Genomic DNA, 144,179 nt, shown 5'->3' on the forward strand with positions numbered 1-144,179 from the left:
CAATATGAACCTTTTCATCACCACATATTTTCTGTACAATATGAACCTTTTTATCGCTGTTTTTCTCTGTTCAATACCAACCTTTTCGTCACTGTTTATATTTTCTGTTGTGTACCATAAACTGCATGCAACAAATAGCTGATTAGTTGGGGATTTTCTTTTCACAGGGCATCTAGCTGGTCCAGTGTACAGTGTACAATTTCTTTCCTTTGTAAAATCTGACGCACGAGTTGTCTAACCAGATACCGCTGGTCTACAGAACTATCAGATTATTCATGAATCTGTTCCCTGGAATAGAAGTCAATCATATGTCGGCCTCATTTGTAACCATATATATTCTATGACGCCCACCAGGCTAGGCTACACGTATCATCTCCAAACGCTGAACGCAGAATCTTTGATATGACATCTGAAAGTGGCTGGCGGCCGTACGTAAACCGAGCCTATGTTGGATATGTTGTTTGTTTGTTTGTTTAACGCCGCACTCAGCAATATTCCAGCTATATGACGGCAATCTGTAAATAATCGAGTGTGAACTAACGGGATCGGGTGGTCAGGCTCGTTGAATTGGTTGATGCATGTCATCGTATCCCAATTGCGTGGATCGATACTAATGATGTCAATCACTGGATTGTCTGGTCTGGTGCGGCGTTAAACAACATGAAACAAACAAACCATAATATCGTAATCATAACGCTTCTTATTTTGCTCCCATGCCTTGATTATCGTAAACATCCCAAATACGTTTAAATACTTGGACTTATCAGGAAATACCAGGAAGTGTGGGGCACAATGACGCGGTGATACCACACATATCAACAATAAACAAACACTCAGTGAGTCAAGCCCACTCCTACACTCAGACATATATAAAATGGCGTTATCTACATTTACACAACCACAACCCTTATGTTGGTCATACGTGTCTCTGATACGCCACGTACCCGTGTCGTGTAGACGAAGACTGCTTGACATGACCTGAACAAGGTCCTTATCAGAGATCAACAACGATCGTGACTCTCAGTTTACCACACCCGCCAGTACAACTATCGAGGTACAACTGATAAGTCTATACCCTGATATAGTATATAGTCACACGAGGATATGGTTTGTTTAATAATAACGCAGTGCCACAAGATGGTGAAAGACTGCAAATCACATTGTTTGTTTGTTGTTTAAAGCCACACTCAGCAATATTCCAGATGTATGAAGGTGGTCTATTAATGATCGAGTCTGGACCATATAATCAAGTGATTGATATCATTACTATCGATACACACACTTGGGATACAAAGACATGCATCAACCAAGTCAGCGAGCCTGACCACCCGATCCCGTTAGTCGTCTCTTACGACAAGCACGAGCTGCTGAAGACCTATTCTAACCCGGATCTTCACGGGGGGTAGAAGTAGTAGCAGGATTTGTTCATATTATTTGTTGTTATTATAAGTGTTGCTGTTTTTATTATCATATCAGTTTTATGATTATACCATGCACTTACATTTCTTTAAAATATAACACGTAATGCCCTTGCACCACGTTCGATCGATACCAGATTAGCATAAAGCATATATTGATGTGACTATGATTTATACACCCGGCAGATGTACTGTAGACTGTACGCTGGCAATTTAATTGTATCGACCTAGTCTTAGCAACAGCATAAACACGCATGGCCTGACTTGTGACTGAATTGCAGGCAGTGTCAGTCACTAAGAGCAGCGTAGCAACTCTGGACATTGGCCAAAAAGTACCTGCATGTTCCGTGACAAAGCCTCTGCGTGTGCTCTCACTTCATTGCTAAGTGCAGCACTGAGCAAGCTATTACAACAGAGGGGGGTTGTTGTCTTCCACGACTAACTTTTGAATGTTTAGAATCAGAAATGTTTATATACCATTCTTTCGCAATGTTTAATCATACTTTCAGGGTAGCGTGGTGACTGTCGTCATAGTGTCACGTGACACTTTCATCAATGGCACGCCTAGCTGACGTTGTTCTACCCAAGCAGGTAGTGAGCCATAATCCCGAGGCATACAGCGTACATACTTATTGCCCTTTCACTCCGACCAACAATATACGCTAGCAGCGGTGACTGGTTCTACGCCATCACGCCACCTTTGTTGTTTTCTTATTACTGGGTGTTGATCACAGGGAACTTACATAAACAGACACAACATTTGACGTGATAGCGTCATCACGCCAGTGCTTTTGTAGTTTCAAACACACTGTTTAATTGACATAAGTATCATTCTTACAGATTATCATTTCTTGGTTTAAAAACGCTACAAATCGCTGGACACATCACGGTTTCTATGTATAGAGATACCTATATAATAAGAACTCGTTTTTTACTACTCAAAGGAAGCAAAAGAACATCCGATTCTCTCATAGGTTACCAGGGACCTTTGTAACCATAGCTACGTAATATTCCTTTGGCAGATAGTAATATGAAGAATCGGCGACATTTAACTGTAACACACTCGCACCACATAAGTAGTCATCGAACAATAACATTTACAACTAGGAGATAAACAAATCTGTTTTCAATGCTTAGCAATATAAACTGTAGATTTCACAGCGTAAAGTTGGATAGTTGGATAACTGGACGCGCACAGCTATTAAATCAGAGGCATGGTATAGTTATTTGAAACTTCTGATTGACCAATCAGGATTGAGAATATCCCAAAGTTTCTGTGATAGCGTGACACATCTCAAGTAGATGGTACAAGTCGATCCAAAACTTTTATATTCGAGTTACTATAACACGTGAAATTGTTAGTGAAGTCGCAATTATGTGACAGACAACAATATCCCGTCAGTGAACGATCGATTAATTCTTGAATTGTTTGCGTATAACTATCTTGGAAAATCACATTAGTGACCTAGATTTGTTCTTAAAATATGACAAATATCCTCGTAACAATACACCATCAGTAATATGTATGTCATGCATTTCCCTGTTTTAATTATACTAGCATATGTCGATTTAAACGTATCGTATTGTTTAAAAGACAAATGATCCGACATAACTTGTATTCAGTGTTATCAGACAGATTAATTGTGATAACACAAAAATATTTGCGTTTGATACACGTCACATGTAAACAAATAGCCTAACTTTCGCAATATATGAAAATATTAAACGAAAATAATGTTTATTATTTCCTTTGAAGTTTAATTGTATTTGTTTGGCAAGAGTTACAGTTGATTCGAACTCGCGCAAAAAAACAACGATTAAACGTCAAAGGAGATATACAGAATATAAGATATATAACCATCTGAAGAATAATTGATACAAAAATTAATAACAAATTAAACATGTTGCTTGAGCGGTATTTCAACTGTCTTTAGCTGAAAGTAGCAGGAATTTTGTTCTCGGTGAAAATATTTCGTTATCGGAAAATATCTCAACATGATCATGACATCTCTTTCGAATTGTGAGAAGGTTATAGATGAATGTTACAGCATAATATCACTTGTCTTTCAGCACACTTCATGACATCACTATCAAATCATGATTAATCTACATGTATTCCATATAACAATACCAACACCGCTATATTGCGTTATCAAATAAGTAATACTTCTCATTTAAACATGTATGCGACGGGCAAAGATAACCTTGCACTTTTAATCATTTCTGTATTAATGATTTCCTTGTTGACTGTGACTACAATTTCAACAACGGTATGACTAAAGATTAGTAACAATTTTTATGACGTCTTAAATTAAGACGATAAATATTGCAAACACATTATACATTTTTTTTTTATTATTCAATCATAATGATGAAAAGAATTACATTTAATGATAAACCCAGACTGTTACAAATGGAATATGTAAAAATAATATATATCCACTCAATTTATATATGAACTGACAAGAATGTTATACGATGCGACCTTACGTTAGAACAATCATGTAAAGATTACCATCAATTATATTTTAAAATATAAACGTTCATGCGAATTTAGCAGAATATTTCCGCGTGTCTCATCTGATGCATTAATTATCACTTATCATATACTATCGATCGGTTAAATTGATTAGGTTTAGAGAATTTATTCTTACAGAGAACTCGGAATAATTGAAACGCAGACACAAATTTGAATAGTACCGATGAATGCATTGTTTCATTGTCCAAATCGTTGAAAACATAAGCGCTTGGCCATCGGACCAACAGAACGTGCCACGGACAAAGGTCATGGTTCGCGCGATACTCACCCAATGAATGAATGAAAGGTTTACGCACAGTTGTAAGTTCATGTTTTGCTCGCCCCCGAGGAATCATGGTATAAAATATCCGCAGTAAAAATTGAAATAACTCAAATAGTGAATATGCTCATAGGTAAACATAAAACTACAGAGAAACTTTATTCGTTTACCTATGTTCCCTAGAAAAAACACGATAATGTGATGGTTTCTGGGTCAGCATGCCACAACGTATACAATCGCGTGATCCTCATTAATATTCATGTCGACTGACGAGTCTGTTTACTGGCTGTTCAGGGATTGGTAGCATGGGATACGCCCGCCAGTCACACCACTGAAGTCTAGCGAAGGTTCACTTTATTTCAGGCTGTGGCTTTGCATCAGGAGGACTTGGGTACCTATTACAAGAAACAACAAAATACTAACATTGGAAAAGCAACAGGGCCCAACACGATCTATCACCACCCCATTCAACTCCAGAAGAGGGCGGGTGTTCATTTGACTGAATAGCCACAGTAGTCCACAGACGGTTTCAAGTCACCCCACAGCCTAACTGCGTTCATCAACTCAGAACACGCCGGCCGGCTTGTCTCGTATGAAATTGTGATTTCACTGTTTGTTTGGATCAAGACTCTTCCAGTGATTTCTAATCAAGACAGGGATATAAAGTATGAAGATCTTCTCCAGGAGGATAGATAAGTTGGTCCTTGTTCCGGCAATTCTGATCGTGTTCCTGATAGTTCTACAAGGTGTCACCGGTAAGTTCAGAAATGAAGCAACAGATTATGACACGTTTCACAACATTGTTGAATCATGACTTTTTTTAAAATATACATGTATGAACATATGATGTCCAACACCTAGTAAACGACCAGTTACGTTAATTATGTTACAAGGTTCCAATATAATTTAGGCGTAATGTCTCCCGACTTGTCCTGTCAATCGATCGACTTCTCAGACCGATAGATCGAGGTATGTTCACCAGGCATCATGTGTTTTACATAATTGAAGATTTGATTACTACTGTTTATTTATCTATGCCTATATTTGTTTAGAAAAGTTTAGATTTGTGAAGGTTACCCAATTTGTTCTGTCATCCAGGTGAATACCCCCCAACCAACAGCTCATGCCCAAGCACCCAGTTCCAATGTAACGATGCGAAATGCATCCCAATGGGTTGGAGATGTGATGGGGACGTTGACTGCACAGACAAATCGGACGAGATAGATTGTCGTAAGTAGCAATATTTCGGAATGAATATTTGAAGAAGGGTCGTATAGGATAGGTTTATTTTTATGATATGCTCGACTCGTGTAATTAACGTCAAGCAACTATAAGATTTCCATTGGGTTAGATATAACATTGAATCTTCTTATCTCTGTTGAGGAGAACATTTTGTTTGAGTAGGCGTGGCAGATTGTTAGGCGTACAAACGTGTATATTCGATAACATCGTTCCATTCTCGTTACTCGGATCATGCTGTAGAGTGTGTAACCCCAAGAGGTCATGCTCGCATTTACTCGACAGCGATTGGCTGAAATAACTCAGCTGACGTCGGCTGGTTTGTATTGACCAATCAAATCCCAGTAACCGTCTCGCGCCTTGCGCATGACTTTACGAGGTCAAATTATTGTCATGCATAACATTTTTGTTGGCCCTTACATCCCCCCCCCCCCCTTCAATAAAACAACACTTTCTTTTTGAAAATAAAACGTTATTTTTGAATAATTGAACACCAGCTTCGTGCATTAACGAAACATAACGTCAATGTTTCAAGATTAAGATTATACATGTGGCGTTAGACCAAAGGTGGATACCAGTATTGAGAGAAAAAAGTGTCTCACTCCATGCTTGTGTTACGAAATGTGTAGGTGTGACTTGTCAATGATCAGTAAACCATGACATACACGTACAAATAGAATATTCAGTGTCATTGACAGCCCTAATATCAAGAAAACAGTATCTCTAAATCAGTATCTGTTCTTATGAATCATAATTCAAGACATATTATATAAGCATTGTACTCAGGATGTTATATCTACCCGACAAAATGACGTTCAAATAGACTTTATTAAAAATAAAAATTGTTCGTGTTGGAGCCTGCGAGTAGCCTATGTATTTAACGTAAGGAAAGGCTCGGTTTAACCCAGTCAACTAAGGGGACAAGAAATCGCATATGTTACTCAAGAACGTTCTTTAAAACTCGAACCGAAGTGGTAAACGTCTGAGACCTGCATCACTTCGGGCTTTCCTCCCACGTTAAGCTGACACGCCGCAATATAACTGGAATACTGTTAAAAGTGTCGTTAAACCCAACTCACTCACTCACTCTAAAACTCGATAATGATGGACATGAAATTCATGATGCATCGAGACAATGAGTATATAACTCAGAATATGTATTCCGACCCAGTCAACATTGAAATTAATGCGGCAATATAATGGCAGTTTTCTTTTACCTCTAGCAAGTACAACATGTGCTGAAGACGAGTTTCACTGTCAGGACAAGAAATGTATCCCCATGAGATGGACCTGTGACAAGGATAATGATTGTAAAGACGGTTCAGACGAAGCAACAGAACTTTGTAGTAAGTGTTTTATGTCATTATTATGATCTCAGTAACTATGGAAACCATATGTTTTGTACTAAGTTTTTATTTCATGAAACTAAATTTTCATGATGGTAGACAAACGTTCAGGCAAATAGTTTTGCAAAATCTTGTTTCAGAGGTATGTGATAAATATGTATTGTTTGCAGACCATTTAGGTAACTTTTATGACTTTGTAGTCTTTGGTATGAAAAAACATGATATTTTCGTATTTCAGATCGTAGAACTTGTGGTCCAGATAAGTTTGTCTGCGATTCTGGTGTATGTATTCCTTCGGACTGGAGGTGTGATGGATCATCAGATTGCCAGGGAGGGGAAGATGAAAAGAACTGCAGTAAGTATTTATTCAGTGACAGCAATGACAACTTTGATCATAAACTTTGTTTAATATTGATTGTACTTACGTGCCAGGAATTATTCTTATCCCATAATATTCACACACCTATTTGGTATCTTTCTGTTATATTTTATGTGGAAATGTTATAACTTGTAAGCAAAATTAAGTGGTTATTTTATCGTTGAAATTTCTTTTTAGCTTCCACGTGTGAAGGAGATGAATACCGCTGTGATAATGGACAGTGTATAGCACAACGATGGAAGTGTGATGGAGACAAGGACTGTAAAGATGGCTCTGATGAGGACAAGTGTGGTACGTTGCTAAACATTCGCAGAAATTATTCAACAACAGAATACAATTTATTTCAACAGTCATGATTGTTTATGGAAGCATTATGGAACAATTCAGTCTTGGTAAATATGACAGCTGGTATTGGTCTACTTTTAAATTTATTTATTTTTGTGCTGTTACAAAAATGTCTCAGTGAACAATATTGAAAACATTAAGTTTATTTTATGCTTTAATTATGCAAAATTTTAAATTGAACGTCAATTACTTTCCAGAGTCCCCACAGTCGTGTGAACCAGATGAGTTTATGTGTCATGATGGCCCTTGTATTAAGAAAGACTGGCAGTGTGATGGGGACTTTGACTGCAATGACAGGAGTGATGAAAACAAGTGTAATGGCACCACTACTGAATGCTCGGAGTCACAGTTTAAATGCAAAACGTCTGGCGAATGTATCCACAGTTCCTGGTTCTGCGACAATGACGATGACTGCGAGGATTTGTCTGATGAGAATTGTAAGTTTAATTCTCACTCAAAACTGACCATTATCGTTTAAATTTCACATTTGTCAAGAAAAGCTACAAACTGGTTGATTATTTTTACCTTTCGTGTCCAATTTGTTTTAAATTAAAGTTGCTTTTAATGTGTATCGCTGAAAATAAGTTTTTAATTTGTAATAAATGCTAATAATTGTGATTTCTTTCTGTTTCAGGCAATACTACATGCCGCAGTGATCAGATCATGTGCTTAGAGGGACGTTACTGTTTGTCGAAGTCTGTGCAGTGTGATGGTTCCAAGGATTGTCAAGATGGTTCTGATGAAGTTAATTGCACCAGTAAGTGAACACAGAATATGTTCAGTTAGCACAGATAATAAAGAGTATTATAACTGTTTTTCATAGATTTTTCTAATATCAAAAATAGACATCTGGGGCTCAATTATCACTTTTACTCACACAAGTATGAATAAATTACTTGTGTTGTGAAGACACCATTATCACCTTATGCCTAACTGAATGTGTCATTATACAACATTGGCAGAGATTGTTTTCATGTAACTGTCAGTTTTAAATTGTCTTATTAATTTGTGGGTTTTTTTTGCAGCTCCAAGTCCATGCAAGGAAACTGATTTTCACTGTGGAGATGGAGTTTGTATTGACAAGTCACTTGTGTGTGATGGAACCATGAACTGCAAGAACATGGAAGATGAAAACAAGGACCAGGGTTGTGCACGTAAGTTTCTACCTATTATTCTATCTGACAATGTTGGAGGATGATTTTGTAGATTTGTTTGTAACTTTCAGACTTTTCAGTAATTTGGTTACAGATTTTTATTCAAAAGCGTATATCACAATTGGTACATAACACAGGTTGGGTTTTTGCCCTCTGTCTCGAGATCTCTGCTAGATAGTAATTCATGATTCATTTATTTTACAAAGGTTTTTAATTTATATGCATCCAGAAAAATCTTAATTTCTCATATTTGTCTGGCTTGTTAAACATTAGCCCAAAACACTTGTATCTGAAGGTAAATTTATTTTTGGTATTTTATTCTTTCACTGTTACTGCAGCTCATGGTATGTTAAAACTCTTGTATTGTGTTTGTTGTCCTCTGTAGATATGTAGATTGTGACTCTTGTTTTGTGCTTTGAATCTCTGTTTAAGAAATGTTAATGATTTTTTATTTTGAAACAAATTCACAATTGTCTGATTACATGGGATGTTAAGAACAACTGCAGAAACACTAAACATATATCCTTATGTTTGAAGTTCAATTTGGGAAAGTTTGGTTGCTCTGATCTTTTAATGTGTAAATTGCTTAAACCTAGTTCAGATCTTAAAACAAATATTTGTTTTTACACATCTGAAACTTCAATATTTTTTTTATTTTTTTTGTGAATCACACATGGCACATAGAAAAGAATAATTCTGTGTACACAGTTCGTTTATTTGATTTTGAGTAGTGTTCAGTAGCACACTGTTGCAAGCACCGCAAGCTAAGGATTATTCTGTTATTTGTAGTTTTTGTCTTATGTTGTTTCTGTGGCCACCATGTCAATGACCTTACTACATCTGAAGTATTGTCAGAGTAATTGTACCCTTTTTCAGTTTAAATGTAATACACACTGTTCCTGACTAGTCTGTGGCTTTAGCCACTTGTCTGAATCCTGAGTCTAGTAACTTTGTCCAATGTTGTAAGCTAGGCTTATAATTGTCCATAATGATATAATACAAAAATGCTACTGAAAATTATGCTAAGATATAAATTCAGGCAAACAGACTGTGCCTATCATTTTGCAATTACTATCGTATTATGAAGCAAGAAAAAAATCCAAGTATTTCTAAAAAAAAACATGCAATGTGGACGAGAGGAAGGACTAAACTTGCTGTTGGGTGATGCTCACATATGTTTCACAATGGTGAAGTCACAACATGATACATGTTGATGGAACAAAATTTGTTCTGGTCCACAGTCAAATTTTTTAATTCTATTTGTGAAAATTGACACCTACTAATCCATAATGACATATGTTGAACTGATAATATGACCTGAAAAAAGCAGCCAATGGTTTAGTTCAAAATTATTGTATTTTAGTGATTGTATTCAGTTATAGTCAACATAACAATGAAATCTGTGTTTCAACTTTGCTTGAATGATGGCTGTTATGGTCTGTGAAGTTTAATCTACTTTACAGTTTTAAATCAGGCCTAACAGCATCCTAGCCCTGTTATTGGTTGATGCACTAGCATTTAAATATGTCCTTACAACTCTTGCAGATGATCCATGCAGCGACAATAATGGTGGATGTGACCACATCTGTGTCAACCTGTTCGGAAACAAGCGCAAGTGTGACTGTAATCCAGGCTTCACACTGATGAATGATTCCGAGACTGTGTGTACTGACATCGATGAGTGCAAGGACAATCTCATTCATGGCACTTGCTCACAGATCTGTAAGAACACCAAGGGAGGCTACAAGTGTGAATGTGTTAATAATTACTCCCTGGTCAACAAGAGATACTGCAAAGCTGATGGTAAGTCTTTTATGCAAGTAATTTGATAAAGATATGAAGAAATTGATATATAAAGCAACAATCTCAATATTTGAGAATAATGATAAAATAATTCATGGATCACAATTGTTTAGGATGTCAGTTGAATTGAGCTGATCTGATTTATGTAATAATCTAAATGATTATGGCTTTTTTTTTGCAAAGAAACATCAAGCCCCATGACTTAACTGCAATCTGATCTTTCTTCAGGTGGCCACCCAGAGCTGCTGCTTGCAAGCAGGAAGGATCTTCGTAAAATCACCCTTGAAACTTTTGATTACAACCTCCTCCTTGATGATGGTCATATATCTGCTGCAATTGCTATGGATTTTGACTTTGTTGGAAAGAAGTTTTACTGGACAGATGTAGCCAAGGAGGCTGTTTTCAGGTGAGTTTGTAATAATAGATTGTGTATTATTATGTATACATATGGCAATCCTGTTTGGATGCTTAGATATATATGGACTTAAGGGAGTATCGCTTGTCTTGTTCCATAGGCGTCTTTCTCATGTGTGAAGACCCAAGTTTTAAGAAACAATTCTATTTAATATGGTCACTGTCAAAGAAACTCACTAAAGTGAAATTATTTATGAAGCTGTGACAATATTTAATCTAATGTGTACATTGTTAAATGACAGTTAAATTCAAAATATTCAAATAACAAATCATGTCATAATTGAAGTGAGAAGGAACATTAAATTCAACATTCTGTAATATATTATAACATGAAATTAATTCTTTTCAGGGCTGACTTCGGCAACAAGTCATCAGTTGAAGAGGTAGCATCCACAGATGTCAGCACCCCAGATGGCCTTGCTGTAGACTGGATCAACAAGCACCTCTACTGGACTGACACTGGCTTTGACAGGATTGAAGTGTCCTCCTTGGATGGCAAAATGAGGAAAACTCTTATTAACACTGGATTAGATGAGCCTAGAGCCATAGTATTGGATCCCAATCATGGGTAAGTAACCAGTTGTTTCCTCCTTAATCAGGCAAGTAATGACTTCTAGATTTAATCAAATAAATTCAACGAGTCTTGCAACCAGGAAACAGACAAACCCATTAGACAAGTCCCATTTTATTGCAGTGAGAGGATGTCATTGTCGCATTACCTGAACATTTCGGGAGAAATTTTCAATTTGTTTGTTTTTCCTTGCAGACTTATGTATTGGACTGACTGGGGTAAACAGCCTAAGATTGAGCGATGTGGAATGGATGGCAATGACAGGAAGGTTATCATCAACACAACCATCACCTGGCCCAATGGACTCACAATAGGTAGGTAGAAAAACATTTGTAGTAATGTGCAGAATGTAAGGTAATTGTTGCCCTTCAAGGTGCACACAGGCTTGAAAGGACCTTAAATTTTAAGGTTCTGCTTGAAAAGCCTTGATTTTTAGTGTCACACTTGTAAAACCTTGAAATACACAAAACGCTTGTAAAGCCTTGAAATTTGTACAAAATAAAAAAAAAAATTATTTAAGAAAGTTTTCAAATTCAGAAGACTTAAATTATTTTACCTGTTGGTTGTGAAAATAAATCTGTTGGAAAATTTGTGATATTCATACTGCTTTATAGGTTTTACGACTAATCTATCATATGCTGCATTTATAAAAATATTGACAAAGGCAGATTACCCAGCCAAAAAGCTTTGAAAATGACATTGAAAATCCTTGAAAAGGCCTCAAATTTAGTGTTTTATATCTGTAAGAATCTCTTGTCCTCAACTGTTACAAGAGTCACTTATAACTAGGTTTGTTTAAAATTATGTTTTTAATTGTTTTCAGTACCTTTTTTTTATTTTGTCTGTAAAGGTATTGATTATGTAGACATTATTGATATCCAAGGATGTTATTGATGTTTTGTTGTTTAATAATTGCAATTGATCAATTGTTCAGTTTATTGCCATCTTGTGTTTCTAACCAACTTGTTGTCATTTCAGATTATGTTGCCAACAGACTGTACTGGATTGATGCCAAGCGACACACCATCGAGAGCTCAAACATGCTTGGATTGGAGCGAGTGTCTATTCTTAAGAGCCACCTGCACCTCAACCATCCTTTTGCCATCACTGTGTTTGAGGTTAGTTTTACAGAATTATGTTTGTAATGATAGATTTTGTAAATAAATTCTGATCAGTAAAGTGTTACTATATGTGCATTTAAGTCTTTTTTGATGCAGTTACTTGTATTGTGTTGCTTTGTATTTAAGGATTACCTTTACTGGACTGACTGGCCATCTGAGTCTGTTAGGAAATTCAGCAAGTTTGGTAGACGTGGTGAGGAAATAAGCCAGGTGGAGACCATTGCCCTGAATCTGCACTCACCCATGGATGTACATGTATTCCATCCCTACAGACAACAAATACAGAGAAGTGAGTACATTGAAAATGAAATGAAACCTGAATTTTTCTAAAGTTCAAAGTTGTTGCTTTAAGTAACAATTAACATGGCACAGCAAGTTAATCACACTTTAAATATTTAGAGCTCATTTTTGTCTTTTAATCCATTTGAGAGTTTTAACAGTCTATTGACATGTCTGAATCGATTCTTTGGACGGTTTGTTATTTCAATTTTAAGAATTTTTGTTCTTTTTTTATTTAAACTTTACTGTTTTCTAACAAATGTATTTATTTTTAATCTAGGGTTATGTGGCACTGACAATGGTGGCTGTTCCCACTTCTGCCTGCCTAAAGCTTATGATGCAAGGAACACTGAATTCTATGTATGTGACTGTCCCAATGGATTCGTCTTGTCATCAGATAGGAAGAACTGTGTTGAAGGAGGTACGTTAATATCAACATGTGTGTGCATTAGTTAGCTATTTTGGTGCACTTCCTGAATGTCTGTGTGACAAAGCAAAAAGATTAATTTCTTTCCAAATTCATGGATACAATTCACACTAGCCCACTTCTCTGAATCAGTATCTCTGATGTTAAAGGTAATCTAGGGGCTAGATGACTTGCAAGCTTTTCAATTGATGTTCATTTGTGGGCATAATTTCAGCTAGTAAAAGTTTAAGTTTAATTTCTACCACTGCTAATAATTTAAAACCACAGCACTGAACCAGAAGTGTGTTGGTACATATTTTAATATGTAGCTTCTCCAGTAATTAATCAATATATGCTTCCAAGATCTAATATAGTTTATCTGCTACTGCAATGGATGTATATTTGATCATATCTGTAGATATTAGATATTAACCTGTATTGCATGTCATTATAACTGTAACCTTGTAGACATCCTCCCAAACCAAAGTTGTCACTTACAGCATTCACAGTAATAAAATACCCATTACATCATTCACTTAGTGAACCTAAACAGACTGTCTCTTGGAATAGTTTGAGAGACTTGGCAAGGGATTGACAAGCTTCCTGTTTAATCTGAAAGAAGGGAGAAAAGTCGATTACTTGCGATTGTTGGATGGCATGTAATACCCATGGTTTTCTAGGATGTCATGTAGATAGTTTCTATGAACGTCTTCGATCATGAGATTCGCTCTTGATGGTTGACCACCCATCTGTATGCTACAACTGCATGAACCTGGTTGTTATCCACAGACGTTACAACCGGGACTACACCCAGCAAAGCCAGTCCTACTCCAGTGCCGGTCGAACCAGATTCTCCAAATAGAAGTCACAATCGCTCATCTAGTCATGGTGAGGATAGTGTGCCATATTGCTCCATGTCACATGTAGGAGTTTTGGTCTCAACTTGTGATGATAAATCTTACACTCATTCGGTTTTTGTCAATCTCTGTTGCTAAAGTCATAATTTGACTGTTCATATTTATGCATCAATAGGTACATAATTTATAGGGTGGCTTATATGTCCATAGTTATTGAAACTGACCATGCATATTTGTATCCAATCCTCATTGTTTGACATGAATGCATTTGTAACATTATGTAGATGCATGAAACCAAAATATAGGCATGGTTTGTACGATTCCATCAAATGTTTGACAATTCTTGAAGCATGTAATCAACACTGTATACATACTTAAACTGTTTAATGGTGTGTGTGCACTAACACTCATGTAACAGCATACTTGTAGTAGTAGCAAGAACAGGACTAATTGTGAACATGAGGGAGTTTCCTGGAATTAAAATGCCCCTTTCATTTCAGGTCCAGCTGTTGTAACCACCGGTAAAACTCCAGTGTCTGAGGTTACGGCAGTACCAGCCACAGGATCTGAAGTAACAGAAGGTCCTGGCTACACAGTCGTCAGTCATCCCGACCAGGTGAACACAACAGAACAGCACACACCGGAGCATATGGCTGAAGAAAATATTGGTCACATTGCTGGCATTGTCATCAGTGTCTTGTGTGCCCTCTTCCTCATTCTTGGCATTGTAAGTATTAGATATCGGAAACATGTATTTATTGGCAGTGCTTTGTCTGTTTGATAGGCCGAGGTAGAACAGTGGTACAAAGTGCCACAACTTGCTGTGCAAAGCAGCCCTCTTGACCAGGATCTGTTGGATTCATTCCCTTATCATGTTTCTCAATCAGCACCTTTTTCCTCCTAGGTTTTACCAATGATATCTCTAGGATAATTGTTTTAAAGTGGCGTAAAAATTATATTAGAATTAACTCTCTACATTGTCCATTTGTCTGATGTGACTGGTTCGTTGTGCAGGTTGGTTACGTGCTGTACAAAAGATACTCCAGAGGACATGGAAAGAGCATGAACTTTGATAATCCCGTCTACAGGAAGACAACCACAGCAGATGATGTCACTATTGAAAACAAGTTGCCACCGGTAGGTTCATTGGAAATCTTTCTGTTAGAGCATACAATATGTACAAGAAACTGGTTAACATTTCATTCCTTTGTAAGTACCGCTTATTTTCTTAGTATTTATGGTCCTTGTACAAGAATAGTTTTCAGTTTTCAAAAATAACATTGCTTTTGCAGAGTTGCCAACAATTATAAATTGGGTTAAATAGTTATGATTTTGAGCCTGACATTAAGCTTGTCCTCCCCCAAATTTCCCATATATTCTTTTTAACAAATTGTTTACATTAAATATTATGGAGAGCACATTGTTAATGCACCCGTGAAATGAAACATTCTACAGCGAGACTATACCTGCTTATTCTTTTAATTCACAATTGTGCAATATTTTTCAACAGATCCCTTTCTTTTTATCTTTTCAGAGTATGCAGCCCTTAACACAGAACAACGGTGATGTTATATGTTGAACATGGTACCATCAGCTTGGCTATAATCATCATCTGACAAGTGGCTTTTGTTAAACAGCAGGAATGTGCTGTTATGTTGCAGTGAAATAACAGTGACGACATGAGTAACAGCAGAATAACGGTAAACAGCCTTTATTGCCATCAGGCTGTCCTTATGGAACCACCATGAATGTGATGCGTGTGTGGAACTTCATCATCTGTCATTGTTGACCCACTGAATGTTGTCGCTGTTGTCATCGCCACGACTACCACTACCATCATCGCCAAGTGACCGATGTGGTCATGTGTCTACTCACTGCGTCCCTGCCAACTTGGTGTCTGCTCATACCACGCCAGCATGGCAAAAAGTGCATCATTGTGATCAGTTTCCCTTGCTATGGTTGTTAAGACTGTTGGATGAATTCATAGAAACGGAGAATGTTTATTTCATTATTAAATTATTTTGTTGATTTGTCTGTGTGTGTACACTAGCAGCATGCAATGCCTGAAAGTGTGAGAGTTGGGCTGAGGCCCTCATTATTTATGCTTTATCACAGAAAAACTCATCATTCGCCTCAGTTGTTGATTTTGATCATGACTGAGTTGATCATGTGTTCCCCATAACACAAAAATTCCACTGACAATGCTAGCTCTCTGCACTGGTATGTTACAAACTGAACAAAAATGTGCCAGACGGAAGGATTGTATTCGTGGACGGTGGGCTGGAGAGAAGACACATTACCAAACATCTGGGCTAGACAGGACATGTTGGTGCTCATCAATGCCCAACAAGCACACCCCAGTGTGCTGCGAGCTTCCCCCATCACTGAGGATGTCTCATGGAGACCTCATGGACTACTCCCCATCCGTGCACTATCACAGTGCTTATACCCTCAGCAACAATCATTCCCCTTCGTCAGCTGCTGAGAACATCCAACCAATGATGAATCTCCATGAACTCGAGCCACCGACCCAGGAAAAGGGCTGGACAACCAGGCCGAGCGAGAACAAAGTGCAGTCTTAATCAGTGAGGCAGAGAGCAAAAGACGATAACTATTTATTCCATGGAGGAAGGCCAGTTGGCTAGACCCATGTGCCTTCACCTCCTGTAATAAACAATGTCCTTCAGTCAAGTGTGTACATATTAATGTTCCTGTAATGTATGTGATGATACGTCCTGTGTGTATGGATATGTGTGTACATAGTGTAATGTGTATAGTGTGGTGTGTTAACATGCTAGTGTTGCTACTGCATCAGGCTGTGTCAGAGCTCCGGAGCTCATCGGAGCCAAGTTTGTCAATCTCATTAAGGACTTAGGGCCATAGCTACTAGAATCACTAGACAACTGACTCCATATACAGCTTCCCTTGTGCTTTTGCTATAAGAATAACCGGCAGTAGTGAGTATTTAGATCAGCCATTCCGTAGTTCGAAGTATTCTTGCTGCTTGAGCTGTAGTCACAGCCATCAGGGCACACAGGGTAAGCACAGGTTATCAGCTTCCTGCCACCACTGCAATCAAATATATAAATTCTTCGGGTGTGCCAGGCAGGTGTTCAATCTCAGGACTTCTACCATGTGAAACCAATAAGCATGCAACATCTCAACCAATAAATCTCAATTGTACCACAAGTAACACCTATGCCGCCTATGTTTTTACCATCTACCATTCGTTTTCACAGCCTTTTTGATGTTTTATTGAAATCCACTTTGAGTTTGGTCAATATTGTGCATAGATGTGGCTAATGCAAAAGTTTGGTTTAAAAGTGCTCATTTGTTTGGTTGTGATAATGTAGTTTTTACAATGCACGTACAGCTAAGTTTCTAGTTTTGAGGGCACCTTTTCTCACAATGCAAAACCTACTGAGCTGTTTCTCAGTGGGCTAAGTCACATCGTGTTAATATATTTAATGTTTTGTTTATTTTCTGTATAAAATTTGTATATTAACATCCTGTACAGCTGCTTGTATATTGTTTAAGAACATAATGTATTTGTGAATCTCACAGCAGACACAGATTCAGTGTACAAGAGAATGAATGCTTATGAAGCAAGAGAATGTGAAAGATGTATGACTGCAAATCAAGTGTGGCTCTGTTTGTATGGCTGTAAAAAACGTTTGAATTTCCATTGTACATGTGTAGATAATGTGCTCTGTAAATCAAGAATGTATCATTTTTTGGTCAAAAATGCAATGTAATAAATTTCTATTTAAAGATAACCTTCCCCCCAGTTTTGTTTTTCGTTCCCAAGGAATTCTCACTCTCAACCACATTGAAGGAAATGTGGAGATGACATTTTTACCATGGGAGAACTATTGTATATTATTATGGTTACTCTGGAGGGAGTGATGAAGCAAACCATTTTGCCATCACGTATGTGGTTTTCAGGGTATTTGAGGTCGCGCACTATTTGTAAACCGTGACCTACATGTTGTCTTTGACAATATCACCGTAACCTCGATTGTTAATTGTTCCGTAACTGTTTTATCGGCTGTAAAATGTATTAGGTTACATTTACAAATCTCTGACTATTTTATTAGGATATGGCTATGACTGTATTGAATTGGGACATGTTACATATTTTCCGAAAGCCTACGGAAAAGTACACCAAAACTGAATTTGCGTACCGTGTCCTCGCACACCTCTCCTGACGTCATTCATATGCCTGTTTCGAGGCACCCCAAAGTCACGTTGTGTGAATGATACAGAAGCGCTAACTCACCGCCTGTACCTTCGTATGGCTTTCACATGTGTATATATTCAGCGCCTCGTAGTATTTAGGTCACAAAAATCATACGTTTCTGTTGAGCTCCCAACCCGCCTCTTGTGCGTCCTGCTCAAACTTGACTATTTTGAAACCATTGAACACTACGTACTGTACCAAATATGAAATTGAAAGACGTTAAGCGGTTTCTCGTTTAGGCGCCGTGATGTAACCAGCTTCGCTGGTTGTTATTACATCTGAAGGATCATGTATGGAGTAATATGTTCCAGATGGGAATGTTTCTTGTCAAATTGGGGTTATGGGCATTTGGATATGTTATTTACAACGCTGGTGTATGTCCTTGAGACAAGGAATTGGGTCCCACCCATTGCTTAGCGTTCCAGTCTGTTTGACTTATGTGCGCGCGTCTCGTTTATTTAGTTCAAACAAATGCGTGTGGATATTTATATCCATACTAGCAGTCGAAGGACTGGTTATCATTATATGATATTTTTTAAAAGTAAATAGACCTTTGAATTGTTGAAATCAATTATCAGAGTATTTAAACATTATTATACCAAGGTGCCGTCCGTCCGTCCGTCCGTCCGTCCGAAAACTTTGTCCGCCCGATTTCTCTTAAACTATTCAGTGGATTCTTCTCAAACTTGTTTTTATTAATTTTCCATTTTTTTATGAATTTTTCAAACCCTAACCCATCCATTATTTAATTTGAAACTACTGGCACACTAGGCGGGTCGGGGGTATTAGTGAGCCAGTCACCAGAGCCACCCTCACTTTTGCCCTTGTTTGAAAGTAGCCATGCGTTCACGTCAGTCACATGGACCACGGACTTGTAATATAGGTCCGTGCATGGACGAAGCCTCCATTGCGAAATGGAGATTTTTGTTCGTTGGATGATGAAATATATGGTAATGAGAGAAGTACTTCAAGTTACATAAGCGGGACGAAATATGGTTGACCTAATTTTGTAAATATCCAGTATTAAGAATTTTCATGTTGAATACACGCAGCCAGATGGAATTGTTGTCATTGAACACGTGTAGCTGACAAACGGACAATCGATCGTTACATTCAAACAATTCTTCCTGGCTATATGAAAGCGCAGCCTGTGTTAATGCACGGGCGACACGTGGTAGGCGAGGGAAGAGAGTTCGATACAATCAATGCATTGAAGCATCCGGTACGCCCTCGCAAAACCTGAGCTATTACGAAAGGGAAACAACTCTTGTCTAGTTTTACTTCGTCAGTAACAGCTCAATAATCATACAAAAGAGGGAAAATGCTTACTCGGTGTCCATTCGAAGGAAAGGTTTAGACGTGGCGTACGAAACTGAGACCTAGTCTCTGTTATAAGATTACGTACGTCACTGCTTTTTTAAATTTGAAAAACTTGCTATAATTGCTGATTGACTGGGGCCTAAAACATTACGATCGCGAGACAAACCAGTGTTTGATATCATGAGTAACGATTCACGCCTTTAGCGAATGGTGACACACTATACTATACATCCCCGTTCCTCATAATCAAGCCATGCACGGGGACAGCTCGTACCGTGATCTCAACCACCGCTCTGCATATTGACGTAACCATACACAAAACCATCCATTCGGGTCCACTCGGCTTATTCCGTAACATACACAATACATCGGTATCTCACGGAGAGAGTCCCTCCATCATACTTTTGTTCACTGCGTGACTTGGGTAACTGTAATATTTTACACCCACAGCCGGATTCTTTCCACATACCAAATTCATAGTGTTATAGAGGTACAAAAGCAGTCAGGCGTGATGATCCCCAAGGCGTCGTCTACTTTCGCCCACAGTGCATTTCTCCTCCATAAAACTTTATGCACCAGTGAGTTATGTTATTTCAAGATGGCCCCTCCAGATAGTTTTGTTTAGTGGATATTCACCAATAGTTGTGTCATATGTGAGATGCCCCCTCTCAATCCCATATTGCCTTACCAATTACCACTGACCACTGTCGGCCGAATCTGTACCTATATATTAAACAACAGGTGCTGGGCAAATAGGAAGATCCCAGTTCGACCCCAGGGGATTTTTTCTTCTTGTTTGGGGGCAGTGTGTGTGTGTGTGTGTGTGTGTGTGTGTGGATGTGCAACAGAGTTATCGTTAACTATTTGATTGGCATTCTAGAAGTTGGCAAATAAAAACCGTATAGCTATATGGATAACAACTTCTGGTTTATTGCATATAGCGACACCGTTATCAAGCTGGATAATAACGGTATAGGGCGGTCGGGTAGCCTAGTGGTTAAAGCGTTCGCTCGTCTCGCCGAAGTCCCGGGTTCGATTCCCGACATTGGTACAACGTGTGAAGCCCATTTCTGGTGTCCCCCGCCGTGATATTGCTGGAAGATTGCTTAAAGCGGCGTAAAATCAAACTCACCCACTCACTCACACTCCTTGTTAATGGTGTGAGAATCTACAGAGAATCGTCGCTATATGCAATAAACCAGTTGTTATCCCAAAACTTGTACGTTTTCCTAAGAGCTATTGTTATATTTCATAATAGTAAACTGTACAGCAAAATGCATATATTTGTCATACATATTTATGACTAGATCTTGCGCATCATGTTTATAAAAAAAAACATGTCTAGCATATATCTGAAAACATTTCACTATGCATTTCAAAATCAACATATATTTTAAGGTTCAAGTAAATACCAATCTCATTAAAATCATATCTTATGTATCTCTATCGCAAAACAAAGATCGGAGGACATCCCAATAAGGGTCACGTCAGGACGACCTTTCATCCAACCAATCAGAGCGTCGCTTACCAGATCATGGAACAGACTGTCGGAATGTGTTTTCTACTTTTCTGGGTATGTTAGATTTAAATCACTTTCTCCCCGGAAAAAATACAAGCTCAGAAACGAAGGGCCCCGTTCCAGCTTGTGTTACAATTTCACGTTACTGTATTCACGTTCTATTTTTTTAATAAATTCTGTATCAAGAACATAAACTTCTATTGAACGGTATGATATGTCAAATTATTTGTGACTGTAGCTTAGTTGAAATATTAAGCGCGGGTCTCTAATTTCCTGCCTGGTTTGGAAGCTTGTTAAAAAAATAAGCGTTAGGGCGCTTATTAAAGGAAAAATGGTAACTACTTATTGTTCCCCTGATAAAAAACAAGGGGCGGTGGGGTAGCGCAGTGGTGAAATCATTCGCTTTCCGGGTTCGATGGGTACAATGTGTGAAGCCCATTTCTGGTGTAACCTGCCTCGATATTGTTGTAATGTTACTGTAAGTGGCCAATAATCCCACTCATTAATTCACTCCCAGACACGAAACAAAGATATGTATTTGTACCACAAAGACCTAATTCTTGTAGCTTGTAACATAACGATAGTCATAACCATTGTATCAAAGATGTTTGCGTTGTATAAGAGTGAGTGAACGAGTTGGGTTTAACGCCGCTTTTAACAGTATTCCAGTTATATCGCGGCGTGTCAGCTTAATGTGGGAGGAAAGCCCGGAGTGATGCAGGTGTCAGACGTTTTCCACTTCGGTGAAACCCACGAGCACGGGTATGGTGCTGACAAACCTAGAAACATAATCGGGGCGAACCGGGATTCGAACCCAGAATCATAGGTTTCTGGCGTGCCCAAGGGACGCAACTCTGCACAGCGAATCGCGGCGCCTCAGACGACTGGGCCACCCGTGCCCCCGCGTTGTATAAGAAATGATTTAAAGCAGCATAGACTGTGAATCCTTTTGCATGTATACTGAATATACTTTCTATCAATAAATACTGATATGATAGCCCCGTGCCCTTTCCTACATACACATATAATAGTTACCTAGGTGAAGTAACCCGTGAAGACCCGGGGTAGAATAGGTCTTCAGCAACCCATGCTTACCGATAAAAGGCGACCATCCTTTAGTAAGAGGCGACTAACGGGATCGGGTGGTCAGGCTCGCTGACTTGGTTGATGCATGTCATCGTATCCCAATTGCGCAGATCGATGCTCATGATGTCAATCACTGAACTGTCTGGTCCAGACTCGATTATTTACAGACCGTCGTCATATAGGTGCATTATTGTTGAGTGTGGCGTTAACCAACAAACAAACAAACAAATCCTAGGTGAAGTCGAAAATTCATTTATACTAGAAACACGTGATTGTATGAAGACATGAAGAGCAAACATCGTAGCTCCACGAGAGATTGGAAACATTGCATAGGAGTGTTGTGTAATTGTTAATGTGTTGCTTACAAGAAATTGTGTAAGTATGAAGTAAGATATAATGTTATTGAGTCAAACGTATTCAATCAACCGTTCTCTTTGACAATATTAAACATATAAACAGGGTTATGTTAATAGAAGACTTACGTGCAAATGAGAATCTTGGACTTGGGAGGGCTTTTAATGATTGAGTGACAAGTAGCCCTGTATAATAAGACGAACTGAGTTTAACGCTGCTTTATATTTTAAGGAGTACCAGTAAGCCTTCAAAGTGAATACAAAAAGAAGATATGTTACTCTTCAACAAAGGAGTCAAAAGGCTTGGTTTCCCACCTTTGTTTACCTGGGACATCAGAAAGGTAATACAAGGTTAAGGTACAGCGAGTAAAAACACAATCTCATTAAAATCAGATCTTAGTTCTCGCCACCGCTAAACAAAGATCTGAGGACCTCCCATTACGGGTCACGTCAGAACGACCTTTCGCGAATTTTGACCGACCAATGAAACTGGCGATTACGCTTCGAAACATATTTTGACGTATTCTCGATTTAAAAAATTAAAACTGATAAGAACACTCTGGAATGGCTTATAGATGGCCTAGATAGTATCGATATAATCATAAAACCCGTCACTGTCGTTCGGGATACCCCATGTTAAATATTTCGTGGTTGTATACTCGGACCCCATGGTACCGCGGCATTCATCGTATCGCGGCATTTGTGATTTCCGATAGTTCACGCGGGACACGCCTCTTAGCGGCTGTCTATTAATGCAAATCAGTAACCAGGAAGTGCTCACTTCGTAAACAATTTCAATTTCCTCGGAATGTTCCGTCTGCTGTAAGTAAAGAGTTATTAATCCGTTGATACATATTTCTGGCATCTGTTGTAATATTGCCTTACCCCCATCTATCAATGGCCAACGATATAACCCGCAGTTCCCCAAGTAAACTTTCTCTATCGACCTGAATTAGATCATCTGCATATTCATGGCGACTAATGAGGTAACGGAAGTTACGTAGTCCGCACATTTTTTCCCGCTCTGTGCCCAGAATCTATTTGGAGATCATAAGGGCCATAATGCCAAACTGAGAAATACGTTCTTCACTAGTAACCAAAAGAAAAATACATACTTTGGGCATACTAGGAGTGCTTTTCATATATTTATTGTTGACTTTTAACATTTTTCCATTTTGTGACAAATTATTGTCATCCAATTTTTTTTAAACAATCTTAAAATATCATTTCTGATATTTTGATGTTGACTTATAAAAATATTTTTCTCTTACTTTTCGGTAAATATGCATTGAATACCTATTGCTGATAACACATTTAGAATTTTACTTGTGCTGTCTTTGCACTTGTCTGGACAAATCACTGATGTCTGGCATGATCATACCAAGTGGTTGGTAGAATTATGTCCTCTTTTTGTCCAATTCGGACCTACATACACAACTTTTTTCTGTACCGCGATACGATGGAGTTCTCTCACTTGTCAAACAGAGCGCGAGGCCCGGCTTTTACTCGGAGCTACTAATGTAAATAATGAACTTTTATCAGTAAAATATGCATTGTTTGATAACATGAATGATATCTGATACAGAGAACACGAATAAACATAAAGGTTAGTGAGTGCATTTTGTTCCGTTTAGCGTACATGACAAGTACCGCGATACCCCGAGGTTGCAGGCTATAATAAGAAAAAAAAATTCCGACTGTCACTTTCATGATCTGGTAAGCGACGCTCTGATTGGTCGGATGAAAGATCGTTCTGACGTGACCCCTAATGGGATCGATCTTTGTTTAGCGGTAGCGAGTACAAAGATCTTATTTTAATGAGATTGATAAAAGCAACAACAGACATCCTCAAAGTTCGTAGTTTCTGAGAAGTCGAGAATGCAGTAATACTAGAAAAACGGTGTTGAGTGAAGGCCAAAGGTCGCAGATGGGTTAAACATCAAAATACCATTTTTTTAAATTATTTTTTTTATTCCTAATACCTCTTGCATATCAAATTTCATAATAATGCGTGCAGAAATGGATGTGTAAATGCGCCAAAATTACATGGTCAGCTGCCGTGACATTGGATTGTAATTCTTGGAGCTATTCTTTAGAGGAACCATAGCATTTCTTCTTTCAACTTGGCCAAGACAACAGGGTGCAAGACGGTGCACGGATCGCCTCTGGTCTAGGGGAGACAACTCTACATAACATTAAAGCCACCGCTAGGAGGTGTTTTCCCGCACCTGTCGCAACGCGAATGAACCCAATCCAACAGACACATTGATAATCACTGGCTGTTATATTGAAAGCGTCGGTGTCAACAGATTATTCAAAATGGCTGACGTAGAACCTGAAACGAAAGCTCTCAATGAGATGGACGAAGAAATATCGATGTCTCGTGGCATGAGAGCCGAAGTAAAAGTCAATTTTGACAAATGTCGAGATATGTTTGTCTATGATCAGATGGGAAACAAAATCCGCTTTGGGGATGTATACAAGAAACAAAAAACAATTGTTGTGTTTACAAGAGTAAGTAGCACACGCACATGGCAATATTTATGTTTGATGACGCGTTGCTATAGAGACGCTTCGAGTCAAATTTTCTTTTACATTGTATATACGTCTGTCTGTTTCTTAAGAAATATATAGAATCTAGTTAATACCAGAGTTACTGTTTAGATGCTATCGGAATGCAGAGTTGAAAATACTAGGGGGCGTATTTTTATGATCAGTTATTAAAATTAAGAAATATTTTCAGCTTGTAAAATGTCCCTTGATGTAACTGAAACATTGTAAATGAACTTTTTGATGAAGTGTAATACTATTTTGTACTTTTTAAATGTGAAATAACAAACAACACAACTCTAATAAAGAGAGAAATGTAAAACAAATCATTGTTATATATGTAAATGGGATGATTTTGTGGAATATAGATCTAATCAATACAGCCTCAAAATATATATGTATATATGTATTTTCTGTTTATTTTTCCAGCATCTCCTTGACTTTGTCTGCCAGGAGTATGCAGATGGTAGGTAGACCAATATGTCATCATCAATAAAATTAATACTATGTCTCTATTTAACCATCTGACTTCTTTCAAACATTTATAATGTAAAGTGTTTATTCTTTGATCACAGGAAAAGATGAAAATGAGCATATACAAATATCAAGGGTTTGTGAGTGTAAAATATGTCAAATGCCACTTCGGTACCTGAGTGTGGGAGATGTTTGTTCTGTTTATCAAATACATGCAAATGTCAAGTCATGAAAGGTATTCTGCGTACGACATGATTATTCAATTTTGATTGTTTTAATATATATATATTTATTCTATGGGGTTGCTTTTGCCACACTTTTGGGGCTGTTCTGACCATGTCATGAGACTAAAGTTTTGCTAATATTTCGGGTGAATGGGTCTCTATAAACACTTGGTTAAATGGTTAAAATTAAAACTTAAGTAAAGAACCACTGCTTTGGTGCCAATGTGGAAAAGTAATGGTGATAAAGTAACTGAAGAAATGATGGCAAACAATGGTTTACTGTTTAATGTAAGACATTGTGTTTTGAAACTGTCTTTCATTATTTTTTCCACAGATCTTGGGACTGTGCCCCTAGAATATTTACAGGTAAGTTTCATGATTGAGATGTCCATAAGGCCATGATATATTCATTGTTAGATTTTCTCTAAATACTAAACACCCAGTCTCACATTATTATATTGTCACCAGGTACAAGGGACAAGTATGTTTGATTCCTATCTCACGTTACTACAGTCAAACACATTTGTGTCCAATTTTCATGTGTGAAATTTTGGGTTGTTTCGAAGTTAAAACTTTGTCCCCGCATGTTCCTTCCTCATTCCTCATTTTCGGTTTTGTCGAACTGCGGATAACTCGAAGTATTTACGTATGTCCCTTCAACTTCGACACAGCGGTGTTTGACTGTATATATAAATACACCCACATATAGTCCAACAAAACAATCATTCTTCATGTGCATCACATTAATTTAGAGTAAATGTTAATGAACATTTTAAAAACAAAATAAAATTTAAAAAAAAGAAAGCCTCCTTTTTTAATAATCCTCTCTGAGATAGAGAATAGTCTACTTTTAGCTGGCAGTACTGGCATGTTGGATCATTTAACTGGGAATCGTGTATATATCATCATAATTACTATCATTACATTGCTAGAAAATCCATAAAACACTGGATGGCCCTTTGTATAATATCTCCATGATTGCATACTCATTGATCTTGAACGGTTTGTGCAGGAAGCTGGTGTTCGACTTGTCATCATCGCTCCATCACCTTATGTACTGATTAGGGTAAGTAGCCAGTGAAAGTGTACCGAAAAAGTGTAGTTACCATGGTTATTGGGGCCAGAACAATCAACAGAAGTCTTGTATGAATTGTAATGTATTACAACATTTTTTCACGATAAATACGTACATTGCCACAATATTTTGTATGTAATAAAATATAACCAAAGCAAATTTGTTCTTCAGAAAATCTTTTTGTGTCACCTTATGTTTTGATGGTCTTCATATAATACACTCATGTCAATGAGTTCCAGCAATCTGATGTGTGGGTAAATCAAACCTGAAACAGCACTTTTGTTTTAAAAAATGGTTTTCTGATTAGCTTAAAAGTACCCATTTGGCTGGACCCAAGGGAGTAAAATATACTGAATTTAAAAACAAAACCTGGTTTACTCTTTGGCTTAAAAGTACCCAATAGAATGGATCCAAGGGAGTAAAAATATACTGAATTTACAAAAAAAAACTGGTTTTCTGATTGGATTAAAAGTACCCAATAGAATGGATCCAAGAGAGTAAATATGTATTAAATGTTAAAAAAATATTTACTCATTGGTTCCAAAGTACCCATAAGGCTGAACCCAAGGGAGTAAAAATATACTGAATTAAACAAAAGAAGATTTTCTCAACGGCTTAAAAGTACCCAATAGACTGGACCATGAGTAGAAGAAATGAAAACTATGAATAACTAATGTGAATGATAGCATGTGAGTAAAAAATAATGGCTTTAAATGCATATCACTTTATGGTTTAATCATGAGATATTTATGTTTGTTTCCATGGTTTCAGGGGTTTAAGAAGGTGACCAGCTTCAATTACACAGTGTATTGTGACCCGGACTATGAGTTGTTCAAGGCAATGGGTTGTGTGGAGACTCTCGCGTTTGGCAAGATTGATGGTAATTCCTCTCCTCATTCTAATCTACAGACGGTGGCATGTTATTGATGATTGTGGGTAAATCAGAGATGCCCACTTTTACGATTTTGGTAGAACTATTACAATACTTTGCAACTAATTCAGCCAGTATGATAACACAGTTTGTGCCCAAGACTTTTGACAACTTGGCTTTTAGCATCATGTTTTGTACATTCTAGTGTAACCACATGGACTATTGTTAGCTGATCTAACTTGACCAAACAGAAATGTGCTAGACACAGGCTTTTGAGTAGTGGTTAAGGCCTCAGGCTGTAAAGTGCAAAACATATCAAACTTTTAGAAAAAAAATCAGCACCTGTAATTTTGACAACACCTTGTAGTTATTGATATTGTAAATATTATCAGTATCTATCGCAGAGTTTCCTCAATACATCTTTCTTGATCAAGTAGTTAATCATCGGTAGACTACATCTAGGGGTGAGGTGTAATCTTTTTATACACGAATAGTGATTTATATTTTCATTGTCTTCCTCTGCTCACGATTAAAGACAATAACATTGCATCTTGATTTTCACTTCTTCAGAGTGATGTCTTTGATACATGTATATAATGAACTCTCGTACTGAGAGCCCCGTGAGGATTCCAAGTAACAATTGGCCGCCATCTACCTGTATGCTTGCCTAACGAGCATGACTCATTGGCTCGGATGGCCAAATTCTGTGATAATGTCTGGTCGATTATTTACAGGCCACCATCATAGCTGGAATGTTGCCGACTTTGGCAGTTAACAACAAAAACAAAATATCATACTGTGACACCATGGCCTCAAGAACCAGTCTGTGCGGGGGGCGTGTCCAAAATAGGTCACATAGTCCTGCGGATGAGTCTCGAAAGACTATATTGGACCATCTTCCATGATACGGGGTATTATATCTCCATTTGTTATGATATATACCCTGGATCCATTCACCACCAAAGCTTTGTTCGACTCTGCTTTGAATGACAAGATGCTATAAATAGACATTTAATCAAAGCACACTGTTCTTTCATAATTGAAAAAAGCAATACTTTTCGTGTTATCTCAAATACCACTGGATCATTTTATAGCATAAAGACTTGTCTTAAAGCAGTACTCCAGCTATAATCTTCTTATTCAATTATTTACGAAGAACACTATTTAAAAGAATACCCAAATTTATACAGAAATAATATGTAAAGAAATGACGTTTTGGAATTCAATCTTCATAGTTAAGTCATTATCTGGTCCATGCCCTTGGGCATCGATTCAGGCGCGACTGGGTATCAAACGCCGGAAGGTGTCTCTTGGTATCCTTCGTCATTCTTCTTGTAAGGCCTGCCCAAGCTGTTGCAAATTCCAAAGGTTGTTAATCGGTGATGTGTTGGAAGATTTGGCTGGCTAGGGCAATACTGTGACAACTTGCTGCCTCAGACAGTCGACTGCAACATGGCCTCTGTGAGGAGGTGCATTGTCATCCTGAATCTAAAAGTTCTGACCTAGGCGCTGGGCAGATTGGATGATCATTGGAGATTGGACATATGGTCCACATTACGGTGACCGGTCATGTTTCCCTGCTTGATCATAAGATTCATTCTGTCGTCTGATTTGATGCCAGCCAAGACTATGATGCTGCCACCACCGTACCTAATACTACACAACTTGCTCTTTGACTGCTTACGGATAACACCTCTCTCCACGCCGTCTCTGACCACGTTGACTAAAATCTGTAAAGCATAAACAGAACCTTGATTCCTCACAAAACATGGTGTATCTCCAATACCGCTGTTGGCTTCTTCTTAGGGCTGTGCCCTGTCTGAAGGGCCTGTGTGCAGTTTCTAACCTGTTTTGAATCGTTAACATCGAAAGTCGGATTCCTACGGCAGCCCTGAAGTTGTCCCTCAGTTCTTGTGCAAAATATATATGTAGCTCAAGATATTGGTGCGTACCTATAGATCCTGCCTGGGAATTGTCTTTCTAGGTCTTCCTCTTCCCACCCTAATCTAAACCCAACCCGTTTTCCAATATCTTTCCATCAGTAGGGATATCCCCCTTTTGGATTTACCAAAGTGTCTGGCAACTGCATTCTGGGATTGGCCAGCTTCAATCATGCCTATTGCGCACAATGTTTCATTTTCTGTCATGTACACTTTTGGAGGCATTTTCCTTCTCTATACACGGTCAATAAACCATGTGGTTGTGACAGCTTATTGGCACGTGCCAGTTACCAGTGTGTCACTGTGGACAGCATGCTGTACATATGCAAAGTTTGAGTGAGATTGCTCTCTGCCTTCAGTAGCTGTATCTCATGCAACACACCTGGACATTTCGTTCTTACAGCTGAAAAGAGAGGGGTTCCCTTAAATATTGTTCCTAATACAGTAAACTACATGTATAACAAACACGCATATATCAAACTGGCGGATATAACAACTGGATTTTTGGTCCCAGGCATTTGCTGTATATATGCTGTATATTGTTTATAACAAACTACTGTTATAACGAACTAAAATAAGTGGTCCTATTGAGTATGTTATAACTGTAGTTTACTGTATACTCAAATGAGGCCGCGATTTTGATTAAAGATCTTTACCATTTTGATTGGTTGTTGGTTACAAGTTCGTGAGCAATAAAAGTCCTAAGCTAGGACCTAAGATATTAAGTGACATGGAGCTGGTAATATCACTACCGGAACAAAGCGATTGTGACAAATGAGTCTAGGTTACATATCATAATAGAATGGAAATATGATACATTGGATAATCAACACTGATTTCTGACTTCCTTCTTCTTTTTGCTCAGAGAGTAAGCACATAAAGTCAGGCATCATCATGGGCGTGCTGCGCAGCACGTGGAGGGCAATGCAGCAGGAATCACGGTTGAGGAATGGTGACGTCAAACAACAGGGGGCCTCATTCATTATGGGACCAGGTAAACATTTTGTGACCACTGACGTGTATTATTGTGTATCTCCATGTAGTCTATAGCAGGGCCTTGTGGGAATTTCAAGTTGCCATAAATCTGCAGCAACATATGCTTGTATCGTAAGAGAAGACTTTAAGGATAAGTGAGTTAAGTGGCATTATATTCCAATGAGAGGTTCTAATATCAATCAACAGCTGTTTGGTTCAGTCTCAATTATTTACATGATACATCTTTCTAAGGCAAGGGAGTTAACTGACTATAATAGACCAGTTCCTTTGGCTGGAATTATGGAGTTATGTTTCGGCTGGACTAACGAGTTTATGCATAGTGCAATCAAAATCATGTAACCAAATCGACATCCGGTTCAGAAGTTGCTGTGCCGATTTCGGTTAATTGCAGGATTTGCAAAGCATGTGTAACGTCAAGTTAGTGTCAACAGATATTTTCCAATCTTTTCATGTTTTTAATTAATGTGCTCACGTGATTTCATGCACTTAGCGAAATAAGACCTGTTTTATTACAATAAAGATCTTAATTATTGATCAGATCGTCATCACTGGGCCCCGCCATTTTGTTTGAAGCAAATGCAAGTGATAAGAGATGTGGAATCTGATTGGTCAATTGGAGAGACATAGAATTAAGGGACATAACTATGATCGAGCCCAGAAATTCCAGCCTAGTTCGGCTGGGATGGAAACTGGACTTTTATACTCAGTTAACTCCCTTGCCTTAGGAAGATGCAGTGATAAGACTGGAATAGCGCTGATTTGGCTTTAAACAACAAAGAAACAAATGTATGGACAAAGTCTCATTTAACATGGGCCCAGTTAAGGTGGATAGGAACATGTTATGAGAACTCTGGTATATTGGGTGTACATCACAGTCATCTAAGGGGCAACAACCATGCGCTTGTGGTGGTTCTCATTTAGGTGTAATCAAGCTTCCAATGTTGATTTTGTTCCTTGTTTGTGATCATTTGTCTGTTAGCACCCTACCCATGCTCATGTGGTTTTGTATTAATGTCTGGTTGCCTGGTTACAGGAGATGTGCTTCACCACGCCCATATTGATCAGAACGCCACAGATCATGCCAAAATCAATGACTTACTGACCATTGCTGGGGTGCAGAATGTCAGCTTCCCCAAAGACCCTCGTGTCCTTGACCTCTGACCACCCAGCAACAGAGCAGAGCTGATGCCGTCCAACATATTTATTCCAACGATAACTTGCTCAAGATTTCAAGGTCCCAACTGGATTCAACATCACTTGTTATGTAACTGGACTTGCCACTGGGCCTGAGTTTGTAAATTATTTTAGGCCTCTGTCATCATTTGTCTTATCATGACCACATACAGTAAACTAAGTTTATAACGAACACGCTTATAACGAACTGACCAATTTGTTGTATGTATGCTGTATGTATGCTTCTAACGAATTACGGTTATTACAAAGTAAAATAAGTGGTCCCTTTGAGTTCGTTGTAACCGTAGTGTTCTGTATAGCTATGTCTAATTTCTTTGTAATGAAAGATTTTCTTTTTTCTTTAAAAAGGCCCGACACAATCATCCACTGTAATATATCTCTTTTGTACTGTGATACATGTATTCCTATGGACCCATTCACCTCCACAGAAAAAGTTTCTTTTGGACAAGATTTCTTCATACGTCAACATTAATGATCACTGCCTCATGGGAGTGAGCCCTTGATGTATTTAATCAAATTAAGAGCCTGTTGTAACAGAATTTGTAGCTTGGTTACTGATATTGGGAGAGGAATACAACCACATTTGATTGGATTGGATGTCTATTTATAGCATTTTCTTATTCAAACTCAAAGTAAGGCTAAGATAGAAAATGGGTCCAGGGTGTTTGTTGTAATAGAATGGAGATAATATACCCTCGATAATTGAGGATGGTAATACATGTACTTCAGTGTGGTATAAGTTCTCCAACTTTACACTAATTTCAAAATTTCATGGAAGGCAGTGAAATAAGCATGAGGCTGAAATTGAAGGTTTCAGTAAACTGATTCAGATTCAGTTTGAATGTTTGTCCGCAAGAAAAATAAGAAGTTGATGATGAGGGAAGGGAAGCCATTGAGTGAGTCATCAGTTGGTGCATACTTGTACGTCCTCAACATGACATGGAACATGAATTGTGCATAATAGAAAACACTGTCATCCCCATATCGTCAGTGTTGACCGTGGTGTTTGTACATAGGTGTGTGAGCTATATTGATGTAAGTTCAGTCCCGAATAAACTTTTCTCCTTCTAATGATGCACAAGACAATAAGATCGGATAAATATTTGATCATGATAATGAGGCATTTTAGTTTTAATAAATTGGTTAACACAAACCTGATAATTAAGACAGAGAATAAAATTAAAATTTGGAGAACAGTTTGTGAGTTAATCCTGTTGATGAAAGAAATCGGGTAAGTGTATGAAAAAAAGATATAAAAAAACCCCCCAAAACAACATCTTCTTCTTCTTCAACATTTTTCTTTTTCGAACTTTACCAGACTTTTACCGGACTGACAATTCTTTCAGGAATCATTTTCAATTTCTTTATTGGAAATTAAATTCTAATTCTATTTAAATAACCAATGTTATGATTATGGAACAAAACTCTTAAAACAAACCAATATTAATCATAATTTATTGGTCACTATGCTGGAGCCAAATCAAAGGAATGGGTGAAAGATTTTGAATAAACATTAAAAGATATTAATTTCAAATTCTCTCTACAGTCCATTTATTACAATCGATCATTAAACAGTACAAGGATGCAAATCAAGCATGGATTATGATGATCATTTGAACAAAGCAATTTACAGGTAGTTAATCATTAAATATCATCTTAGCTATCTCAGATCTAGGTGCATGCTTTGAAAATGTCAATAATGTCTATGCAGGAAGTGGGTTAATTAGGTTTGAAAATAGCCCCAGCTTGAAAGTACTGATTAGCAGAAAAGCCTGTTTGTGAGTCCAAATTAGCCTGTCTCCCAGACACTAGAGATTATATTTATTAAGAAATGATCCTAGCTCAAGTCTAGAATATGGCAATAAAGCTATGTTCTGGGCCCCATTTGGATTTTATTTTGTTTTGTAGATATGTATTTATAAATAAGTAAATTTTATTTCTGGGACTAACTGAAGGTCTATCTGAGATCTAGGTGCATGCTTTGAAAATGTCAATAATATCTACGCAGGAAGTGGGTTAATTAGGTTTGAAAATAGCCCCAGCTTGAAAGTACTGATTAGCAGAAAAGCCTGTTTTTGAGTCCAAATTAGCCTGTCTCCCAGACCCTAGAGATTATATTTATTAAGAAATGATCCTAACTCAAGTCTCGAATATGGCAATAAAGCTATGTTCTGGGCCCCATATGGATTTTATTTTGTTTTGTAGATATCTATTTATAAATAAGAAAATTTTATTTCTGGGACTAACTGAAGGTCTTGGTCCATGTGTGAATAGGACTTGAACAGGGGACATAACTCCTGGAGCAGTAATGCACATCAAGCCATACAATTACTGATTTGAAATTATTGAGATTTTGTAATAAAATATATTTCAGTTATGGCTGTTTGTGTCCTGTTTGAAAAGAACTATATGTATGATGTATATATATTTCAGATACAACATCAATATTATGAATAAATTGCACAATCAGCAATACAGGTATTGTGGTTGAATGTGAAGATGTTTAAACAGTTTATCGGTGCAGAGTTGCGTCCCTTGGACCCAACATGACCCTATAATCGTGGGTTGGAATACCGGTTCGACCCGATTATATTTCTAGGTTTGTCAGCACCATGCCTCTGCTCTTGGGTTTCACTAAAAGGGTTACCATCTGAGACCTGCATCACTTCAGGCTTTCCTCCTACATCAAACTGACACGTGGTGATATAACTGGAATACTGTTATGAGCTCAACTCATTCACTCACAGCTTTAAAGAGCTGTACACAGAAGGGGGGTAAAGCATTAAGTGTGCTCTGAGAGTGCGCAGTTTATGCCTGTTTTACAGGTTTGACGGTGAGGGTGACGTGACGATTTCAAAAACAACATGAAAAAGTTCTAATATGTTGGAAGACCGCCTCCGTGGTCTAGTGGTAGAGCATCTACCAGAACAGGTGAATGTCGGTGGCTCGATCCCCGGCCACGTCATACAAAAAGATGTTACCCACCTGGCATAAGGGGTAGACTAACATTTAGTCTATGAAATCTTATATTACACAATATCCTTCTTGACTCTTAATTTATTTATTTTTAAATCCCTATGCTGATTCCTTATCTGTGTAATAGAGCTGGCTAGATTTTCTTTTGTATATTTTTCTAGATTGTGTTTTTTTTCCATAAAATAAATATATTCCAAAGTCATGGGGCAGAACTACATAAGGGGCTAAAAACAAGGACTGGTCAACTCAGAGTCAGCATAATGCGTCTGAGTGGGGTATCCATGTTAAGCTGCAGCATGGTGTCTCAGTTGGCTGACACTCCGTACTATCAAACCGACTTAACAGCTAAAATGGATAGAATTATCATTAAACCGCCCACATGTTATCAGAAATGAGCGGGCCACTGTAACTTGATAATACCCTCATATTGCTTGACGCCGGGCCATTATCACGCCCATTGTTAGGTGAGATCATAGGATAGGGATAGGTGACGTCACGTTCAATAGTGACGTCATCTGGTTTGTTCTATGACGTTTCCATATTTTTAAAAGTGGGTCACTGACATTCGTGTTGACTGCTGTAAATGTTTCCAAACCGATACTGTTGTTTCTTTTTATCTCAGTCTTTTCAACCGCCCTTCTTCGTCGGGCAGTTAATGGAAGACCTCGGGCTTCTTCAAATGATAATGCCCTGAAAAATAGCGTTACCCTTATATTAGTCTGGGTCCCGTTCTACAAAGTGGACGATCTCAGCGCTTAAGTCGATCGTAACTCCCATTCAGAATGATTCTTTAACACTGACTTCCACTGACAACCGTAGCGCTATGATCGCTTTGTGGAACGGGGCCCTGGCCCACAGGGAATGTAACGCAAAAAATAGCAGCTACAAATGGTCGCATCCAGTGTCAGTATACTATATTAAAGTCTGACACTGGGCGTGACCATATATCTTGTAGATGCTATTTTTGCGTGACAAGCCCCTGTGGTCTGGACTAGTACAAGAAACTACACACGAACAGTCGCGCACACGCACACGCACACACACACACACACACACACACACGTATGCATGCACGTCACTACAAATGGAAGGCGACCTTCACACACTGGTTCCACCTAACCCCCCTTTTAGTCATCTCATGAAGATCCGTGAAGATCCTGGGTAGAATAGGTCTTCAGCAACCCATGCTTGCCGTAAAAGGCGACTATGCTTGTCGTAAAAGGCGACTAACGGGATCGGGTGGACAGGCTCGCTGACTTGATTGATGCATGTAATCCTATCCCAATTGCGTAGATCGATGCTCATGATGTCAATCACTGGATTATCTGGTCCAGACTCGATTATTTACAGATCGCCGTCATGTAGCTGGAATATTGCTGCGTGCGGCGTTAAACAACAAACAAACAAAACTCTTGAGCTATATCAGTGTACACAGCTGATACAAGGGACTTTCACATAGAATGTATAACCATACGTGCTGATAAGGAGAAGCTCTGTAAGCCTATACTCATCCCCTTCTCAGCTCCAGCAGCCTACACCCACTCTCAGCTCACTGAAATGTAGAGACTTGAGGGTTCCTTAATGCTCGTGGCCTCCTTTAATGACATTTCTTTTTCAGTTAATACTTTATTTCAGGGACGACATACTATGGTCTAGACCTTGGGCTTCATCCCACATCATATAACTGAAATGGTGTTCAAAGCGGCGTTAAACACAATTCATTCAGTATAACACTTTGATGCGCTTCTAAAATCGTAATATTTTCATCTTCGAATTGGTTGATAACTACAAATATACTGAGTCAAATTAAAAACTTCACATTTTAAAAAGTAATCCCATATATGATATACAACGGACAAATGTATCAGGGAAGGTAATTTTTAATCATTTATGTCCAAAGAAGGATTTTAATTAACGGTGGTAACCATAATTTGTTCCACGCACCTACGGTATTCGGTAATAACATCAACAGTTTAAATCATAATTCCCAAGCACGAGAATCTGATGCCACACAAGTTCAGTAGCGTGTATGGCCACCATGTGCGTTGACAACTGCCACACAACGCCTCCGCATTGACCTTGTGATGCTTGTGAACACATGACTGGGAAGACGACACCATTGTTGCTGCAAAATGGTGCCAAGATCTTGCAAATTCTATGGTTGGTTCTGGAGAGTGCGCAGACTTCTGCCAAGAGCAACCCAGACGTGTTCGATGGGATTGAGGTCGGGAGACCTTGACGGCCAGTCCATGACGTTGACTCCCGCATTCTGAAGGAAATTCCTTGTCAAAATTGCTGTGTGGGGTCTGGCATTGTCGTGTGGGAAGATCAAACCGGGTCCATGTCCTGCCACAAAAGGCAGAAGTTCTGGTGCAAGTACCTGGTCGCGGTAAGCAGCAGCGTTGAGGTTGCCACGGATGACAAGAAGCCTGGAACGTGCATTGTCACAGAAAGCACCCCACACCATGACACTTAAGCCTCGAAATCTGTCAACTTCCTGTACACAACACTGGGCGTAACGTTCATGACGGCACCTCCACACCCTCGCCCTACCATCAGCAAATCGAAGATTAAATCGGGATTCATCACTGAAGACGACTTGATCCCAATTCCTCTGAGTCCATCGTAAGTGTCGCTGTGCCCACAATTGAAGTTGACGTCTGTGTAATTGAGTCAGAATAGGCCCGCAATATGGCCGTCGTGCTTGAAGGTGAGCAGTTCTCAGACGGTTTCGAACAGTTTGCGCACTCAGTCTACCCCTAAAGAGTTCATTTCTGGTTGATCAGCGGTGGTACCCGTTTGCTGTAGACCTGTCTGTAAATCATAAACAGTCCGTCGACTACAACCCATCGTCCTTGCGACTTCAGCTACGGACGTTCCCGTCTGCAACATGCCAATGGCACATTTGAAAGGCGTGGCATGACCAATGGCCGTAAAGACCTTTGTTTTCTTGTGTTTTTTTGTTAATGACTGCTAACAAGTGTGGCTGAAAACACGTGCGGTATTATGGCCACGTGACCAGTTGCACGTGAAAAACCACTTTTGCCACTATAGTGCTGTGCACATGATTTTGATCGATTCACCTGCACAAAAACGGGTGTTATCAGAAGACAATACGTGGCCATTACTGTTTAAATACACAATAAGGGCCCACAATGATAACTGGTCAAAATGTTAAAATTTTAGGATTGTGAAGCTTTTAATTTGGTTCAGTATACATAGGTTGCTTGAGGTGTGGAGTGGATGTGGGTGTGGAGGAGTTAAGTTTAAACAGTTTGTTTGGTGTCTGGTTAAAAAAGGAACTCTCCTTTCAAACATTAAAAAGGCATACTAAAATAAATATATATAATAAACACTGTGTTTTCAATGCAGATGTTGCTCATAGATTTGACGGATTGTATCTGTAACCGCACTCGCGGCAAATTGACTAAATACAATCAAACTAAATGTAAAAGTAGACACAATTTATGGATAACAACTTCTTTAAAAACTGTGAAGGCGACGTTTCGGTATAGATCCTTATACCGTTGTCAAGCAAGACTGAAGGATGATGTTGTTGTTGTTGCATTAAGTGTTTAAGAGGTCGCCTTCTGCCTAGGCAATTTCGGCTGACCTGTCCCTCTTTGGGACTCCTGTGTGTGAGAAGGGAACACATATCTATTGTGAGTTCGGTGTTCACATAATTTCTGTTTTTGTATTGATATGATTTCTATTTTCTTATATTGATATGATTTCATTTTTATCCTTTGCTGCTCTGTTAATATACGTTCGAGTAGCTGTCCATCTCTCAGAAATAGAGTTAGTTTGGCCTTCGCTATTGCATCTCTTGGCTTTAGGAGATCTATGACAGATAGCGGATCTAACTGCAATTCTTGTTTTAACATAGCCCGGGCTGGGGCATGGTCTTGACATTCTAGTAACATGAAGGATGAACAAGGTACAGAGTATATATAGTAGATGGAGGATGAACAGTAGAGGATTAACAGTAACAACAATTGCATACATGGGTGGGATAACATGAGTAGGTAAAGTAATGACAACAGAAGGATAATACTGTATAACAACATGATGGACATAGAACACATGAGGTGGAAGTCAATGAGACATGAATTTCAGCCAATTAAACAGGATAAGTTCACATAGGTGGGGTGAATATTGCCCAATGAGTTCATGCTTGGCTGATGGGGTGGAATAGCCTTGATCTCTGTTGATTGATGCATGGCTTGACGGGCGAATGTGGACTGCTGTTAGTTTTCTTTTAGTGAAGTCATGGAGGTTGTTGGAAAGGATTGGGACTTTTTTTACCATTTGATGTTGTGATTGGGGCAGTCGCTGATATAGTCCGAGATGGCCGATTTACTGTCTGATTTGATGGTTGAAGTGTTGTGCTCTTTGATTCTGGTGTTGATTGGGCGGGATGTTTCACCTACCTAGGATTTTCCACAGTTGCAGTCGGTTTTATAAACTACAGCTTTAGGCTCTTGGCGTTTGGTTGTGTTTCTGCCGTTGGCTCTTAGAAAACTAAACGTGTATGCTCAACTGAGAACACTTTAGTATGCAGTGATTGGGGCGTATTATTGCAACAGCGATGTTCAGTTCATCATATAAAACAAAAGTCTGCCCTGAGAGTCAGAGGTCGGTGGTTCGATCACCCTACTGCGGCATATGCCAAGAGAAGCTATACGATGGTACTTGTTGTTACCCTGCCTGACGCTCTGCATTACGGCTCGGAGTCCCTAAATGTGTCTGGATTGGGTATCGATGTTAAGACCGTGAACGGTGGAATTAGTTTCCCAGGGAAACCAACTGGCAGGCACACTGCCCCTGTCAGGACTTTCATCTGATAAAGTCTCTTACTGTCCAACAAATGACCTTGCCGATACTCTGCTATGTACCAGATGTTCAACAGTCAAAACACAAACAAATGTTCAGGATGTCTAATTAGGTCAACTAGGCAAAGTCTACACACAGGTTTATTTGGCTATTTTCTGCTGATATTATAATAATAATAATAATAATAATGATGATGATGATGATGATAATAATTGTCCTTTTTGATAAATCCAATGAAATATGTTATATCATTGAATTTTCTGTCCCTTTTGACACTATTGTGATTGACAAGATTGAAGAAAAACATGGCAAATATGCCTTTCGAAATGTCACGCTTGCATCCCAAGTACCAAGTTGCCCAACTCCCCATTGTTCTCTGTTCCTTAGGTTTGGTACCTTCCAATCTGTTGACTGATTGGGAGAGTGCCCGGGTTTGCTACCAGGAATACGGCCCTTCTGACAATCTGGGTAATGCAGAAGGCTGCGTCCATAACGCCTTTGCCTCGGGAAGATGAGTCGCGGCATCACATCTCAGTAAGCTGCACTATTAAACCGTCATATATGCACACGCCCACACAGACACATGTGCATGCTCGCCGCTACATATGCTATGATCTTGAACGCCACGTTAAATTTAACCGTATTTCACTTCGCCTCAAAACAAAAATAAATCAGCTGCATTTAATACAACAATCACAACGTCCGTTGTTATCCACGCTCCAGGGTATAACCGACACCTGTGTATTTGTCTTTGTGCGTCTGATGCGCAGTTTATGACTGTATTACAAGTATAATTAGTGATAACACCACTCAGTCCCTCCGATTACCTGACAAAGACATGCACAATAACACAGTCATTCGTGTCAATTACCTCTGATGTGTGTGTGTGTGTGTTTAATCGGATGATAAGGTCCGTAGGAGGTGAATAAGGAAAGTATTTAATTACTATGTCACGTATATCTATCAAAACCGATATAAAATACATAAAAGTTATACAATACCCGGCCATGAGGCATATGAGATACAACATTGCCTAAAAACTACTATATAGAAGATAAGTTAAAAATTAATAGATATACAGCAATCTGTAGTTCCCATTTGGCTTTTCGCTGAGGCAATCTGTACGATTAGTTTATTAATTCAGGCCTGGCGTGGTGAATGTATCACATGTTATGTTATATATCCAGCAAGAAATGAATAATGAATGGTGTAATTGAGTGGACTTTACTGCGCGCTGAAATGACACTTAACCAACCTTGAAATTTCACAATTGTATATGTTTAAATATTGTGGCGAACTGGCTGATATCTAACACTTGTAGGCGAAGGAATGTGATAAATAATTATGAGCATGCAGGTTTATATTTTTAATATTTAGCACGTGCTAAATAAAATAACACAGTTCAGTGTCCATTAGGGGACGATGGGGTAGCCTAGTGGTTAAAGCGTTCGCTCGTCATGCTAAAGGCCCGGGTTCGATTCCCCAACGGGTACACTGTGTGAAGCACATTTCTGGTGTCCTCCGCCGTTATATTGCTAAAAGCGGTGTAAAACAAGACTCACTCACTGGTAGCCCTATTAGTAGTTCTCAAGCATAACGACGCTGTCCGATTGGAACATGACTTCCAATTGGACACACGTCTATTGAAGACAATAAGAACGGAGAGCCTGAGTTAGTGAGTGTATATGGTTTTATCATATAATGGGTAGGTTTCTCGGCATGATAAAGCCAACGGATAAAAACGATATCCGTTGGGGTCATATGCGGATAGAGATGCAAATATCAAAGGTCAAGTAGGGACTACTTTCAGTGTTTATAAACAAACATGGCGTCGCCCTCGGCCTTTGGCGATCGAGTCAGAATTAACCATCGGGAATCTGGATAAACTACAGGGCTAATTGCTATCATTATCAAAAGAACAGTCTAATATACTGAAAATCAGTGTCTCACTGTGACGTAGCTAAGGGATTTTATAAGTTTTGGCAACTTTGGAGATACAACTTTCGAAACATTTGCGAGGGCACTAGGCCTAGACAAGCGGGATCAGTAGCCATATCTATGCTTGTAGACCTCTGCGGCTTGAAACCTTCTCCTCAAATTAAAATAGTTGGATTTGGCCGAAATATGTTTGAATTGTTACCTTGTTTCGTTTTGTCGCTGTGTGTACATCTGACTACACTTCTTAACGTTATGACAGGACAGGCTGACTGTCAACATCGTCTGACCGTGGCCGTGACGTCTCATGGACTAGGGTTAGAGTAGCTTCCCTTTGACAAAGGGCAGTTACTCTAGCGGACAGACCGATGGATTGCCGCGAAAGGCAATTAAAAACAATTGTTGTTTTGCGTTTATGTTGCTTCGCCCCTGTATAAGAAATAGATTTCAGTTGGAACTATATTGGCTACTGTCACTGTCCGACTGACACATCACTTACCCTGTGACGTAATAAATATTAATGCGCGCATTCCAGGAAAACTCGCAATGTTTCCGTAATGTTTGTGAGAGAGTGAAAGCGCTTTTGAAGTACAGATTTTAAGAATGACATAATATGATAAAGAGGTTATCACGCTTGTGTGTTTGGGGATGGTAAATATCCTGTATTAGGAATAAACACTATGTATTTAGCTCGCCAAGGCTCGCTAAATACAATGTTTATTCCTAATGCAGGATATTTACCATCTCCAAACACACTCGCGTGATAACCTCTATTTACGCCGCTTTTAGCAATATTCCAGCAATATCACGGCGGGGGACACCAGAAATGCGCTTCACACATTGTACCCATGTCGGGAATCGAACCCGGGTCTTCGGCGTGACGAGCGAACGCTTTAACCACTATAGGCTACCCGACCACCCCCCGGAGAGCCTGAAGGTCGGGGGTTCATACCATGACAGCGTCAGCATGAATGTAATGTTAAGAACTCCGTGAACAAACGAACATACTTCGCATACAAAGAAAATTGTAAATTTCACATTGTAGTTACTTTGTTTTTGTTTCTGTTAATTCCAAGTACTTACAGGAAAATAAAACAATTAAACTACAATTTTAAACCATATTTATGTTCTACAACTTTTTTACAAAATCTCGTGTAAAGATACAGATGAACTGCAGTGGGCTTGTCTTAAATCTTATCATTGGGATTAGATCTAATAGTCGCTGTTTTAAACACGGAATATATATTTTTTATTTTTTATCCAACTGAATAATGTCAACAGTTATTATATGTTTGACGGTTATTAGTATTTAGTACCTATTTTAGCACTCTCGCCCGGGTATACTTGAGTGTATGACATTTCCCCACATGAACATTTCCCACTCGGACAATAACCCACACGGACATTTCCCCTGAATAAACTGATACCGAAAAACACACAATATATAATTTACATCGATAGACCCGTGAAGATCCGGGGTCGAATACTGGTCTTCAACAACCCATGCTTGCCGTAACAGACGACTGTGCTTGTCGTAAGAGGCGACTAATAGGATTGGGTGGTCAGGCTCGCTGACTTGATCGATGCATGTCATCGTATCCCAATTGCGTGGATCGATGCTCATGATGTCAGTCACTTGATTATCTGGTCCAGACTCGATTATTTCCAAACCGCCGTCATATAGCTGGAAAATTGCTGATTGCGGCGTTAAACAACAAACAAACAAAATATATGACAGTTTTATTTACAATTTGACAAATGATAACACAATGAAAAGTAACAGAAGATCTTGGAGATGATGAAACTATAACGATAACCTATATCTACATTGCATTAAGCATTCACTACCAATTTACTCTATAATAAATAATAAACTGTTTTCATATCCCCAAGCACCAATACTCAGCATGCTCACTGGACAATAGTGACCCGTGATGATCCGTGTATTAGAGAATTGGTGTACAGCAACCCATGCTTGTCGCAAGAGGCGACTAACGGGATCGGCTGGTCAGGCTCCTGGTTATAGTACTGTCTTGCGCGGATCGATGCTCATGGTATCAATCACTGTGGATTGTCTGGTCCAGATCGATTATTAACAGACTACCGTCATATAGCTGGAATACTGCGGAGGGTGGCGCTTAACAGCAAACAAACATTGGTCAACTGTAAAAATCACAAACCCTGAAGAAATCCTGTCTACATGATCACTCCGGTGATAATTTTGCAATGGCCATATAAACCACCCTAGTTAATTGTTAGCAATTGTATTTTGAAAAACATAAATAAGTTATGTTGTTGTTTTTGTTGTTTATTTCAAAGGAATGTAATACCCCCCCCCCCCCCCCCACCCCCACCCCCACCCCCCCACCCCCCAAAAAAACCCGAAAAACGAAAAAAACCGAAAAAACAAACAAACAACAAAACAAAAACAACAACAAAAACACACCACCGTCATGTACACCACACGCCTGTTTTCGAGCAGAATGACAGTATTCCTTTCTCACGACTTAAATAAGTTCACGACGTACACCATTTCATAATTTATTAATTACTCCAAGCTCAAGTCAGGTTTTCATTCATGTTCCGCGGATCGACGACACGCTCGGTACGCTTAATTTGTTTCTCGTCTTAACATGCTCAACGTGTCATAGTTAACCATATGAGAACCGGAGTCGATACGGAATTGATGAAATACGAATTCAACGATGTGCCGTTACTTGCCATCGATCCATTGGTGTCTGTATCAGAATGCTAAATGGGGCAGTAACCCCGCTTTTCGGAAGTGTTTCTAGCCAAGATGTGCCAAACAAACCTTTGATTGGTCAGAGGTGAAATCGTCATGACTACTGTTGTTGTACTGCACGTGATTGGTCGAATGTAGATCACGTGCCAGTTCCCGTCTATTCGTTCTGTTCAAACATGGCCGTCAGCTAAACAGACGATAGTGAATTTGACATTTTGAAATAACTGTTCAATATTTGAGTTTATCCCTGGACTTCTGGATCTGCCACCACTACATGCATTTGGTTAATTACTATAGAAAGCATATCGGTGATATTTGGGGATCTACAGATCCCAGATTGGACAGGATTCTTCCCATGCATGTGATTACAGAGCAGGACTCGGTTGTAAACAAATCCACAGGTCTTACTTCGCGTGATAGAATTTGACACTCGAGGTTAGGCTATTTTCACATTATGGCAGATGAACATGATATCATAGGAAGCGCATCGGAGTTTATCAAAGGTAAGATTTTATTGTCTCCTTTATTATTTAGTAGTATACAGACCTCGTTTGTATGTTATTCGAGGCAAATCAAACGTGTCCAATCGTGTCAAGCATTTCACTGTCGCTCACTATCATTTTCATTCTATTTTCTTATTAAGAATATATCCTCATTAGATTTAGCCATATTCTTTAAAGTACAAAAGTCCCAACTACTAATAAAGTGTAAATCGAAATCGTCCTTACCGATTGTAAGAAACGGTTCTACACATTGGCATGTGATCATGTGGGGTTGTGAAATGGAGAAAGTGGTCAATAACCCTATAAGCTATGTATACACGAACGCCCCCCAAGAGTACTTTCTCAGTTGCGTTAATTGTGGTTATTGATACTGCTAATAAGCAGGGTTTCAGATCGGTTCATTTCCTTGAGCATTGACTGACTGTCATCCAAAATGTCATGGAGATATTTTGTCAATTTTGGTGATGGCATAGAGAGGAATGTCTTATCCAAATTTGGTAAAATCATAAAAATATCATAATGACGTTTGTCTGTAGACAAATCACTGAATAAGTTCATGAAAAATGTTGGCGTGGTGGGGAAGCCTAGTGGTTAAAGTGTTTGCTCGTCATGCCGAAGACCCGGGTTTGATTCTCCACATGGGAACAATGTGTGAAGCCCATTTCTGGTGTGCCCTGCCGTGACATTGGTGGAATATTGCTAAAACCGGTGTAAAACAAGACTCACTCATGAAAATTGTAAATGTTACTTGATCTAGACGATACTTATTTCCATGTATTGATTCATGTTTGAATTCTAAAAGTAATATTTAAAGTGTTTTACAATAACTGCGCCCACAGGACCATGTAATAAATATTCTATCTGCTAGGCTAACAAACACACAGACAAGGCCGTGCTTGTCAATTTAACCAAAGTGGTTAACATTTAAGACCTGCAACACTTCAGGCTTTCCTCCCACTGAGTTTCGCATTAACCTGACATGCTGTCATATTACTGGAATATTGTTCAAAGTTCTGATGAAGTCATTCACTCACTCACTCACAGATGAGGCTTTTTGTTTATAGCAACAAGCTCTTCAACTTGTTAATTGAGTTACATGCAAATGACCACAAATTATGTGTTGTGGTCGATATTGTACTGTCACTGAGTATCCTGATATTTTTCGATGCATGGGGTTTATGTATCATGACACCCCTAGTGCTGCTATGGTTTGACCACAGTATTTAACATGAGTGTGTTTAGTCACAGGAATGAGACGTTTCGACTGTGAGTTTGGATATATGTGTCATATTATAGCCCTACTAGTAGTAGTTCTTAATGAAACTTCTTATACATACAGATATGATACTTGATAGACATTTACACAGTGTTTACATGATATAGAGCATGCTACAGTAAGATTTACAGACACAAAGCATGTATACTCTCAGGTTTTCCATTGGATTCTTCTTGAAAGTGTTAAAATGGCTAGCTTTTCCCTGAGCATGTAAGCATGGTAATTAAAACAGAGCAATGTTGTTTATTTTCAGATCGCCTCTATTTTGCAACCTTGCGAGTGAAGCCAAAGTCTACAGCCCATACTCATTACTTCTGCATAGATGAAGAACTTGTGTATGAAAAGTGAGTACATATCATATTATCAAGTTGAACATTCTGTGCCTGGTAGTGAAACGTCCGAGTAGATTTATTTGTATACCTAGTACCTACTAACATGACTAAACAAGGGGTGCTGGAAATGCAGAATCACATGGAAGAATGGCATCTTCATCTCTGTTGGGACAAGAAGTAGTCTCTTCCCAAAATTTAATAATCTGTCACTAGTCCTCTGCCCATGCCAAGAAAATATTCCTTCTGTCTTGTAAGTTCAGCCAGGGATAGACCCCCATTGGTCAAATCCGACCAGTTGGCACCTTATTTTGGACTAGTAGTTCATGTGAAAGAGCTAGATTTTGGGGGAAATCTACAATCACCAATGGTCATGTCTATCTGTTGTGTCCAATAGTCATTGTGTTAAGATGTGATGACCTGATGACTGGAGTCTTTGCTACTAGTAATAATTGGCTGGTAATGATAGTTATGCGTGTGACAATGACAGGGTTAGATCTAGGTCTCTGCGGCATTGACACATTATTGTAATAATTAATGCTTAGAAAACTGGATATCGTGGGCCCTAGGGCGTATTACATACTTGTGATGTCTAACTCGTGTTACACAATTACTTTCCATTAAAAGCTTATTCCAGGTTTTAAGGTTTTAAGATAGTAAGTTAAGCTTTCTTTCAATAAACTTCAACATGGGGGAAGGGGTCGGACATTGCATGCTTTTGCAGTTGGGGGGTGGGGGTGTTGTGTGTGTATGAGGTTTATGGCAGTATTTACCCAAAACCTACTGGGTAGCCAGGTGTGCAGAAGCTATGCAAGTTTTTTTAAAAGTGTTGATTTAGCTTTGATTATTTACTTCAGTAATCCACACTGGCGAATGCACAGAATTTGCCTTAATTTCATACTGTGAGAAGAAATATATTTTACAGCATTCTTATGTAGTCTTGCATATCCCCGTGTGGAAGTGTTTTCGGATGCTGACCTTGTTATGTCATTCATAACGTAAACAACTCTAAAACATCTCACTCACCTATTAGTGATTGGTTGGCGGAAGACGGGGTATTCCAGTCAATTTACAGTGTCAAAGTTTAGTCATAATACCAAAGAAATACAGAGTTAGCTTTAAGAAAAGTTTAAAGAACCTTCTCAACATGGAAATTAAGTTTTTAACAAATTAACATTGTGATACAGTCAGTTTAGATCAATTTTATTCTTCTTCGTTACTGTGGTATGGGCGCCAAAACTCCGAATGGGTCCGAACTAGAGTTAACGAAGCATTTTGTTCAGCTGACCGCAAAAGTGCTTCCAGGTGGTACCTTGATGATGTCACATGGCTTGTTATAGCGCGAGAAATTGCAGTAAACATGTCCGTCCAAAACACATGACATCCGAAAACGTATGATCTGACGATAGTTCATGTGTTTTTTATTTTTGAACAGCATTCATATTTACTACATGCCCCACAATATTCAGGGATGTGAAATCTCTTCGGAAACGTGGAAAATCACATTTTTTAAAACACTAGTCCTCGGAAAAAATCATCTTCCACGTAAGAATATAATCAAAGATTTAAAAAAGGGCAGGAGTATCACTGAGCCCAGAAAGGGAGAGTTTGCTTTACTCCCGGAATCAGCAGATTCGAGTGGTTCTCTGACCTTTAAATCAGGTTATGGTAGAACATAATTTTGTTATGGGTTTTGCATAATGATCTGACGTTACTTCAGTACTGCTTGTTTAATATGTACATTCAGAATGGCCAGTGAATTCCTTGTGCAAGAACAGTAGTGTGGCTTCATCATAATGGTTTAAATCCAGATGCAAAAAATATGAACCTCTGTTCCTAACCCTTTTGATAATGAGTTGTACAACTACTGCTGGTCTGTTTGTGATGATATGCGTGTTCTTCCTTCCAGTTTCTATGCAGACTTTGGACCCTTGAATTTAGCCCTTCTCTACAGATACTGTTGTAAAGTGAACAAGAAGTTAAAGGTGAGATTACTGTTGCCATCTTTGCCAAAAAATATCTAAAATATATTGAATGCTCAAAGAAACTAATTAAAACACAAACCAGTCTGTGCCCAAAAGTCTACAAGCCAGCCCCTCTGTAGTCAGGGGACCCGTGAAGATGTGGGGTAGAATAGGCCTTCAGCGACTAACGGGATCGGGTGTCAGGCTCACTGACTTGGTTGATGCATGTCATCGTATCCCAATTGCATGGATCGACGCGCATGATGTCAATCACTGGATTGTCTTGTCCAGACTCGATTATTTACAGACCGCCGTCATATAGCTGGAATATTGCAGAGTGTGGTATGAAACAAGAAACAAACAAACTGTAGACGGGGACTTATCTTGGATTTTTAACCAAGTGCCCCTGGCAGGCAAATTGCGAAAAATCAATATTTTGATTTTTCAATGCAAACTTATAAAAAGAAGCCTAAAAACCTGTTCCTATTTGTTGGTCCTGTTATTGATGAATACAGATTACTTCTTCAAAGCCATAAAAATAGTTATTTGTTATATATATTAATACAAAGTCACTGTAACATGAATTGGGAAATCTTTAGTTCCCAATTGGGAATTTGTTTTGACGTTTTTGCTGCAGACTTGTGGCTGAATATTGGCCTCTGAGCAGGTCTAGATAAAATCCCTGGTAATATCATTATTTTCAGTACATTTTCATGGTATCATATATGGTACTTAATCAGCTGAAATTACTAGACCTAACAGAAGTTTATGACTCAAAATGAGTTGTTGGTTGATACCAATACTATTGAGATATTGTCACTGTTATTCATTTACCTGTGCTGAATATTGGCCTCTGAGCAGGTCTAGATAAAATACCTGGTAATATCATTATTTTCAGTACATTTTCATGGTATCATATATGGTACTTTATCAGCTGAAATTACTAGACCTAACAGAAGTTTACTTGACGCTGACTTTGGACAAGTGACTAAAGTCACAGACTGCAATATGTATGATAACTTATTAGAAAATACTGAATGGTTCAAAACATCCCCATGAGCCCTGGAGTCAGATTCCGACCGAACGGACAGTTGGCTGGTTTGTTACTGGGTAAATACACTGACAATCCAGTGAATCCACACTGACATTGCTGCAGGAGACGAAGAATGTTTAGGTCCTTTGCATGTTTACCTCCTCCCAGACTGATGTGATTCAGAATGACTGTGAACAGGTTTATATGGTCTGTTTGCTTTAATATGGTGACAAAAGGAGGCTATGATCAAACATCAGTTTTATGGGACCTACCTCTTTCTTTTATCACTGTTTATGACTCAGTATGAGTTGTTGGTTGATACCAATACTATTGAGATATTGTCACTGAGATATTGTGCATTTAGTATTTATTTACTGTCAGTGATGTTCTTGAAACAAAAGGTATTAGACATTTTCATGCTTTTCACGCATTCACTGATATCATTACCAATTTGAAAACTATGTGTTGTACTGGGACATTGTGGATAGCAATCAGTCAATGCCATAGCAAAAGAACCCACCTGAAACACTAACAGGTTTATCTAGGTGCTCTTTTAACTCTTTCAATCTGAATGTCGTGATGACCCCTAATGATAATCAAATACATTTGAGGCAAAAAACTTATTAACTGATTAAGCATCTGATAGTGTGGGCCTTGTTAAAAAAGCCTGTTTCCAGTGAGGCATACATAGCCAGTGATAGCAGATATTATACTTTCCTAATATGTTGTATAACATTTGTTTTTACCTGAAGCAAAATTGCTTCTTTTGCGCATACGGATAGACAATGAATAGATGCAAATAGTTTACATTGTGGTTTTCAAACACGTATGGCTGTTTGAATCATTAAATTTATCCGCCTGATCAGTTGTAGATTGCATAGAGTTTCCTAATTCAATTGACATCTGTATTCTGGTAGTTCAAGTTGTCAAATTGGCAATGGTTTTCTTCAAATGACATTGAAATCCCCACCTTGACAAGCTTCTGAGCATGTGCAGTGTTATGACGTCAGTAAATGTCTTGGACATCAAGTTTGGGACCTCCATGTTCAATATTTTACTGAGAATAAATCGCACTATATGTTTGAAGAATGAAAGTAAGGGACCCTTCATAGCAATGAGGGGGCACGGGTGGCGCAGGTGGCCCAGTCGTCTAAGGGTCCGCAATTTGCTGTGCAGAGCTGCGTCCCCTGGTCGTGCCTGAGTCTATGATCGTGGGTTCTATTCCCGGTTTGCCCCGATTATGTTTCTGGGTATGGCAGCACCATAGGAGTTGTAACCGTCTGAGAGCTGCATTACTTCGGGTTTTCGTCCCACATTAGGTTGACACGCTGTGATATAACAGGAATACTGTTCAAAGCGGCGTTAAACACAGCTCACTCACTCATTCATAACAATGATAACCCATATATTGTAATTAAATTAAGATTTATGGAGTCCCAAGATTCACTCTCGCTTTTGTTGTTTAACAACCGTTGGATAACTGAATATGATACTTGGTGACATCTACAATTTTTATCAAGTTACTATTGCAACACCATAACACCTTATACTATAAACATATGACCATATGGGCTGGAACGACAGCCTACTGCTGCTTGACTACAAGTCTAATCACCCCAGTAAATCTGATTAATTTTGAAAACACCCACTTGCTTGAAATAATGGCATTGTTTCTCTTATTCTTTCACAGATTAACCCCCCAAATGAGTTTACAGTATCACATTTGTATAAGAACATGTACTTTATTAGCAAGATATAAGTGAGTCTTTGCCATTGCTGTTACAAGCTCTACTATTTTGATATGGCCCATGTATAAAAAGTTAATTGCATGTACATGGTGTAAGATAGCCTGGCAGGTTGCCCAGTTCCACAGTTGGCAAGATTCTGGTGTTGACCCATGTCACCAACATGAGTCACAGCCCCGGGTATACATATCCCAGTGTTTGAAATTAAGTTGGGTTGTGAGCTTCTTGGTGTTTCTGTCTGTTTCAGCAGAGTTTCAGATTTGTCCATTTTCTAGGACACAGACTGGCTGTCAACCCAAATCTCTGAGATTTAAAATTTCTTTTGAATGATATTGAAGAATGTTCCTCCCCAAAATGATAAATCATAAAAATGTCTTGATGTCTTTTGTCTTGCAAATCACACGTTTGTTATTTTATTTGAAACTATGGATCCCTTTTTTCAACTTTTAACCTTAGGCCTGACAATCACCAAGATCACCCTTTTACTTTCAGGCTTCATTTTGAGCACTGTGCAGTTTGAAAAATGATATTACGACATTTTCAAGATTTTTTTCAATGTTTTATAGGACATTCTCCTACACCATGTGTACTGTTACCAAAATTAAAAAAAAATCTTCAGGGCATAATACAGGGTTGGAATACGGTTGGTCCATGGTCTAGAAGCTGATCTGATTTGAAAATTTGCTATATTAAAATGCCATTTCACTGTTTTCCCCAGGTAGAATCTAAAGATGTCCTAAAACATTCATGACACAAAATAATGTTATATGAAAACATTCATGCAGTGAGATCATTACAGCTGGAAGTCCGGGGTAGAATAGGTCTTGCAACCCATGCTTGCTGTATGTAAAAGGCAACTATGCTTGTCGTAAGAGGTGACTAACGGGATTGGGTGGTCAGGCTCGCTGACTTGGTTGATGAATGTCATCGTATCGCAAATGCGAGGATTGATGCTCATGATGTCAATCACTGGATTGTCTGGTCCAGACTTGATTATTTACAGACCGGCGTCACATAGCTGGAATATTGCTGAGTGCCGCGTTAAACAAGAAACAAACAACTACGGCTCACAGGAGTAGACCACTAGGCCATAGACAACTAGCCCACAGCTCATGTCAGATTAGACCAGAGCTGTAGGGCTTGCATGTAAGGTATACATATTTTATATTTTCACAAAAGGTTGTCCAAGACTAGAGGCCAGGTTTAATACCTAAGTTTGAGATCACTTTAACATAGGAAATAAAAGGACATTTTACTTCAAAGAAAGCTTTTTATTTATTGGCTTGTAAATTTGTCTTTACTTTTGATATGAAGAATCCAATGCAAAGGTTCTCTTTTTCGTGTACGAATACTGACATTTAAGGTTAATCTGTATGACTTATCATGCTGATAAAATAGCCTTTAAGGCATGTTACCATTGCATGTGGCAGTCTCTGAAACCACTGGTTTACTAGTTTGGCTCTTAATGCAGTGGTGTAAAAGTGCAAGTTGGAAGCACTACCCCAAATGTATGTATGATGCAGTCAGGAGCAATAACCACATTTACCTATAGCCCAATGTTGCTGATATATCGGAAATAAAAATAAGATTTTCTCCATCTGAATATGAATGGTAGTTAACATGATTGATTGGTTTGATGCTTGTATGACTTAAAAAGAGTTCCTGAAAATGAACATTGTGCTTGATATACTGTTTGTATAGCTTACACACATATATATATAATTTATTCGTATTTATTAATAGTTAAAAAAACCCGTCAAGTATAGAATACATTAGATATTCTGAAAGAAACTGTTTGATTGCAAAGGGTTGCCGTTTGTAGTTGTATCATGGTAGTGGACTGACCACATATAGGTCAAGTCATGGTTCACAGCAGAACTTAGCACTGAAAATTTGAAATCGGAAAACCCATATGTCTGTTAGTTATGATCAGAAACAAGAAAAGTCTGTTACCATGTTTACCTGTTTGCCTATTCAGTGTTCAAAAATTGAGGGGGGTCCTAAAGTCCTTGAGGTCTTCACCTATAGAACTTGAATCTAGGGTCCCTCTAAATCTTCAGCTTCAAGTGTTTTGTCATACCAAGGTTAGCCACTTTAGTCATATCCAACTTGTCCACAGATAATTTTGGTCAAGTGGCTTATGTTAAAAAAAGTTCCAGATTTGTGAAGGGAACAAGTAGATTTTCAGTGGTCGTGGACTATCGGACTAAGTGGCCATGTCTAACCCTGCATAACTGTGATATATGTAATACCATATTCGACGTAATAAGCGCCCCGCTCTAATAAGCGCCCATGGCGATATTTGCTAATATATTGGCAAGTGAACAATCCCAATTAGCATCCCTTCCGATTGATCAATGTACACAAGACTTATTTATTCGTGTATAATACGCACTCGTGTGTTATATGCCCCCTTAATTAATCTGGAAAAATATATCTGTCGTATATAAACAGTTCAGACCATCAGCATAAACCACGAAATTTATCTTTCAACTCTGTTTTTTTCCACCAAAATAATATTCTAATAAGAGCCCCCTATTTCTAATTTTGAGAGCGCCCTGGGCGCTTATTACGTCGAATACGGTATGTTGACTAGCTGATACAACTTTCTATACCTGGCCAATCTGCTTGCAGCAGTTACAGTCCAAACCGGACCTCAGTGCCCTGTTGACCCAGGACTTTATAGAAGTATATTGACACAGCACTCTTATGGCTTACTGCCTGTGTTGACCTTGTTGCCCAAGAACCGTAACAGAACATTGGGCTGTAGAGTGAATACGCTACTATCTCAGTCTGTCTTTGAATTATATGAAGCTCAGGTTGTCAGATAAGTGCATGTGGCATTATGAACACAAAATAAAAAAATGTGGTCTTGGTTATGTCTGGAAAGAATAACATTACCTTTTCAAGAGGGAATGTGCTGATTAAACCACTTTTGAAATTGATTGCAACTGAAATGTTGCTGTCAAACTTGTTGGCTGTTTTTTAAATAAACATAATGTCTGGCTTTTTTAGGTTTCTACACAAAACTATCCTCACTTGTGAAACTGGAGAAATATGAAACAGAGAATGTATTCATTATTCAACTGAGACAAGAAAACAAGAGAATCACATAAGGATTATTTTGACATTAATCATGTTGAACATGTTCAACAGCCAGGATTTTAAATGTCTGTAAATAATAACTATTTTGAAAGACGGTATGAATATACTTAACTAGAAATGAGAGACAATCATATCTTGCCAAGAAATCAGACGTCTGGGAGGGTCATAAAAAATAATACACATATTGGAGGAGTGTCATGAAACAATGGACATTTAATGTTAAAATGTAAAGTGCTTTTGCATTTTTTCTTTTCGGGGAGAGATATGGTTATGAACAAATGTACAAGTACATGGCGGGGGGCAGTCACCCAAGATTATTAGGGGAAGGGTCATTATATTTTCAGTACATGAGTGCATCAAAAACCTTGATGCCCACCCTACTGTAATAAATGACCTTTCCCTTAAAGATATGAATATTTAAGTTAAAACTTAAATGCATCATTTCAGTCCCCAGTCCCCCTGAAGCCTGAGTCTAATTCATTTGCTCTGTCATGATAGCATGTTAGTTAGATCAAGGTATAACTATCCTCAATACATCATACCAAGGAAGACAAGCTTTGGGCTGGAGACCTTAAAGGATCTGCCATCATATAGCTGGGATATTGCTGAGTGTGGCGTTAAAAACCAACCAACCTTAAAGGATCTTAAGATTTGAACACCAACCAGCATGTTTTACCTTCTCTACAATAGATTGATTAGTAGTGGTTTTATGGGGTGATAGTAATCATGGTTATAAGCAGGTTTGTACTCTATATCTGTTATGTTGTTGTATCTTTTCTTTTCAGTCATTCTCCCTCGCCAAGAAGAAGATTGTACACTACACAAGCTTTGATGCCAGGAAGAGAGCCAATGCAGCATTTCTCATTGCATCTTATGCTGTAAGTAAAAAATAACCAGTTGTAATAACAGGGATTACTTTGGTGCAAACTCATGAAGATTCGGGTTAGAATTGGCTTCAACAACACACAACAGGTGACTAACAGGATTGGGTGGTCAGACTTGGTTGATGCATGTCATCGTATCCCAATTGCATAGATCGATGCTCATTATGTCAATCACTGCATTGTCTGGTCAAGACTCAATTATTTACAGACCACCATCATACAGCTGGAATATTGCTGAGTGTGGCGTAAGACAACAAGCAAACAAAACTTTGGTACATGATTTTGTGATATCTGATTTCTTTGGTCAATCTTGCATCTACATCTCACCACTGAGCTCTTGGTAATCTGCAGATTTGGGTAAAATACTAAATAAATCACCATTACCTAAATAATTTTGAGTTGGTGGCGTACAAATATGCACATGGTAAATTTTGAAAACCCCAAAGTATATCATCAACACTCTGCGGAACTACCCAATGCATGTGCATTCATGTCACTATGTCAGTGCTATAATCTTGAACATGGGATCAAATCCCATTTCACCCCACCTCTTCAAGACTCCTAACACTATTGTCTTGTGTGAGATCGTGATCATATTAGTAACGAGAATATGTAAAGTTGTAAAAGTTGCGTCTTGATAGTGTTCATAGACAAACGATGACAGAGGGACATACTTGATTAATGTTATATTTTAAAAAAAAGTTAGTATCCATGGAGAATCTAAGAAAGATATAGGTATCCAAAAACCCATGTTTGTCATATGAGACTACTAAATGGATTGGATGCTCAGACTCGGTGACTTGGCTGATTGCATGGGTTCGTATCCCAGTTGCCTGTATCGATACTCTAGCCAACCACTGGATTGTGTAGTCCGGACTCAATAACTGTTTACGGACCGCTGGAACATTGCCGACATAGTTTAGCAAAATATAATTGCATTACTATTTATAGAAATTGCATCACCATTCTCAAAAGTCCCATTATTCTGACACGCACAGGATTTTCTCCCATGCAGACATTTTTCCAGGGTACCCCTGTATTAATTATAAAGTATGGGTGTTAACCGTTACATATAAACATAATGTAGATAAAGCATGATAGACAGCAAAGAAAATTGCCACAAGTTCACACTGCCCCAGAGCTCCACAAAAGCTTTTGGTTTTGGGGGTATTTTACCCTGGGGTATGATTTTGATAGGGTGTCTGCAATTTTTGGGGGTATTCAAATTTTTCTTGACTTTTGAGCATTATAACTTGAAAACATGTTTTGTAACAATCCCTGTAAATCATTTGAAACTAAATAAATAGTGGTAATCAGTATACCTGTCTGCGTGTGGCTCCCTTTCCGGGAAGCTGTTTTTGTTTGCAAAACCTAGCATTGAATTTGAAAGAAAGGCCCTTTTTGTGTAATCACCATTCAGCAACTGTTTAACATGTTTAAGATACATGGACCAGGCAGCAATGTTTTTTTCCCTTTGAATCTTTTGGCATTTGAGTTTGTTAGTAGATCCAGCTTTTCTGAATGTAAATGTCGTTACGTGAATTTCGCGATTGTCTGATACACAATGACTTTATCTAACAGTTGTAATATATGCCATCGGTTTATCTAGTAGTTGTTATAAATGTAATTTATTTCAATAGTGTATTTATTGTTTTTGTTTGTATTCTGGTATTTGTATGCTAGGATTTGTTTTGTCTGCATATTTCAGTTTTTTTCTTGCATATTTTACGCAAATAGGCAGCTAATCTCGAGCCCTGTGCCCAGTAGTAAATGTAACATAAGGACAAGTTGAAATTTGCTATTTTCCAATGATTTTCTATGTTATCATTATAAGCACTAGTGTACTGAAAATGTTACTTCGTATCGCTGATAGAGGAAGTAAAGGATTATTGGCTTCATTAGCCTTACAATCAATATTCCACTAAGATATGATAGGGTGAACACAGTCAAGTATCAGGAAGTGAACTCCAACTTATCAACAGATCAATTCAGACAAGTTGTTTATTTAACATACCGGTAACTAGATTAGTGGGGGGGGGGGGGGGGGGGGGGGGGGTGTACATGTTTTTAACTGGCAGTTGTGGGTTCAACTCTTGCTGAATTAACTGTATTTTCTCTTCCAAAGCCCAGAGCATATATTTAAGAATATATATGATCAGCTCATTTCTTTATTGTCCTCCTCACAGCTCTAGCAGCCTGTACTCATCTCATTTTCAGTTCTAGGCTGAAATTAGAAAGAAAATTGAAGTTTTCTCAAAATTAGAAGCTTCACTTGTCCAATTACTTTTGTTTATCCTCATAGATATCTATGTTTCAGGCATGATATGTTAGTCTAATTACACTGTTATGAAAAAGATTAGGCAACATCTATTTTCACAGGGCTTAGTAACCATGGCAACAGACTTTGTTTTCTCTGCTCTCTTTGACTGTTTCTGGTACGTTCTATATGTACATGATATATCTTGACTAAATGTAGCATCATGACACTCAAGTTGATGCAAATCAGGGAACCTGATACTTGTCTGTGGCTGGTTGTCTGCGATTAGACTGTCCCAGGTGACATAATTAGCTTGCTTCATGTATCCTACAAGGATTTACATTCATTGGCAGACACAGGACTGAAATCAAACTGGTCCATACACCCTGAAAACAACCATGTCATAAATACCCATTAAGATTCATAACCTTGGTTTTATGAATACCGTATTCGACGTAATAAGCGCCCCGCTCTAATAAGCGCCCACGGCGATATTTGCTAATTTATTGGCTAGTAAACAATCCCAATTAGCACCCCTTCCGATTAATCAATGTACACAGGACTTATTATTCTTGTATAATACGCACTCGTGTGTTATATGCACCCTTAATTATGGGCAATTAAATTCTGGATAAATATATCTGTCGTGTATAATACACAAAGACTTTTATTTTGTATCATTTCAGGCTGTGAGCATAAACCACGAAATTTACAATCTTTAAACTCTGTTGGTTTTTTCTCCAAAATTTTATTCCAATAAGAGCCCCCTATTTCAAATTTTGAGAGCGCCCTGGGCGCTTATTACGTCGAATACTTGACTTTCTGTATATGACTTTTTGAATTATTACTGTATTTGACGTAATAAGCGCCAGGGGCGCTCTCAAAATTAGAAATAGGGGGCTCTTATTAGAATATTATTTTGATGAAAAAAACAGAGTTGAAAGTTAAATTTCATGGTTTATGCTGACAGCCTCAAATGTTTATATACGACAGAATTTTTTTTCAAGAATTTAATTGCCCATAATTAGGGGTGCTTATAACACACGAGTGTGTATTATATGCGAATAAATAAGTCTTGTGTACATTGATCAATCAGAAGGGGTGCTAATAGGGATTGTTCACGAGGCAATATATTGGTAAATATCGCTGTGGGCGTTTACTAGAGCGGGGCGCTTATTATGTCGTATATGCTAATAACATTTATGACCTGGGTGCCGTTGTACAAAACAACCTTACCGCTACGACTGTCGCAAGTCTATGTTAAGGTATGAGAGTTACGATCACCTTAGCGCTAAGATTGCTTTGTACAACGGCACCCAGAACTATATTCCAGCGGTTTGTAAAATTACATTGTCTTGATGATGAATTGGGATTGACTACAAAATGTTTATCACAAAAGGTTTATGTGTGTTGTTTTTATCATCAACTGTTGCACATTTCACATTTTCCATCATAGACCATGGCTGTTTGTGTTTCAGCAGGAGGTACATGTAGACATCATTTTGAAGTTTTGCCCTTATATTTGTTATTTGCATGAACATAAGGACACTTGGCATGCTGAGAAAGAATGCTCTTGTTGTTTTCTTTCCCTCTTCGTTATTGATTAAGGATGAGAGTCTTATTTGATATTTAGAAGTTGGATATAAGTAATACAAGGAACTATTAAGTATTGTGGGCAACAACTTCTATGTTATTAATGGACTGTGTGTGTATGATAAAGAAGTTGTTATCCATAATATTCCATGTCATTTTTAATGATTGGTGATTAATCTTTAATATTTTTCCCTTTTCCAACATTATGTTATACACAATCATATTGCAGATAATATACCTGAAGAAGACACCCGAGGAGGCTTACCGGCCACTTGTTGCGGGGTCCAACCCACCATTCCTACCGTTCAGGTGAGCTATTGAAAACAAGATTGAAAACAGCATCAAATCTTTCAGTGTCATTTTTGGTATTTGGACGATGCACTGATGCACACTGGAGCATTGGTGGATCGCGTTTTTTAACTTCTTGATAAAAGTATAAGGTCACAGTTGCACGCAAACTAAGTAAAAAATATAGATTTTTACTTTAAATGTTTGCTTTAGTAAGTTTCAAACCAAACACTAATTAGTAGTGAAAAACGTAAATATTTTCATCCATTGTGCTATACACTGCTGAATGTATTTGGCCATCCTGTCTCTGAAAAAAGATCGCTTACGCACCACAGATACGAGCACATGCACGTATAGTGATACATTTAGGATTGTGATACGTATCGGATCTCACAGTTGGTGTATTGTCCCAGCACAAGTCTCTTCTCAAAAAAAAATTAATTAATTTAATTCATTTTTCTGTTTCACACTTTTGCAACAAGTTTTAGTATTAGAAAGGGATTTTGTTTGAGATTGTCACTATAAAAGTAGTGAGAAGAGAGAGCCACAACCATCTAGCGAGGGCCTGGGGGAAAATTAATATGATTTGATCATAGAAAAATAGAAATAGTGATATTTGTGTAATTTTCATCATGTTTTTCATGTTTATGTTTTAATGTATTTTTATAATTGGGCATTACCGCAGGGTTAGAAACTAACAGTTTTTGTCCACTTGTCCTTATAATGATAACATATAGCAAAACCCTTAAAATGGGCCAATTTCTTAGTCCTTAGGATACCTTTACTATTGGGCAGTTTGGTAAGGACTACAGGACTAGTGCCAATTTCTATCGCTGTACCGGGAGGGTCATGAAACTAAGGAATTGACTTGTAAAATACATCATGTTTGAAATAAATGCACCTAGGCTACACAACATCAGAAATTGTAGAGGAATTGAGATAAGTAATAATCACGTTTCTCCATTTCATCATGCCGTGTATAATATTCATTCTATTTTTGTAGATTTGCTGTTTTCACAATGATATATTTGTATTATTTTTCGTGGAAGTTGTTATATATGACAATGTTTACTCCAGGCACGGAAATTTGATACTGTTTTCCCACACTGCATAGGAAAGCACAATTTGGCCAAGGGCTTTCAGTCAAGGACATGTCAGTAGTGATAGATACACCACTACGCCAGCTATCTGCGCTGTACCTTGAGCTTGTAAACACCACTGGCTGCTGCTAAGTGTAACACCATGATATAACCCCACATCACTAACAGCTGCCTTCAACATCTGCTTCACAGCAGTTAGCCATGTAGTATTCTACAATAGTAACCTGCTGGCAGGGAGCCAGGTGTTATGGTTGTAAGTGGGTCAAGGTGGGAGTGGCACATTCCTCCTGTACCTACAGTTGGTGATGGGTCCTGTTTAGTGTCGACACATAAGCTCAGCATCTGTGACCTGATTAGAAATATCTTACATCCTTGTTGTATTCACTGATGTCTGAATACCTTTCTGCTTGGTTGATAAGAGACGGGCGTAGTCGCTACTCTGCATTCATTTCATGTGTTAGACTGCATAAGCATTATATTATCCTATGATCTCCAACTTCAGCAAGGATGTCAAATCGTCCTTGTCATTATTCTAATATTAAAAGTTTAAGATTTATGGGTCTCTTGATTAATATTCAATAGGAGCAAACCTCACAAGACCCCCTTAAGTTTGAACACTGTTCGGGCGTCAAATTCACTGATTCGGAACATAGAGAAGAGTTCAAATGCACTTTTCTTGAATAGTTTTTAGTGCTATTTATAGTATTTGCGCCACTGGTGTCATGTATGTCAGGAATTTCAAGCCTCGCTGCACCTCATGTTGTCCCTGACTCGCCTCACCATAAGACCATGATGCACCACTGGTTTTGTGTTGTTAATTTGATTTTGGTTAAGTCAATCAGTAAACTGATAACATTTAAAGAGTTTCTTCATCATGTTCATTACACTATATAAGCACAACAAAGACAGACATGTCCTGGTGGGGAAATATATTGTTTATGTGGAGTAAAATTTCAACTTCCTTATTTTTTTAACTGGCACAATTGCTTTCATTTTCACAGCATTCGCCACACTCACTACCATTAGAAAAATACATTTTACATTGTCCAAAGCATATTTTTATCATGTACCATGTGGGAAATTAGCTTTGGCCAGTGCCTTAGTATTCCCAGCTGGTAATAAGCTTATAATAATCCTGATGATAATCATGCAACATGAAATTAATATGGAACACATCTCCATTCAGCATTTCCTGGCCTCACACAATGTTGACTCACTCATCAGCTGATAGAGGCTGTTAATTATACCACTGCCAAGTATGTGTATATCCTGCGTATCAGATGGGTGCTGTTAGTGGCAACAGGTGGCTAAATCATGGAAATGATGATCATGTAATCAGCCACAGGTTTTGTTCTCCATTCTCCTTGCTACTAGGTGGGGATAATGTGTCATATGGCCATAATAACTTTGTGAGGGTCAGTTGAAGTAGTCCTAAATTCGCCATGAGTATGCTCTGTATCAACCAAGAAAATCAATAGTTTTTTTAACTTAAGAGAAGTACTCAAATGTTAAAATATTGAAATTCAGGAGACTCTATAATGAAGTACTGAAGCAGCAGCATTCTTGAAAGACCCCAGGACCCACTTTGCTTCAAACACTTTCACTTAATGTTACCCTTCACAATTACAAGACAGTGAGTAACAGAGCTCCACATAACTTTTTGAGCAATTTAGTTTTTTTACTCTAGGGTTTCTCTTTTAATTGGGATATTACATTTTTCATTGGGTAACCAATATTCTTTCACTCATCTATTCATCAATCTATTAGGTTTTTCCCAAAATTAGTGAACATTTAAGAATTTAAAAAAATTGAATTAATGTTTTAGATGGATAAAACTGTTCTAAATATATAGACTTGTCTTGGAAAGTAAATTAATTCAGAATTGTGTTTCGGAAATTAGCACCTTTGTACCCATGCTGATAACTTCATTAGCTATTTATGTGAACTGTATTTATACAATTGAGTTTTTCATTTTATACATTCAATTCTGTATGCAAGTTAATTAAAAGTAATTGGGTTTTGAATATTTTGGGGGCGTATTTTACGCAAATACGCTGCTTATCTGTAGCTCTGGCAGCCTTAGAAACTAACATTTTCAGTCCACTAATCCTTTTAATAACATATAGCAAAACCCCTAAAAATGGCAAATTTCTACTAGTCCTTATGATACCTTTAGTATTGGGCAGTTTGGCAAGGACTACAGGCCTAGTGCCAATTTCTGACGCCGTCTGGTTTAAACAACATGTGTGTATGGTATTGTAGGCTGCTGTCAACATGGTCTGTTTCTGGTCAGTTATTTTACACCTAGATATTAGCACACTGCCTGGGATGTGTAAGTTACCACCCTTGGGCATGTTGGGACCTGTCCCACAAAGTGATTGCAGCACCATGACAATCATAGATCAATGTTGATGTACAATTGCTCCTTCTTGTGGAATAGAACCAGTGCCACACAGTTCAGTAGTTGGTACTCTCAGCAGTGGAGGACAGGCTTCACAGGCATTACCAGGCTGGTTGCATGCCCCCAGTGTGGTGTGTGATACGTAGTAGTATCTAATAGCAGTGTTGGACATTAATGGGAATCCAGGGGTCCAAAGTGTTTGAAATTAATGAACACAGAGGGTTTCTCATCATTACCCTGATGTTATTCAGTAAGGTAAATATTTACAAATAGATTAACATGCAGGGATAATTCTAGAGTGGGGCCTTGTGCTTTTAGCCCCTAAATTTGAAAAAAAGGCCCCAATTTTCAAATACAATGGGGCATTTTAACATTGTGCTGTATGGGCGTACCTCTAGAATATTTGAAATTTTCCCATAAATGTCCGCAGTCAGAAAATTCCTAGAGTGAACCCTGAACAGGTATAGATGAGGACAAAAGTAAGGGGGTACTAGACCTGGCATCCCATTCAGTAATATATAACACTTACGTGAGGTTCATTGTTCAATCAGTTCAGTTTGGATTGCATCTTATTGCATCATTACTGCATCAATATCCCTCAAACAATGAGAGTGTCCAAATAACTACACTGACATTCTCCTTAGTATTGTCAGAAAAAGAATACATCAGATCATCTGAAATATGTAAACAGCAGGTTAAGGAAAGGTTATACTGCATGCAACATTTCAGTTATTGAACTGGAATTACATATATCTAGGTAAGATCAGGTGGACACACAGTTAGGCTGGTGGCACGCTAGTTTGTAATGTTATATGTTACCATTGTAATGATAATCCTCTCACTGTTGTGATCTGCAGTCGTAGCGAGTGCAGTCAGTATATATATAATGCTGATCACAATCACCTGTTGACAGCTGAGTCAAGTGTGACGCTACCACAATATGTCTTATGCAGTTGGTAATCTGAATCTGCTTACAAGCCTTTGACCGATTGATCCATGTCTTTCCAAGCACCTGTTGGGTGACCGGCTGATCAAAGATACTTGGCATTTTACTTCTCTTGCTCTGTGACTAGTTGGGGCTTCAAATTATTTTCAATTATTATCAACAATTTGTTTTACATCGCTATTATTTTATCAAAATATATGGAAAGACACAAAAAACTGGTGGATGTAATGTAAATGTCACTCTATGCACTTACGAACCATAAAATGTTTCCGCTTGTTGGCAACTCATGAAGAGATCCTCCCTGGAAGAGAACCAGCCTGTTTCGATGCATAGGTTGAAGTTATATTTCCAACATTGAATAATTTTACATCTTGTTGTCAATCTTTTCCTATTTCCAAATAGTGGCTGAGCCTGAACTTGGTGTTAAGGCCTGGAACAATAAACTTTACTCAGAAGTTTGACCAAATAATGTGAAATAAGTAAATTCATAAGCCTTTGTGCCACCTCTTGCAACATTTGTTATTTGAAACACAGGACTTGTTGTTGACTAAGTGTTCACAATTACAATTGTTATGTTAAAAATGATACATTTTGGGTATACTTAGGTTTCAAATGCTTCATCATAAAATGTTGACTCTAGGACCTCTCCCCCCCCCTCTCTATTATGAGTAACTTGTGTCCTACTGAATTTAATATTTGAACATACGACACATGTAACACATTCATCATTACAAGTTAATAAGTATGGTAGTTAACAAAGATTTATATTTGATGAAATTGATGTGTGTGACAGATAAATGTATGGTGTGCTGCAAGCAGCCTTTCTATATGGGCCACTTACACAGGTGCCATATGGACAATTGCAATGGATGTACAAGTGACACTGCCTTAGACTTTGTCATCATGGTATCCACACAGATTAGCCAGGTGACTTTATGAATGTTTACAAGACACTTACAGGCCAGTCAGTTACAGGGTTAGAACTAAATTCTACAGCGTTCCTAGCCCTGGTAGAGGTAAAGTGCCCATGTGATGTTAAAACCGGGGGGTGACTTGGAAGTTTGTACCAGCCCCTTGTACTAGGCCCTGCTAGGTTAAGGTCTAACCCTGCAGTTGGCTAGATTTGTAATGATGATGATCATGATGATTATTGTTGTTTTGTGTTGTAGGGATGCGTCTTTCGGGGCCTGTACCTACAACCTCACCCTCCTTGACTGTCTTCATGGACTGAGCAAGGTAAACATATTCTCAATTACTTGCTGTGGTTTAACAATTGTTCCGAATAATTGAGATCACTAAGAATAGTTATTAGTATATCACCACATGTTTTTTAAATATATATGCAATCCTAAAACATGTAGAAGCAAGCTTCAATTTTTTTGGTGTGTCCTTTGCCATCATACTTTTTGTGCTCATTCAGAGTATCGCTCGTTGCACTTTTAGATTTGACTTACAGGTAAATAATTGATTGGATAAATGAGGTCACTGATATTAATAATTCATGCAGCAGTTATGTGGTAACTTTCAGTATTGCGATGTAAGGTTTGTAATGCATATAATGATTTGATCTTTGCAAAGAAATATGTCGACCTGAATTTTGTCTTAGATTCTTGTAATCAATTACCGTATTCGACGTAATAAGCGCCCAGGGCGCTCTCAAAATTAGAAATAGGGGGCTCTTATTAGAAAATTATTTTAGTGAAAAAAACAGAGTTGAAAGATAAATTTCATGGTCAAGCTGATAGCCTGAAATGTTTATGTTCGACAGATATATTTTTCCAGAATTTTCTTGCCCATAATTAAGGGTGCATATAGCACACTAGTGCGTATTATACGCGAATAAATTAGTCCTGGGTACATTGGTCAGTCGGAAGGGGTGCTAATTGGGATTGTTCACCAGCCAATATATCAGCAAATGTCACCGTGGGCGCTTATTAGAGCGGGGGGCTTATTACGTTGAATACAGAAATAGTGATTCTTATTATTAGCTGTTAAGACTTGTAAAAAAGATGTTTTTACTAAATTCTCTCTTAGGACAACATGGACAAGTGGCTTAAGTTACAAATTGTAATTTTATTTCAAATTTCAAAAAAATATTGCCATGATTATTATTTTGTTGAAATGATTTCACACTGTTGATTTATTGAAGTCGGACTGAACTGAAGTTCAATGCTGCTTGTTATCTAATGCTTCCTACTGTTTTTTCAGGCTCTAGCTAATGGTTTTTTCAACTTTGACACTTTTGATGTCGATGAGTATGAGCACTATGAGGTGAGTAATGGATGATGTCACTTCTGTCGTCGTTTATTTTAGCGGAAAATGGAAATGTTATTATTGTTAATGGAAGATTTGCCTGCTTCCCACCATTGATACAACAAAAGGCCACGTCAAGCATATGGGAAATGCAGATTGGTTTATTCCATTCATTTAAATGCTTCGGCATGTGCAGTCCTGTATCAACGTATCGGAATTGTGTTCATTGATGCTCACTGTCAGTCACTGGATTGTCTGGTCAGACTTAACTATGTACAGTGCGCTGTTATGTAGCTGGAATATTGCTGAGTGGCGTTAAGCAACAGACAATCAGTTAACAAGGTCTCTGCCCAGTTCCACGTAGTACACCTTAAGAATTAAATAAGAATGATATGCCAAGAATAGTATTTTTAATTGGAAGGGGTCCAAACTATCAAAATTCTTCTCAGATAATTTTGCTGTCTACAACATACATTTGGCTTTCAAAAGGGGTCGATCCGGATGTATTGTTACTGGTATGAAGATTATTTGGAAATGTTAATGATTGATTTCAGTATACATGGTATATGCCAAGAAAGTGGGTGGTAGATTTATGACAAAACATCTCCCTAATTTGCCGACAAAATTCCTTTGACAGTTTTATAATTACAACCTATTTTCCTCCATATTGATTGAGCAGCCATCAGTGCTGGGATGACTTGCTGGAGTAGTGGCCCCTCTTTCAATTTTAGTGTTGACCATTTCTTTCAGAAAGTAGAAAATGGTGATTTCAACTGGATCATGCCAGGGAAGTACCTGGCATTCTGTGGACCTCACCCCAAGTCTAAAATAGAAAATGGTATGCTGTGTCGAAACGAAGCACCATGTGAATGTCCTAACTAGCAATGCACAGTTTCACTACAATTGACAGCTTGTCTGAAACATCACAGAACATGTAGAAATAATTTTCGAAAATACAACAAATATGATGGAATCATTGAAATGATAGCCTTCCAAGTCATTTTTGACTTTGTCCTTAGGTGAAGAAAATTTTGATGAAACTTTAATGAAATGTTTGTGTTGTTCAAACAGTTGTATTTTGTAAGGAAATAAGTGTTCCCGGTTGTGGTTTATGTTAGCAAGCTATGTCTGTGGCTCTGGTACGTCCTCAAAGAATTCAACTAATTGATACACAGGCTGTCCCACATGGATATCTTACTGTCTATTCTGTAACTAAGGTTTATATACTTTTAAAATAACTGGGGTACTGTACATGCTGCTAAGAATGTTCTCTCTAAAGAAAGGAAAATTAGAGAAAAACAACCTGAAAAGCATTATTTGCTGCGCGAATAGCTTACCTCTGTTACATGATTGCCATAATCCTGTATTTTGGCTGTCATCACTCCATAAAAAGGTTTAGATTTTCAAGAGAAGTCCTCTTTACTGTCAGCTATTCGTAATCAGTCGTTTGGACAATACTCACTACCACTTCAATACCACTGCCCAGTGCTCTTGTGCATTCCTAAGATGGGAAACCTCACTTCTTTTCAATAATCAAATATCAACATAAATGCAGATAATGTTTGAGGTGGGTGGGAGGTAATATTCTTAGAATTATTAACAATGGCACCTATTGTTTGATTTTTATACCGATCAATGCAAACTTAAATGCTGACCTGTTTGGAGGTAAAATTGTCCTTGATCCATGTGACCCTTCAAACATGTTGTTGCTATTAAGTCATATTTCTGGTTAATTTAGGCTCATGCTGCTAGCATTACATAATCAGATCCAGCATTTTGTTTCATGATGGACAGTATGGTAACACTTGTAGGAGTAACTATCACACCAGGTTATACAAAGTGTCTTTGAAATCGATACAGAATTTATACATAAATCGATACATGGGTAGGCAGTGTTTTACCTTGATTTACAAAAGAGAGGTCCAGGGGACCCCCAATAATTGATTTTGAGGGTTTTTGCGGGCAATATGAAGGTTCTGTTAAGTAACAAAATGGTGTAGTGCACTGTACGTTTTGATGATTACTTTAGAGCCTTGACTGAATCAATGATCATGTGGACAGTGGTCATGTTTGATGGATAAAATGACAGACCCCCATAACTGCTCCAGATGCGATGTACATGCTGTAGGTACACTGAATATTGTTGGGGAAATGTCATGATGCTTTAATACCTTGTAGTAGTGAATCATGACGTTACAATTTACTCCTGAAAGAAACTTGATTAAAGTAAAGTCGCAGACAGCTGAGATGTCAAGTGGGACAGAGAGCCCTGTTCTCTGAAAAACAGGAATGGTTTTGATGCATGTCAACTAATGATGGTCCACTGACCTATGCACCTTGAGATGTTGATGCATGTCTTTACTAACCGGGACGTAGAAGGGCCAGACATAGCTCGTATTCATGTGTGATCCCGCCCCTGCCGGGCTGCGTCCAGCCACGCACTAATCCTCGTCTTGTCTCACTCTCCTTCCCCCATCCAGCGGGTAGAAAACGGCGACCTTAACTGGATTGTTCCTGGCAAGTTCCTCGCGTTTAGCGGACCGCATCCAAAGAGTCGTCTAGATTATGGTATGGTTGACAGCGTGTAGATAACACTAGTGATGGTAGTGTATTTTAATTTTTGGAAGTGTTTTTTTTCTTCTTTTCGTTGAGCATGTTTCATGTTTTCATCGTTGATATGTATTGTTTGTAATTTGATGGAATAATGTGCAAGGCATGAGGAATAAGGCAGCTCATCCTTCATTTTGATGTTGACGAATCATGGATTTCTAGGTAAATAACAACCCTTGGACAAGAAAGTTTTTGGGTTTATCAACAGTGATTGTCTAGTTAATCCTGAAAGAGTTACTTCCCTTTAGCAAAGCATTTGCTCTCAAGGATAGTACTGATATTTTGATTTGTTAGAGGCATATGTCTTCAATTTACAATTGATTTTAAGGATAAATTTGTTTTGAATTTCTTTCAATAATGTTGCTTGCTGTAGATCTTATAACAGCATTAACTCACTCATCAACCCATTATTTATATTTAAGTGTTTTGCATACAAAATTATAAACATTACTAAACACAAACGTTATGGAACAAGAATCTATTTGATGGTGACCACACCCTCTTATCAAGCTAATGTTACAGAACTGATTAGAAATGTGTCCTCTCTATTTCCTATGTTTCGAAGACAGAACAGTGGTATTAATTACGTAAATAAAATTGTAAAAATGTTAACAAGCTCTGCATCAAAGGGTGAATAAAGGCATGATTTAGCCATCATCTCATGAGCTGTTTGTAACAAGATAACTGCCATCTACATCATCATGAAAGAGGTTTGTTACCAGCATGTGTGTAACGTGTCACATCCAGGGTTCAGGGGTAGGAGGGTAATGTGACAGGGAGTTCATTGTTAGTGAGTAGGAGGGTAACGGGATGGCGTTCATTGTTTGTGAGTAGGAGGGTAACGGGATGGTGTTCATTGTTAGTGAGTAGGACGGTAACGGGATGTCATGGTGTTCATTGTTTGTGAGTAGGAGGGTAAAGGGACGTGTTCATTGTTTGTGAGTAGGAGGGTAACGGGATGGTGTTCATTGTTAGTGAGTAGGACGGTAACGGGACGTCATGGTGTTCATTGTTTGTGAGTAGGAGGGTAATGGGATGGCGTTCATTGTTTGTGAGTAGGAGGGTAACAGGATGGGGTTCATTGTTTGTGAGTAGGAGGGTAAAGGGACGTGTTCATTGTTTGTGAGTAGGAGGGTAACGGGACAGAGTTCATTGTTTGTGAGTAGAAGGGTAACGGGACGGGGAGTTCAATGTTTGTGAGTAGAAGGGTAACGGGACGGAGTTCATTCTTTGTGTGAAGGAGGGTAACAGGATGGAGTTCATTGTAAGTGGGAGGGTAACGGGACGGGGAGATCATTGTGAGTAGGAGGGTAATGGGACAGAGTTCATTGTTTGTGGGTAGGAGGGTAACGGGACAAGCCATCATGGTATACTTTCATCCGGGCAATCCTCTTCCTTTGCTTTGTCCTCCTCTTCGCTTTTCCCATGAATGCCTTGCTTATGCCATCTCTGAAACTAACCCAAAGTCTAAAGCATGTATGCCTTTGCTATATGATCTTGTTTTGGCCATATTCTTCATGTTTTGCATGTTTTCAAGTTGTGTCATAAGTTGCCAGCTCGGTTTTGCATTGAGTATATTGACCATGCTTTGATATAATTTACTTTCCTAATTCTATTATATTTTGATTTACCGACCAGTGCTGTTGTTTCTTTGTGTAAATTTTGAAGTTATAAGGTGTTACATCTTTGTTTATTCAATATCTGACATTACAAGATGTGTTTTAATTTGCCAATTGTTATGGAGTTGATTAGGACTGTATGGTAATATGCCAGGTATTCAACGTCTTCAACGTAGGGAATTATAATATATACTGCTCAAAAGAACCATCCTATTCTTTCATATTACTATAGTTAATCTGTAATGCTGTGGCAGATAAGCCATAGTAATATGAAAGAATCAGGTAGTGCTTAACTTCTTTTGAGTAATATATAACATTATAGGGTTCGGGATCCAGATGCAACAAAGGCATTACCATGATTAACAATGAAAGCAAGGAATTGTTAAAAAACTAATTAAAAAAATGTTTGATTTATTTATTGAACTTTCATCCTTAGTTCTTTAGACCAGACACTATTTTTGACTCTTTTCAGGTTACCCTTTGCATGCACCTGAAGCATACTTCCCTTACTTTCGGAAACACAACGTGACAACGATAGTTAGGCTCAATAAGAAGATCTATGATGCCAGACGCTTCACAGATGCTGGCTTTGATCACTACGATCTTTTCTTCATCGATGGCAGCGTTCCAAGCGACAGCATCGTCAGACAGTTCCTTGAATTGTCTGAGAACACTGATGGGGGTATTGCAGTACATTGTAAAGGTAGCCTACATGTTTTGCTGTGTTCTGTATAGAATAATATAAAGTTAGATTTCACTGATCCATTTGTGAAGCCTTTATCATTAACTGTGGACAGTCTATGATATATGGTCCACACACACCACACAATACCCCATGCATTTGGAACCTGTTCGTATTTTAAACATACCTCACATTAAAGCTATTGTTAGTTGTCATCTCTGTAAATGCTTTTGAGTCTGACATCTTATTCATATTCTGTTGATATTCAGGGCTAAAACCCTTACTTCAAGAAAGACAGTTCACTATTTGTCTAGTTACAGTAAAAGTATGTGCAGCTTCTTTTTAGATAATTCTAACTTGAAATGTCAAGTATACATAGTAGGGCTGGGACGATACACCAACTCCGATATGTATCACGGTACTTGCATTTTCTCTTATCTGTGGTGCACTGGCACACTGATGATTTACAGTTGGCAGTGAGAAGTATGGCACAACAAATGAAAATATTTATGTTTTCACTTTTAACTTGCACAGCTGATTAGTGTTTAGTGGAACAGTTATTAAATCAAACATTTAAGGTGTGATCGATACTTGTATCGAGAAGTAAACAATCGCGATACATCGGTGTATCGTCCCACCACCAATACATAGTGCATGTAGACTGTGATGATGGTTGTTACATTGCTGGCTGCATCACCACCCCCATCACTCGCTCCCCCTGATGTTGCAGCTGGTCTGGGGCGGACGGGTTCGTTGATATGTTGCTACATGATGAAGCACTACAAGTTCACAGCAGCGGAGGCCATTGGCTGGAACAGGATATCGCGGCCTGGGTCCGTCATCGGGCCGCAGCAGAACTTTCTTGAAGAGTGAGTCCTTAGTTTCAAGCACCTGTTAAGCTTGAAAAAAAATAAGAGAATTGGTTCTCAGGCAATGACTTTTGAAAATATAGTGCAGGATGGCATTTTTTGTTGTTGTTGTTGTTGTTTTGTTTTGTTTTTTTGGTTGTTCAAACTAGTATGTAACCAAATAAACAGTTGTGTACCATCAGCCTGGGAAAGGGCCTCCCTACATTAACAAGCATATAAACTCCTATTGCCACCATTACCATGACATGAGATACACAGTAGAGCAGTGCGCATGTAAAGGGAAGTAACTGTGTTTTATATGGGATCGCATTGTTTTTAAGTATTAGGATTATTTTATTTTTTTGAAAATTGAAACAAAATCAAAACATGCGGCAGACTTTATGATGATGCAGGCGGTGTCTGAGAACCAAGACTATTATTTTTTTTACCCTTTCTTAACTCTTACGGATCTTTAGATCCTTGGTTGTTCATGAGAGATTCATGACACAGGTAGCTGTAGATACTGGTCACTACTTTCCAAGCACTGTTACAGCTTTATTTGTATGGAGGGATGCATTTTGTTATTTAGAAAGTCGTGTTGCGCAGTGCACTGTAGTCGTATAATGTATCACCAAATGGGAAAGTTAGTTGGTAATACATTTACACATGATCACCCAATGTGTAAATGTTTAGTGTTTATTTAGATCTTGTATTTAAACATTCTCTTTTTTAAAAATGTTGAAGTAGAATAAGTAACACTTTTAGTGAAGGGTCATCAAAATTGAAATGTTGAAATTGTAAAGTTCTTGCCCACTGCTTGAATGCTGTGTTCCAAGGTTGATATATATCAAGTTATCACAAAAGTAGCTCTGAAATGGTTTTTGTTCACCATTATGTGAGTTTGAATAAAATGATCAGTAATCCCTGTTGATCCTGATGTGGTTTGTACCCAGAATTCACCATACAATTGCATCACAAGTGCCTCACTCTCAGCTCCAGATAACTTTTTGAGCAATTTAGTTTTTTCTCTAGGGTTTCTTTTTTACTTGGGTTATTTCATTTTTCATTGGGTAACCAATATTTTTTCAATCATCTATTCATCACTCTATAAGGTTTTTCCCAGAATATGTGAACATTTTAAGATTTCAAAAAAATGAAATAATGTTTTAGATAGATATAACTGTTGTAAATATATAGGCTTGACTTGGAAAGTAAATTAGCTCATTATTATGTTTCGGAAATTAGCTACTTTGTACACATGCTGAAAAAGCTTCATTGGGTATTTACATTTACACATGCCTTTTTTTTTTAATACATTTGAGTTTTTGATTCAATGCATGTGTTTCTGTATGCAAGTTAATTGAAAGTAATTGGGTTTTGAATATTTTTCGGAGGTATTTTACGCAAATACACTGCTTATCTGTAGCTCTGCTGACTACCCACGTATATATTGTTAGGAAACAGGCTTGGTTATGGATGCAAGGAGATCTTTTCCGAGCCAAACAGAAAGAAAGAAGTCGTGAGCGGTATGGAGGCGTGTCAAAGATCCTGACAGGTGTGGATGACATGTGTATACAAGATGCCCTGGACTCGGACAAGTACAGCTATGGCAAATATCATGATGAGGATAACGTGAGATATTCATAATTTTGTTTTTTCATTTCTCTACATAATATGTGTGTCATCATACCCTGATAACTGTGAAGATCTGGGTTAGAAAAGTCTTCAGCAACCCATGCTTGTCATAAGATGCGACTATGCTTGTCGTAAGAGGCGGGATCAGGTGGTTAGGCTTGATTGATGCATGTCATCGTACCCTAATTTCATGGATCAGTGCTCATGATCTCAATCACTGGATTGTCTGGTCCAGACTTGATTATTTACAGATAGCCGTCATATAGCTGGAATATTGCTGAGTGCGGCGTTAAAGAAAAAACAACAACAACAAAACATCAATGGTTATGCTGTCAGCCACTGATTTGTTGTACTCAACAACAGGTCCTTGATAATAAAAAACCCATTAAACTGCCATCAGCAGTGATAAGATGATAATGATTTTGTCTAAGTACGATTGAAAAGTTCATTGAAATGAAAAATCTGGAATGACATAATGGGGAACGAAAAAGTGAACCCCCCCTTCCCGACTTCTTAAGCATTATGGTTATTAGAACTGGTAGGTTCTTGACACATCATCTGTTGAAAACGGTTAAGGCATGGCAGTTCTTCATGATTGGGGTAGTAAAGAAATAAACACAAGCCCATCATTTTTAGCCTTAACCTAGAAATGTTTTAACATGGAGGTATGTTTAGTTTGCTGTCCTTCAGCAAGTGTTTGTATCTGTGGTATTTGCTAATGCATATTATTTACATATCAAGTGGATCCAACTGAAACCTTTTCGTCATCAGATCTATTCTGGGCCCGTGACAAGGAGTAGTGCCATCGAGACACAAGGAGACAAACTGAACCAGCTGAAGATGCAGAGAAGGCATCCTCGATCAGCCACTACTGGAGCACTTGGGTGCGTACACCATCAGTCTAGCCCTCTGTAGCCCAAATATGACTTTATTACTAGGCTGAGTTGGCAGGGATGAACTGATTTTAAGCAATATGTTTTAGGAACTATGTGACACCTGTTCTAATGGCTGCTAATGTAAAGGATTTCTGAAAGAGGAGATAAGCCTACTGAAAATTACATTCCTTTCCAATCTCATTAAGATCAGATCTGAGTTCTCGCTGCCGCTAAACAAAGATCTGATGACATCCCATTACGGGTCATGTCAGAACGACCTTTCATCCAACCAATCAAAGCGTCGCTTACCAGATCTTGAAAGTGACAGTCGGGATATGTTGTCTCATGCAACCTCGAAAACGTTAACACAGGCTATTCCGAATGACAGTTACGGCCTGTATGATTGATTCCGCCAAAATTGTCCGTGGGATAAACATTTGATCGGATGAGGGGTTGCACAGTATGTGGGAAGCACTGCCATACAATCTCAACCATATATTAGAAATTCCGGAATGTTCGTTTGTTCAGTTTTCAAAATTTTAATCGTCAACTGTGTCAACATACTTTTCAAATGTAGTCTGAAATGAAAGTCGCCAGGTTGAAACGAGTGCCGTAAAGCTCGAGAAAACTGCTTCCTAATTGGCTGATGTCGACTCTTGTTAGTCGTTTCAGTGGTCGGTCAAAGTTCGCGAAAGGTCGGTCTGACGTGACCCATAATGGGATGTCTTCAGATCTTTGTGTAGCGATAGTGAGAACTAAGATTGAATTCTAATGAGATTGCAATCATTTCCTAAGTACATTCTTGTCTGGTTGTTGAGGGAGAAGGGTATTTGGGTATTTACTTTTCTTCTTCTTTTTTTTTAGAAAGTGGGCTGTTGGGGATTGATGGGTGACTGTTTGTCTTTCTGAGATGTTGATTGGACCCAGAAACAGAAAATAAATTGTTTGATATGCAGAAATTACAAGAAAGTGTCATGACTACTGTTTGCTAAAATTGCATGTGGCGATCTTCAATGTTTTCTTGGGATTTGTGTTTTTATAATGATTAATGATAGTGTTGTAGATTCAGGAATACAATAGTTTCCCAGTTCACTGCTTGCTTGTTCTGGCTAATAAGTTAGTGGTCATTATCTTACAGTGTATGAGATAGTAATACATAGTGGCCACATGGCATAGATAGATGCTCATGTGATCAATCATTGGTTTGCCTGATCAGTAGTTGATCACTTAATGGCTGCTGTGGTGGCTGTCATGTTCTGACTGCCCTGTACAACACTATACACTCAAACCTTTTCTTGTACAGATCTGAATAATTTTGCAAGTAAGGAAGTTTGGCTTTTCTTTCCCATTTATCTCCAAATTATGCTACAGCAATATTCCTGACATATGTTGCAAAACTGTTCTTCACTGAATGACATGAGTTTGTGTACCGAGTGACTGCAAGAAGCTTGCTTGTGTGAACAGTGTCCAAAATAGCTGCCTGCCCTCTATCCTGTGGCTGGTAACATTTCTGTCGGGATAGGTGAAATTTATTCCCACCTGCCTGACTGTCTAGTGGTAAATTTCATCCAATTTCATTGAAAATTATGAATCAGACATATATGTGAATAACTTACCTGAGAGAAGGAAATACCTTTGTGATTTTAAAGCTGTAAATGTAGAGGTATCGAGCAAAGCTAATGTGAAAAAAATGATAATGATTATCAGTTCATCTACTCTAGCATCTATTTACAAATGTGGGCGTGCAACTTTCAAGAAGGGCTAGTTCCATTTACTATGCACTAACCCTCCTGGCTTGCTGGAAGTAAAAGTTACTTCAGACACTGTTTGAGAGTTGAGATTTTGGATGTAGTAGCCTATGAAAGTAAATGTGATCGTGTTTAATATTCCTCTACCCATAACAAGCCACATGCAACCTGCGCACTGCACATTTACCCAAACCACCCCTCTCTCCCTCAGCATCGATGATGGCAAAGTTCACAAGAGGTCGACAACACAACCTCTGCGCATGGCAGGATCTAAGAGTGCTCAGGGAGTTATGTCCCCTTTGAAATCCTCCAAGGTTTCCTCAGCTGTGCTTGCAAACAACCATGCTAACGCATCCACCAAGCGAAGTACCCGCCTGACGGGAAGTTCGCTATCAAGTGCCAAGAGGTATGTATCTGCTGTCGCCAGTATGCATCCTAACTCTGCTCCCTGCTGGACACCAGCACACCTACCCACTCCCATGCACAATGCTCAGAAATGTCTCCTGTCACTCCCCATAGAGATCATCATAGAGTTTGTTCCAACAGAATATCATAACCGCCCTCCTTTCAGTGTGTTTATTCAGTCTATGTGTGCTCTCTTGGACATTCAACCTGGATCTAATCACATAACACATTGCAACACTAATGATACTCAATAACGATTTGGTCAAAATAATTTTCTTCCTGAATAGGAAATGATAGTTTAGTCATACCCCAGCAGCTGGTGACTTCACTTATCATGTCAAGCACTAGTGTTTCTGGCACGGACTCGATCTTTTACAGGCATAACTGGAATATTACCGAAAGCAGCATGAAACAACAGAAAGACATTACTGTTTGATTATATTTTGGAATAGAAAATATATATATATATCAAGTAGAGTAGAGTGGGTCTACAAGGATCATATGAGCCCCAAGTTGGTGATGCTGCATGCTCTGTAACAGGAGGAAGTTCTCAGGAACATTGGGCGGTGGTTGGGTAGCCTAGTGGTTAAAGCGTTTGCATGTCACGCCGAATACCTGGGTTTGATTCCCGACATGGGTACAATGTGTGAAGCCCATATCTGGTGCCCTGCGCCGTGATATTGCTGGAATATTACTAAAAGCGGCATAGAACCAAACTCACTCACTCACTCAGGAATATTTGGAAATATAATGTTGGAAAGATCAGGGTATGACCCCATCTGTTGCAGGGACAGGTGACATATTTCTACAGTGTGCATGGGAGATGGAAGGCTGACATGGGAGGAATCACCTCAGATCCAGTGATAGACAGCTTAGTCTGATTTGATTTAAGTAGAAGTCCTATCTCTTCCCAATGAAGCCTGGCTCGACAGGCTAAATCTTTTATTGGAGAAGATGCCAGATGTGTCATTCAGTATGAATAAGGGAAAACTATAAGTATATGTTTTATATAATTGCTGCTGGAAATATGAAATATGTTTTGATTCACTTGTTAGATAACATTTTATGCTTATGTCCAAATCCGAGGCATGAAGATAACATTAGATGTCACTTTAACGTTTAGTCCAGTTAAGATTCACTGAATGCTGATTTATCTCCTTCATACTGACACAAGTGCCTGTTTTCTTGTAGAAAACATCAGCAGTATTGTTTGAGGAAAACCATTCAGTCTAGGTAGGCGGGCATTGTGCTGTGGTACAGCTTCCTGTCACCTGGGTCGCCTTGACCTGGGCGACACTTACTGCCTGCTTTTATCAGTACCTCCTCATTTGATATTGTTATTTTATCAACTATTTAGTTCACTAAGTTTTATTGCTCACATTGGTTTTATATCCCCCTTGTGGTGCATTATTCATGTTATTTTAACTGTCATAATCTTCCATTCAAATTTGTCCCAAGTGTTTTATCTATTTGTATCTGGGTACCCTTGCTGCTCCAACGTCAGAAGCTCACTAAAGCATCCATTCTCAGCACAAAACTTCATCTTCTTAAAATGGTTAAAAGCATTACACAGTCCTCGGACAACACTGGCTATGGGTCTACCACTACCATTTCACAGAGTCAACTGTGATTTGAGTTGGTCAGTGATAAGCCATGCACGAACAGAATGTAGAATGACAAGTTCGTGCTTGTAGACTCAAAAGATTTTGGCACAGAGTTTACATAAACTGATTTAGAAGTAAGTAGAATGTGACAAAAACACTCCGATTTTGAGCAGCGAAGGTACCCAGAATGCAGTTGTGTGACACCCACTATGCATTAGTGCATATTAAGTCATTGTTGGTACTTCATTGTAGTCACATTGATGTCTTACAGTGTTAACTATTGAATGCTATTTTTCTCCTTGCATGACAACACAAGATAATGTTCCATCTTCATTTTGTTCCATTTCATTCACCCATTACCATGGTTACTAGCATCTTTGTTTTATTGACATTTTGTGGTCTGTCTTCCCATTTGGTTCTGGTACAGTTATCGTGTTTATGATGTATGTGCTCCTCTATTTGCACGGCCTACATGCGTTATACTTTTGATAATCTATGCACTAAAAATAATACTTTGTAGTGAGATTTCCTTGCTGCTGTACATGGACAGGGGTCATCATGTTTTCAATTTGAATTTTACTCTCTGATTTTAGTAGGGATGTGAACCTTCAATAGTAAATTATTTTTAAGACCAGAACATTCCTAGTGTTTTCTTCAGTATTATTTTTTGAGGTATGACTCTATTAGTTTTAGTTAAAATAGTTTTTCTTTTTGACTATCTACATGTTATGATCGAACTGTTAATGGTAAATTACCTACTGGTAGCATGAACATCATTCACAAATCAGTGATAAATAAACATATGAAGTTGAAGTACCCAGCGATAACGTTAGTGACTGTTGTGTGCACATTTTCCCTTTACTTCGTTCTAAGGTGCACCAGTGTTGTCAGCAGGTTGTTGTGGCCTGCTTCAGTTCAATCTCATTGAAATTAGATTTTTGTTCTCACTATCGCAAACAAAGATCTGAGGACATCCCACTACGGGTCACATCAGAACGACCTTTCATCTGACCAATCATAGTGTCGCTTACCAGACCAGAAAAGTGACAGTCGGAATGTGTTTTCTAATCATGCAACCTCAAATTGGTGAAAACAGGGTATTCTGAGCGACAGTTACGGGCTGTAAGACTGGATTTCGTCAAAATCATTACCTATCTCTTGTTTAAATAGGATAAACATTTAAACGGAAGACACTTTGCATTGCCCCTTGAGAGGTACTGCCATACAATCTTGGCCATCTATTGGACTTTCCAGAATGTTTTTTTCTTCAGTTTTCAAATCGAGAACTGTTTCAAAATATTTTTCCAAAAGTAGTCTAGAATGGAATTTGCCAATTTGAAACTAGTGCCGTATAACCCGAGAAAACTGCTTTCTGATTAGCTTATGTTGACGGGTTAGTAATTTCATTGGTCAGTTAAAGTTAGCGAATGGTCGTTCTGATGTGATCTGTAATGGTATGTCCTCATATCTTTGTTTAGCGGTAGAGAGAACTAAGACGAGATTTTAATGAGAATGTCATCAATTCAGTCGATGTTGCTGCATGCTGGCAGTCCAGCTGTCTCACACTGTTTTCACTGACAAAATAAGTCGAGTTGGTGTTAGCTTCATGATTTTCAAATCATGTCTCACTTTGAGTGTCTCACTTATTTTACATTGAATGTAAGGAGTAATAATAATATCTAAAGTGGTGAAGGGAATATAATACTGATATTCACATACCTACTAATAACAGTAAAGATTGACCATGATTCTTAATTATGAAACTAACCATGGCATGAGTGGCCTAGCTTTGCATGTGAAGTGACGAGTGACACCTTATATTGGATGCTAGAGTAGATGTAGATGTTGTTGTGTGGCATGACTCGATCACACTTTGATCGTTAAATGAACGTTTTCAACATGTCTGACCTTGTCCTTTCTTTTTGTCTCATCTAGCAGCTGGACTAGGCGTAGCCTTGATTTAGAATCAGACTACCATGATAATAAGAGTTTGGACAATAAAAGCAACCTGTATTCTAGTTCGAGGGATATTTATAAAACCACAGCTGATATCAACAGTTCCTGGCCCTACAAATATCACTTACGCTCCAACTATACAGTAAGTCTAACTCTTCTCTACTCCTGTCAAGTCCACTCATTTTTCACTCTGTCAGACATACAACGAAACTCAGCACAACACAATTGTTGAATTCATTAAATGAAAATAAGTTAGTTTTTATTTGTCAATTCAGTTAGTTTTTAGTATTTTATGGTTATCTAGTTATAAAAAAAAATAGTCTTTAGTCTTATCGCCTTAACAAAACGGCTCAATGCTTTTGACCCTAACCATAGCTGTAGCATTTTAGGAGATATTTCAAAATTATTTCAGTGAATTCTAGGTTTATGGAGACTATGCTCTAGCGATGATTCTGCAGGACACATGACAAAGACATGTTGTCACCAGATAATCTATATCCCTTCATCTGTCCTGTTAAAATGAACCTTCATCCTCACTCAGATAGTATCCAAAATTGCAACTAGTGAACTATTCAAGAATACTGATGCAGATATCACAAAATTTATATTTCTGTACTTGACGCATGGGGGACTTCAGAACAATGACTGGTGTGGTCAATATGCTGAACATGGAAGAGGTGTAGTTGATTATTAGTTAATTCTTACTAGTTGGGAAGAACAACTGTTGAGCATCACCTGTCATTACTGTCATATCATTCAGAAGGCTGCAAATAATCCTTGTTTGGGTCATGCATCGTTGATAATCCAGTGTTTGTTGTCTCCTTGTTATAATGATAACATCTTGGGGAAGTGGGAAGAACATAAGCATGATAAGGTTGGTATTTTGATCCCCAAAACCAAAAGATGGTACTTGCTGTTACCCTGCCTGGCACTCTGTTGGGTATTCATATGAAACTGTGGCATGGTATCTTTGTAGGCTAGCCAGCGGAAGACACTAACATTTTTCATCCAATATTCCTTATGATGATCACATATATAGCAAACCCCTTAAGAATGTCAAATTTCTACTAGTCCTTATGATACCATAACTTTTGGGCAGCTTGGCAAAGACTACAGGACTAGTGCCAATTTCTAACGCTGCTAGCACTGGTCGCCTTATTTCACCTCTACTATGTTAAATATGCTCGACTAATTTGCCACTTCGTTTCGGAAGTCACCTTTTCCATCTCTCTTATTAGTATATTAGGACAGGATTTCACTTAATCCTGAGCTAGAAAACAACAACTGAGAATGACTCTTTTGAAACAGAGTTTGACATAGATCTGCATTCAATAATCAATACTGTGGCCTCCTAGAAGCGAACTCTCAGTATTTGTAGTCGGAACAATAGATGTTATCAATAACATTTTTGCTGGAAAAGATTTTTTCCTTACAATGAAGACAGAGGGAGGATTGTCCTCACACAACCATGGTTTATTTGATCGGACAACTGTTTAGTTTTAGTATCATTCGAACCAGACTCAATACAAAGCTATGGCAGGAGATAGGCCCAGGGTATTTATCATAATAGAATGGAGATACAATACACTGGATAAACGACGATGCAGAGGTATTAGCTTTCCAGGGTTTCTGATGTCCTTGATTAAATCATTGCAGTAATGATAATGGTAGAGGATTTTGGTGGGATATTGATCATTGGTGATATGCTGATGGTGTTTTAACTGTAACAGAGTAGTTCAGCTGCTTCAGTGAATGGTATGTTCAAAACTAAAGCTGTAGTTTCTTTTCCTGTCAGTCTGTTTCCTTGTGATATTGACCTGTAGAATAACAATTCATAATTTTATTTTATGCCCTCAAGGCACAAGCTTTCTGTTTCCTTTATAAAATGCGCTGTGCAGAGTTGCCTCCCTTAGGCCTTCTAACCTGGGATTGTGGGTTCGAATCCCGGTTCGCCCTGGTTTTGTTTCTTGGTTTCTCAGCCACATACCTGTTCTCATTGGTTTCACCAAGTGTAATAGGTGCATTGATGGCACAGCTAAAGGGAAATAACTCTGCTATTACAACATACATACTACCAGATCAACGCTAGTTCAATCCAATTGGTAAAATCACTTTGATCACTTACTTGGTAATTATCACTTAGAGCAAATGTCTCTTGCTCTTGTACGTGAAATCAACAAAATGACATTCTGAACAATAGTTCAGCATAGCTCTATAATCAGAATTGTGTCCTCAATGTATTTACTCAAATCAATTATAAGTGAACTTGTTACATGTAAACTTTTAGCTTGAAAAGATCATTTCCTGTGTATTTTCATATGGGAGGGAAAGCTTTTGCTGTCGGGCATTCACAGTTGTTGTTGAGACACCACTTGTTTCAATCAATATAGAGCGATGCAATAGGTTGGCTATGTATAGCATAATGTCATTCAAACTCAAAACAAAGCTGTGGAGCCATGTGTCCAGGGTGTTTATACAAATAGAATGGAGATCTGATACACAGGGTAACCAAGGATGGGTGTTTCTAAGATGTTGTGATGACTTGGCACCTCACAATGCATAAGTTACACTGTAAAACAGTCATAAAGCATAGATTACACTGTAAAACAGTCATAAAGCATAGATTACACTGTAAAACAGTCATAAAGCATAGATTACACTGTAAAACAGTCAAAAAAGCATAGATTACACTGAAAAACAGTCATAAAGCATAGATTACACTGTAAAACAGTCATAATGCATAGATTACACTGTAAAACAGTCATAAAGCATAGATTACACAGTGAAACAGTCATAATGCATAGATTACACAGTGAAACAGTCATAAAGCATAGATTACACAGTGATACAGTCATAAAGCAAAGTGAAACAAACAATACATAGATTTCTTTGCAAAGCAGCCATTATGCAGAGATTTCTTTGCAAAGCAGCCATTATGCATAGATTTCTTCACAAAACAGCCATTATGCATAGATTACTGAATGGAACTGCCATAATGCATAGATTGCTAATTTAAGCAACCATTATACCTAGATTTGTAAGTGAAACTGCAACAATGCGTAGTTTTCTGAGTGAAACATCTCTAACATGTCTAATGCATAAATTACTGAATGAAACAGCAATTATGCATAGATTACTGAGTAATACCGCCATAATGCATAGACTACTGAGTGAAACAGCCATAATACATAGATTACTGAGTGAAACAGCCATAATGCATAGATTACTGAGTAATACAGCCATAATGCATAGATTACTGAGTGAAACAGCCATAATGCATAGACTACTGAGTGAAACAGCCATAATGCATAGACTACTGAGTGAAACAGCCATAATGCATAGATTACTGAGTGAAACAGCCATAATGCATAGATTACTGAGTAATACAGCCATAATGCATAGATTACAGAGTGAAACAGCCATAATGCATAGATTACTGAGTGAAACAGCCATAATGCATAGACTACTGAGTGAAACAGCCATAATGCATAGATTACTGAGTAATACAGCCATAATGCATAGATTACTGAGTGAAACAGCCATAATGCATAGATTACTGAGTGAAACAGCCATAATGCATAGATTACTGAGTAATACAGCCATAATGCATAGATAACTGAGTGAAACAGCCATAACGCACAGTTTACTGAGTGTAACAGCCATAATGCATAGATTACTGAGTGAAACAGCCATAATGCATAGATTACTTATTGAATCAGCCATAATGCATAGATTATTGAGTGAAACAGCCATAATGCATAGATTACCTAGTGAAACAGCCATAATGCATAGATTACTGAGTGAAACAGCCATACTGCATGGATTACTGAGTAATATTGCCATAATGCATAGAGTACTGAGTGAAACGGCCATAATGCATAGATTACTGAGTGAAACAGCCAAAATGCATAGATTACTGAGTAATACAGCCACAATGCATAGATTACTGAGTGAAACAGCCATAATGCATAGATTACTGAGTGAAACAGCCATAATGCATAGATTACTGAGTGAATCAGCCATAATGCATAGATTATTGAGTGAAACAGCCATAATGCATAGATTACTGAGTGAAACAGCCATAATGCATAGATTACTGAGTGAAACAGCCATAATGCATGGATTACTGAGTAATATTGCCATAATGCATAGATTATTGAGTGAAACATCTATAATGCATAGATTATTGAATGAAAACACCTCTCATAACGTGGACATGTCAGGTAAACCAACTGATGCATGTTATTGTGATTTGTTGGCCATGAAGAGAGTTGAACCATAGACTAGATTGTCATGAAGAAATTTGATCCGATGTGATTTGACTGTGTTGTTGTGTCCTCTGTCGTCGGTTTGACGTCTGTAGACTTGTCTACTCGTTTCCAACGTGTACAATTAGCAGATTCAAGAAATGTATACCTCATGTTTGCAGAAGTGCATGGTTCGTCTTATGTAGCATTTATTCTGTAAGGTTGTCGATATGCAAGAAACTGTCTGTTAAGTGGTGTATGTGGGTTTTCATTAAAGGGAAAAATATTTGTGTATATACATGTTTTTCATTATCATGGTTTGTTAATGTTGAGCTGCAATGAAATAATTATTCCAAATTGCAGGAATATGGGATGAATGTGTAACCTGAAGACGCAGTCAGCAGAATCAGATTGACATTGGTCTTATTTAGCTATTTTTTCAGAATTTCTTGAGCATGAAATATAATAGCCTGATTATTGAGTTACTGCAAGGCCTAGAGTATAAACTGGTGGATTAAACTCTAAGAATGCACATGATGTGTTGAACATGCTGAACTGGCAAGTAGCTGAAATGAGGTTGAAAATGTTAAAGCTGAAAATGTGCATTCTCTCTCAGCAACCACTTGAATGTAAATGAAGGTTTAACTTGTGCTTCTTTACCTTCAGATCGGTTCCTCATACTCGTAGTGTGAAGACCTCCCATCTACGATGATATCAACCACTCTGTTCCGGCAACGCCCACCAACTGAGAGTCACAACGTTATTATTGTCCATACTTCCTGGCTGGAGGATTTCAGAATGTGTACAGTTCTATTTTTATAGGGGATTCACTTAGTCACATACTGCCCTGCTTCAGATGTGTGTAGATATATATATATATTGTCATGTCAAGCATGGCAGGTTAATAAACCAGTTAAATGTACAGAAGAACCAACAACCAACATGTATGCAAACATATTTTGTTAATATTAATTAATAAACAAATGCATTAAGATCTAACCAATCCTATTACCATAGTTGCAATTGTAACCATGGCCCATAAGGCATATTTTATCTTATTATTTTAATGTGTTACAAGGAGAATTAATTTACTATGAACATTTTTAAAGATAAAATTGTCACTCTGTTCATCTATATATGAAACTATACTATAGGGAGTGTATTGGTTTTATATTAAACCCAGTGAAGTAGTTTGTATTTATCACTGGGAGACTCAGTTAACTGTTGTATCATCTATGCATGTCATAATATTGAAATACTACACCCATTTAGCAACACTGTTCCCACAGATTTGTTTACAGGTCTGTTTTATGTTCACATTTCCCTTTTAACGATCATAATGACATGTATATTTTAAGTCTTAATATGGAGTGGTCAGAAGTTCACTATCTTGTGTTGAATATCCTGATTTTAATCTTATGGTCGTGATAGATGGTTGCATTAAATGATATATATGTGATTGATAAATAGATATTTCTGGCATGAATACTTGACATCTTGGTGTTTAGGTGGCGAGATATTAGACTGTTTTGATTATACCAGAGTTATTCTGTGATAATGGCCTCTTTTAAGGTTTGCATGTTACATTCTGTTCTTTTATATCATGTTGATGTGTCTAACTCACATGGTTGAAATTTGCCGTTTCCCCTGTTGTTGGTTGGTGTATTGTAGATACAGATTTATATACCAATCCCTATACAAATATTGAAAGGAGCAGTGCTCAATATTTATTTATTCCAAAAGTTTTAGGTAGACATTTTTAACATGTTTCATTCTAAATGAAATTAATGCTTCTATTTTGAAATGTAAACATTCTGCTCATGTCGTAGTTTTGTTTTTACAAAGGGATTCCACTTTTGCAGGTTGGAGGTAGGAAATAATGCATGGTAATTGTTTAGTAGCAAATCCTCATTATACGACTGTAGCAGACTACTGGGTTTGTTACTGTATTTTTGTATGTTAACCCATATTTATTAAATGCTTCTGATGAAACATGTGTCAGATGGTTCTCATGTTTGCCAGATTTTCAAAATGTGAATTGTGTGCACAGAATTGGAGTTTCTACCATTTGCTGCCTTTCTTAAATTCTGTCAAGTCTTATCATCCAAAGATTGTTCATTCTTGAAAATCTTCCTTAAGTGTGTCATTTAGAGGGCCAGTTGGAAATGTGTGTGTATGCGTGTGTACTAACATTAGTTTGTAAAGTTTTCATTTCACAGAGAGAAACCTGAATAATGATTGTTAAAAAATGAATGGCAGTGAATTCAAATATTCTGATGATTATTCAAATTAATGAAAGTATATTGATTGATAAATTTTAGAATGTTCAATGAAATAAAAAAAAAAGAAATTTAATGTAAGATGATGTCACAAGTCCTATTACAAGCATGATGCATAATGTTAAAGTGAGGAAGCAAGCAATAACACTTGTATGGCTGATGCTGATAAAGAGAAAGTGCGGAATAACAACATGTTTCTCTGTGATCTCTACTAAGGAACAATAACTACGTGCTCAACGTGAACATCAAATTTTTGACCGACACAAATCAAGCATGATAAGGAAGGTTTCATTATTATTTAAATAAAACGAATATACAGAGAGTTGTCTCCCTTCAATTGGCCAATTCTTGCATGGAGCAACCTGCCACTAAGACAGTCTGTATGATAGTCATTGACACATAATCTAATATACTGCAGTTCACAGTAAGTCCACATTTCTGAGAAAACCAAGTTTAACCATTTTGTCTGACCTATTTATGGCCAAACATTTAGCCATTTGTAGACAGACAGAACTAATATAAAGTAATTAACAATAATTCTGATTGCTTCAGTTCTTGAAAGCTGCACTTGGGAGAACAATTGACCGTGTTAAACTATATCTAGGCTGTGTCTCCTGTCCCCTTGTTTCTCCTTGGGGACCAGCCAGGTTTGCTGCTCCTCTTCCTTCTGTATCTGAGCTTTAGTCTGTCTGCATGTTAGGGTGTAACTGTACATGCTCATAGAAGGATTGTCATGGTTGTATATTTGATACTATTTTATCATACAATGCTATTGACATTTAGAAAATATGAATTAAAATATATTACAATGAAGATCAGTGTTGTCAGTTGTTTTTATGGCAGTATGCAGGCTCTCCACCAGCATACTGATGGCCAAGTCCTCTTAGATTTCACTGTGCAGAGCTGCAATCCTTGAGAACGCCAGAGACCTCTGATTGTGGGAGCGTAGTACTCCCTAAGAAATTCATGACCGCATGTCACAAATGTATGGCTATTTCACTGTTAAATGTTGGCCAGGGAACAAACCTTGATGACCCTAGATCTGGACGTCCCTCAACTTCTATCAATGAAGATTCAATCAAGGAGATAGAAAGACTTATGCTGTCAGATGCGTATTACCATTGCTGAACTTGAGGAAGACACAGGTCTAAGCCATGGAACCAGTTAAACTATTTTTCGTTGGGTGACAAAGTTTCTAAATTCTGATCTTAAAGAAAAAAGAACACATTGCCAGAGAAAATTTAGAGCTAATTAAGGATTTCGTCAAAATTAAGAAGAGATTAGTAACGGATGTTGAAACATTGGACCACGACTATGATCCCGAGTCATAACGTCAATCCATGGAATGACACCATTCCATTTCTCCGGCACCAAAAAATTCAAATCTTCCAGATCAGTGAAGAAAGTTATGGCCACTGTATTCTGGGAAGCAAAGGGTGTTATCCTTGTTGATAATTAGAAAGTCCAAAGATTACCGGTGCCCACTATCCCGATTTGATTCATAGCCTGAGAGATTCTATCAAAGAAAAGCGGCCTGGATTGCCGACTTCGGGAGTTCTACTTTTTCATGACTTCTCACATCTCTCGACTTGCAAAGGCTACTGTGCGACAATGTGGATTCGAAGAGCTTCCTCACCCTCCATACTCACCAGACCTGGCACCAAGTGATTTCCACCTGTTTCCTAAACTGAAAGAACAGCTTCCTGGCAAGCTCTATGGCCACAACGATGACAAACTTCCTTTGGGGATTGAAAAGCTTCACTACCGATATGAGAAGTGTATTGAAACGCAGGGAGATTAAGTTGAAAAATAAAGTTAAAAACACTTTCACAATTGTTGGTTTAACAGTGGAATAGCTAGGGTATCTATCCCCATACACTTGTGACATGCGGTCATGAATTTCTTGGGGAGTACTTTTCTCTAAAATATATATATAACTTGACTGCTCAGTACTCGTTCTTTTCCATTTCTGTGTCCATTTGGACCCCTGTCACGTTCAACTGTCTGTCACTAATATACAAACGGCATCAACAGACCAAATACACTTGCAATGAACTACTCAAACACTGTACTGCATTGACTAGTTCACTTTGTTATGGCCCATATTCACCAAATCTGGCACCCTCAGATTTTGCACCTATTCCGCAATTTGAAAAAGAACAGTCAGGCAAGTATTATACAAATAATGACGTCGTTGCTGCTGTGAAGGACTTTATACACCAAGAGGAATCCTTCTAAACCAGTAGGATCAAGGCACTTCAGCATCGTTGGCAGAAGTGTGTTGACCTCGGGTGAGACGATGTTGAAACATTTCCAACTTTATTAACACAGTCCATCATAGTTAGGCTCAGAACCTTTCAGCCCGAAACCCCAACCCCCACGTTGTTAATCGTTGCATTTCACCTTCCCCGACCTAATCCCCCTCTATTCCGCGAGTCGATGGGAGAACATAGTTTACAACAGATCTATTCTCGTAAATATAAGTGAGTGAGTGAGTGAGTATGGTTTTACGCCGCTTACAGCAATATTCCAGCAATATCACGGCGGGGGACACCAGAAATGGTCTTCACACATTGTACCCATGTCGGGAATCGAACCCGGGTCTTCGGCGTGACGAGCGAACGCTTTAACCACTAAGCTACCCGACCGCCCCTCTCGTAAATATAAACTGTCAGTGCAAGAGAAGAACCATCCCAGATTTTCTCCCGAAACAGATTCCACTTGGCGTAAAGGGCAAATAGGTGTGGAAATGATATGAATGGATCACTGAAAATCAGAGATGACACCAGGTCTTCGCGAAAAGGGTAGGGTTGTCCTGCCCTACCGGTAGCACCAGCCATTTATACAATTTGCATAAAAAAGGTAAGTATTTATCATTGTCTGAAGAAGCACAACAGTACTCCTGCCATGCGACGTCAGCCTGTTCTATCACAACTACGAATAGTATTGAAGCAATTTTATCACAGGGCAATGAAATCAAGCATTAATCAGAGGAGAAATACCAATCGATTTGTGAAATCATTAATATGTATTGGTGATCAATCACATATTTTCATTGATAATAAGAGGCGGTCGGGTAGCCTTTTGGTTAAAGCGTTCGCTCGTCACGCCGAAGACCCGGGTTCGATTCCGACATGGGTACAATGTGTGAAATCCATTTCTGGTGTCCCCTGCCGTTATATAACTAGAATATTGCTAAAAGCGGCGTAAAAACCATACTCACTCACTCACTCACTCATTGATAATATATTCCGACCCAAACACATGGATAAAAGCAACACCTCTCTGAATATTGTCAGTTTTACATGTTTTACTAATGTCTGGGGTAAAATAAGTTGTCTAATTATTAGCTGACAAAATAGTTAGAGTCAAGTTTTGTGACTACAATCACTGCCTTATTACATGACACACTGTCTGGGACCCTATCTTCAATGGCTGCACTCTGCAAATAAGACTTACCTTTGCGAAAGTTATAAAAACTCACTCCTTGTCATACATGCATAGAATTTACCATGAAAGCAAACATGAAAACACAGAAAACAATAATTATTTTTACACACTTTTGTAAAATAAATGCATAGTCAATTACAGTTTAGTTAAGCTAAAGACCCGTGCAAATTTGACGTCTACACGTTGCGTATATTTCAAGTTTTTGTCAGATGGATCGGATCACGCGTTCATTACATAGCATTAAGAACTTTGGAAAATGCTGTTCTTTCGTGCGGTGTAAGTGTGCGGCCAATTTACAGGCGTTGACGTATTGAATGATGATACGTTCACACATAGGCTTGAGATGTAGTTTAGCAAAATAGTCTCAGACAGTCGTAATTTACATACAGACAGACAGTTTATACAGTAATTAAGGCATCAAGGCCCATGGCACAATGCAGATTGGATATTAACATTTGTCACGTGATGTACATGATTAGATTTTAAATCAAGTTACACATTCCTCATTATAGAGACATGTTTTAAGAATACAGAAACAACATGGATCATATCAGGATTTTCAGAGTTTAGAACATATATCATTAACTGACGGTCTTTAAAAATACCTTGCAACATGGGGAGAAATTTATACCTTACACTGGAATGTGTTTCACATATAAGTGAGACATGGTATTCATCCTCTACTTCTCCGGATGAACAGTTTGTACAAATAGAGTTCACAATATCACCGTCTTTGGACCTGCGACATACATTTACATTAAAACTGTGCAATGAAATTCTAATTTTACAATAAGCTCTGATTAAACTTTTATCTTTTAAACAAGTTAAATATCTTTCAGTTTGTAACAATGATTTTACTTTGCTTAAATTCGCAATTTAAAGCGATAAAGTGATTCAGAAATACAGTCGTAATTTGATCCCAATGATTACGAAGTCACCGTGACTGTGCTGTTCACAATGTCGAGGAACGAACATAAACAAAATCAAGTTAAGGCCAGCACTATCTGTGTACTCCCGATTGGCTCTATACCATATTATGGCCATGCAGCGTCACGCCCGTGGTCTGCAGAAACTAGGCAACACTGCCACTTCCACACAAAAACACTGACAAAACACGCCATCACACAGCCGATACGTGTGTCCTTCACGTCCATGAGATAATGACGACCTTCAACTACATTGCAGCGTATCAGTGACGACTGCAGTTGTACCTCAATATAAATGTTTAATCTACCCGCACGACCACCATCAGTGTCACCCTGTGCCTACGCTACGCAGTTCGTATCGACTTTCTCAGGTTAAGGTAGGCATGTTGGTATCTTAACGTTATATCCACGACAAAGAAACGCCATATATCTACTTCCAAACCCTTCTTTCAATTCCATCATGCTATAATTAGTAGAAATGGTCTTATTGGAACATAATATTTGTACTATGATTTGATTTCACGCTAAGCCCATTTCTGGTAAATCCTGCCTTGATAAAGAGAGAGAATTTATGTATGTCAACTTCCGGAGTACATGCTTACTCCTTATTCAGAAGTGAAAGAGCATCTCCTCGGAAACGTTGTGTTTCTCATAATAAAGAAGTTGATATCCATATATTCTCTTTGTTATGTGTATCACTTCTAAATGCTACCCGTGAAGATCCGGGGTAGAATAGGTCTTCAGCAACCCATGCGTTCCCTTAAAGGCGACTATGCTTGTCGTAAGAGGCGACGAACGGGATGAGGTGGGTCAGGCTCGCTGACTTGGTTGATGCATGCCATCGTACCCCAATTGCGTGGATTGGTGCTCATGATGTCTGGTCCAGACTCGATTATTTACAGACCGCCGTCATGTGGCTGAAATATTGCTGAGTGCGGCGTTAAACAACAAGGAGACAAACAAACCCTTCTAAATGCCATTCAAAGACCCGCCGTTATATTGCTGTATTGCTACATGCGGTGTTAGAATATACTCACAGAGTAGACACTGATTTCACGCTAATTTCTGTTTTGTGTATAAGGAACTCATCCTAGCTCTGACTAAATTTAAAGGGTGGGTGTTGTCGAGATTTCCATTGTTGGTGCTTTATACAGTGAATGCGTCGCGGAAAATATATTGTCTGCCCCAAAGAACCCACGTTCTATCTACTTCCACCGTATGCCTAAGGTCTCCAGATCTTTATGTTCTATATACTTCCACCGTACCCCTGAGATAATAATATAATAATAATAACTACAGATTTACATAGTGCTGGTATCCAGTTCGAAGAAATGCTCAAAAGCGCTTCATTTGAGTCTACATTACACAGCTAGGAAAACACAAAGCCTCACTACTCCAAGAAAGATTTGGTGAAAAGATAGGTTTTGAGTCTTGATCGAAACAAAGTAGGACTGTCAATGTTCCTGATATCCAATGGCAGCCTATTCCATAGCTCCGGGGCAACTTTGGCGAAACTCCGATCCCTTGGTTTCTATACATCCATCATACCCCTAAGATCCCTAGGTCTTTATGCTCTTTATACTTCCACCGTACCCGTGAGATTCCAAGGCCAATAGTTCTATCTACATCCACCGTATCCCTAAGGTCTCCAGATCTTTTTGTTCTTTATACTTCCACCGTACCCATGAGATCCTAAGGTCTTTATGTTCTTTTACTTCCACCGTACCCCTGAGATTCCAAGGCCAATAGTTCTATCTACATCCACCGTATCCCTAAGGTCTCCAGATCTTTATGTTCTTTATACTTCCACCGTACCCATGAGATCCTAAGGTCTTTATGTTCTTTTACTTCCACCGTACCCCTGAGATTCCAAGGCCAATAGTTCTATCTACATCCACCGTATCCCTAAGGTCTCCAGATCTTTATGTTCTTTATACTTCCACCGTACCCCTGAGATTTCAAGGCCAATAGTTCTATCTACATCCACCGTATCCCTAAGGTCTCCAGATCTTTATGTTCTTTATACTTCCACCGTACCCATGAGATCCTAAGGTCTTTATGTTCTTTTACTTCCACCGTACCCCTGAGATTCCAAGGCCAATAGTTCTATCTACATCCACCGTATCCCTAAGGTCTCCAGATCTTTATGTTCTTTATACTTCCACCGTACCCCTGAGATTTCAAGGCCAATAGTTCTATCTACATCCACCGTATCCCTAAGGTCTCCAGATCTTTATGTTCTTTATACTTCCACCGTACCCATGAGATCCTAAGGTCTTTATGTTCTTTTACTTCCACCGTACCCCTGAGATTCCAAGGCCAATAGTTCTATCTACATCCACCGTATCCCTAAGGTCTCCAGATCTTTATGTTCTTTATACTTCCACCGTACCCATGAGATCCTAAGGTCTTTATGTTCTTTATACTTCCACCGTACCCCTGAGATTCCAAGGCCAATAGTTCTATCTACATCCACCGCATCCCTAAGGTCTCCAGATCTTTTTGTTCTTCTTTTACACTTCCACCGTACCCCTGAGATCCTATGTTCTTTATGATTCCACCGTACCCCTGAGATCCCTTGGTTTCTATACATCCATCATACCCCTGAGATCCCTAGGTCTTTATGTTCTTTTACTTCCACCGTACCCCTGAGATTCCAAGGCCAATAGTTCTATCTACTTCCACCGTATCCCTAAGGTCTCCAGATCTTTATGTTCTTTATACTTCTACCGTACCCATGAGATCCCAAGGTCTTTATGTTCTTTATACTTCCACCGTACCCCTGAGATTCCAAGGCCAATAGTTCTATCTACATCCACCGCATCCCTAAGGTCTCCAGATCTTTTTGTTCTCTATACTTCCACCGTACCCATGAGATCCTAAGATCTTTATGTTCTTTTACTTCCACCGTATCCCTGAGATTCCAAGGCCAATAGTTCTATCTACATCCACCGTATCCCTAAGGTCTCCAGATCTTTATGTTCTTCTTTTCCACTTCCACCGTACCCCTGAGATCCTTTGTTCTTTATGATTCCACCGTACCCCTGAGATCCCTTGGTTTCTATACATCCATCATACCCCTGAGATCCCTAGGTCTTTATGTTCTTTTACTTCCACCGTACCCCTGAGATTCCAAGGCCAATAGTTCTATCTACTTCCACCGTATCCCTAAGGTCTCCAGATCTTTATGTTCTTTATACTTCCACCGTACCCCTGAGATTCCAAGGGCAATAGTTTCTATTTCCACCGCATCCCGAATGTCTCCAGATCTTTATGTTCTTTATACTTCCACCGTACCCATGAGATCCCAAGGTCTTTATGTTCTTTATACTTCCACCGTACCCCTGAGATTCCAAGGCCAATAGTTCTATCTACATCCACCGCATCCCTAAGGTCTCCAGATCTTTTTGTTCTCTATACTTCCACCGTACCCATGAGATCCTAAGGTCTTTATGTTCTTTTACTTCCACCGTATCCCTGAGATTCCAAGGCCAATAGTTCTATCTACATCCACCGTATCCCTAAGGTCTCCAGATCTTTATGTTCTTCTTTTACACTTCAACCGTACCCCTGAGATCCTATGTTCTTTATGATTCCACCGTACCCCTGAGATCCCTTGGTTTCTATACATCCATCATACCCCTGAGATCCCTAGGTCTTTATGTTCTTTTACTTCCACCGTACCCCTGAGATTCCAAGGCCAATAGTTCTATCTACTTCCACCGTATCCCTAAGGTCTCCAGATCTTTATGTTCTTTATACTTCCACCGTACCCCTGAGATTCCAAGGGCAATAGTTTCTATTTCCACCGCATCCCGAAGGTCTCCAGATCTTTATGTTCTTTATACTTCCACCGTACCCATGAGATCCCAAGGTCTTTATGTTCTTTATGATTCCACCGTACCCCTGAGATCCCTTGGTTTCTATACATCCATCATACCCCTGATATCCCTAGGTCTTTATGTTCGATATACTTCCACCGCAGCCCTGAGATCCCTAGGCCTTTTTTAACTATTTACTTCCACCGTACCCCTGAGATCCCAAGGTCTTTGTTTTATATACTTAAAACACCTACAACATTAAATATATTGTCTGCCCCAAAGAACCCATGTTCTATCTACCAATAACATTCCTAGATCTTTATGTTCTTTATACTTACACCATACCCCTGAGATCCCCAGATCTTTATACTTCCACCGTACCCCAGAGATCCCTAGATCTTTATACTTCCATTGTACCCCTGAGATCCCAAGGTCTCTATACTTCCACCATATCCCTGAGATCCCTAGGTCTTTATACTTCCACCGTACCCCTGAGATCCCTAGGTCTTTATGTTCTATATGCTTCAACCGTACCCCTGAGATCCCTAGGCCTTTATGCTCTATGTACTTCAACCGTTTCCCTGAGACCCCTAGGAATTTATGTTCTTCATACTTCCACCGTACCCCTGAGATCCCTAGATCTTTATACTTCCACCGTACCCCTGAGATCCCTAGGTCTTTATACTTCCACCGTACCCCTGAGATCCCTAGATCTTTATGAACTTTATACTTCCATATTGTATCCCTGAGATCCCTAGGCCTTAATGTTCTTTCTACTTCCACCGCACCCCTGAGATCCCTAGATCTTTATACTTCCACCGTAACCCTGAGATCCCTAGATCTTTGTTCTTTATACATCCATCATACCCCTGAGAACCCAAGTTCTTTATGATCTTTATATTTCCGGCGTACCCCTGAGATCCCTAGGCCTACATGTTCTATATACTTCAACCGTACCCATGAAATCCCTAGATCTTTATATTCTTTATACTTCCACCGTACCCCTGAGATCCCTAGATTTTTTATACTTCCACTGTACCCCTGAGATCCCTAGATATTTATACTTCCACCGTACCCCAGAGATCCCTAGATCTTTATACTTTCACCGTACCCCTGAGATCCCTAGATCGTTATACTTCAACTGTACCCCTGAGATCCCTAGATCTTTATACTTCCACTGTACCCCTGAGATCCCTAGATCTTTATACTTCAACTGTACCCCTGAGATCTCAAGATCGTTATACTTCAACTGTACCCCTGAGATCCCTAGATCTTTATACTCCCACTGTACCCCTGATATCCCAAGTTCTTTATGCTCTTTATATTTCCGGCGTACCCCTGAGATCCCTAGGCCTTCATGTTCTATATACTTCAACCGTACCCCTGAGATCCCTAGATCTTTACATTCTTTATACTTCCACCGTACCGCTGAGATCCCTAGATCTTGATACTTCCACTCTACCCCTGAGATCCCTAGATCTTTATACTTCCACCGTACCCCAGAGATCTCTAGATCTTTATACTTCCACTGTACCCCTGAGATCCCAAGTTCTTTATGATCTTTATATTTCCACCGTACCCCTGAGATCCCTAGATCTTTATACTTCCACTGTACCCCTGAGATCCCTAGATCTTTATACTTCCACTGTACCCCTGAGATCCCTAGATCTTTATGTTCTTTATACTTTCACCGTACCCCTGAGATCCCTAGATCTTTATACTTCCACTGTACCCCTGAGATCCCTAGATCTTTATACTTCAACTGTACCCCTGAGATCCCTAGATCTTTATACTTCCACCGTACCCCTGAGATCCCTAGATCTTTATACTTTCACTGTACCCCTGAGATCCCTAGATCTTTATGTTCTTTATACTTTCACCGTACACCTGAGATCCCTAGATCTTTATACTTCCACTGTACCCCTGAGATCCCTAGATCTTTATGTTCTTTATACTTTCACCGTACCCCTGAGATCCCTAGATCTTTATACTTCCACTGTACCCCTGAGATCCCTAGATCTTTATACTTCCACTGTACCCCTGAGATCCCTAGATCTTTATGCTTCAACTGTACCCCTGAGATCCCTAGATCTTTATACTTCCACCGTACACCTGAGATCCCTAGATCTTTATACTTCCACTGTACCGCTGAGATCCCTAGATCTTTATGTTCTATATACTTCCACCGTACACCTGAGATCCCTAGATCTTTATACTTCAACTGTACCCCTGAGATCCCTAGATCTTTATACTTCAACTGTACCCCTGAGATCCCTAGATCTTTATGTTCTATATACTTCCACCGTACCCCTGAGATCCCTAGATCTTTATACTTCAACTGTACCCCTGAGATCCCTAGATCTTTATACTTCCACTGTACCCCTGAGATCCCTAGATCTTTATGTTCTATATACTTCCACTGTACACCTGAGATCCCTAGATCTTTATACTTCAACTGTACCCCGTTGATCCCTAGATCTTTATACTTCAACCGTACCCCTGAGATCCCTAGATCTTTATACTTCAACCGTACCCCTGAGATCCCTAGATCTTTATGTTCTATATACTTCCACCGTACACCTGAGATCCCTAGATCTTTATACTTCAACTGTACCCCTGAGATCCCTAGATCTTTATACTTCAACTGTACCCCTGAGATCCCTAGATCTTTATACTTCAACTGTACCCCTGAGATCCCTAGATCTTTATGTTCTATATACTTTCACCGTACCCCTGAGATCCCTAGATCTTTATACTTCAACTGTACCCCTGAGATCCCTAGATCTTTATACTTCAACTGTACCCCTGAGATCCCTAGATCTTTATGTTCTTTATACTTCCACCGTACCCCTGAGATCCCTAGATCTTTATACTTCAACTGTACCCCTGAGATCCCTAGATCTTTATACTTCCACTGTACCCCTGAGATCCCTAGATCTTTATGTCTTTATACTTCCACCGTACACCTGAGATCCCTAGATCTTTATACTTCAACTGTACCCCTGAGATCCCTAGATCTTTATACTTCCACTGTACCCCTGAGATCCCTAGATCTTTATGTTCTTTATACTTCCACCGTACACCTGAGATCCCTAGATCTTTATACTTCAACTGTACCCCTGAGATCCCTAGATCTTTATACTTCCACTGTACCCCTGAGATCCCTAGATCTTTATGTTCTTTATACTTTCACCGTACCCCTGAGATCACTAGATCTTTATGCTTCAACTGTACCCCTGAGATCCCTAGATCTTTATACTTCCACCGTACACCTGAGATCCCTAGATCTTTATACTTCAACTGTACCCCTGAGATCCCTAGATCTTTATGTTCTATATACTTCCACCGTACCCCTGAGATCCCTAGATCTTTATACTTCAACTGTACCCCTGAGATCCCTAGATCTTTATGTTCTATATACTTCCACCGTACACCTGAGATCCCTAGATCTTTATACTTCAACTGTACCCCTGAGATCCCTAGATCTTTATGTTCTATATACTTCAACCGTACCCCTGAGATCCCCATGTCTTTGCATTCTATATCGTTCCGCCGTACCCCTGAGATCCTCAAAATTATACCCGACTATTATGTCACATATCCGACTATTGTGGTGTTTCAGATAATGACGTCCTGTGCGTGGTACCGAGACATCAGCGAAAACAATCTCCGAGCCCCCCACAAACTAGACCCCCCGCAATATCTGGGCATAGACGAGCTGTACAAGAAGACAGGTGTCAAGTATGAGAAGGTCAGTTTGGACACAGCTGTCGTGTGTACTGCCACTATAACTGATGCATGTATATCACACACAAGTTAAATGAACTTTGTACTTGTATGGTTGTTGTTTTACGCCGCAGCCAGCAATAATTAGTGTGAGTGAGTATGGTTTTACGCCTGTGTTAGCAATATTTAAGCCAAATCACGGCAGGACACACCAGAAATGGGCTTCACACATTGTACCCACGTGGGGAATCGAACCGGGTCTTCGGCGTCACGAGCGAACGCTTTAACCACTAGACTACCCAACTGCCCCAGTAATAATTAAGCAACAAAACAGCGGCCTGTAAATAATTGAGCAAACCAGTGATTGATGATATGAACAACGTCCCATTATGTCTGCCCAGGCCGAGACACAATCAAACGTATGTGGTAGACCTCGATCCATTCCATGGGGACGCATTCTTACCGGGTCACTATAGATAGTAAGTGAGTATGGTTTTACGCCGCTTTTAGCAATATTCCGACAATATCACGGCGGGGGACACCAGAAATGGGCTTCACACATTGTACCCATGTCGGGAATCGAACCCGGGTCTTCGGCGTGACGAGCGAACGCTTCTACCACCAGGCTACCCGACCGCCTCTCACTATAGCTGAATAGTCCAAGAGAGAGGGTATGTTTATTTGCCCCGAAAGGTCCATATGGTTTGAATACTTGTAACATTTGTATTATGTCTGGGCTATTCAAAAATATATTTCTTACAAAATACGTCAATATTGAACGAGTCATATTCGTCATATTCGTCACCCTTTGAGGAAGGTGAGCTACAGAGCTATTCCTCTGGCGTTTGTTTTTTTTAAATGAAGACACCAACATCTTATTCCAAAGCATCACACTTTTCTGTACTGTAAAGCGAGAACGTTAGATTCCTCAACAAAGAAAAAGATGTGGTGAATTATAAGAGTGAGTGAGTGGGTTAAACGCCGCTTTGAACAGTATTCCAGATATGTCATGGCGTGTCAGGATAACGTGGGAGAAAGGCCCGAATTAATGTAGGTCTTAGACGTCTTTCACGAGCAGGGGTATGTAAACATAACCGGACCGAAACGGGATTGGAACCCGCGATCACAGGTTCCTGTGATGTAAAAGGGACGCAACCCTGCACAGCGAATTGCGGTGCGTTAGACGTCTGGGCCACTCGTCCCCCCTTGAGTCCTACATGATGTATAACATACATTAACCAGAAGAATCCCCCTCCAGATCCCAGATTCCGTGTGCAACGATAGTGAGGCTCTACAGCGATTGCCGTCTGAGCGGAAGTACAAGTTCCATGACTACATGGAGATGCATCGTGACGTATTGAAGGATTACGATAATATGGTGAGTATAGACCTGTTACCTTTCCGTAACATCCTTCCCTTGTCCAATGTTCTGTGCGAAACACGACAAACCAATCAGAATGCGCGTATCATGATAAGTACATACTTTGGTCACCCATGATGAGGCCCCTGGTTAGGATATGCCTTCAGCAACCCATGCTTGTCGTACACATGGTAAAAGGCGACGATACTTGTCGTAAAAGGCGACAAACTGGATCGGGTTGTCAGGCTCTCTGACTTGGTTGATGCATGTAATCACATCCCTATTGCGTTGATGGATGCTCATGATATCAATCGACTCGTTTATTTACATACCGTCGTCATACAGCTGGAATATTGCTGAGTGCGATGTTAAACAACAAACAAACAAACAAACAAACTTTTGTGACAGGATCCCTCCTTGATATTATATTCTCCGTATTTTGTTTATGGGTATAGGTTGTATAAAAAATGTACCAAAATGACACTCACAACTGTTTCACCATGCCGAATAACAAGAAGTTGTCAGTGGCACCCGTGTTATATTTAGAGATAACAATGTAAAGGTGAATATGGTTAAACATGTTGATTGTTTGATGAGCATTCGTGACGATGGGTAAAACAAGAAAACAAGAACATCCGGGTAATTTCATTTAACGGCGCTTCGGTGTAGCGGGTTTAAGTCTTGTCTTGGAATACACGAGTATTTATTAGTTTTTATTAGTATTTGAGACGGTCTGCATCAAAGCGAGTCGAGTATAAGTGACGTCGCCCCATGCCACAATCACGAGTGAGTGAGTGAGGTTTTACGCCGCTTTTAGCAATATTCAAGCAATATCGCGGCGGGGGACACCAGAAAGGGCTTCACACATTGTACCCATGTCGGGAATCGAGCCCGGGTCTTCGGCGTGACGAGCTAACGCTTTAACCACTTTAACTCACCCGACCGCCCCCCACAATCATGAAAAACCATGTAATTTGATTGGATGACTAACTTGAGTATCGTGTCAGTTCTATTACCCGTGAATACGCAAGTCTGATATTCGATGTAGATGCTGAAATTATTTGTGAGAAACGACATGTTGGTCATGATTCAGTTGCATTGCATTATGATCTTGTTATTGTGATAAATACCCTGGAAGCAGCCAAACATCCCCTTCAAAATATCAACTTCTTATATAAATTTATTCTTGTTATTTTTAAAAATGTATTTTGTGATGAAAAATATAATCACACGAATTAAATAACACCTTATCCCGGAACTGAGTGCCAAACGTTTTCACACCAGATTAACTGCACTGGTCCCAAACAGTTTCACTTAAAGGGGCTATCTTACTGCGGCAATATTGCAGTCTAAACACTAACTAAACACTTTGCCTGATACCTCGAGTTTCATGATGTTGGTCAATTCTGTTCATGATGATCCCAATCATACAGTCAGTATTGCACTAATTGTAATATCTCGAGTGAGTGAGTTTGGTTTAACGCCGCCGCCGCCGCCGCCGCCTACATTATTTAAATTATATTACGGTGTGTCAGCTTTATGTGGGAGGGAGGCCTGAAGGGATACCAGTTTGGTGAAACCCACGAGTACAGGTTCGGTGCTGACATAACAAGACCCATACTCAGGTCATAGAACTCTGGCACACCTACAGGGGGCCACCCTGAACATCATGTTTACCCCAAGATGTTCCAATGAAAACGCCATTGCAGTTAAAGGTATCAAAGATGATCAGGAAATTATTACATTATCATCATTAAGAGAATCCCGGTCTTCCAGGTTCTCAGCATGATATCCGTCCTCGTTGGTTTCCCCAAAGTCGTAAACGTCTAAGACCCGTGTCACTTAGGGCTCTCTTCTCACATCAAGCTGATATGAAAGAATTGCTGCTCAAAGCCGCGATTAACCAGACTCACTTACTCACTCTCTCAAACAGATGAAGGTGTTCTATGATGAGCACTTACACGAGGACCCCGAGATTCGCCTGATCGTGGCTGGGTCAGGCTTCTTTGAGGTCCGCTCCATCGATGACCTGTGGGTGCGCATCCACGTGCAGAAGGGAGATCTACTGGACCTTCCACCCGGCATCTGGCACCGCTTTGTGCTGGACGATAAGGTGCGTGGTTGTGTGAGTGTGCGGAGGGGCATCTGCTTTGTGCTGGACGATAAGGTGCGTGGTTGTGTGAGTGTGCAGAGGGGCATCTGCTTTGTGCTGGACGATAAGGTGGGTGGTTGTGTGAGTGTGCGGAGGGTCATCTGGCACCGGTTTGTGCTGGACGATAAGGTGGGTGGGTGTGTGAGTGTGCAGAGGGTCATCTGCTTTGTGCTGGACGATAAGGTGGGTGGGTGTGTGAGTGTGCGGAGGGGTATCTGGCACCGCTTAGTGCTGGACGATAAGGTGGGTGGTTGTGCGGAGGGGCATCTGCTTTGTGCTGGACGATACGGTGGGTGGTTCTGTGAGTGTGCGGAGGGGCATCTGGCACCGCTTTGTGCTGAACGATACGGTGGGTGGTTCTGTGAGTGTGCGGAGGGACATCTGCTTTGTGCGGGACGATAAGGTGGGTGGTTGTGTGAGTGTGTGGAGGGGCATCTGCTTTGTGCTGGACGATAAGGTGGGTGGTTCTGTGAGTGTGCGGAGGGGCATCTGGCACCGCTTTGTGCTGAACGAAATAGTAGGTGGGTGTATCAGTGTTGGGGGGAGGGGCATCTGCAAGTTCTTTGTGCTATAGGACAAGGTGGAAGGGCGTGCCCGGGGGGGGGGGGGGGGGGGGGGGGGGGTCATCTGGAAGTTCTTTGTGCTTGACGACAAGGTGGGTGGGCGTGTCAGTTAGGGGGAGGGCATCTGGTAGTTCTTTTTGATAGACGACAAGGTGGGTGGGCGTGTCAGTGAGGGGGAGAGGCATCTGGAAGTTCTTTGTGCTTGACGACAAGGTGGGTGGGCGTGCCAGTGAGGGGGAGAGGCATCTGGAAGTTCTTTGTGCTGGATGACAAGGTGGGTGGGCGTGTCAGTGAGGAGGGGGGGAGGGGGGGGGGGGGGGGGCATCTGGCAGTTCTTTTTGATGGACGACATGGTGGTGGGCGTGTCAGTGAGGGTGGTGGGCATGTGTCACTGTTTTGTAATGAAAGAAATAGTGTGTGGGTGTGTCAGTGTGGGGGGAGGGGCATCTGACAGCTCTTTGTGCTAGGCGACATGTTTGGTCGGTGTGTCAGTTTTGGGGAACTTTATCTTTTTGGTGCTTTATCCTTCAGGAATACATCAAGATGCTTCGGCTGTTCTCGGAGATACCCACGTGGGAAGCGGAGTTCCGGGAAAAGACGGAAAACCCACCAGCACGTGATCGCTACCGAACAGCAATGGCAGCCATGGCTTAGCAAGAGATTGTAAACACTAACATCGACGTCTCGTGCTTTTATCCTGTTTCTTGAACAGCACTCCATGTACGAGATCGTCATTAGAAATTCTTGTACATTCCGCCAGATTTGAATAAACCGATAATACCGGAAATATTGAAGCAGGTTATGTTTTAGACCGGCAGAGTATCACCAAAATTATGGCCGTTTTGTACGATGGCCCATAAGGGACATGGAGTCTGTTTTTCCATATTTTGATATTTCACTTACTTTTATTGTAACCGTTTGCAAATTAACACCCCGCTCTATATATAAAATAAGTTTCTGGAGCGATATTTACGACAGAGTGTGCCTGGTTATATCTGTCATACAGTGTTTGAGATTACCGTAAGTACCGAATTGCATGCATTATTGTTAACATTTAGAACCAATGATACCAGCCGCTTTCAACAGTATTCCAGTTATATCTGGGCCTGTCACATTAATCTGGGACGAAAGTCCGTAAAAAATGATGCAGGTCTTGGACCTTTATCACTTTGGTAAACCCCACGAGCACAGACATGGTGCCTGCAAACCAGAAACATGATCGGGTCGAACCGGGATTCGAACAGACGATCATAGGTTTATGGCGTGCCCAAGGGACGCAACTCTGCACAGCGAATCGCTGCGCCTCAGGCGACTGGGCCACCGGTGTCCTCTGCCGGTGACGTCATCGATGTGCGTCACCGTTGGATTTTTGGGCGGTGGGGTAGCCTAGTGGTAAAAGCGGGTTCGATTCCCCACATGCGCACAATGTGTGAAGCCCATTTCTGGTGTCCCCCGCCTTGATATTGCTAGAATATTGATGAAAGCGGCGTAAAACCGTACTCACTCATTTATAAATGTCCCGATACATAAAGAGAAACTGGATTCGGGTTAATTGGCAGTGCCACAAGTTTCATTCAAGTGGAGGGTTAAGGGAATCAGTTTCACACACTAATCACAATGTCTTGGTCAAGACTAAATATGGGCGTAGTTCCCCTTGTAACGTTATCTGTGTGATATATATGAATGTGGCCAAATGTGAGTTGAAGCCAAAGCTACACCATTCACTCCGCTAAACCATTAAGAGAGCAGGCGAGATCGCCCGTGGGGAATGTTGGTGACAATTGGTCCCCAGCAACTATTGCTGGTCGTTATTCAACTTTTGAAATAGCTAAAGACTTCAAGTATTTTTTCATACCTTGTATAACTCAAGAGTACTGCAAAAAGGAAGTCTCAATACCAAACCTTTCTTTAACATCGTCAAAGACGAGATAATCTCCTTGTTAATATAAATAATAATAATTGATTTGTAAAGCGCCTAATATCCATCGACAGTTGGTCACTGGCGCTGTGACAAAGATAAATGTAATGTCTATGTACATATGCCAACAATCAGGAGATCTATTGAAAAGCTGAAGTGAAGAAGTGGGTTTTGAGGAGAGACTTAAACGTTTCCTTAGAAGCAGAGTTTCTCAGATCCAAAGGCAAAGAGTTCCATAACTGTGGACTGCAAAAGGAGAAGGCACGGTCAGACATAGCAGAAGTAGACAGAGGCTGATACAGTAGAGTTCCACCAGAGGATCGGAGAACACGCTCTGGAGAGTAGAGGGATATAAGATCTTTGAGATTATGAGTCTGGATAGTCGCTATTGTTGAGGCAGTCGTGAGTGATGATACATATCTTATAGTTTATACGAAAGGAGACTGGAAGCCAATGTAGTGCTTTGAGGACAGGACTGATGTGATTGGATCTTGGAACTTTAGAGATGCATCTAGCTGCAGAGTTCTGAATGCGTTGTAGCTTTGATATGGCTTTCATGGGAAGATTAGCATACAATGCATTGCAGTAATCCAGTTTGGAGGTCACAACACATTGCATCAACAATTTAACTGTTGGAGGATCAAGTAGATGGCGGACTTTACTGATGTTATAGATGCTATGGTAGCATGCTCTGCTGGTTAGTGAAATATGAGTGTCCATGGTCATTGTTGAATCAAAGGTGATTCCCAGATTACGGGCACTGGCAGTTGGGTACACAGTGGTATCACCAATATGAAGGTATACAGAGTCAGGGTGAAGCTTTCTGACTTGCTGTCGCGAACCAAGGATTAAAAACTCAGTCTTCTCTTCATTGAGCTTGAGATAATTGAAGCTCATCCAGGATCGTATGTCATCAATATCCATGATTTGATTGACACCTTTGTCAAACCAGTGGGAATAAAAGAAATATTTTCTGCCAACTAGGTGACAATAATTATGTAACAAAATATTTAAGTGTTAAATAAGGTTCCCAAGCTTATTTTTTTCTACTGATGTCCAAAGAAAGTACACCAAATTCGCAAGACAAATGGAATAAAACTCTAGACTGGGAACAGATATATTTGAAGCCTTTTCAACAACTAGAGACACAAGGCTGTGATGGTTTCAATACAGAGTTATTCACACAGGCCTTAAGGCGGCGGTCGGGTAGCCTAGTGGTTAAAGCGTTCGCTCGCCACGCCGAAGACCCGGGTTCGATTCCCGACATGGGTACAATGTGTGAAGCCCATTTCTGGTGTCCCCCGCCGTCATGTTGCTGGAATATTGCTAAAAGCGGCGTAAAACCATACTCACTCACTCACACAGGCCTTAAACCAACTCATTTCTTTGTAAAATTAAAATGCGATCGAACGATCTGTGTACTTTTTGTATGTTAGAAACCGAAACTATTGTACATTTATGAACACACAATGCCACTCAGAAACCGGTCAACAAATGTTATATCTGGGATAACACTTTCGAAGCAAAGTACAGATAATTGTACTTTTGGGGGGTTGAGTCCCGTCCGGGACACACACAAAGTCAGTGATCTAACCCGCTCAGCCACCGAGGCTTCCACAAAATTGAAAGTCCGACGACTGGTTGTGTAGATCACGTACTTTATGATTGTAGATTTGCTCTGTGAATGTGAAAAAAAGTAAAAATATTTTGGAAATCCCTGATGGATTGGTAGAAAGATAAATGTCTAAATGTATATGAGCTTATCATACATGATCCAGAGTTTATATTACATGGTTGGAAAAATACTGTTTACACTGACAGTATTTGACTTCATTATATTATTTGCCACATATTTCATGTATAAATGCAAGGTGAAGGATATTTCTCTTAAATTAAACCATATCAAACGAGAATTACGCCCTCGTTACAATAATGAAAAATGTATTCATTTTAATCGCAGAACTCCGAGCAAGTTTTATCAACAATGGATGCTGTATCATTTTTTTAGAACCATTGATGTAATCCTCATGTACTTGGCCTGGTACAAACTTGCATACATTCTTCTGTGAGAATGGTGGATGGATGCGATGTGTCTGCCCTTTTTTATTTTATCAAACATCACAAGACTTATTTTTGAAGTTATTTTGTATAGATAAAGATGTGATGTAGGTTCCTGTTTATCCTGGGCACGGATCTCCAGACTGTAGCAGGGGCTTGTGAATAACGTAGATAAAAAATCCCCCAAATTCCAACTACTGCTGATTGTGAGAAGCGATATAACTGACCGGAAGATCAGGCTCGGTGACTTCGTTGGTTGCGTGTCATCGTTCCCCGGCGCTGTGAATTGTTGTCTATAAAATCAATCACTGGATTGTCTGGTCCAGACTCGATTATTTATATATAGCTGGAACAGTGCTCAATGCGACAAGAAACAAACAATGGAAAACAATCGTTATCTTGTATGAATCCTCTTTAAACTGCATGAAGACCGTTATAGATGGTTGAATATAATGATTAACTGTAATTTGCATGTTATCAATACACAATCCTCGAAGCAAAACCCAAGTACGGGTGAACCAAATATTAACAACCGTTGAAAGAAATGTTGTTGGAGTACCGACAATCTTTACCCGCTTCGCTTCGAGATTCAGGGCAACAATAAGATTTCCAGCCCCCATACTGATCACAATGTGTAACCTGGCCAGTTGTGTGTCGTCGTATCCGATCGTATCCATGTAGGTCATGTTATCAACCACTACCGTTCCGGTCTCAGAGTATTACAGGCAGCCGTGGTATAGCTGTAAAACTGATGAAAACAATTCCTATATTCTTCACATTTAGAAAACAATTTCAGGGCATGTAGACACTCCATAGTTACTTGCATCCAAAGTTTTATTAAGTGTGTGTGTGTGTGTGTGTGTGTGTGTGTGTGTGTGTGTGTGTGTGTGTGTGTGTGTGTATGAAGGAAAAGTAGTAAAAAGTAGTAAAATAATGAAGGAAAAGTAGTACAATGTAGTAAAATATATAATTGTGTCTGTGTGTATATATATATATATATATATATATATATATATATATATATATATATATATATATATACATATATTACTACATTGTACTACTTTTCCTTCATATATATATACACAATTATATATTTACTACATTGTACTACTTTTCCTTCATATATATATACACAATTATATATTTACTACATTGTACTACTTTTCCTTCATATATATATACAATTATATATGTTACTACATTGTACTACTTTTCCTTCATATATATATACACAATTATATATTTTACTACATTGTACTACTTTTCCTTCATATATATATACACAATTATATATTTCCCTACATTGTACTACTTTTCCTTCATAGCTAATAGGCCGTGCGATAATTAACTGCGAATCACTGGTTATATCGGCAAGGTCTGATGTGGTGATTATTCATAATGCCTCTTCACCAGTTGCACGTACGAACTGATAGACTGGCTAGAAACAGGTTCTCTTACTTCCGCATATATGTGTCGCCCGGCATGAGTGAGTGACCGCCCTGGCCTCGAGTGCTGAGTTCGGATGTTCATTCCGACAGACTGAATCGGCAGTATCACTGTGTTGTGACTGTGTTTAGATCTATTGCGATGTTGCCATGTCCAGTATTTAGACTTGAGGCTTCATATACAATTGTAAGCGTGTTGTGTCATGATTTGATAAAGTTAGTAACTGTTATTGCTTACACTTCTAATGTTTTTGTTACGAAAGTAATTAAAAGTAAGTATTTAAATAAATTCATTTCTCATAACCTACATTCATATTTAAAATCACAGGTGGCAGATTGTTAGAAGCGCCGTACAATTTCTGGTCACGTTTTGTTCTGTTCGTAACTGTAGGAATTCTGACTTCAGGTTGCGACCGACCTAGTCTGCCATATTGTAGCGGAAGACGCTGTCGTGTCTGCTATGAGATATATGACAAATGCAAAGAGAAACGCAGAATTTCTGCCAATGGCATTACTATGAAATACTGCACAGGATATTCCTCAGTGGCTATTACTGCATCAACACAGTGTATTCCTCTATGTCTAATGCTGCATCACCATAGGGTATACCTCTGTGTCTAGTTGCTGCATCAACACAGGATATTCCTCTGTGTCTATTACTGCATCAACACACGGTATTCCTCTGTGGCTATTACTGCATCAACACAGGGTATTCCTCTGTGGCTATTACTGCATCAACACAGTGTATTCCTCTGTGTCTAATGCTGCATCAACACAGGGTATTCCTCTGTGTCTAGTTGCTGCATCAACGCAGGATATTCCTCTGTGTTTAAACGATGCATCAACACAGGGTATTCCTCTGTGGCTATTACTGCATCAACACAGTGTATTCCTCTGTGTCTAGTTGCTGCATCAACACGGGTATTCCTCTGTGGCTATTACTGCATCAACACAGTGTATTCCTCTGTGGCTATTACTGCATCAACACAGGGTATTCCTCTGTGTCTAGTTGCTGCATCAACACAGGATATTCCTCTGTGTCTAATGCTGTATCAACACAGGGTATTCCTCTGTGTCTAGTTGCTGCATCAACACAGGATATTCCTCTGTGTCTAATGCTGCATCAACACAGGGTATTCCTCTGTGGCTATTACTGCATCAACACAGTGTATTCCTCTATGTCTAATGCTGCATCAACACAGGGTATTCCTCTGTGTCTAGTTGCTGCATCAACACAGGATATTCCTCTGTGTCTATTACTGCATCAACACAGGGTATTTCTCTGTGTCTAATGCTGCATTAACACAAAGTATTTATCTGTGTCTAGTTGCTGCATCAACACAGGATATTCCTCTGTGTCTAATGCTGCATTAACACAAAGTATTTATCTGTGTCTAGTTGCTGCATCAACACAGGGTATTTCTCTGTGTCTAATGCTGCATTAACACAAAGCACTTCTCTGTGTCTAAACGCTACATCAACACAGGGTATTTCTCTGTGTCTAATGCTGCATCAACTCAGTGTCTAAACGCTGCATCAACACAGGGTATTTCTTTGTGTCTAATGCTGCATCAACACGGGTATTTCTCTGTGTCTAATGCTGCATTAACACAAAGTATTATCTGTGTCTAGTTGCTGCATCAACACAGGGTATTTCTCTATGTCTAATGCTGCATCAACACAGGGTATTTCTCTGTGTCTAATGCTGCATCAACTCAGGGTATTCCTATGTGACTAATACTGCATTAACACAAAGTATTTCTCTGTGTCTAAACGCTTAATCAACAAAAGGTATTTCTCTGTGTCTAAATGCTGCATTAACACAAGTAATTCCTCTATGTGTAATAGAGCACTAACACAGGCTATTCTATTATCTGTGTCTAATAGAAATTTATTGATACACCTCGACAACTTTCCAAAATATATCCACCGTACTAGAAGTACAACAACAGTCATAAGCCAACAATAAAACTAGGAACACTCATTTACCACGAAGAACTTAAAAAGAAATGTCTAGTGCAATCCGGTATGTAATGGCTTCTGTGTGACGCGGACAAGAGTTCCTTCCATGTACAGTGTATTTCTCCCCTCGCATCGCAAGGCGGCTGAATTAGATGTGACCGAATATCTGGACTATTTCGATGCACATGATGTTTTTCATGTACTACGGTTGTGAGTTGGCTGTCAGGAATAGCGTTCCCTCCCTCCGCCTGCAGATTCGTGCCATCATTTCTAGAATTCCTGCACAGCCCTGGCGCTGCTACAGCCGGAAGTGGCTTATTGACAGAGTACCGCCAGTAGCGCAACTATCTATTCCTGCGCGGAAACAAATAATCCCTTCTTTGACCTCCAGCCTGCGTCAGCTGCCTTGTATGAGCAAAACGCTGACAGCGCGCGCCGCGTGAGATACCGGCACCCCCTGCCCAGCATTTCTCCCACGTGTGGGACAGAGGGCTCCTAACCTGTGTAGATGGACGAAATATAAAAACAAAACAACCCAAAATATTCATGTAAACCTTTGAAAAGGTAAAAAAATAAATTAGTATTTATAAAACGCCAAACCGTTAAAAATCCCATCACAAATGTCCGACTGACGTACACCCACATTGAGTTAGATCAAAGAAACATAAGTTTGAATGTTAAACCATTTAATAGTTTGTTTAACGTAAATGCTTGAAAGAAAACATTTCTCGTCATTCAGGCCTATCAATCAACATTGAGTGGCGTCAACAGTACTCAGCAATACTTGGCGTCGAGACGTCATGACGTAATCTATGGCGGCAGTTGTCGAAAGACCATGCCTCTTTGATCAGCGGTGTTAAAGTAAGAATTTAGAGAAATCATATGTCATAACAAGAATGTGTTAGTACATTCAAGAGTTTTGCCCGCCCCTCCCTCGTCTTCTCAAGCCGACAAGTCAGTACAACAAAGTTTGTTTGCGTGTGTGGTTAAGGGGAAGAGTGGACAATGGAGGTTGTATACCTTGTGTTTGTTCGAGAAAGACCCGCGATTTGTGACAAACTTTTAACTACGTGCACATGACATGTTTTTGCTTGTTTGCTATCGGCTCGACTCTGGTCGGGTGTTATCCCGGTTTGAACAAGATCCAATATAGGCCCTCCCGGCATCCTTAGCGCCCTTGCTTACATTGCCAACAGCCGTATTTACTCCCGGCTCATACCGAGACGAACAAACAAAACATCAGGCTATTTCTTTGTTTTAAGACCAAGTTCCCACTAAAGACAAAGGAGAGCACATAAACGCTCCCCATCTGATCGCCTCCTTGCCTTGGTTCTGGCACCGTAACCGGCGTCTTCCACCCCGTGACCCGAGACAACGTAGTGCGTGTGACGGCGGGCGACGGTAGACGCCGACGGTGGGAAGATGGTTGTCAGGTCGCTCTCAGAAAATTCATATCCTTACATTATTGTTTTTGTTTATTCGGTATTCAGTAATAACTATACACTTTCTGTACGTATATGCTGTATTTACTTGTCATTTATTTCAAGAAATATATCCCCTTTGAAATAAAAACATGTATTATCGAAATTGTAAACTTGTAAATTCATCTGAATTCATATTTTCTTTGCTCTTCGCAAACAGGTTTAATGACCACATATGTCCTTCATTAAACGTTTGGGATTTGTGAAAAATGTATGTGTAGAATCTGAACTAACAATAAGAGGAGCTTTTTCATGAATGGAGAATCACGTGACCCAGTGCCATAAGACCATTCATCGTCTGTGACACAGTCACTCACATCCCCAGCGACATGGAGCAGACAGGCTTTCAGGTTGTCATATTAATGGCGCAGCTGGTGGAGTTACAGCTTGATAAAATAGATGAATATGCTGGCTTTCTTTTGTATTCCATGCACTAGGATTGATACCCAATCAAAAACGTCTTTTCTTTACACCTTTCAAATTTCTACAAACCTTACCAATAAGCTCGAGACTGAAGTTTTTATTTTTGATATTGCAATGCAATTTCGCCTGCGTAAATAAAGAGACAGTAGATTTTAATATCGGGGAAGCTTACCAGTTCCTTTTAACAACTGTGTTATTTTTTAAATTCAGTTTTTATTCTGTAAAATTACCCCCATACCCGACCCTCTGAAAACACGGTGCTTGGATGCACGGGCGAGGGCTGGGCGGTTCGTGATGGATATAGGACGCCAAGGCTGTTTTAGACACAAAAGACTGTATTTCTGTTGGTCAAGCACATGGTCAACACTCCTGGCTGGAGGCTGCCATTTTGGTACATATCGAAATTGGAAAATGGTAAAGGAAACGAAATCAAATATAACAAAAGTGGAATTAAACAACGAAACGAAATAATAGACATTTGGGCTCAAAAGGCTTTCTGACACCCTCGACTTGTCATGGGTACAGGATCGCAAATTCATGAAATGACCGCTGACCCGTACACGGATATAGGTAAAGATTAAGAACATGTAGATAGATACCTTTCCTTAGCGCGGACGAGTGTATAGAGCATGTTTTGGTTTAAGTCAAATTACGAGTGTATATTCACACTTGCTAAAACCAATTGACTTGCTAGATGTGGTGACCTAGACTTGGGCCTTGAATTAATTATCACAGCTAACTCGAAGCAAATTTGAATATGTATGTATTTAAAAACGACAAAGTGTTGTCAGCTTCTGTTTGATGCACAGAATCAGACAGTAGATACCGACGATAAACGTTTCAGCAAACTATATCTCAAAATACCTTGTGTACAAGATGTACGTTATTCCCCAAGACGTCACAGTTGTGAATATGCAGCCGCTCTCATCCTTCAATTATCACAATCAGTGTCATCACAAGAACGCCATTCTGTAGCATTGCAAATACAGCATGACGTTGCCCCAAAGCGCCAGTTTAACCCAACACATTAAGCTTTAAGAAAAAGAAACAACGAAACAATAAATATTGAAAACTTTAATATGATAGGAAACAAAGTTTAGAGAAATGCCTCTCCTCGGTTGTAGACCGCTGTACAGGTTAAATTGCTATCTTAATGAACAAACTGCATTAATTGCACCTATTTCAGTTCTCATTCGTAAATTAATAATGGCATCACTATCTCACAAAGCTGCCAGTGCTGTCAATACTGAAGCTAATAATCTTTGTGCGATATTAACAAAAACAAAATTAGTGGAATATGTCGGATGGTATATATTATTATTATTATTATTATTATTATTATTATTATTTAGGAAACAACTAAATGCATGTGTACTTGGACTTTATACGCTGTTGTGTGTATTTGAGTTGAATGAGTCGGCCTGTCTGGCCTATGGGTACTTCTAAAACACTCTACCAGATACGCACTTTTCCAATGGCCTCAAATCGCCGTGTCTTGCGGCCAAGTTGAACGCGACCTGGAACGACGAACCTCTAAATTAAACCGACATCCGTATTTTTTTAAAAACTTCTTTTCAGCCACAAACAGCCTGCCAAGATTTGAGCCTTTTATTTACAATTTTAAGTCCAAGGATTTAGCTGAAATCAAATACAACTCGCAGTTTGTTTCTGTGAACTTTCACGCATTTGTGAAACCCGGACATATTCTAGCATCTACTTGATCAGTAGCAAATCACGCTTCCGTTGGAATACCAAAATACATAACATTTAGGGGGCGTCTTGTTATATTCCCCGTAATGTTTCGGATAATATACTGCCGGGCAAAAGAAAGTATACAACCACGTTTGGTGGTGGCTAAAACTGAAACAAAGAAGAAATGTTTACTTTGATACGGGTATCACAGTCATGTTTTGTAGACTGTTTTCAGCGTTGTAACGGAGGTACGAGGGGACCAATTTGCTGTGCAGAGTTACGTCCCTTGGACACGCCAGCAACCTATTATTGTGGGTTCCAATACCGGTTCGCCCCAATTATGTTTCTAGATTTATCAGCACCATACCCGTGCTCGTGGATTGCACAAAAGTGGAGCACTGCATCATTACGAGTTTTCCTCCCACATCAGACCGACCCGCCCTGATGCAACTGGAACGCTCTCCAAAGCGGCGTTAAACCCAACTCACTCACTAAGCCTAGCGACGTTTTGATAACGTTGGAAATGTCCAAAGTGTTAACTTACCCTTCCCCCTGCAGTTTATGTAATCCATGAAAACCCTCATTTATTAACAGTTAGCATTAGCCCTGAAACAAAAATACCAACATCCTTCTGCATTCCGTGTTGCATGATGCACAGCAATAAACCTCGGGGATAAGATACAGCACTGTCCTGTCTTCTGTGTCCTACTATGGGACCTTTCAGTGGTTGGTTGATATTACGAATCCTAGTTTACGACCTGATGCTACATCGGAAATAAATACAGAAACTGAAGAAGCGATGCAGTGGCACACTATAATGTTCACAGAATTATAAGCTGACAGTAGATAATTTTGAATAAATTTAAATGGGTTACGAGATTTTATTTCAATAAAAATATGACATAAATTATCACGTGAAATGAGATATGGATGCATGTTTCGTTAGACGGTTTCGTCTAAGCTGATGTGACATGGTTGCACAAGAGTACCTCAACACATTATTTTTGACTAAGTTGTATTAAACATCGTTGGATAGTTATTTGTTTTTGTTCACAAAAGGGTTACCTGAAATACAAATTAAATAGTTGACAACTTACTAAAACAATTTCAGATGTACAGACGTGACATCAAACATCATTTACTGCTTATCACTGAATAGAGTTTATCATTCATAAACCACTTAAATATAAGCATTCCTACACATCACGTTATGGCTCCGAGGTTTGCTCGAGGTGGAGATTACAAGCCAGACCACATTTCCGTCAGTCTTGTCTGGATAAAAAAATAATATAAAAACAATTCTTCTCGAGAAAAGTACGTTTGACATTTTATGACAAAAATGCGCCAGTGTCGTACGGTCACGTGCTCGCAAGGTGAAGGAGATTTGAAAACGAAGTCCATTTATTACCATGTATGTTGCTGAATATTTGTCAAAAGAAAGGGTTGTTGGAATCTTATTAATCTTATCCATATCCCTTACTTGCGACATCTTTCTCATGAACAATTTGAAACTGAACATATGTTCACCCTTTTAAAATTCCAAGACTGTGTTTTAGTTCAAAACAGAACGTATGCCTTAGGAGACACCGTTAGTATTTGAAATAATATAATGTTTTTAACTAATAGACTTATTTTAATGCGTCTCTTTTGTTGTGATGGTTGTTCGATATATAATTAATGTTACCCACACTCCAAGTGGTTCTTGAATACCGCGTGTAGATATCGGCAGAGTGCAATGACCTCACTTACCTGTCGCCAGGTGTGTTACTTGAACCGAGCGGATATAATCATTTCGCCATCATTATTGATTACTACTATGCATTCGCCATCGGGAAGTCTGGGGGCTTACCTGGTGATATGGCTATATGTATTAACTGGAAAATGATCTCATGTGCAATATAAGTCAACTATCTAAACGTCTTGGTAGCACAAAGTTGTTAATCAAAACAAAAATAAGGATAGTTTTATTGAGGGTTTAGTCAATAGTGGATGTCTCATCATAGACCATAGCCACATGAAAAACACGTTGCTATATCATTTATCCGCCTGAAGCAATAAGCATTAAGTTCAAACACATCCCATCTATTTAATAGAATGTGTCAAAAGAGTACTAGTGTCATTTGACGAACTAACTTTTGATAGGCATTTAATGTTTTTTGTTTCTTGTTGCATATAAACGCTGATACATTCATTGCCTCAGGTAATATTGTTTCTAGATTCAACACTTGACATGTATTAGTAATGCAATACCGCACCGGGCGAGATGATTAGTGTTACTGGACTACGCATTACTAAAATCCTGTGCACTTTTCATGGCGTGACATGAGAGCACCTGTCAATTGTGCACCAGATCACAAAGAGTTGCACGTGCGTGACGATATAGCTGACTTATAGTGACTTATAGTGATTTTTAGTCGAGTTTCCATGGTGATCAGTGTGCAGGGGATGCACTGAGGTGAGATTCTACTCTTACTCCTGTAAAACTGGTTATTGTGTTTTTCCCCAAATCCCAATATGCGCGAATCTGTCGATTTGATTTGTACATTATTCATATGTTGTTTTTAAAAAAGGTTTTGGAGCAAATCATGACGAATGAAGCAAAAACTATGCTGTTGTATGTTGAGGCAACGCATTCAAAGTATTTTCATTTATACCAAAAAATATATAAAGCAATGATTATTGAATACACTGAAATGCCTAAATGGTATAGAGTTCAAAACAAAGTTTAATTTTTCTTTACCACACACGCATAATGACGTTTCTTCCTTTCCCCTTTTTCCTCAAGTGTACCACAGGTCAGGGCTGTTCTGGGATCGAAGACTTCTTCACTAAATGACCATTTCCACGAAATATCATATTTGATGTGAGCATAAAAAACATTTATAGGTAAAGTGGGTGCAACACTATGGTCGTTGTGTTTGCTTGTCGTGAAAACGTACGGTTTCAGTTCCAACATAGAGACTTGTCATCTCTAAACTATTTCTGCCATAAATCAATCAGTACATCTATCGATGCATTGCGCACGTCGGCGACCATACAAATCAGATAAAAAAATGTTCTTAATGCTGTGATAGTAATCTGTCCCGCATCCCATTCCCAGCCTCCCCGAAAACGGTGTAACCTTGCCTAAACCGTTCATGAGGCCGTCAATACACCCACACTCGGCGGCAACAGAGTCGTGACATTTACTGCACTATCCCCACCTGTGTCGAGTTCTTACAACCACCGGTTAACTTTACGACAATCTTACCATAAAACACTTATCACCACGCTCTTCTTCACGTGAGTTATGGCCCGGGGGACTATGGCAGAACAATGTCCTTCGACGCTTAATTTACCTCCGAGTCTGGTCATGTCAAACTTGCACGTGCTTTCCCCGCCACGCAAAGTCGTTTTTATCTGGTTACTATGTCGTTGCTATACACTACGCCTACCTCTACATACCTGTATATACCAGCGCTTGTTTGATGTCGCCGACATGGTGTGGCTTCTTATCAGGTGAAAGTTGCGAGTCGATCGGGCCTGTCTCGCTGTGTTTCTGTGTCGACGTTATCGGCCCTCGCGTCTCGTGAATAGCAGCATAATACGACTCACATGTAAACTGCATTATGCCAATATTCCCGAAAGTAAGGAGGACCATCGGGACCACAATCTGTCCTCCGGCTCAGCCTCTTGGTACATCCAGGCTGCAGGCATTCCGTCGCGCCGTCACTTGTGAATGAAACAGCGAGATTCAGCTCGCACTGTCTTAACCTAGACGTGTCGACAACTTGACAACTACCTAGGACCGCTAAACTCTTAACTAGGTAGAAATGTCGCCATACTCAGTCCTTGGTTTCACCACGATCCAAAACCCACCTACCTGTCTCGGTACACACCGGTAAGGACTGTAGTAGTGGCCCCAGGCATGATTTATGATTAATGTGAATCCCGTTATTTCTGAACGCCAAATTTAGATGAACCTGCTAAACGCACGAAGGCAGCTGCACAGGGAAGCGAGGTTGCGCGAGCAGGGTAACCTGTTTGTTAGTCAAGCCGACTAGGTGTAGGGTAATCACAACCTGGATACTCTTTCCATGTGACAAACGACTCAATTAGACCCTCCTGCAACTATGTGTCATTAACGCAACTCCATGATTCATAGCACACAGTGGAATTACCTAATTGGCCCTGAAGAACTCACCTGAGGGGGCGTCTTACCTGTGGATGTAGTCTGTGGTGCTGCTGTAACAGACATGCAGAAAACTTCTGTATTCATTCATCCATGCGTCCCTCGTCCCTCCTTCCTTCCTGATGGGCCTGTGTCTGACAGCGGACTGAGAGGTGACGATGTTGCTGTGAGGGACTCGCCGGGGGACTGAGACAATATTGAGCATGGGATGACGGTAAAGTAGCGACACCGGCTCTCACACTGCAAATGTACAACGTGGTCACGTGACAAGTTCTTGTTGCTGAATGTTTGAGGTTTGTTTGAAGATCTAACGGAAGACGCGATGCACCGTGTCAATACGACTAGGGTGGAGAGAGAGAGAGAGAAAAAGGGGGGGGGGGGGGGGGGGGGGGGGGGGGAGTAGTACACTATCACCTGATAGGTCAAGACTAGCGTTACTGCACAACTCCATCCCACCCCCTCCTTGCCACACCCCCTTGGACATCTGACCATGATATTGATTACTCAAATTCAACCTGACAAAGGATTCCTTTGTTTTCCGGTGGTCATTGAGCCGTAGTGTTCTCAACGTTGTTTTGATTTTCTCTTCGTATTTTTAATATATAACTACTTCTGTTCCATGTAGTGCCATGTTGTACGTGTTGGTGGAGACCATCACTTTACACTGTATACAGAGAATGATCTATCAGGTTCCAGGTGGTGTATGATATCTGTACTAACCTAACAACGTATTACCTCCGCCTGTGGATATCATATTGTGCCCCTGGCCTTACCCCTAAAGTCATGCAGGGTGTACTCGCCCCGCGCACCGTATCCGAGTGTAGACCACCCTAAACGACGACCCTACTTACCGAATCACCCCACCCAGTCCATCGAACCATGTACACCTTACATCGAACCACACACCTTACATCGAACCACACACCTAACAACGAACTATATACACCTTACATCGAACCACACACCTAACATCGAACTATATACACCTTACATCGAACCACACACCTTCCATCGAACCACACACCTTACATCGAGCCACACACTCCTTACATCGAACCACACACCATACATCGAGCCACACACCTTACATCGAACCACACATACCTTACATCGAACCACATACACCATACATCGAACCACACACATCTTATATCGAACCACACACATCTTATATCGAACCACATACACCTTACATCGAACCACACACCTAACATCGAACTATATACACCTTACATCGGACCACACACCTTACATCGAACCACACACACCTTACATCGAACCACACACCTTACATCGAACCACACACCTTACATCGAACCACACACCTTACATCGAACCAAACACACCTTACATCGAACCAAACACACTTTACATCGAACCACACACACCTTACATCGAACCAAACACACCTTACATCGAACCACACACCTTACATCGAACTACATACACCTTACATCGAACAACACATACCTTACATCGAACCACACACCTTACATCGAGCCACACACACCATGCATCGAGCCACATACACCATATCATCGAACCACACACATCTTATATCGAGCCACATACACAATACATCGAGCCACACACACCTTACATCGAGCCACACACCTTACATCGAACCACATACACCTTACATCGAGCCACACACACCTTACACCGAACCACACACCTTACATCGAACCACACACCTTACATCGAACTACATACACCTTACATCGAACAACACATACCTTACATCGAACCACACATACCTTACACCGAACCACACACCTTACATCGTACCACACACCTTACATCGAGCAACACACACCATACATCGAGCCACATACACCATATCATCGAACCACACACATCTTATATCGAACCACACACACCTTACATCGAACCACATACACCATACATCGAGCCACATACACCATACATCGAGCCACACACACCATACATCGAGCCACACACCTTACATCGAACCACATACACCTTACATCGAACCACACACACCTTACATCGATCCACACACCTTACATCGAACCACATACACCTTACATCGAGCCACACACACCTTACATCGAACCACACACACCTTACATCGAACCACACACACCTTACATCGAGCCACACACACCTTACATCGAGCCACATACACCATACATCGAGCCACACACCTTACATCGAGCCACACACACCTTACATCAAACCACACACACCTTACATCGAACCACACACACCTTACATCAAACCACACACACCTTACATCGAACCACACACACCTTACATTGAACCACACACACACCTTACATCGAGCCACACACACCTTACATCGAGCCACACACACCTTACATCGAGCCACACACCTTACATCGAACCACATACACAACACATCGAGCCACACACACCTTACATCGAGCCACACACACCTTACATCGAGCCACACACCTTACATCGAACCACATACACAATACATCGAGCCACACACACAATACATCGAGCCACACACCTTACATCGAACCACACACACCTTACATCGAACCACATACACCTTACATTGAACCACACACACACCTTACATCATGCCACACACACCTTACATCGAGCCACATACACCATACATCGAGCCACATACACCATACATCGAGCCACACACACCATACATCGAGCCACACACCTTACATCGAACCACACACACCTTACATCGAACCACACACACCTTACATTGAACCACACACACACCTTACATCATGCCACACACACAATACATCATGCCACACATACCTTACATCGTGCCACACACACCTTACATCGAGCCACCCATCACCACCATCTAGCCGAGGACTGTGTCCTATATCCCCTCTCATGCCACCCATCACCACCATCTAGCCGAGGACTGTGTCCTATATCCCCTCTCATGCCACCCATCACCACCATCTAGCCGAGGACTGTGTCCTATATCCCCTCTCATGCCACCCATCACCACCATCTAGCCGAGGACTGTGTCCTATATTCCTTCTCGTGTCCTATATCCCCTCTCGTGCCACCCATCACCACCATCTAGCCGAGGACTGTGTCCTATATCCCCTCTCGTGCCACCCATCACCACCATCTAGCCGAGGACTATGTCCTATATCTCCCCACCCCACCCCACCCCACCCCACCCCACCCCCCGTGCCAGCTATCACCTTCATCTAGCCGAGGACTATGTCCTATATCCCCCCCCCCCCCCCCCCCCCCAACCACACACACACACACACACACCACCCCACCTATCACCTTCATCTAGCCGAGAACTATGTCACTCCCATCAATCTCGACCATCTACCCAAGGACATTGTTCTATACCCCATTTCCTGCCATCTTCTTCTAAAGCAAAATACATACGTTTCCACACGGCACCCCTCACCCACCTAAATACGTACTGGCCATCGCTTTCCATCGGTCTGTGTGGTGAATACAATTCTTTCCACCTACACCGCTTCCACCAACCCTCCACATTCAATGCTATTCTGCAATAGCCTACTTGTGAAAAAGTTACATTTCCGCCACCAACCTCCCCACCTCTTTAGAAACATTGCAACACCAACCACCCCACCCCATCAACGCTCACCTACCTGTCCCGGCGACTCCTCCCTTGCCAGCGTCTGAGTTTGTGGTGATGCACGTGAGTTCCATGCAGCTATAGTGACATCAAGATGTAGCGTGTCAATGGTATACCAACCTATTACAACGTGGGCTTATGGCATTAACAGTTAGCACCTGTGGAATCCAGATCATTTTGAGCTCTACGTATAAGGCTATCCTGAGAGCGGCGCCATTAGTCCACCGTTTGGAGAGTATGTCTGTACATACTGTATAGAAACTGTCCTCACATGAATCCACGGTTTATTTGATAAATGATGTATTAAACAAAATATCGCTGTGAACCCACGCAGTTCCAGTGAAAAGTCATTCGTTGACAATGCAATACCATGGCAAAAGCTTTATGTCTCCATACCGTCCGATGAAAGTGTTGAGAGCGGTGTTGGTGGGGTGGGAAGGGGGTGGGGAGGGTGTGGGAAGGGGGTAGATGTGTCTTCTTGGCAGTTGGGGGTCACGGATGGCCCAGTCGTCTAAGGCGCCGCAATTCGCTGTGCAGATTTGCGTCCCTTGGACATGCCAGAAACCTATGATTGTGGGTTCGAACCCCGGTTCGCCCCGATTATGTTTCTAGGTTTGTAAGCACCATAACTGTGCTGGTGGGTTTCACCGAAGTGGTAAACGTCTGAGGCCTGCATCACTTCGGGCTACCTCCCACATTAAGCTGACACGCCGTGATATAACTGGAATACTGTTAAAAGCGGCGTTAAACCCAACTCACTCACTCACTCTTGGCAGTGGGGTAAGGGAAACGGTTGGTGTGGGAAAGGTTATAGCTGCTGCTTTAGATTTGTCAGCAGAGCCAGGTCTGTAGATTGGAGATATGGTTCTTGTTGATATGTTGAAGGATTGAAAACACCTATATATCTTGTGTTGGGTTTGGAAGTTGGGTAAAAGGTAATGTGAAATGGGGTTTAACGTCGCGTCCAAGATTATTGCACTTATATAGCAACGTGCATGTACATGTGTATGCCCCTTAATGCCGAGCGCCAGACAGGGTAACAACAAGTACCATCTTTTAACGTGTTTTGGTATGACGCGGCCGGGGATCGAACCCACTAGCCCAAATGGTTGCAAATACGTTTGATGCGGAAGGAGATGGGGAGAGGTATATCTCGTGTATTTTGTTAGTACTGATGCTTGCAAATACGTCTGGCAGCTGAAGATGGTCTTTTAGGGGTAGATCTGTTGTGTTTGCTTTGACGGTCGAGTTGGGATGGATGGTTGGAGATACGGTTTGATGTCGAAGAGGGTGTGACCGGATTAGATCTGCTGTTTGCTGCTTGGGGAAAGTTGGAGTTTGTTGAGCTGTGTCCGAACTTGGGGAATGTACGGGATAAGGCCGTGATAAAGCCACAAGAGGGACCTCGTTGTTTGTGAAGCATGATAACAATGTTAATTCAAAACCATACAACAGAATTCATCTGACCGTGTTCCCATCACCACAGCCCGGAAACAAAGAGAAGTGGACCCAGCTTAATCCCGTACTGTTAACTGTTTCCACTGCTGTGTTTGTCAACATGAGACAAATGTTGAACTTGTGTGTACGTTCAGTGCCATGTGTCTTGTCCACTAACTAATATTTTCTTTGAATTAGATTTAAAGAAAATATTTGGTCTTGGAGTAAATAGTATTCTACAAATTTAGGGACACAGTTCTGATTTTCGTTTTAAAATGAAATACAGCAATCCTATGTATCTTGGGGCAGATTATTTTGAACAACTTTAATAATGACAATTACTTTATTAAGCAAACGAAGACGCGGTTTATGAGCGGGTGAGTGAGTGATTTTGGTTTAGCTAAGCCTTGAATAGTGTTTTGTTTAAAAATGTTTCGGGGTCAGCTTGATGTGGGAGAAAATTGATGCAGGTCTTAGGCGTTTACCTCTTTGGTGAAAGCCAGGATGATGACAAATCTAGAAACAAAATCAGGGCGAATCTGGGATTCGAACCTACGGTCACATGTTTCTTGCACGCCTGGGGCACTTTGCCCACCCGTGTCCAGTTTGATATAGGTGGCCTACTAGGTTGGCTATGTGGCCATGTGGCTATTTCTACTTACATCTGTCAAAAACGGCGCTTTCCACAAGACACACATGGAGGGAATCAAACACATATTCTAAGTTACAGGTGAACTATTTAACAACTTAACTGCCTAACTGTCCTTGATGATGGGGCTAAGTTAAAATTTAAGGAGGCACCTTTACTTTTCAAGAACGGAATATTTTCAAAGACTGTTCACTTAAAGGTTTGGTATCGTTCAAATAAGTAAATATATACACATGCGCAGCACATGAGACACACACAAGACAAAGGACATAGGCGTAAGCCATATGACACAGGGCGATGAACACAGGACATCGGACACGGAGCAATGGACACATGGCAATTTGACACCACACGAGACTGACACAGAAGAATGGGCGTAGGGCAATTTGACACCACACGAGACTGACACAGAAGAATGGACGGAGGACAATTGACACACCACGAGACTGACACAGAAGAAAAGACGCAGGACAATTGACACACTACGAGACTGACACAGAAGAATGGACGCAGGACAATTGACACAGCACGAGACTGACACAGAAGAATGGACGCAGGACAATTGACACACTACGAGACTGACACAGAAGAATGGACGGCGGACAATTGACACACCACGAGACTGACACAGAAGAATGGGCGTAGGACAATTGACACACTACAAGACTGACACAGAAGAATGGACGTAGGACAATTGACACACCACGAGACTGACACAGAAGAATGGACGGAGGACAATTGACACCCCACGAGACTGACACAGAAGAATGGGCGTAGGACAATTGACACACTACGAGACTGACACAGAAGAATGGACGGCGGACAATTGACACACTACGAGACTGACACAGAAGAATGGACGGAGGACAATTGACACCCCACGAGACTGACACAGAAGAATGGACGGAGGACAATTGACACCCCACGAGACTGACACAGAAGAATGGGCGTAGGACAATTGACACACCACGAGACTGACACAGAAGAATGGACAGAGGACAATTGACACACCACGAGACTGACACAAAAGAATGGGCGTAGGGCAATTGACACCCCACGAGACTAACACAGAAGAATGGACGGAGGACAATTACCACACCACGAGACTGACACAGAAGAATGGACGGAGGACAATTGACACACCACGAGACTGACACAGAAGAATGGACGGAGGACAATTGACACACCACGAGACTGACACAGAAGAATGGGCGTAGGACAATTGACACACTACGAGACTGACACAGAAGAATGGACGGCGGACAATTGACACACTGACACAGAAGAATGGACGGAGGACAATTGACACCCCACGAGACTAACACAGAAGAATGGATGGAGGACAATTGACACCCCACGAGACTGACACAGAAGAATGGGCGTAGGACAATTGACACACCACGAGACTGACACAGAAGAATGGACGGAGGACAATTGACACAGCACGAGACTGACACAGAAGAATTGACGGAGGACAATTGACACACCACGAGACTGACACAGAAGAATGGACGGAGGTCAATTGACACACGATGAGACTGACACAGAAGAATGCACGTAGGACAATGACACATCACGAGACTGACACAGAAGAATGGACGGAGGACAATGACACATCACGAGACTGACACAGAAGAATGGACGGAGGACAATTGACACACCACGAGTTTGACACACAACAATGGGCACTTGGCAACTGACACACCACGAGACTGACTCAGTACGTTGAGCACGAGATATAGTTCACTGGACACGGTATACAAGGACACATGACAAAAACACAGTATAGTATTACCGTGAGTACAGAAACTGCGTGTAGACACTAAAGACCTATCCCTCCAAACTCCCACCGACACACGGTAGGTATGTCAATGGGGATTACTGTTAGCTGATTAGGAGGAGACATTATGACAAGCTCACACAAACTACTGTCCAGACATGCATCCCTTGATCAGCTGGCATCGTTGAACAATGCACGGCAAGGTCCTTGATTGGATAGTAATAAGTAAGTAACATCTAATAATTTCATGTAAATGTTGCTCAACACTATCATAATAAAGCTTCATCATCGCCTTCATCTCCACCATCGCAATCATCAACAACGGGCTGTGTAGCTGTATTAATTTTGTTTGTTTGTTGTTTAACGCCGCACTCGGTATTATTCCAGCTATATGACGGCGGTCTGTAAATAATCGAGTCTGGACCAGACAATCCAGTCATTGACATCATGAGCACCGGTCCACGCAATTGGGATCGATGACATGCATCAACCAAGTCAGCGAGCCTGACCACTCGATCCCGTTAGTCGCCTCTTACGACAAGTATCGTCGCCTTTACGGTAAGCATGGATTGCTGAAGACCTAGTCTACCCCGGTAGCTTGTTGATTAAAGTGTTGGCTCGACATGTCAACGTGTGACAGACCATTTGCCAATATGGATTCTGCTGGAACATATCAAGTTAAAGAAAAACGAGAGTTCCGATATCAGACGAGTAACCTCGTTCATTAAATACTACCATATTTGTCTGTCAGACGAGCTACTTCGTTGATTAAATACCACTACGCTAGTCTGACAGACGAGTAACCTCGTTCATTATATATCACTATATTTGTCTGTCAGACGAGCTACTTCGTTCATTAAATACCACTACGCTGGTCTGTCAGACTAGTAACCTCGTTCGTCGAGGACCACGACACCAGTCTGTCAGACTAGTAACCTCGTTCGTTAAATATCTCTATAGTAGTCTGTCAGACTAGTAACCGCGTTCGTCGAGGACCACGACACCAGTCTGTCGGACTAGTAACCTCGTTCGTTAAATATCTCTACAGTAGTCTGTCAGACCAGTAACCGCGTTCGTCGAGGACCACGACACCAGTCGGTCGGACTAGTAACCTCGTTCGTTAAATATCTCTATAGTAGTCTGTCAGACTAGTAACCGCGTTCGTCGAGGACCACGACACCAGTCTGTCAGACGTGTAACCTCGTTCATCAAACTCAACTACACTAGTCTGTTGAACGAGCGAACCCGCTCCTCAAACTCCACCACACTACTCTTCTAGAAAGGTTGCCTCGTTCATCAAGGATCACTTCACTAGTGTGCTAGTGTGCTAGCCATAGTGGCTACCCAGCTAACAAGGTAACACCTAGGGTAGCTTCGAGACAGGGAGACCCATGTGAAGGTGAGATTAGGGGCTACCCAGCTACCAAGATAACACCTAGGGTAGCTTCGAGACAGGGAGACCCATGTGAAGGTGAGATTAGGGGCTACCCAGCTACCAAGGTAACACCTAGGGTAGCTTCGAGACAGGGAGACCCATGTGAAGGTGAGATTAGGGGCTACCCAGCTACCAAGATAACACCTAGGGTAGCTTCGAGACAGGGAGACCCATGTGAAGGTGAGATTAGGGGCTACCCAGCTACCAAGGTAACACCTAGGGTAGCTTCAAGACAGGGAGACCCATGTGAAGGTGAGAGGAAGGCATCAGGCAGCCTCAGGGTCATTTCAGTTCACAACTGCCCGAGTTTTTCAGGAAGCGTCTCTCCAGCCCATGTTTACATGTGAGCTTCAGGTAAATGAGCGGCTATATCGATCTGTACCCCCTCCTGTCAGTTCCCCCCTGGCCCGAATGTCACGTGGATTTGGGACTCCAACAATCGACAAAGGCAACCTCTGGTTGACCCGCCTTGCTCTAGTCAGCCATACACAAGAATTCTGCCCATCTTTAATATCTCGTCACGTGGCCAGTCGTTATCCAAAGTATTCCCAACCCTGCTGCTGATAATCTGCCCTGTCTGTTCACTGTGAGCGTTGTAATGGCAAGAGTATCTATGGTAACGCAAGTGTTTAATAAAGATAAGCAAAGAAAGTTTAAATTATGTGTGAGAAAACATCCAAAAGATGTTTAGAATATATTTTTTTTATAAAAGTGATAGCGACAGGGATAAAGGTGACGGAGACGGGGATAAAGGTGATGGGGACAGGGATAAAGGTGATGGGGTGAGGGATAAAGGTGATAGCGACAGGGATAAAGGTGATGGGAAGAGGGATAAAGGTGATAGGGAGAGGGATAAAGGTGATAGGGAGAGGGATAAAGGTGATGGGAAGAGGGATAAAGGTGATGGGAAGAGGGATAAAGGTGATAGGGAGAGGGATAAAGGTGATAGCGACAGGGATAAAGGTGATGGGAAGAGGGATAAAGGTGATGGGGACAGGGATAAAGGTGATAGGGAGAGGATAAAGGTGATGGGGACAGGGATAAAGGTGATAGGGAGAGGGATAAAGGTGATGGGGTGAGGGATAAAGGTGATAGGGAGATGGATAAAGGTGATAGCGACAGGGATAAAGGTGATGGGAAGAGGGATAAAGGTGATAGCGACAGGGATAAAGGTGATAGGGAGAGGGATAAAGGTGATGGGGACAGGGATTAAGGTGATAGGGAGAGGGATAAAGGTGATAGGGACAGGGATAAAGGTGATAGGGAGAGGGATAAAGGTGATGGGGTGAGGGATAAAGGTGATAGGGAGAGGGATAAAGGTGATAGCGACAGGGATAAAGGTGAACGGAAGAGGGATAAAGGTGATAGCGACAGGGATAAAGGTGATAGGGAGAGGGATGAAGGTGATGGGGACAGGGATAAAGGTGATAGGGAGTTGGATAAAGGTGATGGGAAGAGGGATAAAGGTGATGGGAAGAGGGATAAAGGTGATAGGGAGAAAGATAAAGGTGATGGGGAGAGGGATAAAGGTGATAGAGATAAGGATCAAGGTGATGGGGAGAAGGATAGAGGTGATGGGAAGAGGGATAAAGGTAATAGGAAGAGGGATAAAGGTGATGGGGAGTTGGATAAAGGTGATGGGGACAGGTATACAGGTGATGGGGAGAGGGATAACGGTTATGGTGAGTTGGATAAAGGTGATGTGGAGAGGGATAAAGGTGATGGGAAGAGGGATAAAGGTGATAGGGAGAAAGATAAAGGTGATGGGGAGAGGGATAAAGGTGATAGAGATAAGGATCAAGGTGATAGGAAGAGGGATAAAGGTGATGGGGAGTTGGATAAAGGTGATGGGGACAGGTATACAGGTGATGGGGAGAGGGATAACGGTTATGGTGAGTTGGATAAAGGTGATGGGAAGAGGGATAAAGGTGATAGGAAGAGGGATAAAGGTGATAGGAAGAGGGATAAAGGTGATAGAGACAGGGATAAAGGTGATGGGGAGAGGGATAAAGGTGATGGGGACAGGTAAACAGGTGATGGGGAGAGGGATAACGGTGATAGCGACAGGGATAAAGGTGATGGGAAGAGGGATAAAGGTGATAGCGACAGGGATAAAGGTGATGGGAAGAGGGATAAAGGTGATGGGGAGAGGGATAAAGGTGATAGAGATAAGGATAAAGGTGATGGGGAGAGGGATAAAGGTGATAGAGATAAGGATAAAGGTGATGGGGAGAAGGATAAAGGTGATAGAGATAAGGATAAAGGTGATGGGGAGAAGGATAAAGGTGATGGGGACAGGGATAAAGGTGATGGGGAGAAGGATAAAGGTGATGGGGAGAGGGATAAAGGTGATGGGGAGAGGGATAAAGGTGATAGAGATAAGGATAAAGGTGATGGGGAGAAGGATAAAGGTGATAGAGATAAGGATAAAGGTGATGGGGAGAAGGATAAAGGTGATGGGGACAGGGATAAAGGTGATGGGGAGAAGGATAAAGGTGATGGGGAGAAGGATAAAGGTGATAGAGATAAGGATAAAGGTGATGGGGAGAAGGATAGAGGTGATGGGGACAGGTATAAAGGTGATGGGGAGAAGGATAAAGGTGATGGGGAGAAGGATAAAGGTGATGGGGAGTTGGATAAAGGTGATAGAGATAAGGATAAAGGTGATGGGGAGAGGGATAGAGGTGATAGAGATAAGGATAAAGGTGACGGGGAGAAGGATAAAGGTGATGTGGAGAAAGATAAAGGTGATGGGGAGTTGGATAAAGGTGATAGAGATAAGGATAAAGGTGATGGGGAGAAGGATAGAGGTGATGGGGACAGGGATAAAGGTGATGGGGAGAAGGATAAAGGTGATGGGGAGAGGGATAAAGGTGATGTGGAGAAAGATAAAGGTGATGGGGAGTTGGATAAAGGTGATAGAGATAAGGATAAAGGTGATGGGGAGAAGGATAAAGGTGATAGAGATAAGGGTAAAGGTGACGGGGAGAAGGATAAAGGTGATAGAGATAAGGGTAAAGGTGACGGGGAGAAGGATAAAGGTGATGTGGAGAAGGATAAAGGTGATGGGGAGTTGGATAAAGGTGATAGAGATAAATATAAAGGTGATGGGGAGAAGGATAAAGGTGATGGGGAGTTGGATAAATGTGATAGAGATAAGGATAAAGGTGATGGGGAGAAGGATAAAGGTGATGGGGAGTTGGATAAAGGTGATGGGGAGTTGGATAAATGTGATAGAGATAAGGATAAAGGTGATAGAGATAAGGATAAAGGTGATGGGGAGAAGGATAAAGGTGATGGGGAGTTGGATAAAGGTGATAGAGATAAGGATAAAGGTGATAGAGATAAGGATAAAGGTGATGGGGAGAAGGATAAAGGTGATGGGGAGAGGGATAAATGTGATAGAGATAAGGATAAAGGTGATAGAGATAAGGATAAAGGTGATGGGGAGAAGGATAAAGGTGATGGGGAGTTGGATAAAGGTGATGGGGAGAGGGATAAAGGTGATGGGGAGAGGGATAAAGGTGATAGAGATAAGGATAAAGGTGATGGGGAGAGGGATAAAGGTGATGGGGAGAGGGATAAAGGTGATGGGGAGAAGGATAAAGGTGATGGGGAGTTGGATAAAGGTGATGGGGAGAGGGATAAAGGTGATGGGGAGAGGGATAAAGGTGATAGAGATAAGGATAAAGGTGATGGGGAGAAGGATAAAGGTGATGGGGTGTTGGATAAAGGTGATAGAGATAAGGATAACGGTGATGGGGAGAAGGATAAAGGTGATTGGGAGTTGGATAAAGGTGATAGAGACAAAGATAAAGTCGACGGAGATAAAGGTGATAGAGATAAGGATAAAGGTGATGGGGACAGGGATAAAGGTGTGAGAGAAGGATAAAGGAGATCGGAGAGGGATAAAGGTGATGGGGACAGGGATAAAGGTGATGGGGACAAGTGATAACGCGGATATGTTTAAAGGGACTTGCTCACTTGGTGGCTCTGTCTGCCACATCATCAGAGACACAACCACTACAGCCTGCCGTTTGATCTTGTTGACTAGTAGTGAGTGAGTGAGTGAATATGGTTTTACGTCGCTTTTAGCAATATTCCAGCAATATCACGGCGGGGTTGCTGATTAATAGGTTTCATATGTCATGTCTGTGAGTGATTATATGTCGTTATACATTTAACCGGCTTTATATATCCCAGCATTTCCAAGGCAGTTTTGACCATTATTCCCTCATCACCATTAACTTCACAAGTCAAGATTGATGCTTTTGCATGTCTGCCTATAGTTAGTTAGATGAAGGTTATTGGTTCACTTGGAAGTGTCCACGTGTTGAAAATAAAGTCATTACATCACGTGGGTCGGGTTTATATACAAGTCCTGATCAAAGCTGCTTACAATACAGATAGTATTCAGGTCCCTCTTTCTACTCAGATCCAAATAGCAGAGGGTTTTTAAAATGGATATTTGACTATGTTTACTATGATTATGAATACAACAGGAACGAACATACATTCACATATGAACGTCATCACTATGATGATAGAATAAATATTATTCACAGAAAAAATGAAACGACTGAACAACAGTATCTTTGTTTGACATGGCGATATGAGATTAGTGAATTACTGTGGAGATTTAGCGTGCCTTGTCTCAACTAACTCACACGACAAGCATAAGAGACTTATATGGCGCTCTAAACCCATCGCCCCTGTGCACACATGGTTAAGCAAGGATTCACCAGCCCTACAACATGGCCGCCGCATGAATCGATCTCGCCCCACACGAGATGTCCCAAGTCACGCGATATCAGATACTGTGATTTAACACCACATGACTGGATATCATCCAAAACTGGATCTTCCGATGATACAGACGAATTCATACTCTGGGAACTTTTGTATTTTGATGTTTTTCGTATGTTGTTGGGGTTGCTGCTTATTCGTTGTGAGCTGTACGTACAACCAACAGCTCAATTTATAAAAATAAATAAATGGAAGTTACTTATGTATTATGACAGACATCTATATGATAATGAAACAGTCTGACAACAGTTTCAACGATAATAATAATGTTCCAATATCTAGCATGACGGGAAATATCACGAGGAAGTCTCGTGAGGGAGGTTTGACATGTCTGGGCTATGAAGTCATAGGTCAGTCCAGCTAGAGCCCATTCACAACATGCTGGGGAGGTCTTGGTACATTTGCCTTCAGTGACGACGCATTATAGTGTTATAAAACATGATAAGCGTATTGTCTCTTTATGAAAGTACGTTAAAATATGATTGAAAGAAAAGTTTCCCAAATTAAATGAAAACAGATATATGACACTGGCTATTTTGATATAATTATTCATAAAACCATTAACGTATTAAGATAAAAGTATTCCTAAAAGAAGATTCCATGTTGGTTTATATATATATAACATATATGAATAAATAATTTGATGGGGAGCATCTGATATACAATATTAAAGAACATAGAGAACCTTTTTACATTGTCTGTGTCATATTTTTAAGAAAATGTGGGAAGAAGTGTTTGAATTAACCAGATGATTGCAAAATGTAAAACACAACATTGAAGGGATTAATGAAACGTGATGTAAACAAGAAAAGTCAACAAATTGAAAAGAATACATGATACATGACATTGGCTATTTTGATAAAATGTCAAACATATAGGTGGGCTTTTTTATAAATAACATTAACGTATTAAAATAGGAAGACGACCAGAACTATGTTTTATAAACATATTGCTTGCAGTTTATTTCAAACCGTACAATATATTATTACAATGAATATCATTTTTATTTTACACATTGTTTGTGATATTTAGCTCAAAATGTGTGACAATAAATGATTTTAAAATGCATAAACACATTGCATGTTGTAAAAAAGCGTTCGAATGAAAACGTAATATTGAAAGAATTAATGAAACATGATATAAACAGAAGTGAAAACATGGTAATTTAACTATGCCTAAAATTATTTGGTGTTCACAGGAAAATTTAGTTTTTAGTTCTTACGTGAAAACATGAAACAGTGTTGACATGGAAACATGATACAGTGTTGACATGGAAACATGATACCCTGTTGACATGGAAACATGATACCGTGTTGACATGGAAACATAATACAGTGTTGACATGGAAACATGATACAGTGTTGACTTGGAAACATGATACCGTGTTGACATGGAAACATGATACAGTGTTGACATGGAAACATGATACCGTGTTGACATGGAAACATGAAACAGTGTTGACATGGAAAAATGATACAGTGTTGACTTGGAAACATGATACCGTGTTGACATGGAAACATGATACCGTGTTGACATGGAAACATGATACCGTGTTGACATGGAAACATGATACCGTGTTGACATGGAAACATGATACAGTGTTCACATGGAAACATGATACCGTGTTCACATAGAAACATGATACCGTGTTCACATGGAAATATGATACCGTGTTCACATAGAAACATGATACCGTGTTCACATGGAAATATGATACCGTGTTCACATGGACACATGATACAGTGTTGACATGGAAACATGATACAGTGTTGACATGGAAACATAATACGCCTTGTTCACGTGAAAACCTGGCACACGGTTTTCACATGAAAACATGACACACAGTATTCACAAGAAAGCATGACACACTTTGTTCACATTAAAAACGTAATACACCTTGTTCACATGGAAACACGATACACATTGTTCATGACACGACACGCAGTATTCACATGAAAACATGACACAGTTTTCACATAAAAACATAGAATGAAGCATTCCACACATTGTTCACATGAAAACGTGGAATTTGGTGATTTTTGAGCGAAGAAAGAGTTTCACAAATTATTTATACATCAAAACAGTTGTGTTTAATGACTAGAATATTATCCGTTGAGCTTAACTTAATTCACTTCTGTACACAATACCAAACAATATACAATAATATAAATTAATACAAATAGAATATCTTTGAAAAGAAACCCTATTACAGAATACACTGTAATGGGTACAGTGTGTTGGGCTGTAACCATAACTATTAAAGTCCACGAAAAAGATACATATTTTGATGTGCATTTTCAGTACTGATATAAATGTTACTTGTGGCTTGTGTGAAATTCAGACATTGCTATGACATTGTTGCTATGTAATCACAATATATTTATTGGTAAACTGATCAACATTATTCAACATGAGTTAGCAGACGGGTAACATTTTGTTTCAATGACCTGAATCAAACAAGCTGGGACTGCCAACTGACCCGAGCTTAGTGTCCCTTTAAGTGTAAACATGAATCCATTGTGTAAAACTCGTGGATTGAGCATGGGTTATAGTGCTTGACAGAAAAGAGATATTGACTGAATGAAAACGACTAGTTTGCCTTTGGTTTTGCCACACAGATGGTTCGCTGGGCATACTGGGGTCCTGATACAACTGTGCGGCTCCTTCTTATAAAATGAGGGTTGGTCGGGTAGCCTAGTGGTCACAGCGTTCGCTCGTCACGCCGAAGGCCGGGGTTGGAGTGCCCATATGGGTACAATGTGTGAAGCCCATTTCCGGCGTCCCGCGCCGTGATATTGCTGTAATATTGCAACAAGCGGCGTAAGGCCCAAATCACTTATTCACTCTATCACTCCTAAAAAGACATGACCAAAAATTTCCAGAATAGTAAATGGTCCGTCAATCTTTCTATAAGAAAAATAGAACTGTTCTCGAAAACAACTGTGTGAAAAAAATTGCACTCAGTTTTTTCAAAACAAATAAATTGTTCGCTTGATGTTCTGAAAATAAACATGTCGTGAACACATGGAATTGGAATATGAATAGGCGGGTCCTTTACATTTGATATACACTGAGGTGCAAATGAAACTATACCGAGAGTGTTTTTATGCAATTGAAAGAACTGTTGTTAAATTATATTATGTCCATGTAACCATCTCTCATTCCTGCAAGTTTGTAAAAAGTAATCTGTGACTGGGTATTTGGTGTAAAATAGATGGGCTCAATGAAGACGGGGTAAAGAATGATTTTGCAACCACACGACCACCTGCCATGATTGAAATGTAAATTTGGGCCGAAAAAAGCAAATTTAATGGGTTTTTGTTGAAAGATAAGATGTCTGAGATACCCATAGTTTTTGTGTAGTAACCTGATATTTATTAATTTAATAAAATGTAAATCAAATTATGTTTTAAATGTAGAAGTATTGTTGGAGTGCTTACCAAGCGCCAGTACAGTTAAGTCTTTTGGATATGTCATCGCTAACTTAGGATATTTTCAATTGAAAATCAAACATGTGACAAAATCAGCTGATAGGTACAGTTCATTTTGCTGCCCAGCTTAAATATGATATATGAAGGCATTAAGGCACATCCCGCTATATGGTAAGATATGACACATTGTGACTGAAAGGGTATACCGAAAATTCAGTGGAAAAAATGCCCCATCTCCAAGTCAAACAACTATTCCAGTATAAGGCGATGTGTCCACACGTTTCAGATTGGTACAGATTACCAGGTACGCATTCTTCTAAAAAAGAGCTTGGAAACTGAGGGGTGGGGTGGGACCTTGAGGAGGTATACGCTATGAAAGGGGGGGGGGGGGGGGTCAGTGACACCGTGTGTGTCGAGAGGGAATCAACAGATCAATACAGTGTTTGTATTTCAGGTGGAAACAAGCAACAGCCTCGCTTCAGATGTACATAAATTCCCGTCTCCTTAACACGAAAACAAAACGTATCGATTTGACAATGGCAAATGAGTTTCGACCTAGTTTAGTTCAAACATTTGAACACATAATAACCATGATCCTATTGTCAAATTGAATTTTGTGCAAATCAGCTTAACGCCTAGATTTATTCTACACAACTAAACATAGTAAACAATGTTGGTTTAGTCTTTTCTTTTTGTATTTCCATTGGGTTTTTTTAGCCCCAAAAGTGCCAAATCTATGAGCTAAGATGAATCAAGACAAAGTTTATAAGGTGAGATTAAATGGGAAAAAATCATGAGTTTGATCTTCGCGCTTTGCAACATGTTGCAACAATTAACAAGGTCACTTCAATTTGATATTTGTTATATATTTTCATCCAAACTATCTACACTTTTAGACATATAATATATTTACGAAAAACACTTCTTTCACGTTTATTTATTTGGTAAAAATCCAGTATATCTTACATTTATAACGTATTTTTACGTCTTTCATGAACATAGATATATTATTTTTTAATAATAAAACCCTTATTTAATTATTCTAAATTGTACATGTTATTAGTTTTGGTTACGAAAGCAGTGCATTTTATTATTAAATTCTTTGTTAGTCATATATTTAAAAAATCCATTTATGAACACAATCATTTATTCATCATAAAAAGTTTAGTCTGGGTAAAGAAATCAGTGAATCTTATGAAGTGTTTCTTTGATCCAAGCATTGCGAATTGTTGAGATTGTATTACACGTTATACGTGGACATGTATTGTGTGAATGATATTTTAAATAGAACACCGACAGTTAACATAATAATTATAACGTAGTTCTTAAAACTAATTCTGGTTAGGAAAACAGTGTCCCAAGTATCGTCTTTTGTGGACATGTTTTGTTTTACTAAGCACATATATGATTTTTTTTATTTGTGTTCAATTTTACACAAAATACTGGACATGACTACCTGATTATGTTCTCTGTACTTATTATCCAAATCATGACGATTCGATAAATGCATGTTTACTAAAGTGATGTGCTACAAATCGACGTCAACAATGAAGACAAAACAAAACAATATACTAAAGAAGTTATTTTTTGTTCATTGCGTGATGTTTAAATAATACATCACGAGTTAAAGTGTCAAATATAGGTTTGGAAACCCACTAAAATGAATCTGTCGAATGTTTTCAACTGTATACATGTGCGACATCAAGGCCAAAACACATCCAAAGTTTTGTTCTTTTCAAGGATTATAGAATATTATCATTGTTCGACTCTAAAAATAGTTGAAGCATATCTGTGCCAATATTGTGCCTATGCCCGCACACATACGCACCGTGTGACAGGCGGGGGCTTGTGTTCCAGCCTCAGTTTGTCAATGGAGGCTGTGTTTGATTATGACACAACAAGCGATCAATGTCCATCCCTGGTAAACAGAGCTCTGAAATACACGTCCTCGCGGTGCTACCAGGGACGACCACGTGACATACCATGTGACACAAGGTTTTCGAATCCAAAATTTTGGTGGAGAATGCATGTTACTGATACGTCGATATCTCCACCGTCAACTCGGTGCACATTACTACGATCTTGTCGATTCGTAAAACCAAACGGAGAACGAGGTGTCGGTATTATGATTACATGCGCCGTATTGCATGCATAGAACATCTTGTATGGAACGTCATGTGTAATACATGTATATTCATGCATAGAACACCATGCATAGAAACGTATATATTGTACTGTATGCATGCATTATGGAACATAATGCATAAAATCGCATGTGCTGTACTATATGCTTGCATAGAACATCATGTATAGAACTGCAGTACAACATGCTGAGAACCTCATGCACAGAGCCGCATAATTATACTGTATGCATGATTATAACCACTTAACAATAATGTATGACCACGTATAACCACAGGCATATAACTTTGTTCTTTAACGCCGTACTGGAGTCTGGACCCGACAATCAGCTGATTGATATCATGAGCATCGATCCACGCAATTGGGATACGAAAACATGCATCAACCACGTCAGCGAGCCTGACCACCCGATAACGTTATCTCGCCTTAACGGCAAGTATGGGTTGCTGAAGACCCCGGATCTTCATGGTTCTATAAATACGTCATGGATGTAACTCTATTCACAGTACTACATGTGTGATTCACAGTTCTGTTGAAATGGGCAATTTGGAGTTATAAGATGGTTTTGTCGAAAAGCCACTGTTTTTGCAACACTGGTGTCAAGTCACTATCATGGCAGTACTGGTGTCAAGTCACTGTCATGGCAATACTGGTGTCAAGCCACTGTCATGGCAATACTGGTGGCAAGCCACTTTCAAGTCAATGCTGGTGTCAAGTCACTATCAAGTCAATGCTGGTGTCAAGTCATTATCAAGTCAATGTTGGTGTCAAATCACCAACAAGTCAATGGGGTTGTCAAGCCACTATCAAGGCAATACTGGTGGCAAGCCACTATCAAGGCAATGCTGGTGTCAAATCACCATCAAGGCAAAACTAACTGTGAATGAGAATACTGTCGTAATCACTATTGTGCTGGTGAAGCTTCATATGAATTATTCGAGAGCATGATATTCTTTCTGTGGTGTGATAGTACAGTATTTAAGTCTGATGGGGTAATATAATAATGTATGAATGATGTGATGGTGTAGCGAAAGGGATGGGGAAGGGTGTCCTATAGCCTGTTTCAGTGCATACTAGGCAAAAGGGGAAATGTAGGCCACCTAGTACGCTACAAGCTAAACTTACACAATACAAACAAATAGTACAGTACTAGTCAAGTGGGTTGTCAGTACTAACACACAGTGTCGGGAAATTGGCGTCGTAGGGACTGAAATAGGGCAGTACAGCAGTAGCGTGCTGGTATGTACATAACCATCAAGGATACTTACACATATGATTTGTGTTTGGCGACACAAACATTGTCCGTGTTTTAAAAGAAGTTTATGACGATGTGGGTCAATATAACTAAAAGCCTCTATTGTGATATATACTATCTACTGGAATAGTGGCATGCATATGGGTACATTTAAGTATGCGTGGCAATGTTTACAGGGGACATAAGCAATACCATGTTTGGAAGAGGCATACATTAACTTCAGTCGTGAAAGTGATGACTTTGAACAGAAAGTCTTATAAACTACTACTACTACTACTACTACTACTACTACTACTACTACTACTACTCTCATCAACAAGTGTTTGATATTGTTGATATCAAAAGTGACAAGGGTAAAATCAAAATTATTCACATAAGTGATGTAACTCGATTGTGACGTCATGATAACCGATGACGTCACAATGGTCTGTGAAGCATTGTGATGTAATTTCATTATAGCGATATCTCTAAAGAGTTATTGCTTAATTTCACCCAAGTGATATCTCGCCTGGGGGCAAATGTTGGATTTAATGTACATATTTGCACATTACTACTACTACTACTACTACTACTACTACTACTACTACTACTACTACTACTACTACTACTACTGCACGCCGTCATAAAAATGCGACGATACACAACCAACCATAAAGTCCAATCTGATGCTGCTGCTATTGTTGCATCTACTACTACTGCCACTACTACTTCTACTATTGCTGTCGCTACTACTACTGCTGCTGCTGCTATTGCCGCTACTACTACTGCCATTGCTCCTGCCACCACTACTACAACTGCTGCTACTACTAGTGCTACTACTACAGCTGCTGCTACTACTGTCGCCGCTACTACTACTGCTGCTATTGCTGCCGCCGCCACTACTACAACTGCTGCTACTACTACTGCTGCTACTACTACAACTGCTGCTACTACTGTCGCCGCTACTACTACTACTGCTGCTATTGCTGCCGCCGCCACTACTAAAACTGCTGCTACTACTACTGCTGCTACAACTACAACTGCTGCTACTACTGTCGCCGTTACTACTACTGCTGCTATTGCTGCCGCCGCCACTACTACAACTGTTGCTACTACTACAACTGCTGCTACTACTACTGCTGATATTACTACTACTGCTGCTACTACTGCTGCTACTACAGCTGCTGCTACTACTGTCGCCGCTACTACTACTGCTACTACTGCTGCTGCTACTACTACAACTGCTGTTACGACTACTGCTGATATTACTACAACTGCTGATATTACTACTTCTACTGCTGCTACTGCTGCTACTGCTGCTACTACAGCTGCTGTTACGACTACTGCTGATATTACTACAACTGCTGATATTACTACAACTGCTGATATTACTACTACTACTGCTGCTACTGCTGATATTACTACTACTACTGCTGCTACTGCTGATATTACTACTACTACTGCTGCTACTGCTGATATTACTACTACTACTGCTGCTACTGCTGATATTACTACTACTACTACTACTGCTGCTACTGCTACTACTGCTGCTACTACTACTATAACTACTCACTCTATTACACAAAGGGACGGATTCCAACCGTCGGTGTTAAAGCGATATCACAGGACCCCGCCTTGTGTCATACTAACGGACAGGGATGTTGGCGGTGTTTGATGTGTATTGTCTGTTGATGTCAACACGCTGGTGAATCCGACGGTAGCAAACACCACCCACATTCTGCCCCTGTCATGATAAGCCAGCACAAACAGCGACTATCTTCAATGCATATCATTGTTCGCCAAATTCAAATGAAACATTTAACGGATATTATTTTCAGCAAAATACTAAATCAGATGATTTCTCCTTAGAAAAATAATACCTTAGTGTACAAGTATATCTCGAAACACGTCCGTGGTTACATCGTAGCTAGGCGTGGCATGAGACAAAGAACAGGTGTTTAACAACCCCGTATGAGATTGACAGTAGACTTCCTTTATGACAACAGCAAAACTGTTGTGTTTACATCATTCTGTTAAATGCAGTAAAGCAAAACTGTTTTATGTTTTTTTAGAGTGGACAAGCGGTTATCCACCGTTTTATCAGCTATTGCAAGCTCGTTCCGTGTTTGGCACTACTGAACACTTCGTGTTAAATACTTAGATGATACACATGGTCTAAAATCAGGCTCACATATTTATGTCATCTATTTGACGAGGGTAAAGAAACAGATCTGAGTGGACATTGCTGTTGTACATTTGTACCACGGTGTACGATGCATTAGTCACAATACTGCAATTTCAATATATACTTACTTCTAGGTAGGCATATCCTTAACAAACAATCTCAATAGCTGTTCATTAATCAATGTCTGCTCATGGATAGTTTTGAAAATGAAAATATTAAAGTTCGTTAACATCGGCACATGGTCGCGTGGTATTCGTGGGGTATGGGTGGTCAGTGGCCAGCAGTTAGACACAGTCTCTGTTCCGCGGCCCATCTCCAGATTACCCCGAGGCAAGGCCAACTGGAGCAGGGCCCCACAGAGCGCTCGTCTTGAGTATGGTTTTACACCGCCAATAGCAATATTCCAGCAATAGCAAAGGGGTGGGGGCACCCATGTGGGAAATCGAACCCAGGTTTTCGGCGTAACGAGCGAACGCTTTAACCATTAGGATACCCCATCGCCCCCTTACAATAGTCGTACCATTAACACCAGTGTTTGCAATAGACCCTGGGCTCCGACCAACATAACTAATTCAGCGCTGTGGCTGTATTAACTCGCATATGTAAAGTTTGGTGGTCTCAGCGCTTAGTTCGCTTTGGGGAACGGGGGTGAAACATATTCAAATACATTCGGAGTGAAGGGGAGATAATCACAATCTCCTCCACGTAACGGTCGGATATAACCATAATACATGCTACCTCTAATCTAATGACTGAAGACTTTCGTACACGCAATGACATTGTTGGGCATATCTCTGCTGTCATTCATTGTAACTCTGTTTTAAGGGTTGACGTCACACGTGTGCATAGGTCATATGATCGAATACAATCACCACAACGTACCAGGTAAGCACCATCACACCCAGATAAGATCCTGCGACATTATGCCCATGTGTCCAGAACAGAGGGTGCGACCTAGGCCATTGATAGGCGCGATTGTATACTTATATAATATTAGCCATCAACTGGGACGGTCAGCGCCACTGAAGGGCTGTGAATACAGCTTATTTACATTAAAGCATGGGAAGCGGTTTTTTTCTGAACTGGGCATTGTCCTTTCTCTAGGATTATTCTGATGTATGTATTTTCAGGGATAGTACTTCTGTATTTACTTTTCCCTGTGAATGTCTTTATAAAATACCCGACATGGGTACAATGTGTGATATTGCTGGAATATTGCTAAAAGCGGCGTAAAACCATACTCACTCACTCACTCACTCACTAACTTTATAAAATAATTATAACTTTGTTTGTTATTTAACGCCGCACTCAGAAATATTCCACCTGTATGATGTCGGTCTATAAATAATCGAGTCTGGACCAGACAATCCAGTGATTGATATCATGAACATCGATCAAGATAACCTTATTATCCTTGGAGTTATTTGTTTTGTTCGTTTAGTGCCACACTCGGCAATATTCCAGCCGAATATTATCCAGTGATTGACTTCATGAGGAACGATCCACGCAATTGGGATACGATGACATGCAGCAACCATGTCAGCGAGCCTGACCACCCGATCCCGTTAGTCGCCGCTTACGACAAGCATGAGTTGCGGACAGGGAATAACTCCCACTGTACAAAAAGCTCTGCTCTACGACAAAAGGTTAATGTGTCAACGATGTAATGATAAGGTCTGATAATTTATGCACGTGCATTTCAGGCTGGAATAATGACTGCGCAGCTCTGTGTCTGAAACAGCATTAACACTGATCATGGTTACCTAGGTATTATACGAGAGCTTCACTCGCTGCTTCGGGCTGCTGAGCGAGATTCCTCGATTATCCAGTGTGTTAATGTCTCCATTCTTTTATGATGAACAATAGCGTTGAGATATTTGATATATAATACGCTGGATAATCGAGGATGATAAGTGAGAGGTTTTTTTTAATTTCGAACATTAAAGAAACTTCATATATTTACAACACTTGTGCCACTTCATACATATTATATGCGTCTATACGAAACCAAATATACACGCTTTGAATGTATATATTAATTACAAATCTCTTCGGCTCGCTGTAGTGACTGATGAATAGTGCAACAGTACTTATAAGACCACATCCTTTGCGATGTTTTACGGTTTTCATAATTTATTATTATTATCATCATCATCATCATCATCATCATCATTATTATTATTACTACTACGATAGTTGAAATGCGGATCAGATAAGACACCTAAAACGGAAATGAGCTTAATACAAAATAAATCGGAAACGAAAAAGGCATGCTCATAATATGTAATTAACTCTTCGTGTTTAGGCAGAGGAAGAGCGCGAGTGTTGAGGAATTGTCTACAGGTGTCGTCACGTCTTGCCCTAAAGCTGGTCGTTATAGTATACAGGTATGAAAGTAAGGATGTAGTTTTGTATTGTTGGGCGTTTGCCGGAGTAACCCGCTACGTTGTGAGACAACATTTGATCAAAATGAGTGAATCTACAGTGTAAACTAAAGTAGAAAGGTTCCAGTATTGAAAGTCTATAAAAAAAATGTTTGTATCAGCATGTTTCTAAAACAGATACATTTTAAAAAGAGTATTTTGTGAGATTTCGACATGAATTAATATTCATTTGTTTGTTTTCTCGTGTGATGACTAGGATAAGATAAATATTGATGCTTGGGTTTAATTGAGCCATGTGGTCCCGTGGTCGTGATCACCGACCCTGTGAGCAGCCGTATCTGTCATTAAGTCTCGTCTTCAAGTATAGTGAGTGAGTGAGTTGGGTTAAACGCCGCTTTTTTAACAGTATTACAGTTATATCGCGGCGTGTCAGCTTAATGTGTGAGGAGTGATGCAGGTCTCAAACGTTAAAAACTTCGGTGAAACCCACGAGCACGGGTATGGTGTTGACAAACCTAAAAACATAATCGGGGCGAACAGGGATTCGAACCAACAGTCTTAGGTTTCTGGCGTGCACAAGGGACGCAACTCTGCAGGGCGAATCGCGGCGCCTTAGACGACTGGGCCACCGGTGCCCCCCTTCAAGTATACACCCATACAGACCGTCTGAGACACACATTACTTAAAAGTCACAAATCAAAGGCCCCCAGTGAGTGAGTGTTGTTTTTAGCCGTTTTAGATACATTCGAGTCATATCATAGCGCAGAACGCCAAGAATGGAGTCCATACATTGTGCTCAAGAGGGTAATCGAACGCAACGAGCGAACACTTTTACTACTCGGCTCTCGTGCCGCCCCACAAATAAGCCATAACTTAGTAAGAATGACCATCCGCACATAGGTATGCTAGGGTAGTAAAACAAGAAAGGGAAGTAGTCAAATTCTTATTTAATTAGATCACCTGTATACACGTGTAGATATTGTTGATGAACTATCCTACCGAAGCGAACTACTGGCGTTGTCAGGCCGACCCAGGGGACATAACTCCACTTTAACAGTCAACAGGAAAATGCTACTGTAGATTAATCACTGTCAATGTGGTCTTTGAGATAAAGACGGGACCCATCATAAATTAAGGAGTTGCTATCTGACTGTACACCAGCCTCCACAAACGGGGATAAACCACGTATTAAATATGACTTGGCAGAATCCTTCATACATATTCACAAAACAAATAATACCATGACATTGATGATACGAAACCGACAAACCGACGATGTTAATATCATAACATATCACTAAAACAT

The 144,179-nt window shown here is 39.8% G+C and overlaps 6 protein-coding genes across 16 annotated transcripts; 5 read left to right on the forward strand and 1 right to left on the reverse strand.

Moving 5' to 3' along the window:
- Positions 1–4,503: 4,503 nt before the first annotated feature.
- Positions 4,504–17,906, forward strand: LOC124133222 (very low-density lipoprotein receptor-like). 2 transcript variants are annotated; one of them, XM_046497525.2, is made up of 20 exons: positions 4,504–4,971; positions 5,315–5,446; positions 6,679–6,801; positions 7,040–7,156; positions 7,358–7,471; positions 7,723–7,962; positions 8,160–8,282; positions 8,551–8,679; positions 9,018–9,023; positions 10,225–10,482; positions 10,711–10,888; positions 11,246–11,464; positions 11,663–11,781; positions 12,446–12,585; positions 12,715–12,877; positions 13,148–13,288; positions 14,063–14,161; positions 14,631–14,857; positions 15,145–15,267; positions 15,665–17,906. In XM_046497525.2, the coding sequence occupies exons 1-20, from the start codon at positions 4,884–4,886 to the stop codon at positions 15,707–15,709; spliced, it is 2,784 nt and encodes a 927-aa protein (XP_046353481.1). In that variant the 5' UTR covers positions 4,504–4,883; the 3' UTR covers positions 15,710–17,906. The 2 variants fall into 2 exon arrangements, with proteins under 2 accessions (XP_046353481.1, XP_046353482.1); XM_046497526.2 differs by lacking the exon at positions 9,018–9,023 and having other exon boundaries at positions 4,505–4,971.
- Positions 17,907–24,932: 7,026 nt separating this feature from the next.
- Positions 24,933–34,349, forward strand: LOC124133225 (peroxiredoxin-like 2C). The gene is made up of 7 exons (XM_046497530.2): positions 24,933–25,162; positions 25,628–25,664; positions 26,231–26,262; positions 26,909–26,962; positions 27,743–27,851; positions 30,648–30,776; positions 31,812–34,349. Exons 1-7 carry the CDS (start codon positions 24,968–24,970, stop codon positions 31,937–31,939), a joined length of 684 nt encoding a protein of 227 aa, XP_046353486.2. The 5' UTR covers positions 24,933–24,967; the 3' UTR covers positions 31,940–34,349.
- A 10,253-nt stretch (positions 34,350–44,602) lies between these two features.
- On the forward strand, positions 44,603–87,457 carry LOC124133226 (dual specificity protein phosphatase CDC14A-like). 8 transcript variants are annotated; one of them, XM_046497531.2, is made up of 16 exons: positions 44,603–44,962; positions 46,492–46,582; positions 48,477–48,552; positions 55,200–55,292; positions 59,378–59,457; positions 65,053–65,119; positions 66,092–66,154; positions 66,887–66,974; positions 70,838–71,068; positions 71,778–71,916; positions 73,353–73,527; positions 74,302–74,414; positions 76,365–76,559; positions 77,750–77,791; positions 80,098–80,260; positions 85,032–87,457. In XM_046497531.2, the coding sequence occupies exons 1-16, from the start codon at positions 44,914–44,916 to the stop codon at positions 85,050–85,052; spliced, it is 1,686 nt and encodes a 561-aa protein (XP_046353487.1). In that variant the 5' UTR covers positions 44,603–44,913; the 3' UTR covers positions 85,053–87,457. The 8 variants fall into 8 exon arrangements, with proteins under 8 accessions (XP_046353487.1, XP_046353489.1, XP_046353488.1 ...); XM_046497533.2 differs by having other exon boundaries at positions 80,101–80,260; XM_046497532.2 differs by lacking the exon at positions 66,887–66,974 and adding an exon at positions 68,617–68,704.
- A 3,780-nt stretch (positions 87,458–91,237) lies between these two features.
- On the forward strand, positions 91,238–103,429 carry LOC124133227 (1,2-dihydroxy-3-keto-5-methylthiopentene dioxygenase-like). Of its 3 annotated transcripts, none has more exons than XM_046497539.2 (5): positions 91,240–91,397; positions 98,464–98,592; positions 99,826–99,945; positions 101,861–102,040; positions 103,174–103,429. In XM_046497539.2, the coding sequence occupies exons 2-5, from the start codon at positions 98,467–98,469 to the stop codon at positions 103,294–103,296; spliced, it is 549 nt and encodes a 182-aa protein (XP_046353495.2). In that variant the 5' UTR covers positions 91,240–91,397; positions 98,464–98,466; the 3' UTR covers positions 103,297–103,429. The 3 variants fall into 3 exon arrangements, with proteins under 3 accessions (XP_048256484.1, XP_046353495.2, XP_046353494.2); XM_046497538.2 differs by lacking the exon at positions 103,174–103,429 and adding an exon at positions 102,149–102,496 and having other exon boundaries at positions 101,861–102,094; XM_048400527.1 differs by lacking the exons at positions 98,464–98,592; positions 103,174–103,429 and adding an exon at positions 102,149–102,496 and having other exon boundaries at positions 91,238–91,397; positions 101,861–102,094.
- A 23,945-nt stretch (positions 103,430–127,374) lies between these two features.
- LOC125382002 (protein PIF-like) lies at positions 127,375–129,877 on the forward strand. Its single transcript, XM_048399422.1, has 4 exons — positions 127,375–127,766; positions 127,913–128,716; positions 128,753–129,816; positions 129,873–129,877. Exons 1-4 carry the CDS (start codon positions 127,375–127,377, stop codon positions 129,875–129,877), a joined length of 2,265 nt encoding a protein of 754 aa, XP_048255379.1.
- LOC125382003 (putative protein TPRXL) lies at positions 129,878–130,519 on the reverse strand (the record flags this gene model as incomplete). The annotated part of the gene is made up of 1 exon (XM_048399423.1): positions 129,878–130,519. A coding segment is annotated over one exon (642 nt), but the record flags the coding sequence as incomplete, so codon positions are not given.
- Positions 130,520–144,179: the final 13,660 nt, after the last annotated feature.

This window comes from Haliotis rufescens, unplaced genomic scaffold (genome assembly GCF_023055435.1).
Source record: "Haliotis rufescens isolate VD_foot unplaced genomic scaffold, xgHalRufe1.0.p SCAF_2, whole genome shotgun sequence".
NCBI classification, from domain to species: domain Eukaryota; kingdom Metazoa; phylum Mollusca; class Gastropoda; order Lepetellida; family Haliotidae; genus Haliotis; species Haliotis rufescens.

Coding starts and splice junctions, on each gene's coding strand:
- LOC124133226 (XM_046497531.2), top strand. CDS start 44,914: ATGGCAGATGAACATGATATCATAGGAAGCGCATCGGAGTTTATCAAA. Junction 66,155..66,886: donor ATGAGTATGAGCACTATGAG/GTGAGTAATGGA, acceptor CATTTCTTTCAG/AAAGTAGAAAATGGTGATTT. Junction 74,415..76,364: donor GCCACTACTGGAGCACTTGG/GTGCGTACACCA, acceptor TCTCTCCCTCAG/CATCGATGATGGCAAAGTTC.
- LOC124133227 (XM_046497538.2), top strand. CDS start 98,467: ATGACGTCCTGTGCGTGGTACCGAGACATCAGCGAAAACAATCTCCGA. Junction 98,593..99,825: donor CAGGTGTCAAGTATGAGAAG/GTCAGTTTGGAC, acceptor ATCCCCCTCCAG/ATCCCAGATTCCGTGTGCAA. Junction 102,095..102,148: donor GCTTTGTGCTGGACGATAAG/GTGCGTGGTTGT, acceptor CTGGACGATAAG/GTGGGTGGTTGTGTGAGTGT.
- LOC125382002 (XM_048399422.1), top strand. CDS start 127,375: ATGTTTAGAATATATTTTTTTTATAAAAGTGATAGCGACAGGGATAAA. Junction 127,767..127,912: donor AGAGGGATAAAGGTGATGGG/GTGAGGGATAAA, acceptor TTAAGGTGATAG/GGAGAGGGATAAAGGTGATA. Junction 128,717..128,752: donor GATAAAGGTGATGGGGACAG/GTAAACAGGTGA, acceptor TAACGGTGATAG/CGACAGGGATAAAGGTGATG.
- LOC124133222 (XM_046497525.2), top strand. CDS start 4,884: ATGAAGATCTTCTCCAGGAGGATAGATAAGTTGGTCCTTGTTCCGGCA. Junction 10,483..10,710: donor GAGATACTGCAAAGCTGATG/GTAAGTCTTTTA, acceptor ATCTTTCTTCAG/GTGGCCACCCAGAGCTGCTG. Junction 15,268..15,664: donor TTGAAAACAAGTTGCCACCG/GTAGGTTCATTG, acceptor TTATCTTTTCAG/AGTATGCAGCCCTTAACACA.
- LOC124133225 (XM_046497530.2), top strand. CDS start 24,968: ATGGCTGACGTAGAACCTGAAACGAAAGCTCTCAATGAGATGGACGAA. Junction 26,963..27,742: donor CACCTTATGTACTGATTAGG/GTAAGTAGCCAG, acceptor CCATGGTTTCAG/GGGTTTAAGAAGGTGACCAG. Junction 30,777..31,811: donor CTCATTCATTATGGGACCAG/GTAAACATTTTG, acceptor GCCTGGTTACAG/GAGATGTGCTTCACCACGCC.